The sequence below is a fragment of the Pyrgilauda ruficollis genome, unplaced genomic scaffold (genome assembly GCF_017590135.1).
Source record: "Pyrgilauda ruficollis isolate IOZ18807 unplaced genomic scaffold, ASM1759013v1 scaffold55, whole genome shotgun sequence".
Lineage (NCBI taxonomy): Eukaryota > Metazoa > Chordata > Aves > Passeriformes > Passeridae > Pyrgilauda > Pyrgilauda ruficollis.
Genome location: NW_024527155.1, coordinates 4,527,690 through 4,671,868, shown reverse-complemented (window position 1 = coordinate 4,671,868; position 144,179 = coordinate 4,527,690). Strand labels below are relative to the sequence as shown.

General features: G+C 41.7%; 1 protein-coding gene and 1 pseudogene across 1 annotated transcript; one reads left to right on the top strand and one right to left on the bottom strand.

The window, feature by feature from the left end:
* Window positions 1-40,717: 40,717 nt before the first annotated feature.
* On the bottom strand, window positions 40,718-41,490 carry LOC121360929 (annotated as a pseudogene).
* A 3,252-nt stretch (window positions 41,491-44,742) lies between these two features.
* On the top strand, window positions 44,743-123,052 carry PTPN5 (protein tyrosine phosphatase non-receptor type 5). The gene is made up of 14 exons (XM_041481079.1): window positions 44,743-44,865; window positions 66,938-67,048; window positions 88,461-88,627; window positions 89,495-89,614; window positions 91,426-91,509; window positions 95,142-95,380; window positions 97,964-98,153; window positions 100,984-101,068; window positions 103,388-103,467; window positions 103,958-104,095; window positions 107,628-107,738; window positions 115,503-115,663; window positions 118,327-118,440; window positions 122,142-123,052. Exons 2-14 carry the CDS (start codon window positions 66,949-66,951, stop codon window positions 122,233-122,235), a joined length of 1,683 nt encoding a protein of 560 aa, XP_041337013.1. The 5' UTR covers window positions 44,743-44,865; window positions 66,938-66,948; the 3' UTR covers window positions 122,236-123,052.
* The last annotated feature ends 21,127 nt before the right edge of the window (window positions 123,053-144,179 follow it).

The window sequence follows — 144,179 nt, the reverse complement described above, 5'->3', positions numbered from 1 at the left end:
TTACCCTGTCTGGTAATATTTGTCTTTCACTGAGACTGCCAATAGAATAGGGTTTAAAAAAGAAAAAAAAGTCAGAATGGCCATTTTTAACTGCATATCACTGCCAGCCTTGATGACAATAGTGTATTCTCATTAGTTATTCCCAGTTTCATTCAACAGCTCAATGTGCAGTGTCAGCCAGAAGAAGTACCCAATTGTTGAGCATCGTCAGGAAGGGAATTGAGAACAATGGAGAGAGGATGGTTTTGCCAATGTGTAAAACCCAGGAGCACCCACATCCTGACTGAGGCTTTTCACTGCTTTCAGCATTGCAAGAGGGACGGAATGGACTGAGGGAAGGTACCAAGAAGGACAGGTAAAGAAATGTGGGTGATGGTGCAGCTGTCTTATCAAGGGACCCTTAAAAAGCTGAGAGTTTTCAGTCAGGAGAGGAGAAAGCTTCCTGGAAATAAGATTAATGAAAAACTTGTTCACTAAATCAAATTTAACAGTCATAATAAAGTGCTTTTGTACATGGCAGGCAATGAGCTTGTGAAATATGTAGTCACAGCAGGTATTAAAGGCAAACAGTGTGAGCAGTTCCAAAACTTCATGGACACATTCATGGACAGTAAACAGGGAGAAGGCAGAGATGAGTCTGTAATGTTTGGATGCTGGGAATGGTCCTCAGAGAGAAGTCGGGTTTGTTTGCTCTTCCTGAACAGAATCTCCTAACACCACTGCAGGAGACAGGATATTGGGTTGGGTGGATTCATCACTGACTGGGCAAGTAGAGTATTCCTTGACTACTGTTCACAGCCAAAACGGTGCAAAGCATAAGGATATAGCATATAAAGAAACAAATATATTAGCATGTGGCCTGCTGCCTCAGTGAGACAGGTAATGTGTAACAGGCTATGTTACTATTGTCATTCACAAAGGAGGAAGGCTCTCTGCTGTGATATCAGACCAAGGTCTGAGATCTGCTCTGGCTTTGCTTTCCCTTGCAAGTCCTCAGATTCAGACATTATGGGACATCTGCGACCCACACAGAATTCCAAACTAACTTCTGTCCTGTCCATCACTGCTCAATGCCCTGGAGCTACAGTGCTCTTTCTGGCATTGCTCTGGTTCTTACTTACAGCACCTCAGACTTTCAAAGGGTCCTCCAGGCTTCCATGTACCATCAAACCCAGAAATGAGTCTTTTGGGAGCAACTCTCAAGCAGAATTACAAGTGTCTTTGACACTACAACAGGGGAATGCTACACTAACCTCAGCAGCAGTTTTGGTGAAAAAACAGTGAGTTGCCAAATGCCTCACCTGGTATCAATTTTTAAACTTCTTTTCTGCCTCTGTCAAGGTCAGGATTGAAGCACTCGAGACAGTATTTCATGTTCAGACTCAGATGGTCCTACCACCATACAGGAACGCTTCAAATGTTGGATGTGGCTCTAACCTGGTTTCTGCTGGTACAAGCCCTCCGCAGCCTGTAGCTGCAGGGGGTACTGGCTGGGGACTGCTGGGTAGTACTTTAACTCCTAAACAGTACCTTTTTATTTTTTCATTGCAAGAAATTAAAGGTGCATTGAGCTACTAGCAGAGACATCTTTGAGATGGAGGGTAAAACAGGATATTCAAAGAAAACCTGTCACTTCTTACAACGAGAGGTAAGTTAACCGGACTTCTGGTCAGTCCAGGTTTGGGGTGGTTTTATTTTGACTGGAGGGGAGAAGACATTTTTTGCTGTGGGGGCCAGCAAAGAGAAACTGATTTTTTTTTTCCTTACAAACTTCCAAAAGAACTTTAAAGTGCCATAGTGGAAAATGACTTTTTGGAAGTGGGCAATGCCTTCAATCTCTTAAGTTCACTCAGTGGGCAGCTTCCTTTGTGTGGGAAGGCAGGTGAGTGGGAGGATGTATCTCACATAGTAATTGAAGGGAAAATATGCATTAAAACCACACAGACTAGCACACTCCAAAGCATTGAGTCAGCTGCCCTGGCAGCCACGAGGGCCAGCCGTGTCCTGGGATGCCTCAGGCTCAGCATCAGCAGCCTGTCAGGGGAGGTGAGGTCAAGTGAGGTGATTGTCCTGCTCTGCACTGGTTTGGCCTCACCTCGAGTGCTGTGTGCAGATTTGGGTGCTACAGTATAAGATAGAGAGGTATTAGAAAGCATCTAAAGAAGGGCTATAAAGGTGGCAAAGGGCCTGGAGGTGAAGCTGTCTGAGGAGCAGCTGAGGTAATTTGGTCTGTTCAGCCTGGAGGAGACTGAGGGGAGACCTCATTGCAGTTACAACTTCCTCCTGAGGGGACGAGGAGGGGCAGACTGTGATCTCAGTGGTGACACTGACAGGACCCAAGGGAATGGCCTGAAGTTCAGTCAGGGTGGGTTTAGGTTGGATATCAGGAAAAGGTTCTTCACCCATAGGGTGGCTGGGCAAGGGAACAGGTTCCCCATGGAGGTGGTCACAGCAGCAAGCCTGACAGAGTTCGGACAATGCACATGGTGTGATTTTGGGAGTTCTGCTCAGCACCAGGAGCTGGATTTCTTGGGATCCATGCAGGTCCTTCCAACTCAGCAGATGCATGATTCTACAGCACTTGAGCTACTTCTAGCACAACAGAATCTTTTTGTAAGTGACTGGAATTCCAACAGACACCAGCCTTTTAAACAGGTCACCTTGTCATCTTCTACATGGGAATGAATAAATGGACTCTGTTCCACTAGGAAGGAAGTTGTGGTCCTATAGCCTGTCTCACCAATGCAAGGTCCCATGCAATCACTTGGTTTCAGCCAGGAGTAATGTCATGGGTTGCAAAGGGCTCTAGCACAATAAATACAATAAATAATTAGAGTTTCATTCAGATTTGCAGAACAAGCAAGAGGAAAACCCTGCTCAGTATAAGCAGTCCCTGCCATATTACCAAAGGCCATAGCCATAGCTCAGCAGCTCCACACAGGAGCTGGAGCTCTGAGGTAGCATGGAGAGCCAGGAAGCAGTGACTGGCAGGATTCTGGGAAATACCAAAAGCTGGCAGAAACATTTCCCCTTCTCCATCTGCCAGGGTTTTATTTTTTGTCCTTGTCTCCAAGCTCAAGAAAGAAAGGCATAAATTTTTCTCAGCATATAAAGTTCCAGCAGAATCACTTTCAATTACTATTTAAGTCCCATAAATGACACCATATAATCCAAATGAAATCACACCAGGCTAAACTTGGTGCTACAAAACATTACAACAGCTGAGTCTGCCTTGATAATGAGTGAAATCACCTGCCTTCTGGAAACCAGCAGGTGTGTGCACGACAGGCAACCTCTGACAAGGGCATTAGAAAAGGGAGTGGCTGGATTACATTATGTTGTCCAGAAACCCCATCTGCCATGATCTCCCACAACACACCCTGCCATCTTTAAGCACTGAAACTTTAAGAAACTTGTCAGAAAAACCATGGTTGTGACACCACTTGCAAAAATATCAGTGCTTAAACAGGACCAAGATTTCCACACCAGAGGATTGTCATTCCAGAGTCACAGATGACTGCTGAAATCTCAGTGTGACAGATATCCATTAAAGAAGGAAAAATTTAAAAGGTTAAAAATTAAATCTACTGAAATTCTGTGACAAAATGAGTCAGCCTCCTTTTCCCTTTCTTCTGACATTACAAATTGTGGTGGGAGGGTGGAGCACAGTTTGAATGCTGGGCATTTATATTGTTTTGCTTATTAGCAAAACCCTACCCCTTCTCCCCATAACATGGAGAAATGATGCAGAAATGCAGGTGTCTTCCAAATGTGATGCATGGCAACTATATCAGGAACTGGCTGCTTATGGACATCCTAGAAGAGCAATTAGCATCTTCAGGGCCATTTAACTTTAGATCCATTGCAGAGATTGCCCCTAAAAATACAGGCACATCATCTTGTGCTTGTTCAACAGATGGTACTGAAGCATGAACTCTTTTCATGGCAATGTACATTTGGCAATATCATAAAAGTGGGAGAAGCAGTTTTCTGAGCAATAAAACTACTGTCTGGAATGCAACTGACCTGTTTTACACATAACCAGTATTTTCAGCACAAATGCCTGTTTTAAGGTAAACAGCTCCTTTTTACAAAGGTATGCAAAAAATGACAGGAAACAAAGAGGCAAAAAGGAAGAGGTGAGACTGCATCCCTGAAGTGCTTGTATCCATCACTGTACATCTGAAAGATATCTTAAGGCTTCTCTTGGTGGATATCAGGTCCTATTTACTGTGCTCAAACCGCTGTAGTGGAATTGGGATGGTTTCAAGCAGCTTGGCAGCAACCTTTAGCTTAAACAGCAAGATGGCAAGAAGGTTAGGAAGATATTTTCCTGGGAAGAAAACAAAAGCTGACATCAAAAATTATCAGTTCACATCCTAGCTAGCATGGTTGAACTCCCTGGCTCTGAATTTGCATCCCTGCACTTGCAATTCTAATGCCTGGTGATGTGCTCTGATCTTTGTTGGTTTACTTGTCCTGTCTGACTGGAAACGGTGTTTTGGCAACAGCCTGCTATTTACTGTGGCACCACAGCCCTGAACATCCTTTGAGACATGCTGAGGCTTAGCTGGCCAAATTCTTGTGCTGGCCTTTCAACTCTCATTGAGAGCCAAGTGCCTAGCTTGATACATCCTTTTCAAAAGTCCCAGGTTCTGGGTTTTGGTAACATTTTTTAAAATAACTGTTTTTAAAACTAACTCCTTTCCATCTAGCACTTCAATCCAGTCAGTGTGGTATAGCCTTCTGATGCTACTGGGAAAAGCTTTTAAACAAATGTTCACTAAACTCTAGTAAGTGAAATAATGAACTACACATCAAATAATGAATTAAATAATTCCATTTCCCTGTGTTCTTCTTGCATAAGCATGATGCACTAGTGTTCTGCTTTTAGGATTATTAGTTTGTGTGTGCAATGCTTCCACCTGTCATTCCTCAGTGTAACAGGCTGTTCTGACCAGCACTTCTGCTCTCCAGGAAAACAAGAGTCCAAAGGGCAAGGAAGTCACATCCACAGCTAACAATCTCCAAGGAAGGTAAAGATCCTTTTAAAAACTGATGGATTAGATTCAATCTGCTTCAATGGGCACTCACCAGCAACAATCCAAATTAATTTTACAGCTGAGAGCTTAAAGGTTGGGTGAATAATCTGTCCTTTTAAAAGGGAAAATTCCTTTTTCTGAAAGATCCTGAACTTTCCAGAGTGCATCTCTACAGATGTTAAGCTGTTACAACAGCTTTAGAGGCTATGAAAACAAGGAATCATTTGTCACTTTCTATACTTTACTCATTGCTGCAGAGCAGAGTAACTCCAAGGCACACCTTGCAGAGGGGCAGTGGCTCCATGGACTATGTTCTGTGCCAGAGGTGATGTGGCTTTGCAATCTTTTAGTCCCCGTTGCTTGACTAAGGAGCTGTACCTGTCACCTCTGTTGCTATTTCAGAGATTAAGCACATAACTCCTTCCAGCTAAACACTCTATGTGGTTCTATAGCAGTACACTTGCTCAAATTAACTGTGTCACTGCAAAACTGCTCCTTTTTGGTAGGAAATAACAGTGGCCAAGGAGAATGGAAATAGGAGGAGAACAAGGTGGGGGGAAAACAGATATCAAGGGCATGGCAGAAAATTACTGCCTTATTTCTCTCTGGAACGCATACCTCAATGTGATACCAAAGCAAGGAAATAAAAATTTAAAGCAGTTGATCAGGAATAAAACAAACTGTCCAGAAAAGGAGGTCAAAAGCAAGGAAACATTGAAACTAGGGATTTTTCTTGTTGAAGGAGCATTGCTGCTACTGCACTAAGCAGAGGTAGGACTCAGTGTGTGGCAGTGAGCACTGCAGGAGAGGCCATAAGCACATTTCATGGCTTTTCTGTCAGACTGTGCTGTCATCTTTGACAGAGCAGACAGTGCTGAGGCTTTCTGCCAGGACTAAGCTCTTCACTCTCAGTTACTGGCTTCTTTGTGCTAATGCACTCTAAGAGTGACACTCAATGACAGATACAGGGAAAAAAATGATTGTCATGAGAATACTCACCAGGCCTGTCTACTACAGCGATGTGACCAGCCTCACCTGGCTCCCAGGCAGGTGGGTGTCTTGTAATTTCAAAGCACTGTGTCCTTCTGAATGATTTCTAATTCCTGTAGCTGAGGAAAGCAAGAGATAATGGAAGATGTGCTTATGCTTCTTAGTGGTTATCAGAGGGAATTATAATGGAGCATTTTCAAAATTAATTCATTTCCTATATGCAGCATAGTTAATTAATCTGGGGAATAAAACTGATTAAGTTTCTCTTCTAGAAAGCACATTTTTTCTTCACCACAACTTGGTCTTACTTTTACTATTAATATATGGTTTGGTGAGATAACTACAACCCAATTTAAATGATTTGTTGCAATATCAGTCTTACCTAGTTTATAAGCCAGTTCTGATTCTACAAGGGGTATGTATCTCCACGATGCAGCAAGTCTTTGTCTGAAGGTAGATGATTCAAAATTAAAGTTAAAACCATTAATATGTTGACCTGAGTAGCCAAGAGATCGTGATTATCAAAATTTTATTTGCTGTTCTCTGCTCAAGAGGTCCTCACGTTTTAACTTGACCTGGTCTAAAGATACAGAAAGATTAATCTTGTTTGTTGTCTGCATGCTCATTAGAGATTTTGATTTTCTGAACAAACCTTATAGATAAGAGAAATAATTTAGATTTTTCTTCAGAGGATTAAAGATTTGATGGAGTAACTCCTTCCCTTTCATGTATTAACTGACCTTTGAGATGTGTGTCACTGGAGCTTGGTACTGTATAAAAGCATGGGCTGAGGAAGAAGTTAAGACAGACATAGGCAAAAGAAAAACAACAGCTTTAGCAGAGAAACAGAAGATGTGAGGAATTTATTTAGCAGTCAGTGGTGATGCTATTCCTTTCTAGAGGGTTGCTGCCAAGAAGACTCCCTAATTTGCCTCACCCTGTTCCTCAGCCCTCCTTCCCTGGACACAGAAGTCTATCATCCATGTCCTGTTACTTCTATAATTCATTTATCCACAAATGTGGGCCATGTTCCCTCTTGGTATCCCACTAGCTGAGGCACTTGCCCTGGCCATGTGAGCTTTACTGCCTCACCTAGGCTGTGCCATAAGAAGCTGGAACACAGCTGTTAGCCAACAGATAATCTTGCTCTCAGGAGGTCCTGCCAGTCCCCTGCCCTCCCCAGACATCAGCAGGTAGCCACAATGCATTCTCTAAGAGACACCCATTGACTAGTAAAACTAGTGAAGAAGTAGCAGCAGCCAAAATGCAGTGCAAAGTCTGATCTTGCTGCCAGACACTATAAATAATCTCAATTTCTTTGATTTAATTTCACTTTGACTAGAGCAGCACCACCTTTAACAGTGTGACTGCCAGCTTCATGACAGTGGGTTTTTTTCTTTGCGGAAGCTCTTGCATTTGCGTCACAAGCGGGAAATACTACAAGCTTTTATTTTAAAAGAAATATGGTTGGATCCTGAATAATGATCCAAAAGCTTCCTAAAGGATCATAACCTAGAAGGTGGGAGGGGTGAGGCAAAAAACACATGATAAGTTCTTCTCATGATCTTTGAACACCTGGTAGAGCCAGAAGGAAAGTCTGGGGTTTGAGGAGCTTTTGACACTTTAGCGGTCGCAGGCTTTCACTCAGTCCTTTGTCATCTTTAACTTAGGTTGCAAATTGACATTCAAGATGCATGAGGTGAAGAAGGAGCACCTCAAATTCTTGAGTTCCTGCCACTGTTAAAGCTGTTCAGTGCCTGAAACATTGACCCTAAAAGCCTGGCCTGGCCAGACAGCACTGTTTGGACAAGGAAAGTCTACCCAGGTGCTTTTAATTACCAGGAAAACAGTTTTCCAGAAATAGCTTGCTGGCTGTTTGCCAGATCTATTTCTTCTGACAGGAAAAGCAAAATGTAAACATCCAGCACTTCATAACAGACCACAGAAACCCCTCTCCAACTGGAGCAGGGCTCTGGAAAGCCTGTGCTATCTTCTTGTCTCCTAACCCTGGGCTACCCCCTGACCAGAGTTATCCCACCACTCACCTTAGCAGCTTGCCATGGGGACATTGTGGGAGCGTCCTTACGCTGCAGGAAATGTTGCAGTGCTGAGGAATTCACTGGCTCTTGGTACAGAAATGCTGCATGGGAGAGCAGATTAAACAGGGACCTACTGCCACACAAATGCTTATATAGCCCTTGGGTACTGTGAAAAGAGACCAGTCCCACCCAGCTGCCTCTGAGTGGCAAAACTGTGCCCACCTGAAACTGATTGAGAAGGAGGGGTGCTCTCATTTAGTCCTGTCTTTGGCATTTATTTCTTTTTCAGACCTACTACTATGGCTGCTGTCAGCTTTTCCTGAACTTAGGAACTAATTTTTAGTTATGTGACACTGCCTACAGGTGATAGAGGTACAGCGGTACCTCATGGTATCTCATATGTTGCTATATCTCCAAAGGCAGCTCTTTAGGGAGTATTTCACTTTCCCTTTTCTTGAGCTGTGCCTGGAAATGTCTTATAGGAGGCAGACCCCTGAGAAAAGTGTCTCCTGATAACTCTAAACATATGGGGAGGCAACAAAGTGTATTTTCTGGGTTCTGTCACCTATGCACAATATTCTGGCAGGAAGAAGATGAGACAGAAAATGTTATCGTGAATAAATAGAGCTTCACTCTTTGCAGTAGCTGCCAGGCAGCTCATGGCTCCAATTCTCCCTTTGCATCCTTGTTCCCTGCCGGCACAGCATCTGTGCTGAGTCTTTCAGCATTGAAAGTTCCTTATTTCTGGAGCCTTTAGCCAAAATACATGACAGGAGATACATTCTTATTAGTGCTCTAGTTCCTAGTTTGGCAATTTTTGGAAGGCATCCAGAGGACATGTTAAAGGATGAGGAAATGCTGTGGTTGATTACTCAGATATTACTCTTAATTCCATTGATGCCTGGGATTATCAGGAGCAAAGTTTCTTTGCTGGTAAGTCCTACACAAATATGTAGGATAACATTTGCCATACAGAGGTGATGGATAGAAGAGACACTGATAAGGGAAGTTGTGTAGGGATGGCACAGCAAGTGATTAAGGAGCTTGCCCAAGGTTGTAGAAAGAGATCATGTGAGAGCCAGAAACTGAGATGATGTCTGATGAGTCATAAAACATGAGTTTACTCAGCTGAATTTTTTCCCATTGCATAAATACCAAGGAACTCTTCTGCGATATAACACACACACAAGCTCCTTAAATGCAACTGAATTCAGTAAACAGAGCATGGTTTCATGAGCTTAAAAAAAGGAAGACCTTCATCTTACAGAGGGTGAAAAATAAATTATTTCTTTTCAGAGAAGGCATTGGCTGGGCAGTGTCACTATTGTGTTTGGTTCCAACAGGGAGATGACTCAGTAGTGCTGACACTGATGCTGATGTTGGTCTCCCTTGCACATCTGACTTCCTTGCTTGGGGCAGTTTTGGCAAATGCACCCATCCTCCACAGGTCTCCAGCCCATTTAAAGTTTCCACAACCATTCCCATTCAACCATTCAAAGTCTCCAGAGCCACAATCAGGTCAGGAGGGAGCTGTGTGAAATCACTGCTGTCTGCAACATGTACAATGCCAGGGGAGGCTTCCAGCTCAATGGAGTCCTTGCAATTTACAGTAAAGAGAGGCTGGAGGAGAGTGTCAGGAGGGAATTGTGTTGCAGAGCACTGCAGATGGAATTGGGAATTTCTCCTCTGGAAACCAGTTGTGAAAAAAACAACAAAGAATCATCTTGCTTCCTCTTCACAAGAGGTCAGGCAAGGCAGAGACCTGGCGTCAGCCCCAGCCAGATGAAATTAGCAAGAATTAGCAAAAAATGCAGTGTCCATAAGTAACCTTGATAAAAGTTAAGACCCTTCTATGGCACCAAATAATGCAAAGGAGGGCTTCCCAAGAGGACTTTGGGAACATCAGCACTGTGCCATGGGCAAACAAACAGCTAATACAGTCACTAAAGAGATCTGATGCTTTCTGGGGAGGCTCTGGGAACTGAAGAGGTGGTGTGACACAGGGTGGTAAAGAATGAATCAAAGTTGGAGCAGAGGTTTCCAATGTGTAGGAAAAAAGCTCCAGCTGGCCAGAGTCTGACTGTTTGCCCTGTTAGCCTTTGATCTGGCAGAGTTCTCTCAGCTCCTGCTTTAACTTGCATCATTTAACCGATTTGTTGAAGACAATGTGGCTGCATCTGGACTTGAGTGTAACACACAAAAGAAATGCTCTACTGCACTGCTGTCTTGAAGTGCTTCCCAAAAACACAGGAATGAGCCTCTCTGGCATTGCCTACACTAGAGTTTTGCTCAAGTTTTCCACCAGTCCACATTAGCTGTCTGGAGAGGCAGCAACATTGTGGACTCATGAGCAAAGCAGAATTTGAATTTGCGTATTAAAAGTCTGAGTCCATGAGAAAAAGATTTTTAGAAGGCTTATGTATTAGGAGCTTAGCTAGCATTGCTTTGCCCATTCTAGAAAGAAAATCTGTACCTCAGAATCCACACTTAAGTTTCTAGAAAAGTAATTTGACTTTCAAAGTAGCATCTGTTCTCATCTCCAGTGGGACTTGCACATATCCAGGACTTATGAAAAAGCAATATATTCTTCTGCAGGAAGCCAAACCTAAACATTTATTAACATAGCTTTATGTTAACATAGCATCCACATTTGCAAGGTGTTGACCTTCCTTTAAAATATTATTTTGCTGACTGATTTTTCTCATTATCTAGAAGTTGTTCATGCAGTGCTGTTTAATAGGTTGGGTGTGAAAGAGGTCACACCCAAATTGTGAAATTGGGTGAACTCACACTCAGTAGGTTGAGTGTAAAAATGAAGACTATGTCAAAGCAAACCTCAAACAATGAAAATTATTGAAAATTTTGGTCTGTTTGGGTGGTTCCTGCAATTTGTCTTCTTGTAAAATGACTTCTTGCCTGAGGAAAAATTTAAATGCTCTTAGTTTTTGAATATTGTCCAATGAAAATTTCTGAAGGTTATTTTTTTCCATTTGAGAACAGAAACATGTCTGCTCCATGGTCCCCTGCCCACAGCTGTTAAAAGATATGTAAAAGCACAGAAAGGAGCCCAACCCAAAACAGTAGTTATTAAACTTCCCCCTTCCTCTTATTTTGCAATAACAGTTCAGGAACACGCACAGTTAACTTTTCATCATGAAAACTGTTCTCATCTAAATTGCTAATACACCCATAGAACTGATAAGCTAAGAATATTTCCTGATTTTTTATTATTTCCACTATTTATTTCCATGCCAAGCAGAAGCATGTTCTCTACCCACTTTGAAATTCATACTCAAAGATACATTACCTGTGGAAAGGCAGACTTTAGGAGGTTCTTTTTCTTCTCTATTTTTGTTCTATCTAATGCTTTTATAGAAAGATGTTCAAGAATCTGACCACTCAGAGTGCTCTGAAAGCACTTTTATTAGCAACAACCAGGACTTATAGGCCAAGGTAGTACATAAACAAGAAATTTCTTCTTTTAACATTAGGATCCCTGAACAAAGGGATCTATTGATCTTCTGAGCTATAATTCAGAGCACTCAGCTTTCTGTACATTGCCTACAAAAGCTGTTCTAACTTCCCAAGAGGAAAATTATGCCAGACTGACTTTATAAGGTACCCTAAAAATGGTTTGATCTCTTGTGAAAACTGGAAATTACATGGCTATTCTTATTACTCCTATAAATATTACTAATATTCCCTTTTGACAGGTTGCTAAGAAAATACTGTATAATGTTGCTCGGGTAGCTTTTACTGAAGCAGCATTCTGCAGGTTCTTACTACATCAGCACACTTTGGTAGTGGCAGGAAGAGGATTTTGAGCACAGACACCTACAGCACTTATCACAGGACCCCGAGAGGACCTCTGTGAGTGGGAGCTCTCTTTCTGCTCAACTCTGCTGCTCCTGAGTCTCAAGAGTCTTGCTGGTGCTGGCCTTGCTCGAGTGAACTGTCCCTCAGCTGACTCCCTACATTTGAGCACAAAGCCCCCCAGCCTTGCCATCCCAGGGACTGTGGTGTGCCACTTCAGGACTGTGTTACTCGGAGTTCACAAGTTGACTCGGAGGTCACAAGGTAGGACTGGCCACGCTGGGTCTCAACCAGGTGACAGCTCTGCTGCTGTGGCAGGTGCTGGTGTTCTGCAGGAAGTGAGGCTGAGAGATGACATCAGACCTCCTATTAGCCTGATATCCTCTAAATGACAATGGCCAGCAGCAGCACCCTTGGGAAGAAAAGGAAAAGAGAATAACACCATGCTAAAGATGTAGTAGTGCTTTCCCAGAGTCTTGCCAGCAGGTTTTCTGCAGCATCCAATCTGCATCTCAGGGTGTGAAAATAAAGGAGTTTGTAGTGCATCTACATGGTTAGACCCTGCCATTGACACTTTTCTGTGTGAAAGAACACAATTCAACAAGAAGCAAAATACAGATGTTTCTTTCTTCAAAAGTTAAATCAGACTTTTAAATACCAGAATCATTTGATGTAAGCCTAAGGAATTTTCAGAAAAGAAACTAAAGAGAAAAAAAAGGGAACTTACCACCCTGCCCTGATCTCATCTCACCCATTTGACTCTGTGGGCTGAATTGGTACCAATAATATGATAAACTGCAAACTGGGTGAGGTTATGCCAGTAGTACAGGCAGTCATTCTGTCTTAGCAAAACCATTTTCAGAGGAACAAGAGGAAGGACTAGGGAGACCTTTGTAAAGTGCACAGCTATATCAGTGCTTTTATGGCTTGGTTACTGGAAGCCCTACACATGTTTCAGTTGATAAGGCAATCACAAGGTTTTCATTCTCATCTGAATAAGAATATTTAATCTTTGCAGGATAAAGTCCCATGTGCTAAATTAAATTTCCTGCCAGCTCAGCAAACAGTTTTGCTACTTTGAACTGCATTGTGCATGATTTCCTTTCATCACAGGATGCATTCTGTCTTGAGCATCAATAGCCAAGAGGGAAAAGCCCAGTCTGCTCCAGCACAAGCATGAACATGCTGAGGTATTCAGAGCCACCATGCACCAGCAGGCAGCTGCGGTGGGATGCAGGTGACAAAGCAGAGGTACCTGTAATGGGGACGAGTCTGTCTGAATGAGTCACTGTAACTGTCCTTGAAGAAAAAAGGCTACTTGGTGGCCCAGTGCAGCCCATCTGATGGAAGTGCCTGGCTATCCTAAAAGGGCCTCTTTCTCTGCATTGCTTCTCAAGCATGTGTGGAAAATCAGCTGTGTAGACAGCCACAATTGCAGATCTCTGTGATCAGGAGGGAAGGATCTGACTTCCAGTTTCCCCCTAGTTCTAGCTAATAGAAGCCTTTGCCACAGTAGGTTTGGGGAGGCTTCTCTAGGTCCCCTTCTGCAGCTCAGTCATCTATGTTTCAAAATGCTTCATGCTTATAGGCTGAATTTGGCCATTTTATTCCAGAGTTACCTAAAGCAGAGAAAGCTTCTCTTCAATTCTTTCAATGGAAGAGAAGGAAGAGAGGGACAAACTAATGGCATTATTGCAAAAGCAGAGGTGGTTTTTTTACGTCAGGAACCCACAATAAATTTAAAACATTGCATCTTGGTAAAGTTCACCAAATGTCTGTGCTGATTTTGCGACAAAGTTTTATCTGGTTTAATTCTTTGTTAAACTTTCCTTATTCCCATTTTTACTACGTGAGAGTGGGTGACGCTCGTGATTACAAAGATTTTCAACAAAGAGAATGGATGCTACAGTACAAAGCAAAAGGGAGACTGGGGTCCCCCATTGTTAAGGAACAGAACATTAGTTGCCTTTTGGTTAACTCCATCCACAGTTCAGCCTCATCTCAGCTTGTCTTGCATAATTTGGAGTTCATAGCATTTTAGAGATTTGCTGACACATATTCAAAAGTACAGGGATTTTGGCTATTAAAATCAAACTCAAAAATACATATAAATGTTCTTTGACCAGTAAAATGTGACAGGAAGATGAGTTGGACCTACAGATCTCAGTTCCTCAGTATCTCAGACTCTAGTCTTACTTGACCTAAGGCTTCTTCTTCAGATATGTTCAGAGTAACTGAACATATCTGAAGAAGAAAAGCTTCATTTGCTGTAAGAAGGAATTAAATGTGTATAAACAGACATTAGGTTTTGGCAGACTATTCTCTTTCCTAATCCTCAGTATTTCCCCAATTACTATACAGCCCAATCATTCTACAGAAGTTGTTTTTATTAACACTATAAGAGGCCATCTGTCTGCAAATACCCAGTCAAATAATAGAAACCAACAGAAAAATAATCAAATTCAGCTACTGACAGATCGAAAAGATTTGTGCAGAATAAATATTTACTTTTTTAGGCACTTTAGTATCATTCTGGGTGTTTTCCAAGCATTTATCATTTCAGGGTGGCAGGGAACGGTAACAATTCTTTCTCCACCCACTTCAAGAATTTTTACTTTCAATCACCAAAGATGATGTAACATGAGGCCTTTCCAATCTGCATCATGTTATCACACCCCCAAAATAATAAGCATGCTGTGATAGTTACAAGATCATAGAAAAAGAACCCAGCATATTCTGAACCCCAAAATTTTGACTCTCTTAGAGGTGTCACATCCAAAAGATCAGAGCTGCTCTACAAAGCTATGGCTGCAAAAATGGGCAGGTCCTTTGAATGAGTCCCCTGAATCAATGCAGATGGATTTGGTTTAGCAATCAAAATTAAACTGCTTGGATTAATTGAACAGTTTCTATTGGGAACTCTCCCACCAGGCAGCTTTTTCCAACCACTCTGCCCCCAGCCTGCAGGGGGTTGTGACCCATAGGACACAAGTTGCTTTGTTTTCCACAAATGGCCAGCAGGTTATTCTATGCAGCATCCCCGTTCATCTTTCTCTTCCTCCTTGCTTTCAATGGAAATATTCAGTAGGACAAACAAGGTTGATTTAATACTGAAGATCATGAAGGAAACTTCTATGCAAATTAGGGTGTTTAAAAAAACCATAAATCAAAATAGTTTCTTCCCCCGTGTAACAAGACAGGACAAGAGGAAATAGCCTCAATTTTTTTTCCAGGGGAGATTTAGATTGGATATTAGGAAAAAATTTGTTCACCAAAAAGGTTATCAAGCAATGGGACAGGCTGCCCAGGAAAGTGGTTGAGTCACCACCCCTGAAAGTGTTCAAAAAAAGGTGTGGATGTGGCACCTGGGGACACGGTTTAGTGGTGAACCACAAATGAGTTAATGGTTGGGTTTATGATCTTAGAGGTCTTTTCCAACCGTGACAACCCTGGTATTGTGAAATTTCACTGACTTACCTCAGAGATGAATTTGCCTCAGTGGCCATAATGATTCTGACCTGTAATTGTGGGTTTTAAATAAAGTATCAAAATGTATCAAAAGCAGTTCCACGAAATGAAAGCCAATTAAATGCCATGATGAAAGATCTAAAGAGTTTTATGAAAATAGACTAAATTGCCTCTTGAATGATTATCTCTGCTTGCATACAGAGATGCTTTAAATAAAACTTGTCTCTCTTAGAAAACATTGCCTTCCAAATAAATTTCTGGTTGTTAAGAATATTAAATTTCTGGAGGCATATCTTTTCATAACTATCTTACACTGTAGAGTTACGATATACTGAGAACAATACCACAGTAACTAAAAAGGTACACATGTAGCAGGTTTGTGTAAAAAAATTACATAAATGTTTGCAATATGGTCTGAAGTACCATCATTACTGCTTAGGGAAAAAAAAACCTTTTCACCAGGGAAAACTACAGCTGCCAAAAATCGCCTATTATGTAATAGCTGGCAAAAAAAAAAGAAGAGTGAAAGAGGGAGAGGGAAAAAAAAAACTGCTCTGCATCTCCTCATGGTCCCTGGAGTATCTATCCAGACCAGATGTTGGGAGGGAAGGATGTGCTTGTGCTGCCTGCTGCACAGCAAACGACTATGCTTTTTGCAATAGGGTAAGTAGAGGGCTGTCAGAAATGCTGGGTACTCATTCTCATGGAAAGCAATGGGCAGGACAAACCTCCTCTTCTTAATTGTAGGTCCTACCTTCAGAGGACAAGGGGCCAGTTCCTGGCTGGGATGCCTGGTAAATTGACTCTTCTCTTTTTGTGCCTTGGCCACCTCTATGATGGCTTAAGCCAAATTGCAATTTTGCATTATTGGGAGTCATGTTAAAAATGGACTCATTAATTTTAAAATCACAACAGTCATGTCAATAGATATTAGTTATTATACATTGCTGCACAATTAAATAATTGTTATAAACTACATTTGTATTTGCTTTGCAGATTAAAAAAAACCACCAAAACAGTGCATTTGGAAAACAGCTCTCCAGTGACAAAAACTCCACTAATAAAACATATTCCACTTCCTGCTTAAGCTATACTGTTCTAAGGCACTTACCACCCACAGAGCTCAGAGAGGGACCAGCAATAAAAAATGCTCTTCAGCTGTTAAAGCCACACACCATTTTGCTGGGCCTGAGAAAAGGATGGACAAGTAGCAGGAGAGTTAATGTCAGGAAATAATAATAACACTAATACTTCACTAATTACTCTTTTCCTCCACACTTGATAGAAAGTGAGATTAGGACTGTAGCTAACCAAAAAATAAACCCCCAAAATTTATGTTAAGAATAAGAGGATACATCTGTTTCCTGCCTTAGCCAGATCTGCTCACCCCTGCCATCAGAATAGCTGCACCGAGACGCAAAGTTCCAAAGATTAAAGCTGAAGGCCACTATTTTTACTCAGAAGAGCTCCAGAATATGCGTAAGAGTAGTTTATTATGTCATCTCTGCCTGTGACAATGCAGAAGTGCTGCCAGATGGGGAAACTCGGAATTGTGAAAAGCTCATTTGAGTGAATGCAAGTAAGAGATTAAGGAAATATCTGTCCCAAAAGAGTTCTTTGCGCCATTTCTGGAAGTCAAAAAGATAAGCTTACCATGGATTTAAGCAAGCACAGCACTGACATTTGGCTTTAGCAGGACTTTTCCAGTTTGTCCAACATGTCTCAGCTCCTACAGTGGAAAGCCTTTTCAGTATTTTAGATCTGGAAAAGAGACGTTTTGAAAATGGACTCCTTCATTTAATTTTTCTTTTACATACTTCCAGTTTTGGCCTGTTGGCAAGATTTCTTAAAAGATGAAAATTGCTAGCAAAAACTATTGGAGTGGGAATACCTAGTCACACTGACAACTTATAACCATCTGTTACTGGTTACTCATGAGTGGTTGGAGTCCCCTTTGTGCTAAGCACTTCATGTATGCATAGCAAATGAGAAAGTGCCTGCCCCAAATAGCTCAGAACAGACAGAGCTAAGATTTGCCCAAGACTGCAAGATGTACATGGCAGAATTGGGAAATGAGCCCAGGTTCTCTCATCTCAAATCCAATTCCAATTCATCTTTCTAGCTGAAATGGATTGGAAACTGTCCTATGTCTGTAAGGAAAAAAAGTTCTGCACCACTGACAAATACACACAGGGTTTTGGTAGTCTGTGGCTAAACATGGGAGGATGTCTCGGTGCTGAAAAGGAAAAAGATAAATTATTGTTTAAGCTGAATAAAGATGGAGGCTACTGCCCATACTGTTCAGAGTGACAGCAGCAGAAATAATAACTTTGTTTCACACAGGCTTCTCTCCCTGTGAAGCCTCCTGTCCTAAAGGAAATAGCAGTGTGGGTTTTGTCATCCTTTTACTCCCTTCCCTACTATAAGTCCCATGACTTTCTGTCATTCTAGCAAATTTCTATCTTCAAAATGCCGGAACCGGGTTTCTACAAATCAGAAAAACCTTTTTAGTTGTCTTTGTGTTTTGGTGGGGTTTTTGTCCAATATCTAAGAATCTGATTGGGCAGAGATCTGAGTAAGGAGGAAGAATTCCTTGTGCAGAAAATATCCCTGCTCAAATAAACAGCCTGTTCCTGCTCCTCCTTGCCCAAAAGATCTGCTAATATCACAGCATCTTTGCTGTAGAAGATCTCCATAACACCTTGAACCATTGAAATACAGTGCCTGGTGTTACTGCACTCCTAACTCACACATTCCGTCAGATGGAACAAATCCCAGGATTCCTGGATTGCTGGTATATAACCCTCATCCCTGTCAGTGTTCAGGTGTTGGATGGAGCTCTGAGAAACCTGCTCTAGTGGGGGGTGTTCCTGCCTGTGGCAGGGGCATTGGAACAAGATGCTCTTGAAGGTCCCTTCCAACCCAAAGCATTCTATGCTTCCACTGGATGCTCAGAGGTTGGGAGGTGCAGGAGGTCCAGAGAAGCCTTGTGCAGGAATTGCACGTGCTGCTGCAGCAGTTCCCTCTGTTCTTTGCGGGAGGCAAACAGCAGGAGCTGTTGTGTGCCCGAGGAGACAGATCTGTGTTTGTCCTACTGACCTGCAACCAGGTCTGTTTCTCACAGCCCTTCTATACAGGAGCAGAGAAGGTCACAGCTACAAACTGCAGGCCAGGAGCTGCGGCAGTGACCATGCAGCTGCTCCATGCTGTATCTGCCTTAACGTTGTATTACCACCAATTCTGGAGCCCAGGCAGTCCTCACACAGAGCTCCTTTGCCCCAGCAAGGAATTCGTTTTTGGAATCAAAAGGCACCTGATTGTAATGTAAATGAAGAACCATGGAAGGTATTGCCTGGGTTTTTGACAGCATGATTCACAGTGGTTACTTTTGTCTTTTCAATGGAAGCGATGTAATTAGGAAAAGCACAGTCAGAACGAGTTGGCCTTGCAGGAGGAGACAGAACTACAGTGATGAAGCATGTAACAGAGCAGTGGAAAATCAGCCCTCCTCCACAGTTCATGCAGCACTCACAGTGCCAGCTTTGAACTGTTCTGCAGTGTATTTTGAATAACACGTTACATATACGCCTGGAATAAAACATAAGAACCCTAACACTACATTGATTGGATTTTGTAAGTGGTTAACTCATAAATCCTCTTAATGAAACAAATGCACCCAGGCTGAAGATTGAGGCTGGTTTTAGGATTTTTTTTTTTTTCTTTTTAAATCACTACTGCCAAATTTTAGCTGTAGGGGAGGGTGTTACATGTGCAGTTTCTAATGTTACTGCTCAGCCTGCAATGAGATTATGGTATTGTTAAAATGAAGGAATTCCTGTTCTGTGGTGTTGGTTTTGGCTGATCCTGTATTGTGAGTTAACTTTGTGTGATGTATTTTCTTTAGAACAAATTTCCTTCAATTCATCAGCAGAGGTTCAAGCTGCTCTAGTAAGAGCTTGTGACATTTTTTGGAAGTAGTTTTGAACTCACCAATGCAAAGTTAACAGATTGTTGAGAATACTCCCTTGGGAATGAAGTTTCTAATTTTTCTTTATCCTTTATCTTTTGTTTATACTCTTTCCCCTTTCAAGACCATATCTTTCCAGGCCAGAAAAACTGTTTTGTGGAGCTTTTGACACAATCCTAGAGAGCTGCAGAAGAACCCAGAGCAGAAAAGAGCATTGTAATTATCCAGTAGAATGGAGGCCTTGAGCAACAGAGATTCAAGAGCAAACCTTCAGTCTGTTCCTGGCTTTCTCTCAGACTCGTTGGATAATCATAGTCTGTTCATTAGAGTGGGGTACTTAGACCCAGCCATAAAGACAACCAACAAATTATCAGTGGGGCAATTGGTGCAGAACCAGCAGGTCACCTGGGGACCTCAACAAAACCAGGTTTGTGCTATGCTAGTGCATGTGCTATGGTATGTGCAATGCTTCACCAAGGGCAGAAGCAATGAACACACAGAGCAAAACTGGAATGAGCTCTTTGACAGAGTGTTCTGGATCATGACAAGAGCATGCCATTAAGTATTTAGTCAGGGGAAAGAGGTATGTGATTGTAGGTAACATAGCTAAGTCATCAGTCCTGGTAAATTACAGGTAAGCCAGTATGCTCAGCCAAGCAGTGGAGAAAGATGGATTAAAATAATATGGTGTCAATAAGAAAAAGAAGTGACAAATTCTTTTACTTTCAAGATAAAGACTGTTTGCTCTTTATTTTGCTTTGAAGATCTTTATATTTTACACAAATAGACCATTTTGAAAAATTCTAATTGGCTCACCTCATACAAATGCCTGTCCAAGTCTCTTCAAATCCTTTGAGAAACACAGAGAGGACTAGCAAAATTTAAAAAAAACAATGAAAACAGTCAATGAATGACCTAGTCATATAGTCCTGTTTAAACATACACTTTCCTTAACAAGTGCAGTAAACTGCAGCTTTGAATCAGATACGGAAAGAAATATCCCCCCTGAAAAGTAAGATTTTCCTCGGCCGTGAAAGCTGCTCTCTTTAATGTGGCAACAACAGGAATACAAGAGCTTCACATTCCCCTTTTATATGTTTAACCTTTGACAAAAAGGTTAAACACTTTCCTCACAACTGACTCACATCAGGAAACGCAAGAACTCCACTCTCCAGATGAAGCCTGGCTAGCTGAAAATGCAATGTCAGCATCCAAGTGCATTAAGACAAGGATTCCTTGTGCAGTTCCTAGTGCTGCTACAGGGGCAGGAAGTGGGTCAGCAAGAGGGTCTTTTACAGACAATAAGGAGATGAAATAGTGCCGGGAACAATAAGGAAGTTCAGGGTGGAGGGAGAGTTAGCTCCAATTACAAACATCTTGCTGAGATCTATTTTAAACACGTTGATGAATTAAAATCCCCCTAGCAACATAGCAGAAAAGTTTACAAAACATTAAATGGAATATCTAGGAAAACTTTCTGTGCTTTCCATTCTTTGTCTTACAGATATTTTAGGGCCAGATTCTCATCTGGTGTCAATATGCCTAATTCCCTTCATTTGGCTGATGAATGTAAGCTCAAGTTTGGCTGGATGTGTTGGTTTGTTCATTGGAAGACTGCTGGCAAAACTCCTGAACCACAGCAGCTCCAAAGTCAACCAATTCTGCAAGTACTTAATACATCAAAAATTCAGGGCCATTGATTCTTAGTGCCCTAACTGGCTAGAGATGTCCAAGAGAATACATATAGGCCCTCTCAGGTGGGACAGAGTTGCCTATGGAGCACTGAAGAATGAATGCTGGAGGAATTGCTGAAGTGCTGAGCAGGGATATCTCCCCAGGATAAAGCACAAATAAATGATCAGAGTCCAAGGGTGACTCCTCACCTTAATATTTGGAGGGGTCACCTACACAGGGAAGAGTGTACCTGCACACCCAGCACAGTGCACACCCAGGAGTGCAGTTCCTCTACATGGAGTATGCTGGGAATGGGAAGAGAAGAGAAATTGTTAGGAACATGGCAGTCAGCATTTGGAAGTAAGGTCTGCCTGCATCCATGGACAGACCATGGCTGATATGATAGCCAGGCAACAGAGGTTCTGGAACCTCTGGTCTTGGTAGGGGCAGATTGTGCTACTCCCCTTCCCCATACTCTGTGACAGAAAGAGGAATGGAAGATGTGAAGAACCAAACACTTTTCAGGAGCAGATCATCTCTGAGGTGACCCCTGAGCCTGCCATCTGCCCCAACTTAGTCTCTTTCCTCTAGCCCCCACTGCTCTGTTCGACCTTCTTCCTTCTGTATCTTGATTTGACCCATTCTTCCCTGGCAGAGAAACACCCACTAGAAAAAGTCCCAGCACTCCAGGACTTTTTGCTCTTCCAGGCTTCCTGGCTGCTACACCTTTCCCTGCTGCTCACAGCCAGCCCACCCCACTGCCCTGCTCACCCTTCTCATGACATCACATGGCCTCATGCAACAGCACCCAGGAGAATATTTCTCCTGCCTGAAGCCTGCATTTTAGGGTGGAAGGGTGAGCTGGCACCTCTACTTGGCCTAGGACACAAAAGCTCTTGCAAACCGCAGCACAATATAAGGAGCTTAGGAAATGGTCGTGGCCAAGTTCCCGGTTCCCTTCTGCACAGTGAGGCAATTGTGCAACTCTGTAGCTCGGCACAGCATGGGATGGTGTCCCAGTGCTGTCCAAAAGTACTCCCTCCAAGACAATGTGCAGAGAGGATGTGAGGAAGAGGCCATTCCAGGACTCACTTGACTCAGAAGGAGCAGAATTGCTTGTCACAGCAGCACAGACCCCTTCAGCCAAGTTGGTGTGGATGAAGGATTCACAGCATATTAATACACAAAAATGGAATCTTCTCCGGACTGAACCTACAAGGAGGTCACCCTAAACCATGAACTAAAATTATAGAATAAAATTTGACCTCTAGGTGTTGTCTGCCTGGTCCATCTCCTGCAGCTCTCATTATGTGTACAATATAGCAAAGGGTAAATCCTAGATCTGGAACCTTGTGAGACTCCCCACTTTAAGTGAAGCAGAAACTGGCTCTTGATAAGTGATTCAATGTCCCTTCAACTCCAAAGCCATAGAAATGAAAATGAACTCTTCTACATTTGAAGAGTATACCAAAAAAAAAAAAAAAAAGAGTAGTTTTCTTGGACACTGGGATGAAGAGAAGAAAAGGTGTTGCCAGAGCACTGACCTGCAGCATCCGTTGTATTGCATGGTGCTAACAGGGGACACAGCCACCACCTCAGTGTCCCCCAGGAGACACACCCTGCAGTAAACTACAGGGTTACACTGGCTTCACAAATGGCACTATGGTGGCAACCACCACATTCCAAAGTCACCACACACCTAGGCTCCAGCATTTTGGTATCAGCTGTGCCCACCCTGCCCACTTCACAAGAAGCGTTTTGAGCCAAATATTTTACACGGAGCCCACAGCATCTGCCACCGAAATTGTCATAGTAACGCTGCGTTTCCTGCAGACTGGTATACGATGCAGCAGGCACCAGGTGGCGATATCATTACAAGATTAGCTGCAACATTACAAAATCATGTTGTAGCGGAAGTGTTAAAATTGTTACCTAGACACTGTCATAGACCGATATTGATCCAAACCCGAAAATTTTATCACTCTCTAGCAACTGCCTGATTTGTCATGCACTGACTTTCTGATCCTCTGCAGCAGAGTAGGTTTGACCTTTAAAAGACCAAAAGGGAGCTCACGTTGTTGTGGGATAACTGACAGCTTTCAGCAGGAATTTCTGAGACAGACTCTGAGTGGGTTTGCTCGTGGTTTTGTGTGCACACGCACATGTGTGTTTCAAAGAGTCAGAATAACTCGTGCATGGGCAGAATGAACTCCTGCCCTGCTCGTGGAAATGGCAGGCACTGTGCACCACTGCACTTTGCAACAATTCCCCACTGTGGGAGAAAGGGGGGAAAAGGAGTGGGTAGAACAGTCATGTCAGGGCTGACTCAGTGAACAAATGCTCACTTAGTGGAACAAGCAGAAGAAAGTAATAAGACAGTAAGGAACTTTCCCAGCTTGCTGGCTGGAATAGCTGGCACCAAGCACTCAGACCTGCAGCACTGATGGGCTCTCAGGAGTCAGGATCGGGAGCAAACAGACCTCAAGCCTGTTTCTCCTCTCATCAGGAGTAGCAGATTAAAGTCAGCAGAGCTATTCTAACATACATTCCCATATCTGGGTGCCAGATGGGAAATAAGTAACACATTTTTAAGAGTGAGAGTGACTAACCATTGGAACAGACCAGCAGGGGAAGCAGCAAATTCTCAGCCCAAACTGGATTTCTGTTTCTAAGCCCAAAGTGGATGCCTGCTTTGTGCAGGCTATGTTTTAGGGAGACACACAAAGCTCATTGTGAGGACAGCAGTCTAAGGTCTGTGATTAGAGACATACTATTCAATCTGAATTGTATTCATCTGTAGCAGTCCAGAGTACATAGGAGGAGAACTGGGCCCTGCATTGTTTCCCAAGTGAGTGCATGGACCGAACTTCTGGTGTACTCATAATGCAGGATTCAAAATTCATTGTTTCATAACTCATCTACTGGTATAATCATATAATTTGATAGTCACATTAGTTCATCTAAACTGGTTATAACAGAAGTTAACTATTATCCTGTTTTTTGGAACGAGTACCTTTGTTCTGTGTTGTGATTTTGGATAATCAGGAGAAAGCTTAATTTACAGGCAAAATCAGCAACCCCAACTCTTCTGTTTTACTATTGCATTTCTGCTTAATCCTGCTTAAGACTCCAGGCAAATTTCAGGTGATGGACAAAAGTTGTTGACATAGAAATTGCCTCTCTCTGCAATAAAATACAATTTTGAAAGTTCAAAATATATAATAGCAATATCAAAGATCCATTTGATATTTGATATTTGAGCACATCAGCTCTTCCAGAAGGCAAAGCCTTTGAGGTAGTTAAAAACCATTTCATATCAAAAATACATATCATTCTCTCCAAACAACTAATACAGTTTTAAAATGTTTGTCTATGTGTCCTCACATGTATTTCCTTTTAATGAATTGTGGTACAAAAATATCCAACAAAGATGGGTCCATGCTTCTGTAATTGGCTGGAAAAACTGATTCAGGAAACTTCATCAGCTGAGTTTTGTAAAAAGTTCTGCTTTTGATAAATGAGCTAAATTGTGCCTACACTTTCATTTCCTTTTAGCAACAATGAACATGCCACCAGCCATAACATTTTGCACTGGTTCAATTAATCCTGACAGTCTGGTGCATGGAAGAGGTAAGATATAATATCTCTGAACTGTGACATTTTACTCTTGGTGTTTAATTATTATTCATTTAGTACTCATTGCAAGGCATCTCATCTTGATTAATGCAGTGGATATTCCTGTGGATTTCCCTTTTTTTCAATTAAAACTGCATTATAATTCACAACTGGCAAAACAAATTGAAATAATGCTTCCTTTTTCAACCACATAATCTATTCATTACAAAAGTATGTAACAGTCTTATTGTCTGCTCATTAGGAAGTTACATGAAAAGAATAAACCAGAATTCTGTTTCTTGAAATACACGAGATGAAAAGCTTATTTTCTTCTGTCATTTAAATATATAGACAGATGTGAATATTTGTGAATTTCCCATTCATACGTGCCCATCTCCATCTCCAGGCACCACTGCACATAGAAAAAGAAGTTCAGAAAGGAATGATCCAGAGCAGTCCCAAGACACCTTACTGAACTGCATGCAGGAGAACACAGCACTTTGTGTCTGTACATCCACAAGCTCCATTTCCTATCACCACGACATTCTGCCCCTCATATAAAACAACTGAAGCCTTTTGGGAGCTCAGCTGCCTTCCACCTTCAGGATGCAGCATAAAAGATAACTTCTTTGCTGCTCCCAGGCAGAGAAGCTCGAATCCCCAAAGCTCTGACTGCACTAGAGCAGGCCAAAATGTTTCTCTCTGCCCCCACAGGACCCAGCCTGTCAGTACTGATGTTCAGAAAAAGCTGACTCCTTCCAAAACCACAGCTCTGGGTCCCCAGTGCTTTTTCTTTTCAAATTTTGGGATCAGACAAAGATCCACAATCAATGTCATTCAGGGATTAAATCATGTGCCGTGGTCAATATGGTGAATGAGCCTAATTTTGGTCCCTATTTTACATCACGCTGCTGAAAGTGCACTCTTCTCTTCTCAGAATTTCTATTCCTGCCTGCACATTTGCAGTCTCTTGGGTCATTGCCCCTTTTCTTGAACACTGTTTTTTTCTGCTTCAAACAATAAACTAAACTAAGTACTTCCTCACAGTACTCTTCTAGTTTTACCATCTCCTTTCTTTCCATCGAACAGGATTTTAAAAGTTTGTTCCACACCCATTTTTGACACACTGTTTCACTGTACCAAAGTGAAAAGGTACATTTTCTGGGGTAGGCAGATACTCATTCTCTTCTCACTTATTGGTGTGCTTTGTAAAGCACAAAAAACAGACAGCTATTTCAGCAGAGCCCAGATTAAGCTGTGTTTTCCTGGAAAAATATATTACTAAGCAGTAACAAACACAGGTGCTTGGGTTTTGTTTTGGGTCAGGAGGTAGGAGATCTGAAATTAATTCAATCTCAGAGATTCAAATCCTGAATGAACATAAATAATATGAAAATCTACCACTTGGGAAATTATGGTATATGTTCATTTTTCAATGCCTCTCTTTTAGGAACAAATTCTACTTGCTATTAAACCAATGTAAATTCACAGCAATAGCACTGGTGGTGATTTTACACTGAAGTATAGCCTTGTATATCAAATTAGGGGATGCACCTCCATCCAAAGGTGAAAGGCATTGTATGAAAAATGCTGATTACTTATTAAAAGTGGAGCATTGCAAGATCACTACCAGCTGAGCTAATATGTATTTTAAAATTCTTGAGGATCACTTGCTAACAAAGCTTTTAAATATATTTTAAGGTACAAGTTTAAAAAGTGGAAATTCTGAAGAAAACGTGTTTTGGTTTTTAGTGTTTCTCCCCACTACCCAGAGAAATTTCTTCAAATTCCAAGAGAAGAGCATTGACTTGCTCTGCATCCCCCCTAGGTGCATGACTACGGGCTGCCAGCTGTGTATCTCTTGGACAAACCTCTAGCCCAAGGATCCCAGCAGCCAGACCCTACGGCCTCCTGCCATGACCTGCCCCTCTCCTAACCTCACTCTCTCGTCTCCATCCTGCCTCCTGGGCCTGACTTAAACTTCAAGCCAGGAAAATACCCCTCTCTGGGGCAGTCTTGAAAATAAATCTGGTGAGGGACTGGGTGAAGCCTGTGTCAGAACACTTGGCTGGGCCTGGTGAGTGTACACTTTTAGGGCGCAGTCTGTTTGGCCAAGGCTGGTCCCCAGGAGCCATGGGCAAGCTCTGGCCATGCTGGTAGAGCCCCTTGCAGATACCAGTCGTACCAGGACTAAAGGAGTTTCTCTGAAAGCATTGCTGCATTGGATGCCTGCCTCCCCACACCTCCAGCTAAGTACTGCACCACAAACCTGCCCTCAATCCATCTGCATCTTCCCTTGAATACAACGACAATCACTTACAGCTTTTCCCCACTGGTGTAGTAGAGATAAGCTGGGCTCAGAGCCCTAAGTAGAGTTTTGAGTACCAGAATCAATGGACCCTAGGAGCACCAAGCAAAGGTGTGTGTGGTGGGACAGTGGCACAGCTAATGCACAGCCACCCTCTCCAGTGCAGTGGCAGCCGCTCCACTTGGGACTCAAATCTGAAATCTCTGGGGTGCTGCTCTTTAACTAACAAATCAGTCTCTCATACAGATTGAGTTGTTATTTAAAAAGGTTACTTTATGCTCCAAAAATCTCATTTAAACAAACAAATTCTTCTCCTTGTTTGGTGTTCCCCTTCCACTTTGTCCTATCTTCATATCTTTGGCTCCTTATCTGAAATTGCACCTAAGTTATTCTCTGTGGGGATGTAAGGGGGTCTTTTTCCTTCTGTACTATATTTTTTCCTTTTTGGAACTGTCCTTGCCATTTTGTAGACAAGTTCCCAGCCCCAAAAGAACAGTGCATGACTGCTGTGGGTGTTATGTGAACAGAAATTACGTGGTTTGGATTTTTATGTGAGAATTCCAGAAAGAGGAAAAATGCTGCAAATAACCTTCATAAATCGTTTTAAACAAAGCTCAGGAAATTCCATCATTTAGCTCTCAATATCTAAAAAAGAAATTAGAAATTCACACTGTTGCAAGACTCCTGTTAAGTAAGTATGTTTGCTTAAGTTGTAATTGAAAAAGTATTGTGTTACTGTTTACATTTTCCATTTTGTATCTCCTGTCCAGGCACAACTCACTGCTGGCAGCTTTTAATTTGCACTCTGCAGTATTTCATCATCCAAAATCCAGTCCCTCTGGGGCTACAGAATAAATGGCTGGAGGGAGATAGGTACGAACCAAAACGTCTGGGGCAGGCTGGAGCGAAAAGCTGGTGACATCTATGGAGCTGTGGAGTTACTGCAGTTTCCTTTGCCCTCCCCTTTCCTCAGTCGTTCAGGATAGGAGACAGCCCTTTACTCAGCGTGGGATTCCACACTTAAAACATCAGTCTGCTTATCTGTTGTTCTCTACTGCCTCACACATTTATTTAAGTCGCTACAAAATCCTGCACAAGCAGATTACTGTTTTTTAAGGAATGCTCTTTACAGTTGGTCAGCCAGACAGCAAAGGACCTGGTTTGTTTAGTTCAAGTCAGTGATGAGTACTGGGTAAGGAGGAGATACATTCTCTACTGTAAAATACCAGTTTTAGTAACCAACTTTAAGGAAAGAAAATTAATTTTAGCAACCAGAGATGTAGTTTCAGGACAGCAGGAGATGTCTTGTTAGATCTACCTTGGACATCCAAAGACAGACTGAAATGAGATTTGAAAACAAAACCAACAACATTTAGAGCACAAGAGTAAGGTTTAGGCATTTCTGTCAATTTCCCTTACTGATCTGCCACTAGGCTCTATCCTAGAGGTAGGATAGTGGACGATCTGGTTTTGAGCTCTTTTGTGAGCATACGCAGCTATAAAATTTTCTCTTGTGTCATTGGTTTTATATGAGGAAAACAGTTGTCTACAGTCAAGACTTTTTACTTGCATTTCTCCCAAGTAAGTTTTATACTGTTCAATAAAAGCTCACCTTAGGGAGTCTTAATAAAAAGAGAAATTTTACTTATTTAGTGTGTAAAAGCAGAAACAGCATAACCCACATTAATTTCAAGGAATTAGAAATAATTTACCTACTTATTAGAAATAATTACCTACTTACACCTATTTTTACTTCTGTATTTCTTGTTAAGCTGCCCCAAGAGGGCTTGGGTTCCAATATATCTATTTAGTGAGAAATGGCCTCAGTCTGGATCTCATACAAGACAGAGAAAAAATATTATCATCCTTTCTTCTTACCAGAAGGAACTGAGGGACGTGGTAATTTGCTCATACACTCTAAAGGTCTGTGTCAGAGATGGAATTTTAATTTGGATCTCTTGAGTCTCTTGCAGTGTCATTTCTGGTGTCTCAGTGAAAACAGACTTGAATTTCTGTCACATTTCTGAAGGCAGAGGGCCTCTCAGAGGCTTCCTTCAGCTTCCATACATGACGGCAATGCCTCTGAGATTTGCTCTGAGTGACAGGAGACTCTTTCTTTCCCTGCTGGCAAGACAAGTGTGTTTGTTATTTTTTCAACCTTCATTTTGGAAGGTTACTTATTCAGGCTTAGAAGTTCACATGTGACTCTTCTGTGCCAGTACTCAAGAGTCATGGTCCCTGCTGCTGAATATTTGCACTGCTCTTTTGATCCACAGCTTTGAAGAGAGATCTATCAGAGAAGAGGGAGAACTGCCACAGCTGTCTCTTCTATAAGTATTTATTTATGCTTATAAAACCAGATGGGAAAGGTGCCCATCCTGTGCTCTAGGCACTCCTGATGATTATTTAAAAGCACAGTATAACAGAAAGACAAAACTGGTAGACCCACACAGTAGCAACCCTTGCTGAGAGCCTACATCAAAACCAAGACAGTAATATGAAAGAGAAAACATCCAGGCCTCTGTGTGAAAAAAATCCCCATGCATTAAGAAGCAGCCATGTTTCTAAACACCTAGAATTTTCCAACTCCTCCAATCACAAAAGATTGGGGAATTCTGCAAAAATATGTGGTGGAAGCACCCAGGTCAAGCAGTTTGACTATAACAAAGCAGGTCCCAAGAACATCCAGGTTTATCTATGCAAATTAAAAAAAAATAAACACTAACTTTTCTTGATGACTGAAGAGCTTCTCAAAATTTCTGACCTGGATGTAATTTGCTCATCAGTGGTCACACATATCGATAACTCCATACAAAAATCCCACCCTGGCTCTCTCTTGCTCATGCTCCTAAACATACCAGGGATAAAAAAGAGCAACTTCACAGTCTCTGCTCTGATCCAGTACAGCAGCATTCAAACACAGGAATCAACCATACACTTTAATGTCACTGGGGAAAACAACGACAACAACAAAAACAAATAATCAAACCAATAAAAAATATTGACAAATGCCTTTCCTCCCTCCCTCTCCTTCTGAGTCTTTTCTAATCATTCAGTGCCATTCACTGAAAGCTGTTTTCTCCCAGGAGGTGACAGCTGCCTTGAGAGAACATTCCTGAAGTACCCTAAGTGGCTTTCAGAGCCAGAGGTGACATTTAGATGCAGGCAGAACAAACCAGGAGGTTTAGAACATCCCACTGGAGGGGCAGTTGAGAGCTCAGAGTGCCTCAGGACACAGGATTACAGCCCACTTAGACAGGAGGTAGGAATTGAGAACCAATTTTTGAATATCCCAGTCAAATCCCAGCCATTCCTGCTGCAATTCTTTGCTTTCCTACAAAGAAGTTGAAGTGGCAGCCAAAAACTAACCTTGTATTACAAGAAAATATGTTTTTGGTTTTTTTTCAAAAATTATGTTCTTGTTCATATTTTCCTTAGATGTTTGTTTCCTAGAAGGTCCAGGCTAGTTTCTGTAGTTCTGGTATCTCTAAGCAAGCTTTTTGAAAAGTCTGTGCATTTGACATGTTAGAAAATATTTGGACAGCATGAAGGTTTACTGAATTTATTCTTATTAGACCTATTTAAACATCTCTAAACTGATGACCAAATGCCCCTTGGAATGGGGGCAGTTTGCTAAAGTCATTGATTTTGCTTTTGAAAGACATTTTCCAGATAAAAATATAATCTATCTTCAGTCATCATGAGCCACTTGGCCCATGAGAGAATCACAGGATTCTGAAATTCTGTGTTAACTACTTTTTTCCTCACAAGGCATCACCATTTCATCCCACCCAGGTTTCCAAACTCATATTAGCAGTGTGCTTGTATATCTTGCATTCTCCCATTTGTCCTGATGGATTTCTCCCTGAAACCATTGTCATGAATGTGGTAGATGAAGGGACTGCTTCAGTCTCCAGATGCCAAGAGCCCTGGCCTTTTCTCCTTCTCACCAATAAACTTCCTGTTTTTGAGCCTAGCTGGAATGGTTCTGAGCCACATCAATGCTAATTTGTCCCTGTGAACTTCAGTACCACTGCTTTGTGCTTTTTCAGTTCAATCCCAGCTGAATTCTCCTGCTAATTCTGAATGGGCACAAGGCAGGGCAACCAACAGTGTGCCCTGAGACTCACCTGGCCTTAGGCAATTTAGAGAGACCCAGTGAGTTGGCATCACTAATTACTCAGGTGACACAGAGACAAGTCAAAACCAGACTTTTTGACAGACACAAGTCAAAAGAGAGAAGTCAAGAGCAGAGACAAGTCAAAATGAATTCAAACAAAAAAATCAAAAGTTCAGGAAACATAATACAGCCAATTCACTTTAGGACTACAGAAATATCTGACGCCTCCAATTCCTAATCAGTACTTATGGTAACTTTTCAACCCACAGAAAGGAAAGCATATCAATATTACCATGTGTGTTGCATTAATTGATTTGTGGTGAAGAGGGAAAAACTTGGCCCAATTCCTGATAAACACAAATTTTCAAATATCAGATTTTCACATGGGACAAAATGTTTATATTTCTTTTCTTTAACTGCAGAGTGGGAAAGAATCCTAGGCATAAGTATATGAACCTCCAGATTACTCTGCTTTTCGATGGAGGGATGGAGGCACAAAGCGACTGAGCTCTGACTGATCCAAGGACACAAAAACTGAGTAAAGCACCCAAATTACTCTCAGGAGCCAGGAATTCTGACTCTTTGTCCACTGCTGCAATGACTAAATAATGATGCCAGCCATGATAAAACCATATAAGAGGAGAAGGTGGGCGTTAGAACACCAGCAATTAGCAACAGCTAGGCTAATCATATGTAGTCTGTGTAATCCAAACACTTAGAAAAATACTTTCTCCAACCCACAGAGGAAAATTGTATCACTCTATACTCCTACAGTGCATTGTACTTCATTTCTTGTTAAAACAGCATCAACAGTTTGTGTAACACTCTTTACTAACATATTCTTAAGTTGGAAATAGGAAGTGAGTAACAACACAAAGCAACAGCATCTCCTGCGTTGCTTTTGTGTGTGTTTGCAATATATTAGTGAGGTGTGTCACTGCTCTGAATCAACAGGAGAGACACCAGGACACTTCAGTCCTGGTAACATTAAATTGAAGCCAAAGGTCATCCTGTTGTTTCTCTCCTGCTCTCAGGGGCATTGCATCAATAAATATTGACAGGACTTCCACACTGAAAGAGTTAATGTCTACAGAATTGACATTTAAATAAGGGATTAAAATACTGTAAATTTAAGCAAAATTGATCTCAGATAGAATTGACTTTGGAATACAGGTCTGGTGATGCCTCAGTGCTGCTTTAGGCAAGCTCCCCACTATCACACTGCAATGGAAACTGGAAGGGATCTTTCAGGTGGCACTTTGGCAAATGAACAGGAACTTATTCTTAACTCTTTTGTTTCCTAATTGTTGAACTGTTCCAATGGCTATTTGCATTCAAACAGCTCTAGGCATTCAATGAAGAACACAGAAATAGAAAAATCAAGACTGAGGCCTTTTAAGACTTAGTCAATTCTGGACGTACATAGACATAACTTGCATCAGTTTCAAAAGGAATTGCCCTGGTTTATGCCATGGACAGGTGTGACCTTTGAGCATGTTTGTTTTGTATTCAAACTCAAATATATGCAGGTATGAGCTCAGAATAGCCCCTCTGAAGTTAGGTCTGGAGCAAGAGGTTAAGGAGGCAGTAAGGCAGCTTTGTCCACAGCCATACCATTTAAATAAATTACAAAAGATCAAAGTAAAGTGAGCTCTGAAGAATTCAAGAAAGAAACTTACGTACTTAATAGTTTTGACCTATTGTTTCAGTTTAGAAGGAATTTTGCTATTGCTTCAATTAATATTCTGATATATTATTTTGCTGATATGTTTGAAATCTTCAATGACACTAATACACAAAATAGTACTGCAGTCTCATCACACAGTGTCCCATCCTGACCCTCCATACCAGGAATGAGAGTGTGTCCTCAGGCTGTAAGTCCTTTTTCTACCCGCATATCCCATCCACTCCACTCTCAGTGAAGTCCCAGCTCCTGGGGCTCTCTCTGGTGAAGCCCAAGAGCCCAGTGATTCACAGTGATTCACTCTTGGCCATTTAACTAAGTCTTCATAGGAATCAGGTGGCACTACAGGAAAGTCAACCTACACCCCCAGAGACAGAGTCTGCAACTTGTCCCTTTGACAACTGCAGCCAGAGGGGGACTTTCAATCCTTACGAGGTACAGTGTTGCCATGAATCCCTCCCTTTTCTCCTATAGTTCCAAGACAACAGGTGTGTATTAACAAGCCAGGTAAAACCAAAACCATTCTCAACAGCCCACCTTCAATTAAGCAAGCTCCATTTCCCTGACAAAGCAGCACTTTGCAATAGTCAGTAATGACCAGGGCTCACTGTTCCAAGCTTTATTCTGGTGATGTTATTTTATATAGAAAATAGATGAAAAGATGAAATGTAACTCCCTCACTCCCTCCTCCGTGGGATGGGAGAGAGAATCAGAATGGTAAAAGTGGGAAAACGCATGGGTTGAGATAAAGACAGTTTTAGGTAAAGCAAAATGGATTCCCCCCTTCCCATGGGCAGGCAGGTGTTCAGCCATGCCCAGCACAGCCAGGCTCCATCACACGTAACTGTGACTGGAGAAGGCAAATGGCATCACTCCAAATGTCCCCCTTCCACCTTCTTGCCCAGCTTTGTAACTGAGCCTGAAGCCACATGGTGAGCAATGTCCCTCTGGGCAGCTGGGGTCAGCTGTCCTGACTGTGTCCCTCCCAGCTTCCTGTGCTCTCCCAGCCTTCCCTGTGATGGGGTTGAGAGGCAGAAAAGGCCTTGGCTCTCTGCAAGCCCTGCTCAGCAACAATGAAAACATCCTTCTATTACCAGCACTGTTTCCAGCACAAATCCGAAGTCCCACACCAATTACTGTGAAGAAAATTAACACTAGCTCAGCCAGAACCAGCACAACCAGTAATTCTCAGAGATTAGAGATTGGAGCAGGTGCACTTGCTTTCTTTAGTAATACTTCTTGCCTCCTCCTACTCAGGCCTGTGACAGTCTGCCCCTGCTTCATTTTAAGAAAATACAGCTACAGAGTATGGATAGAGATGCAGGGTAAGCATATAGATGTTATATCACTATCTGTAGTGATACAACAGTTGGCCACAGGTAAATAATTTCTTTTTTATCTTAAGATGAAGCTCTCTCTCCAGCTGAAGTTTGGATGACCTTTCAGTTTCTCTTGCTGAATTCCATGCTCAAGTGCCATATGGATCCCATGTCAGCTACTCCTACTGTGAGTGTCACAAGCACCAACTAGTGTGCTTTCCCAAGCACTGGATAATGAGAATGGCTTATTTCTTTCTCATGTGGTTAACACAAAAAGTTAAAAGTCTCATTTTTTTGCGGTATATAAACATTAATACTTGTCGCATGTTGCATGTAGAGAGGTAATAAATTGCATGGCAGACAGTGCCAATAGCAATAAGGCTCTCCTTACTCAGTTTTTTTTCATTGTCATTGTTCATTATTGATACTTTTCCAATTGGGAAAACCTGATTCATAAGCTCCCATATGTCACAGCTTGGACTAACTTCTCAGCAGTGCCTGGTGAACTGGCTTTGTCACAACAGGCAGGAAGAAAGGGCGATGCTGCTGGCAGTTCAGTAGAGCTAAGTGACAACAAGACTGGGAACAAATACCAACTAGAAGAATTCAAAGAAAAAGCTTGACAACAACTTCAGGTGCCAGACAAAGCAGTCTTGCAGACCATATGCCAACTGATGACTACATACAATATGTATAGGTCCTTGGTTTCTTAAACAAGTTATTTTCAGCAAAGGGATATAGATCTTGTCTTTATGTTACCTACCAGGATGTATATATAAATTAAAAATTTTAGCTGGTTATATGCCCTGAAACCTAATTAAACCACAGACAAATGTTGTCTTTTACCAATATACTAAAGGTATTTTTTGAGATATCAAGATACTATTAAAGCACAAAGAGTTATTTTCTATGGTGGTGATCTCATAGAAATACAATACTGAAATTATCTCTACTCAGGGTATTGATCATAAGGCCCTAATCAATTTGATTTCCCTGGTTCAGTATTTTAGCCTGCCATCCCTCATGGTCCCCATTATTCATACACATCCTTTACATCTCTGTGTACAACCATAATTGCTGCTACACACTGGCAATGAATGAACTTGAGTGGCAAAGGACATTTATCACAGACACATGAAAAACTTAGGAAGCATCCCAGAAATTATTGCTTCATAAACGAATTATCTGAATTCCCATATTTTTAAATATTTCTGACCTTGGTAGGACTATTTCAAGTCAGAAGATGCTTTCTATGGAACATTTTCTATGGCACTCTTGGACCAAATGTACTTGGTTATAGTTTTGGATGATTTTGGACATAAATTTTCTCGATTCTAGATCAAGAGGACTATTAAATCAGAGAGATAAACAGGTAAAAATCTTTAGCCATACCCAGCTATAGACACTCCAGCTATCTCAAGTGTCTGTCACTGCTGCTTAGCAGCAAGGCATGCTGTGAAAGGCTTGTTTACTAATATTTGCAAGACTACAACAGATGTACAAAATGAGCTAGGCTACAGTGAACATTAAGAAAGGGCAGCTGATTGTTTAATCTAGAGAGAGGGAATTTGCTAGAAACACCACTAGCTGTTTGCTGGCATGGAAATTTTTATAGTCAAGAGGAATATTCTCTATAGCATCACCCCTTCCTTTCAGATTTATGCTTCCCACCCGCCCCCCCACCCCCCCAAAATCGCTGAAGCTGGGACTACAGATTTTTGTGTATAGGAAGGTGTGGCTGTTGGTTTTACCAAAACTTTTGTGATTTGACTATTTGTATGTAAAATATGCAACAGCAAGAAGGAAAAATTTATGCAGAGACAATGTTTTGAATGCTAGATATGCACAGGAGGGATCCTGCAGAGAGATGAAATCAATCTAGGGATAAGTGGGGTACTTGAATGCTTCAGGAAGCTTGACGTATTAAAGGGAAACATTTTAGAACTGACTGTGTATATCTCATTGGTTTCTTCATGGTTAGGCTTACACAGCAGCCATTAGTTATTTTTCTTGTTGGCTAATACAACAAATTTTCATAGCTGTGAATACATACATATATAAGAATATGTATGTGAGATACTATACTTTTCAATTCAGATTGCATCTAAAATCCAGCTCCTGCAGTTTCACACTTCTACAAGAGCCTCACCTGCTTTGTTATGACCCTATTCAATTGGTATAGAAAACTACAAACCTGGCCTCAAAAATTTACTTTCCAGTTTAGAAAAAGATACTTTAACCAGTAATGACAAGTATCAGGGGAAAGAGGAAAAACAATACAGGTGATAAGAGCAGGCAATTACTAAGGTAATGAAATTATTTTGATTTTAGAATTTCCCCATCAAATCTTAATACCTAATATTTTATTAATATTTTTAATAACGATTTCAAAATCAGCCTTGCCCAAATGAGCAGTCCTGAACTCTCAAGAGTGCCAAAAAGTGATTTTGAAATTTTAAATGCACTGCATTTGTGGATTCTGTTTCAAACTACCTCCCAGGACCTGACACCAACAGTGCATAGAACACCCAGTGATTTCTGTAAACAGTCTTAAGTTGAGCAGCAACCTAATACCAAAGGTCCCACAAACACCAGCTACTTTTAGAAGTATGTGCATTGTCTATTTTAGTTCCTTTTTTTTAGATTCATACACACAATGATCTAAACTTCTTTCACTTCTCATTATCAGGCCATTTTCAAAATTGTACATTCTCAGAGTGTCAGAGCTCTTGCTCTCTCCTGCAGCAAAGGTTCCCTCATGCTGTAGCTATAGAGGTCTGCAGGCCTGATCCCCTGAAAACGTCCTGCCATCAGTATACTTTTTGTCCTCAAACAAGGAATAGCAAGCTGCCATTCTGATTTCCTCTGAGCCATATGCTTCAGCATCTTGAAAGCATCCAAGCCAAGACTTCTTTTGCTTAGCTTGAACATCTGAAATGAGATAGCCTCACAGTCCCAATCTTATCCTTCTGGATTTTTTTATTTCTGACTTTTGTACAAATTAAGGTTTATAACTCCAGCACAAATTATGCTCTCAAACTTTTGAATCTGATGTTGTTAACCTTCTGCAGTGTGCATTAATCAAAATAGCTGCTGGTGACAAAGCTGAGAGGGGAAACCCCAGGACATGCACCATATGGTGACAGGGACAACAACAGAGACAGTAAGAAATAGTAATTGCTAAATAAAACAATCCTTCACGGTTTCAAAACGGCTTTTCCAGGAAGTATTAATAACTCCTGGTTGATTCTTCCTTGTGACTACTTGGTTCTGAATAAACACATCTCTTTCTCAACTTTGGGAAAAGTTTTTTTTTCCTCCTTCTGCCTTTTTTAACATTTGAAATATAAGTAGTATTATAGTAACCATGGTATCCTGATGACATAATGGTTACCATGAGAACAAAGCTGAAATAGTGTCATCAGAGCCCCTTCTCTCTGCTGTGTGTTGAGTTTTATATTTAATAGAGATGGCCAAACTGCTGCCACCCAGCCTGGCCAATTCTTTCTGGCTTCATGGTTCCAAAGCTCATAAAAACAGAGCTGCCCTGTGCTTCTGCCTTGGTACAGTTAGTTTTGCTTCAGGGCATTTGTGCCATCAGCTTATAAGATAGGTCTGCATAACAGCAGGTAAGAGGATAACAGTTGTAACAGATTCCCTCAGGACAGTGGCATTTGTCATGTGCCTTGGGCATCCTCCAGTGCTCTTGGCCATGAGTAAAATGATGGTTCTTGGTCTCCACTTCCCAGACAAACCAGATTTTAAATATTTTTTACTTAACTGTGCTGGAAGATTTCTCTGCTAGCCTATGCAGGGTCTCTCAGTGCATGATTGCCTGTGGTCCAGTCCTGCAATTACCTCTGCCCAGAGAGTGCTCTGCACCCAGAAAGGAACCCACTGGCCGCTGCCAAAATGCTGTACCCAGAACGCAGCTACAGCTTCAGACAAACAAAAGTTATTCCCAGCTAGTTTCCTCAGAGAAGATCCTCTCTTTTACTGCAAGAACCGCTGGACATGACTCACTGCATATTGTTTGTTCATTTTGCTATATATATTTCCCAAGTGCTATTTTAAGTTGCATTTCTCCCTTATGCTCCTACCAAGTTTACTGCATGAAAACAACCCTCCAGTTTTAATTTCATATTTAACCAAAACAAATGTGGTGTGCCTCTGTTCCCTTCAGTAAAGCTATCTAGGTTTGTATTCTGCATACAGAGATAAGAAAGTTGGTCAGAGAGAAAACAAAGGGGCCAATGAAGCAGGCAGCATTTCATACAAAGCTCCCTGCATTCTGCCTGTGCTTCCACACCAACCCAGTTCTCTGCCTGCAGATGGTTCACGTGCATTTTCTTCCTCCTCTAACCAGAATCCACTGCACAGACTCCTGAAGATTCTGGCCATAATCTGTTCTGGTTGAACAGGCCCAGCTCCCTCATCCATTCCTCACAGCAGAGTTGCTCCCGACCCTTAACCATCTTTGCACTCTTCCACTGGACCCACTCCAGGAGCTCCATGTCTCTTGTGCTGGGGAGCCCAGAGCTCAGCACAGTATCCTAGGAGAGCCTTCACCAGGGCTGAGTAGAGGGACAAAATCACCTTCCTGACCTGCTGGCAATGGCTTTTCTAATGCCCCCCAGGATACCATTGGCCTTTTTGGACACAAGGACACACTGATGGCTCATGGACAGCTTGTTGACCAAGCAGGACTCCCAGGTACTCCTCCACAGAGCTGCTTCCCAGCTGATCAGCCAAGGTCAGATGAGTCTCATGTCCAGCAGGTCAAACAGGAAATACAACCCAAAGTCATTCAGATGGATTAGATTTTTCAATGACTTTCTTGACCATGAAATCAAATGAACATAGACTATTAATAAGGACATGAATGCAGGAATGCATCAACATCAAATGTTACAAATTCCCAGTTATTCCCACCTTAACCCTTACCAGGATCCTTAACAGTTGCCTCAGACACAGTATAGTGCAAACGCTTCACTCTAGGCAAGGTCAAACCCTTATACAAAATTCAGCAATAGCCTCTGTTCTACAGCTGTATCAGTGGGTGCTCCGAAAAGATTTACATCTTCTGAGCACTACCTCAAACCTGACTCAATATTTGTGCTTCACCCAAAGTTCAACCCTGACCCCAGCTGTAATCCTGAGTCAGCAACCTCTGCCTGCCCAGCAGGGAGCTGTTGCCAGAGTCAACGCTGGAGTCCCTGGCATGGCTGGCAATACACCCAGGTTGCTGGTCACTGAGTCTCCACTCTCTGCCCTGTGTTTGATGTTGGCCTCACCACAAACTCGCACTGAAACCCTTCCTAATTGTGTCAGGGTGACAAAGCACCAGAGCAAACCCAGGTTGCCACCAGCCTAACTAAAGTTTTTCCTGCCCTCATAGCTCATCCATGTACCCAATACCAAATTATGGCCCCTTCTTTTTCTGATACAATTTTAACAACAAGTAGGTGGTTGACTGATTCCACCATGTTCTCTGCAGAGTACAAGGTACCCAAATTTTGTTATTCAAAATCAGTTCAGGCAGATTTGGGATGTTTTACAGCAAAAAAAATTACAGAGAGCCACATGTGGTTTTAATGTCAGACCTCCTGCACTTTGGTACTCTCAAGAAGCAAAATGATTTCTCAGAATAAAGCAGAGAAACCCTGCTGCCTCTCAGCTCTATGCTGCTGCCAGCCTCAAAACCCTGTAAAGGTACTGCGCACGCCATGGTAGTGAGCTGGTATAGCAGCCTGGAGCATTTGGGAATAAGGAGAATGGATTCCATGGTCCACTGCAGTCTTTCTGAGCTCTCAGAGGAGGTCCCATCACAAGATGATTCCAGGTTTTCATAACACTGACTCTTGGAAGGGAAGAGGATACTGACCTAGTGCAGCTGTTTAGTTTTCCCTTACATCAAACTGACTCACCCTGCTCTGATACAGCTCACAATTTTCTCTTAATTGGGAAAATCACTAGGATAGTACTCACTGCCAGTATTCTGGGTCATAAAGTCATTCTCTGACTCAGAAGAAGGTTTACAACAGCTATGGCAGTGATATGCACTGCAGGTGAGTCATGTTGACCTGGCATAGACAGGTAGAAGAATTATAAAAGAAAGGCCTTATGAAATCAGGCCTCACTCTGCTAAAATTGCCAAAGCTGGCCTGTCATTTCTTCTAAGTGTAGCTAACAAGCAATTTGCAAGTTCCCATGTGAAGCTGTTTTGAGAAGTTTTTTTAACACAACAATCCATTCTGAGGGTGAAAAAGAAATGCAACTATGTAAACAATACTATTTGTCCCATGAGAACCCACAAAGGAAAAATGTAAATGTATCTAGAGAGAGAAAATTTGATAGGCATATACAATAGCCCTTACTGACCAATGAACTGAGTTTCACTGTATTGCCGACCAATTAGGTTTAACACAGTGAATTCTAATATTTCCTACAAATATGAGCTTTGTGAATAAAGAATTGGCTTTCTGCATGAAGAAAATGGATTCTCGGCTGATTTATTCCAACATGTGGTGGCCCCAAAGACACGATCGGTGTGAATTTAACACGAAGAAAAGAAACTATGGAAATACACTTTTACCATCTCACACAACTCCAGCTAGAGGTGTCTACAGATACAGCATCTCCAAAGTGTCTGGTTTGTAGTTTTTAACACATGCTGCACTAAGACAAGCCAGGATTAAGACAATGAAAATCTTGCTGGATATTCTCCTTGCTTTCTTCCCCATGCTTCCTCTTGATTTGTGAAATTTCATTTTCCAGCTGCACAATAGTTTGTTCAATCTCATAATTTTTATTGACAAGAGAGACCCACGCGGATTCCATCTCTCGCAGCTTAGCCCCAGCTGTGAGCTCATGTTCTTCCTCTCCCAGTTCAGGTCTTGAATGTTTTTCCACAATTTCTGCAGCTATTTCTGGGCTTGTTCTATCATATGAACCAGGTGCTCGTTGTACACCATCCAGGCGTTGCAGCCGTGCTGCAATATGAGCTCCAGGTTCTTGATGCACACGGCCTGGTGCTCCAGCTGTGCCATGGAATTGTTCACACACTCCTGCCACGCCGTGATGTTGTTCTTCTGCCCAGAGGACGGGGCAGGCAGCTCGTACCTCTTCATACTGAGTAGTTCCAGGGGCTGCTGGGCCACCAAGCGCTGGAACTCGTTCCACACGATCTCGGTCTCGAAGGCACCGTAGGCACCTGTGTGTGGGCAGGTAGCTGAGGTAGTTCTTGGTTGGCCGGTACCACCACATCCTCCACCAGCACTGCAGCTGCCTCCCGGTACCACCACGTCTTCTTCTCCACCACCATTGTGGCTGCCTCTCGGTACCACCACATCTTCTCCTCCACCAGCACCATGGCTGCCCGGCGCCTCGTATCCCTGGCCAAAGCAGGGCAGCGCATCCACCACCACATCCTGGCCACTAGCCCCGGGCATGACATCTTGGCCACGGCTGTGCGCACTCACGTCTCACCCAGCGGGACCACACACGGTTCCACTCCCCTGTGCGCCTGCAGCTCTCCTCTTCTCCCTGAATTATTTGCAGCAATTAATTTTAAGTACTTAACTAAGTCCTATAGCCTTGAATTTTATCTGCAGCAGTTCTTTAAAGTTTAGAAATATTTAGCTCACGAAAAAGGTTTTACTGCTGAAGCAGACAAAGTCAGAATACAGCCTGACACCCTGTGGGTCAGAGATTTGGTAGCAGTCTGAATAAATGGTGGCTGCAGTCTTCCTGGAGCGACAAATGTGGTTCTGTTGAAGCAGTGATCCTGCAGAAGGGCGTAGTTTTCCTCTGAAGGTCCAGTGGTGGTGGTGTAGAAGAGTCTGGTCTTCCTCTGGGAATCCAGCGAAAAAAAGCTCCCTGGCGTTCCAAATCTCAGCATCTATCCAGGTAGGAATGCTTGGCTCCTCCCCTGGGTGGAGTATCTCACAATGGGATGATGTAATTTTATCAATCATGCAGTGAGACTCAGCGGCCCATTTACAGCAGATATCTCCTGGAGGGAGGATGGGTTGTGGAGGAGATGTAGAACACTGCCCCACCTGGCTTTAGCAGATGGTGATAGAATATGTCCTTCTGGTTACATCTTGCATTGCAATCTAAGACAGTTAAATATTACGTTTCTACATTGTATGATATATAGTCATTTTCTTTTAAGAGATAAGATGACTTGGACTAAAACTGCTGTGATGAAACACTGATAAACACCTGCTTGTGGGTAAAGAGGATACAGTGTGTTCACCCTTGATTTTGTCAAAGATTTTATTGCTCCTTATAATCTCTGCTGTTTTATCTTCCATAGATAACACAGAAGAGTCAGTTATGATTCTACATTATGCCTGTTACTGATTGTAAGCTGTTTTAGTTTTCCTTTGTTTCATTTTGCTGTCATAGGTACATGGCTTTTTAGAGTGTGTCCTAAAGGTGTCCTAAAATGGTAACCACTGATATATTGATTACATGTTGTAAATTTACTGATTTTATAATAAGGCATTATTCATAAGATGTTATTACTGTATTTATAGCGGGCTTCTTATATGCTTTAACATCTCTGTGTAATTACCTAAAACATGTGTAATTTCAGGATCCTTCTTTTTTGTTCTCTAGCTGCTTATGCATCTCTTAGACAAAATATGTAAAGGATTGCACTGCCTTATCTTATAATGGTACATCTATTGTCCTATAACAAAAGATTTGACAATGCTTTATTGTCCACTCAGTTTTCAGGAACACAAAATTTAAAAAATGAAGTTCCTAAGACACTTCTCTCCACAGAAATCAAAAGCAGCTTTTTTTTTAAATTCAGAGGCTAAAGTTTTAGCTGATATAGATTTTCTGGCAGGCATTAAATTTGTGGAGGCATACTGGTTTAAAACAGCTCAGAATGTGATTCTAGATTAATGGGACAAAACCCCATGTTTATTGATTATGTAACTGCAAATGCAGATATGTCTCAAGTGCAGCATGCAATGTATGTACCAGCATATAACAAAATTTTCCATGCATATTCAGAAGTAGAAAATGTTCAATTTCAATTGTATGATATTTAAATAAATAAATACTTCGGTTGTTCAAATCAAGAATTCCAGTGAATAAAGTCAAGAAAATACATAAAATATTAGTTAAAGGAAGTACTGATTTTCAGTGAATGGATAGAGACAAAACCCCTTACTTTATAGGCCCCCCACTACCTGAACATTTAATTCTTTGTGCAGTAAGGCTACTAAAACTAACACCACAAACCAAACTTAACAATAGTCATGCCAAAGCACTGGGACAGCCTCTGGTCTCCAGCCAGAGATTGTGAAGTGTGTGCCTAACAAGTCACAAGCATTTTTGGGACAACTGATCTGACAGAAAAAAGTATTACAAGGCTATCCCACAGTACCAACTAATCACTGGGAACACCAAGTGGGTTTTAAATTGTTTCCTCCCTCCTATTACTTCTGGACAGTAGTCCTAGTTCAGGTATTAGGTGCTGACTTTTTATGAGTGCAAAATGAATTGCCTTTGGTGGATCGAAGTGGGTTTACAGATAAGGAACTAACCAGTTGCTGAGGCATCTCTAAGGCTACAGTCGTGTCTTCGGCTCGAGAAGGCATTAACCTTCCACCTTCTGCCCTGTGGGCAGAAACCCAGCAGAGGCGTCGCAGTGTCTTCAGGCGGCCTCTGAGCCCGCTCTGAGCAGAGATGCCGGGGGTGCCGCTGGCAGTCAGCGGCCGCCGGCTCCCCTCTCTCAGGCGCCCACAGCGGGGCCGGGGGGGGCTGCCCTCCCCGCGGGGCCCGGGGGGGGCTGCCCTCACCGCGGGGCCCGGGGGGGGCTGCCCTCACCGCGGGGCCCGGGGGGGGCTGCCCTCACCGCGGGGCCGACCTGCCGAGCCCGCCGCCCCCGGGCATCACTGCGGCAGCGGCCCCGGCGCTCCCGGGGGCCGGGCCGGCTGCTCCCGCTCGCTGCCTGACTGTTTCATTCATGCTTTCTCCTTCGCCATCTCCCTCTCCGACTGAAGGGAAACGGGAGCGCGCGTGGGCGGCCGCTGGAAGGCTCCCTGTCAGTCAAGCGGCCGAGCTGAAAAGAAGGCGAGCGAGGGAGAAGGAGGCAGAACAGCTTTCCCGGGGGAGGGGGCGGCTGTTGTCGGCTGCCAGCCTCGCAGCCCTTCCCGGGGGCATCTGCAGAGACGGGGTTGGGGGTAAGGCGGGAGCGGTGTTGCACCACAGACCATCCCGCTGGGGGGGAAGCGGCTGTTTCCTGCCGTTCGTCACCTGTCCGTCGTCCCCCCGCGCCCCCCCCTCCCCACACACGCATCCAGCGGCGACAGCGGCCGCCCTATCTGGGCCCAGGGTCCGTACCCCCGGCGCTGTGGGGGCTGCCCGTACGTGTCTGCCGGGGCAGCGGAGGGGGGCGAGCCCGGGGGGTGTCAGTGGTGGGGGGTACGTGAGGCAGCGTGTCCCCTCAGCTTTCCGCAGGACCGCGGAACTTCCTCAGGCTGAGGGGCGCTCCGTAGTGCCGGCACCAACCGCAGCGCCAGGAGGCTTTCCAGGGGAGGCTCGGGGCAAGTTGCACGCTTTCGGGCCGGGGGGCGGCCCCGTAGCGACTGAGGTGGGCTGGCGCTCGGTACCGGCAGGGGAGGGGAGCGCGCGGCTGCCGACGGCGGGAGCGGGGCTCGGCGGGGGAGAGCCCGCTGTCCCCAGCGTGCCGCAGCGCTGCCTTTGTGCTCCCTCCGCACCTGAGCGCCGGGCTGGGAGGGACGGCGCAGGTGGAGGCGGGCACGGCAGCAGCTGCGGCGCATCCCCGGAGCCGGGGCGGGGAGGTAAGGCGAGGCTGTGCCGTGCTGCGGCGGCGGCTCCCGGGGCTGCGGGGGGCGGCTGCACGCCGGGGGCTGAGCCTCCGGCCGGCGGCGGGGGCGGCGGGTAGAGCACGTCCTTTGCTTGGCTTTTCCTGCAGCCGGTTTCCCGTTTCGTCCTGCTGCACGCAGAGAGATGCAACAGCGGCAGCCCGGTCCCCTGGGGAAGGACGGGGCTTGGAGGTGGGCGAGTGGCATCAGCCCTGCCGGTGCGCGGTGGGGCTGCCGGGCGAGGGGCTGGGGCAGGGGGAGCAGCCGGCGGTGCCTTGCCGCTCCCGCGGTGTCCGGGCGGCCGCAGCCCGGTCCCTCCGGTGCCGCTCGCACCCCCGGGCCGTCCGCTCCGCTCCGCGCCCGCAGGGCTCGGCGGCGGCGCGCACAAGGCTGGGCTTTTCCCCCGCCACAGAACGCCGAGATTCGCGCGGAGCAGATGCCGGTGTATGCGCCTAGCGGATCTCGCTTGGGAAGGGCTGGGGGATTTGGGGGAGGCTGCTTCCGAACCGGCACAGCCGGGAGTTAACTACCGGCTGCAGTTAAAATTTTAGCAGCAGCAACAGCTTTGCGATGCTTTCCGGGAATGCTGCTGCCTGGGAGCTGATGTTCCAGGCGGCCCGCGGTACGGGCCATCTCTCTCCTAGATGGCAGTGCTGAGAGCAGGATAGCTGCCGGTGTAGGCAATAAAGTGCTGGGAACCTGGAGTCCTGTGCAGCTGGATTTTGGTAGAGTTATGCGTGGAACGGAACAGCATTCATTTGTGCCCTGTGAGCTAATTTGCAATTAAGACAATGTTTTCCTTCAAACTTTACATACGGCTATCTTGTTATGCAATTAGGTTTTGGTGAGACTGGGATTGTTGCGTTATGTGAGAAAGGAAAAACAGATTTAGTAGGTTTAGCCTTTTGTATTGCAGCGTTATTTACAAAGTTGTTGAGGTTCAGATACAGCTCCGCTGGCTGCCACCTGATTGGCAACGATTTACAGCTGATGGTCAGGTTCTGTGTTTGTGTTAGAGCAACAAATCACAGATTCAGAAGAAATGTGGCTGCATTACCCTCTTTATTTTATTTGAAAATGTTGCATATACTGAGGAAGCAATTTTTGTATTTGATCACAATGTTTTGTTAGTCAGTTTGAGATGGTAACTTCCTTGTTGTATAAATTGTGCACTTAATCGAGTTCAAATCTCCGACAGACCCAGAGCTCATGTTGATTTCAGCACAAGTTGTGTGGTGCATGACAAGGGTGCTGAATTTTACTGTGCAGGATAGCTGAAGCAAATTTTCTCACTGCTTGCTCTACTTCCAGTTTGTTCCTTTGGAGTAGCAGAATGTAGTGATTTTTGCCAACGTTCTCATTGATATATTTGAGTTAGTGTTGTACATTTGAAGCCAAGGATAGTTCAGGGGCTCAATATGTGCCCATTGAGAGAGAAAATTTAGCCAGTTGACTTGAATGTGGATGAAATGGACATGAGTACTCTTACTCTACATTTGCAAATAATGAGTCCAAACGTTCTCAGTAGGTATGTGCAGAAAGGTAAGCACATCACGTTTGGTTGTTTTATTCCTTTTGTTATAATTGAACAGGCATTATTCTGTAGGTGTATGACACAATCTCTGTAGGATTGTGTCATTGATTTGTTAGGTTTTTTACTTCTTATTTAGCAGTACTATGGTTTAAGGGCTTTAAAATGTTTGTCACTCCACTGCAGAAATAGTTGCCAACTGGATGTCATGCATGTAAAACTAGAACAAGAGCCTTTAAATAGCAAAACCATCAATTTGGTAACAATTTAGTGTGATAAATGGCAGAAAGCACAAAAAGAATGCAAATCTGAACAATTATAGCATGCATCTTTTGGTATTAATATTGATTAAGTACAAAGCACAAAAGGCAAATAAACACATATAGCTTTTAAGTGCCTAAACTGAAATGGAAGAGCTGTTTTCTGTTATGTGGGGTTTTTTTCTGCTACATGGTTTATGCTTTAAAAAAAATTGTGGGGTGGGGGAAAGATTAGAGAAGTTTTTACAAGCATTTCTTTTGTCTTCTGGATCTCAGAATTCCATTATGTAGCAGGATGCTTTCCAGTTTCTGCTTTCTCAGTATCTGGAAAGGCAGATGTTGCTGCAGCAGGAGCAATTATACTGATTTGCAGTTGAAAAAAAAAAATCAGATCTCTGTGTCTCTGTCTGAAAAGGTCAGCCATGGTTTGGGTTTGTCAACAGAAGAGATGACAGGGAAGTTAAGTTTGTTCAGCAAAGGGCGTGAAGTAATGTACAATTAGGGAACTTGTGTTTCAGGAATGAAATTACTAAATTTCCCTAACCAACTGCACAGAAGAATTTCACTTGCTTGGCTTTCCCTCCCAATTGCCCATAAGCCAACCCTTTCTGAAAGGCAGGGAGTTTGGTTGGGTTTGGCTGGTTGATCCCTCTCTCCTGTGGAATGTTGAGTCCAAAGGAAGAAGAGTCAGTGGAGACTAGAGGCGTGTAGGCTTTTGTAGAAGAGCCTTTCTGACTTGTAGCTTTTGAAAAGGTGCACGACAGAATCCCATAACTGAGACTTTTGCTCTCACAGTTAATTTTCAGTTTCCTGCTTACCCTGTGTAGGCCACAGGAGCGTGTGACTGATGTGACCCAAGATTCAACTTATGATAACACCAGCTTCTTCTTTTAAACTGATGCTTAGAGACTTTATCTTGAGATTTCAGAGATAATATGCTTCTACTTTAGAGAATATTTGGGACTTCCTTGCAAAGAGAACATGCAAATGAAATTTAAGAACTGGAGGACTGATTTGCACTAAAGCATCTTTAGTGGAATAAGGCCAGCAGAGATGCAGAGTATGTGTGTGCTGTATGTATCCATGCTGCCACAGAGAGAGCAAGCTATGATAGTCAAGAACAGCAAGGGTTTTGAACATCTCTGGAACATCACTGTGTTTTTTATTTCATGATGGAGCTCATGTTCTTTTCAGACTCCTCTCTTAATTCTACCCAGAATTAAGACTGTCTTGATTCTACCCAGAACCAGACTGTCCTGTGATTTTGAGCAACTTTAAAGAGCTCAGTTATTATGGTAATAATCCACATCTTAGGAATCAGATTCAAGCTCCTGTGTTATAAGAGTCCTGATCTGTGACCAGCTAGAATGCCAGTAGGTAATATATTATTGGTTTGTGTCTTTTTTACTTAGTCCTTCATTGTTTAGTGACCTGCTGCATGTAACCTGACTCCTAACCTCTTTGGGGCAGGAGCAGCCTTTCCTAACTTGTTTCAGTAGGGCTCAGATCCTTGCTTGCAGCTCTAGGAGATGGATGTAATAGAAAGTATCAGTCTGGTAGCCCTGGTTTAAGGTCATGAGTAGCTGCCAAAAATATTACGTATTTTTAGGAGTTGGATCTCTAGCATAAAATTTTTATTTCTTTCTTGTTCTGCAATTCAGTATCATATTTAGTTTCATTCTGTGTTTTACTTCTGTGTGGATGGGTATAACAGCAAGACAGTGCAACTTTCTGTATTTTTATAGCAATTCTGTCCTGTGGACACAACTGCATGTGTTGACAGTAGCTCATTTTTGACACAAACTCACCCTTCAGGTATAAGCAACTTGCTTAAGTTATGGAGAGATTGTGACCTCCTTTATCTGTAAATAAATATAGATAATGTATTATAAATAAATTGTGACCTCCCTTATAATAAATAACTTTTTTATTACAGTACATAATAAAGCCACTTAGACCATCTTCTAGAAAATAATGAAATATGAGAGGCCGGGCTCAAACAGCAGTGAATGCCAGTAAGAGTGAAAACTACATGTAATATGTTTTATGTCCATGCATTTGTTTAGGATGATGACTGTCTTTGCAATCTGGTGTGTGTAAACTTGTTACCTCCAGATGGGCTGGAGTTTCCGGCAGGTTTTGAAAGCTTCAATGAGAAATTACCAATCATTGCAGTGTGCAGAGCCTGCTCCTTGCTAGTTTTGCCCACTGCCACACCCACAGCTGATATGTCACCATCTAAACTGATGTCTGTGTGGATACACCACTTCATCAAACTGTATAAGCTATGACACAGCTAGTCTTGATTATGCTGCTTTTTAAAAATCATTCCAATGTTGTAGTCTGTGTACAGCTAGAATTGTTCTGCCTCTTGATTATGTACAGATCAGGTTTCATTAGAAGTGCTGATGAGCACCCAGGACTCTGAAGGCAGCAGTTTTGTGCAAGATAAGAATGTTCCTTCAAGAAGCTGATGGAGGATAGAGTTCCTAGCAGACGCTGACAGCATAAGATGTCATTGTAGTCTAGTCTGAAATTGTATGTCTGAAGGACAGTTGGATGTCCTTGGCTTTATAAGAAGTTTTTGTACTGAAGAAACTTAATAGTGGGTTAGAAACTGCTTTCAGGAGCTGTATAGATATGTTTGTTTCTGTTCAGTTCATTATTACATTATTACAACTGGGGAGCAATTAGGTGGTTTTTTTGTTGGTTTTTTTTTTTTTTTTCTACTAGTGGGTGTGAATTGAAGCACTCTACATTAGAGGATGACATTTAATTTATCCTGGTGAACCTGTGATCTGCACCTGTCTTTTCTGAATGACTGTTTCCAGAGCTGCTTGGAAATCAAGGAAATGGATAGTGTAAGCTATATAACATAACTGGTTCCAAAGGAGTCTCTGTTTGGAAGCTGTGTGTTCCAGTGCTGTTGGTTCACTTGCAGAAGGCTCTTTGAAACCTGCAGTTGACCAAGGTCACAAAGTCCTTGATGTAATTAAATATGCAAAATATCTCATATGAATCATTGCCATACCCTTACAGAACTTTTTGTTTAATCCCTGAGCCCTTTTGCAGCACAGGCTCCTGTCAATAGGGAATGGGTTGGAAGTTGGGAGACCAGGACACTAACACTGCATGTGATGCCCTGAAATATATTCTGCAGTTGTAACCACAATATTAAATATAAACCAAACACAATTCTTGGCAAATAAATGATTGATCACTGCTCTGGGGAAAAAACCCGCCATCACTAGATATTTTAATGGGCAAGTCCAGTGGACTTAGATTTTTCCATTTCAAAAAGTGGAAGAATTTTATCTCTGCCTAATATTTCCTTTCATCTTCATTATACAGTCCTTGTAAAAAAACAATAAATGCAAAATATGGTTCTATTTGTATTTGTAAGTAGGCAGTTATCAAATGCTGTCTCTCATTCTGTGTGACCCCGAGAGATGTGGAAGATGGGTTTATTTAATTGGGAAATTGAGGACTAATCTGCATACGGAAATCCACGGATATTAGCATACCAAGCTTATTTTCCACACACATGTGGCCCTTATGCAATCAGACTGTGAACTGGAAATGTACATGCCTGAATATTTGGAATGACTATTCTGGTGTGTAGCCCTGTGTAGCCAGACTATTAGATTTTAATTAGTATTGCAGCAGTTGGTAAAATCAAATCTAAACCTAAAGGAGGATAAAACAATGAAAGGAGCCCTTTAACAGTGCAAGTAGAGATGTAGCAAGAGCGCAAATATCTTTGAGGTACGTGTGCTTTGGCAAAGATATACATGTTCATCTGTCAACCCAATATGAGAAGTTAAGGTTAAAAGTCCTCTTAGATATCCACTCCTTTGTTTGTTCTGTATATATTGAGTGAACAGAATATTTTACATTTGGAGGAATACTTCTTATTTACAGGTGTAGTTGTTTCTTCAGGTGATGTTGTATCTTGTGTTACTGGTGCAGCAAAGTGACTCTGGTATTGGACTCAATCCTTGTGGATCCCTTCCTACTCAGAATGTTCTGTGATAAACATTTGTTACTTCTTGAAATGCATGTTTACTGAAACCACAATTATACCTAGAAATCCCCATGTCCCTAGTTCCTATGAATTCTGTGTGTCTGGAGATGTCTTTATTCAAGTGTGAGGGGTTCAGATAAAGATAACACATATTAAGTGTTATGAAGAATTAGATGTTGAGAATTGGCATATGAATAGCACTAGTCTGTAATATTAAGTCTGTTAAATATAAAACTGTTTTAAATGGCAAAGGAAGAGTAGACACCTGACAGTGGGGGCTATTGATGCAAAGGAACAAACAGGATGCTTGAAGGAAATTGATTTTTCAAAAAAAAAAAGTGAATTATTTGTTAAATATCAGTAAGTAGTTTAGATTTTCTTCATAGTGCACACGGCTTAAGTTATGTTTCTCATGTCACACGCTGAAGTAATTGACAGCAGAGTATTTGCACTGTGGGACCACATCAACCCATGAACTCATTGCAAAAGATAGTCAAAAGACATATTACAACAAATTAAGTCTGACTTGTGAGAAAATACGGTCTAAAATTGTGAATAATTTAACTTGAAAAACTTTTCCAAATGAGTGTTTTATTGAGGAAATACAATTTAGGATGCTTTAATTACCTTCAGTTATTTAATTTTTAATTTTTTAAACAACCTGCCTGTGTTGTTTCTGACTTTCTTACAAGCAGAGACTTGAAACTTTGACATTCTTAAAGACTGAACAGGACCATTTGTATTTACTAATATGAAGTTTGTGCACAACTCCCTTTATTAAAACTGTAACATATTACTTAGATTGCTGTTTCATAAATAGTTTAGTTCCCTTCTGATTTCCCCCTCTTAGCTTAATTCCCTTCTGATTTCACCTCCTAGTGAGGGTGGCTTAGATAAATTTAGGTGATGACTTCATTTGGACCAGCGTACATATCACTTTCTAGATGAGGTTGTATTTTTTCCCCCCTAGTTCCACACTCCAGAAAATAGCAATCCTTGTGGTTCCTATCCTGAGGATAGATAGTTGCTACTCCCCTTCACTGGGAAACCATATTCTGTTTGTAACACCAGTGATATAACCTCTAACGGTATCGTAGAGTGTGTTAGAAAATAAAAATGCTGGCATTTGGTAAAGAACTCTTCTGGATATTGTTGAATAACCAAAACCATTGAGGGAAAAAAGCTCAGAATTTTGCACAGTGAGGGTATTTGCTCTGAATTTTATTTCTCAGTTGCTATAAATAATAACCATTTTCATAATAGATGACTTGCAGTCTGTAAAAGCAGGTCATTCCAATTATTACCTTTTTTTTCTTCCTGTTTCAATGGTAGGAGATTTTTAGCAGCCAGTAGCATTGCAGGCATTTTTAGGTGGATGTGACCACTTCATGGATGCAAGACAAGGGGAAAGCTCCACTGGGGTATAGGAAGCTTTGTGTCCTTTGGCAAGGCAGGATTTAAAACGCCAAGCCAATGATTACCTTGGGTTTTGTAGCCCCATTCCTGCCTCCCACCAGCTTGCTTGGAGCACAGCTTTACTTCACTTGTGTGTAATGAGAGTTGTCAAGTGAACATTAAAGAGGTGGGCAGAAGAGCACTTGAGAAGTTTCTTCTTTGGTTGAGAGAAATCCAGGGGAGCAGAACCTATTGGACCTGCTCAGTGACCGCAGCTGGCCTCTGAAATCTGGGTTGTCACAAGCCGTCCGTGGGTTGTAGGTTGGCAGTTGTTATGGGCAGCTGTGGTGACAACACAAACTGCAGAAGCTTTCCCACACTCTGGAGACCTGTTCTTACAATTACCTGTTGATTAGCTACCTACCCAAAAGGCAGGCTGATGGCTCTCCCTGGATGTGTTCCATATTTTCCATTTTGCAGCTTATACTGGTGTCTTGGAATTGACCAAAATTTTGGAATAATTAAAATACAGGCATACACTCACATAAAATGAGAAGGAGAGCAGACCACTGCAGCCCTGCTAATGGTAGTGAGAATCCATATGGGCTTGAGGTTTCATTTTTCTCTATTCTTGCAAAATTTAGGTCATAATGTTTAGGTCAGGACACTTAGAAGCAAGCTAGGCATCTTGATTCAGCCTCCCTAAGAGAGTACTTGTTTTACCAGAGATGTTATTTGAAGCGTTCTTGGATATATGATACCACTTTTGAATTTACTGTCAGTTCACTGAATTACACTTGCCTGTTTAGGGTTTTTTGGGGTTTTTTTCATTGGTATTGTTGGGTTTTTGGATTTGTTTTGTTTTATTTTGTTTTTGGTTTGTGGGGTGGTTTTTTGTTGTTTGGTTTTGTGTTTTAATGCAGGTAAATAAATGTGCTTTTTCCTCATCCAGAGATTCTGGGGAAAGGAATTAATTCTATTCATCAGGCAATGCATTTTTTCCTGGTGTCTCTGCAGAGTCCTTTTTACTTTTAGGAACAGACACTTGCTGCTTCCTTCCAGTACCTTGACTGGCTGAGTATGGCTAGGTTTGTTTATTTTCTTTTGCAGAATGCTTTCCATTTGTACTCCAACAGCATCTGTTCCCTCATTTTCAGTATCAGTAACAGTGTACATTACCAGACTGGGGCTTGGCTGAAGCTGTCTCCTTCAGGAGCAGAGCCTCCCTTGCCAGTGGAGATCACTGCCACCATTCCATTACCCTGACTGAGTGCTCTGCTCCTTAAGTCTCAGAATAGCAAGCCAGAGAGGTGGAATAATTTAAGTAGTTGCCTTGTTTCATTCCTCTTCTAAACATGGAAATCAGAGCCTGCAAACATTCATATGATGAAATGTTGGCACAGACGTGGTAATTTCTGTGAAACTGCAGATGTGACTACTTTGTTATGAAACTGCTGGGAGCTTCAATAATTATTGTAACAAATCCTGTGACTAAAAAGCATGTAATGGCTATTTTATTGTGCTGATGATTGCTTTTGCACTTCAGAGCCTGTTTGAAATGGTCACGTAATTAAAATAGTTATTATTTTCTTTTAAATTAGAAGCGGACTTCTCTCGTACTTGCATGATGTATGTCTTGTACCAACAGAAACAAGAAGCTGAGTGCTCAATGTCTGTCTGTATTTCAGTCTCTTAGTTATTGCTTTAAACCCTGTTTTCAGATGGTGCTCTGTTCTTTGTGGTTAATTACTGCAAGCACATGTAATGTTCTCCATGCTATGTACATTTTCTAATATCCCAAATTTCTAAATTATGTATGTTGTCCCCAAAGCAGACACTGACAATTGCACTTTTATCCCTTTTTAACTTTTTTGCATTATGTGTCTGAATTTGTTAGGAAAAACCATCATCCCTTTGAATTTCCTGTGCACTCTCTAGCATTGTAACCCCTCAGACTCCTGATTGGAAACGCTGTAGATCTTGAACGTAGTTTTGGCCTTTGTCACAGGCCTGTTTGCTGCCAGTGGGCAGCAGATCAGAAATGGAGATTCAGTGCTCCAAAGTTATGTAGTGATGCTAAATAATGAACCAGCAATTAAGCAAGAATGTTTTATCTGCAGTGTAGTCTGTGCAACTCAGAACATCAATTTTCAGTCTGTTATCCATGAGTAGATTAGATTACATTATATTAGTTTAAATTGAGAACTGTTGCTTTGTGTTAGCCCTGGGCATGACTTTAATGTTAAAAACCACCTTTATTAAAGTTAGTAAGTTTAAACCCAAAAAAACTGTGCCAGACGTAAGATCCTCATGTAGGCATGATGCTGATTCCAGAGTTTAGACAAAAGAGCTTATTGTCTATGTATCCAGGATTTAGAAAAAGATTTTCTTCTGGTTGGCAAGCTTGCTTCAAAGTCCTGCTAATGCTAACTCTGGCTTCACTGTGTTCTATCACAGTCTAGTGGCCTGGGATTTGTAAAGCTGTGCCTATGAGATTGCTGATTACACTGGGAAGAGAAGGCAGTCCAAAGCTAGCTGGAATAGCGTCTGCTGTCATTTGGGAATTTGCTTTATTAAGGCATCCGGCTTACTCCCTTGGTTGTTGACGCTGAACAGAAATTGAGAATAGGTCTCTAAGCTAATTTATTGTCTGTCCTTGAAACCGGATGTTTATTCTGGTTTGGAATAGAGAGTTTCCTATCTGTGTCTACAAGTTTTTCTTCTTTTTTTCGCAGCTGATGCCAATCTCTGCTGCTCTGTGCAGGCTTCCACCCTGTCCGTCTGTGTCCTTCACCTCTCTGGCCCAAGTGTCAGCTCCTGTAGGTCTGTATTTCTCTTTCTCTCAGAAAGAGCTGAGTAACCTTCTTCCACAAAGGTGTCAGACCAGGGAAGGACAAACTGCTCTCTTTGTCCACCTCATCCTGCCAGAATAGCAGCTTCTGATTGATAGTGATATTGCCAAGTATGAAAGGAGCAGCTCTTCCACAGGAGCTGTGAAATCCCATGGCTGTAAGGGACTTCATAATGGACTGAAATGAGCTGATGGCCACCGCCACAGGATACATGACAGTAATTTGCTTCTAGTTTTTCCATTCCTCTTCTGCAACTAGTTGCTATGGACATCCTTCTGATTCTGAGAACACAGCAGGTATTTGGAAACATCATCCTGATGTCCTGGAAAATGCCTCATTAATCCAGCCAGCCATTTTTAGGCCTTTTCTTGCAATACTGAACTCAAGCATTGCACTTACCTGGTTGTAATTGCTAATTTTCTTTCTTGGTTGCTGCATGATTTTAGCAGCTGATGCTTCATAAATTACCAGAGGTAGGGATGAGCAGAAATCTGAGATCCTGGTAACATGTCAGGCTAGATGAAGCCTCGCTTGCTTGTCATAGTGATTCTCATGGTATTGGTCTTTAGCCCTAGAGAAGCATTTCTTTTCCTGTTGTTTGAGAACAGGTCTCAGACCTTAGAGCAGTGTAAATTTCAGAGCTCCTCTGCTGAGCTAATCCCTCATTGCATTGTTTTGGAGCTGTTAAATGATGATAATTCTGGATGCCTAATGCATTTTGTTTGAGGATTTCTAAACCTTTTCCTGGCAGACTCAGAGACACTGGTTGATGAGGGGAGTGGTTTTGGGGAAGCAAAGGGATTGGAAGGCAGAAGACGCTATTTCTCTTTTGTGTGCAGTGGTGCCATGAAAAGCAAGAGCTGGAAAGGGTGAGAGAGTGATTGTTCTTATCCCCCTCTGCACCTGCCAGGCTTTCACATTTGAAGAGTGTGATGCAGAAGCAGAGCTCCATCTGCTGATGTTCCCTTTCATGTGAGATAGCTCCCCAAAGAAGGGGGTCTCACATAAATGGCTTTGCTGACTTGTGTTTCTGCATATATGTGATATCATATCTGTGGAAATGTTGTTAACTATGGCACAGAAAAGAAAAAGTGAGAAATCTAATCAGTTCCAGGGCTGGAGAAAGTAAGCATCCCTTTTAGTTGTATGCAGGTCATGATTTCTAAGCAAGGTTTAGCATCTTCACAAAACTTGGACCAAGATCACTTCAGACATTACCCCAAAATGAAGCTTGGTTTTTCTTCATGTTGAGCTTGGATGGCAGAGGGAACAAGATCAGACTATGTGGTGTTGGCTGGTAAGAAGGGAAATTTCAAGGTCTGTCCACGCAGGCATAGGTATTTTTTTCTGTCTGAAAGACTTCTGATACTCAGCTGAGGGGAAAAAGTTGCTCTTCTGTTTTGGTTTGAAGTAGTATCTAGGGAAGAGGAAAGCAGTGCTGGCAGCAGCTTCATTTGCTTTGAGCATTATGCTTGTGTATTCCCTGGAGAGCTCATTAATTTTTAAGACTGTGGCAGCAATAGGCTAAATGGATACAGTAGTGATACCCTGATGGTTTGAGATGGTACATTCATCCTTTTGGGATAGGCAGTTCTGCTTCCTGCAGAGATTCTGTGGCACCCCAAGATCACTGGGTCAGTCTAACCTGAGAAGGCAGCTGTTTAGCAAATGGAAGATGCCATGTGGTATAGTAATGGAAACAAGAAAACTGTTCTTTTTAGAGCATTGTCTGCTCTCTGAATCCTCTTAAGATTCATTTACCCTGTTACTAAACTCCACCTGTTTGTAGAAAAGGGGTTTATGTAAGAAGGTCAGGCTCTAGCCTGATGGTTTATGCTAGGGATACAGTAGAGTGTGAAAGACAAGGTTCTGAGTTACATTGATTTCCCCTCAGTAATGGCTAGTCAGGATGAGTGTTGATTGTTGACTTACAGGGTCTTAATGTTGTAAATGGATAAGCTTTTCACACCTGGTTATGTTAAAGGTGGTCATGTTTCAGGTACATGTATGTACCTGTATGTACATGGCTCAACGTCCAATTACGTAACAAAATCAAGTAAAATTAATGGCCTACTGTGGGAAGTTGTATATTAGACAGAGTGGGAAGCTCCTGAGTCCTAACCTAGGAACTGAGTTGTTGCACCCAACTTCCTTTCTTAGAAAGACACAGCAGACTGCTGCTGCCTTCTGAGGCACAGCCGGGCTCTGGGAGAAACTTGTGGCTTTTTAAAATGTGTAGGTGCTTTAGAGGGGCAGTAATCAGTGCTGGGCTGCAATAAACAAGCAGGGGAGGTTGTGGCATGGCCCTGGAGCCTCAGTACCTGATTTTTGTCGCCTGTTACACAGCCACAGTGCACGGGGCAGGATAAAATGGGGAACCTTGTATGTCCCACTTTTGGGGCTGGAATTCACGAGTGGGACAGCTCTGCCTGCAGCCGAGGCCTGAGGCACTCTGCAGGCAGTTCTTGGGTACAGATGCACAGCTGTGAAGGTACCAGGAGTATTCAAGGATACAGGACATTTAGAGACCCTTAAGACAGTGAAGAATGGAGGCAGTCAACTGATGGACCTCCATTTGGTACTGAAAGCACTTAGTGGCTTTACTTTGAGTTTACCTTACTTTTAACCCTTTTTACTTGAGTTTATCCTTACTTTTAACCCTCCTGGCCTTACTTGAGTACTGAGATGATTTAATGCAGATTTGGATGGTGATGAAGTGCCTCTGTCTGCCCTGTCCATTCTCTTAATGATGTCTAATGCTGCTTCCTCTCTGCACTATTGCAATCCATTTCCAAGAACTGGAAGTCAGAAGCAGTCTGTTCCAGCTGATGGGGCTGGAAACTGTGGGGGCTCCAAATTAGATGCTATATAGCTTCTAGTTAAAAAAGCAATGCCAAGATACCGTGAAATACTCCTCACATAAACATCAAAGGGAGAGTAATACTCCATCTAATGCAAATTATATTCAGTGTGTAAAGCTCTTATATGTACTGTATATTTCATCATGTTTGCAAGTTTATAGTGCTTATCTTCTGGGCCCTGCACTGCAAACATCCTTGACCCTGTGATGGAAGAAAGATCAAGCTCTTTAATGCAAGAATAACAGAGGAATTATAGATGGACGGTGATCCAGACCACAGAAACAGCTTCATGCTTTGAGACTCATGCATGTAAATGTGTACTCAGACACTGGGGATCCCTCATTCTTTGGGGAGATGCTAGCAACTCATGTCCCACTGAGATTAGACCCAGGGGCACTTACTACCTGCAGGATTCAGCCTTAAATACCTGCCAAAATATTTTCTGCCTTTGGAACTTGTAATCAAAACCATTGACTTCTTTTTTTTTCTTTTTTTTTTTTTTTGTGGGGGGGGGGGAGGGGTGTTTAAATTTTAATTTGTGTTTTATTTTTAAAATTAAAAATGCTTTTTTTTTTTTCTTTTTTTTTTTTTTTGGGGGTGGGAGGGGTGTTTAAATTTAAATTTGTGTTTTATTTTTAAAATTAAATCACAAAATCTAATCCACTGTGACACTAACACTTCCCCCCACCTCTCTCCCAGAATCTCTCTTCCTGGACTGGAACCCTGTACATAATTTTTCAGTAAGTTTCAGGTTTGTTTTGCTAACATGTGAGGGATTTAAAACCTATATGCTGGCAAAACTTTAACTAGCCTATTGCAAATGTGTCACTATTCATTAAGGACTCTCTAGGGTGCAGTATGTTCCTTAGTGGATTGGCTTCCTGGAAATTTAATCGCAGTTTGTGAATTGGCATCCAATTTTGGTTTTAGTCTATCTCCTGCTACTATAGAAAGCAATTTTGATTCTGATAATTTGAGATATTCTGTTTTGCTTTGCTTTACTTTCATGTTGTACTTTAGGCAGGAGGATGAGTCAGCTGGTGCGATCTTTGAGAAATAGTACAAAGAAAGATTTCTTTGAGTCCACTTACTCTTCTAGAAATCAAGAAAGACATTTATGCCCAGCCATTGTAACCAGTTGTGTTGCTATCTTACCCGTTGGTGAAGCTCAGTTAAGTTAAGGAAAGGCACCTGAGACTTGTGTGTAATTCTAGCTTTATTTCTTGCCAATAATTTTATAGGAGTTGAGATAAGAACTACAGGGTGCTATGGGATTTACTTAGTACCTGGTACATCTGAAGGGAGATTATTTTGCTTCATCACATTAAAGTGTTGAATTGTTTTTATTGTGGAATGCTACAATATTCTGCAGTACTTACACAATGTCCATACAGCATGTTTGTGCAATAACTTTCTAAATAAGTTAATGTTATGTGTGGGCATAGTCATTCTGGAATAGTAGTTCTTTAAATACTCATCCTTTTATACTGTGGCATAACTTGTGGCTGTAGACAAAGTCATAAATGTTACATAGTTTTGAGGAGTTTTGGGGAGCTCCAGCTGTAAGACCCAAAGTAGCCTGTGTAGCAGAAATTATTTGGTGTTGAACTGCTTAGAGAAAATATCATCTTTTATAAGATCAACCCCCCCTTAAAAATTACCATTACCATTGTGTTTTTAGCTTGTTTCTTGTAGAATACTTTCCAGCCCCTCTGCTCTTTGTTACTTCTGTGACCTGTACTCTGGCTCACCAGGAAGCACACAGGCAGGCATACACCTCTGAATCAGCTAAGCATTTCATGACCAGGGCTGCACCACTCAGATTGAGATTCATGTGGGTGAGAAGTGGCATTATATCAGTGGCTAACTTATGGATACAGAAAGGGGAAAGTTCTGGCTGTGCAGAGAAGTGGATGCAGAACTGAGTAAAACTGGTAAAATGGTGACAGGCCATGCAGCTGGACAATATCTCCAGTTTTCATATCAAATTTCTCTGATGGAGCTGCAGTCTGCATCACAAGTGTCAGTGCTAATGGCCAGAACATGTTTGCTCTCTCTGTAGCCTCTTAGAAAGATGACCTTGAACGATTGTGTGGATTTTGCTGGGGTTGTAAGACTGGTCTCAAAACTAACTCTGTAGGTCTGGTATTCTTAATACTTTTAGGAGACCTAGGCAGAGGAATGTAGTAATTTCGATATATGCTGTTGAGCTTTGTGAAATGCAGTGTGGGAATTGTCCTTACTGCATGAAGACTCAGAACTAAGGAAGCTATTGTGACCACTTGTCGTGGCAGGCTCTGTAGCAGAGTTTTTGTTTGTTATGTGGGAGGCTTAGGTTTCATCAGTGGAGAATTTAATTTCCCCTTTTCACTGAGGTTGGGTTTTTACAGAACTGTAACTCTGTGTATCTTGCAGAATCTGCATGAGAGCAGAGCTGATTTGTGTTGAGACAGATCTCCCACACGGCTGTGAAAACAAGTGCACAAATTCAGAGTAGCTGGGTGTAAATCTGAAGTAACTGTCATGGAGATTGATGTTCTCTCTAGGAGTTAATCTAGATTTACATCAGGGAAACTGTGACCAGAATCTCCCAGGATTCATCTTCACTAGACTTTAGTAGCTCGCTAAATTAATTGCTAATTAACTTGAGATGGTTGATTATTGTGGATGCTTCCCACATATTTCTTCTTACTGTCATCAAATTTAAAGACAGAGCTCCACTAGATCAGACCAGATCTTACCTGTTCTGAACTCCTGCTTGTCAAAAGCTGTTCCCTTCAGTGAGATATGAATGCTGAGCAGACGTTACACCAAGGAAGTAGCTGCAGTACGCTGCAGTCCTGGGAATCTAAACTTGTGCACACCTGGGTGGAAACCAGTGGGGACATGGCAGCCCATATTACTGAAGGCAGTTAGAATAAGCAAAGGGTTTAGAGAGATCCTACAAGGTAGTCCCAGATTACCCTTAAGGCTGGCCTTGCCAGTTTCCACAGTGGAGTGGAACAGTGTGAGACTTGTCCTTGATGTAAGTGCAGTAGTCAGAGTGAAGTGGTTTCAGCACTGAGATATCCAAGCACTGGCATGAGCTACCTCCACTTGAAACACTTCTTCCCTTGCATGTCAGTTATCAGATGCTCTGGTGCTTTGTTAATGCTATACAAAGGAAGTTGTAACGTGAAGTATCTCATGGTAAAATACCAGTTTACAGTATTCAAGGACATTGAGAGGGAAATGGCCAGAGCTGTTCCTTCAAAGTCTGACAACATTGAGGCACCCTTACTCTTCAGATTTCACTATCAATATGACAGTAATAAAGCACACCTTTCTTCTATGTGTTTTGTTATGGCTCAAATGGAATTGGGATCCTAAAAGGATGGGATGTCTGATCCTGCTGTAGTCTGGGCAATGAAGTTTTAAGACAGCCTTACTCAAAAACTAAATTTGGGTTCTGTTCTAGGCCCTCCAGAACAGAGGCAGAGCAGGACAGTTAAAGCAAACCAGCTTGAGAACCTCTCATGCCCTAGCACATTGTGAAAAGATCTGTTCCAGGGCTGAAAGCAAAACTAAATTAGGCCTCTATTCAATAAAAAGTCCTTATTCTTAAATAAACATGTTGTTAGGTCCCAACAGGGAATGTGTCTAAACAGCATACATTTAAAAGTTGCCCTTTCCTTTACAAACATGCTTAAGAACCTCCCAGTCCTTGGGCTTCACTTTGAACTGGTTTGCCTCCCAGCAGCCTGCAGCTTGAGCTGGGAGGGCCTGGTCATGCTGCCTGATGAACCTGCAGTGAAGATGTAAGGATACAATACATGGGTGATCATCTTCCCTGCCTGCATGCCAAAGCGAAGGCACAGTGCCAAGCAGATCTGCGCATTAGATGACTAACAGCTCCCACACTGCCAGTGTAGGCAGGGAATATGCAATGCAGCCGCATATGTGTCTCAGAACCACACTGGGGGCTTTTTATTCTTAATGTTTGGTTTTGTTTTTAAATAGGAGTTCAGATCTTTGAGCAGGATGTTTATCTCTATGCACAGAAAACAATATTGGTCATAGCTTTTAATATATGATCAAGATTTTAGAACGACCAGCTGATATATCTGTTGTGAGTGACATCAGAATTTCAAGTAACTGCTATAAATGCTCTCTAGGATGGCTGTGCATATCATGTGTAATTTTCTGAGTTTACCTTTTAGTGGCTAGAAAATAGCTTTTTAAAGAAAGTGAGATTTTTTTTTTTCCCAGTGGGAATATTGTTTTAAAGTTTTGTATTTAATGTTTGGGTTCCTATTTAATTTTTTATTCATATTTTTGCCCTGATTGAATTTTGATCACTCTTTTTTGGGTAAAATTGGTGGGAGGTGTTCATAAAAATCATTATGCTGCAACAAAGGAGTTGAATTTCATTTGGTACTTGCTTAGGCTTAGTTTTACAATGTACATGTGGATGTACAATGAGCTGAACCTCCAGGGAAGTCCTGTAAATCCCTGCAAGCACAGTACAGTTCACCTTAATATTTAATCTAGCAGTGAGCTTCCTCTGAAGAGGATCCCCTTTTCTTTCCCCCAGTGATGGCTAATCCATGCCTCACCCAATTAATTCATTTTCTGTCCGTTCTGAAAGCTGAAGTAGCCTTGTTGCTGCATAGATAAAAAAGATAGGGGGATAGGATGCAGTAGAGGAAACTGAACAGGATGAAACAGCAGTGAAAGGTTAGGTCATGCTAAATGCAACACAAAGTGAACCTCAAGTGTTGATGGTTTGGATGGTGGACTCATACAAATTCCTCAGGAAATATTAAGGACCCTCTGAGCTAAGAGCTCTACAACCACAGAATGGTGGGCAGTTTCTTGAACTGAATCTGGAAAAAATGGAGAAGCAGGAAATCCAAGACAGACTCTCAAATCACTGAGATGCAGAGCTCTGGCCTCACAACCAGATGATCCAGTGTTCAGTGAACAAACCTCTCTCATTGCCAGAGTTAGGGCTTCTTCAAGTTTATCATGCTTTTTACTGACATCTCATAAGGATACAGTATTGTGGAAAGCAGACTTACAGAGTACAGGTAGAGAAGAGCTGAAGTCCTCAGATGTTTTCCATGACATGCTTTCATTGACAGTGACAGAATCTGTCACTATCTATTTAGCACTGAGTAACGATCTGATAAGAAACTAATTTTTGAGTTTAAGAAGGAACAAAGCCCTATTTCCCTTACAGAACTATTCAGTAGCCTGTGCAATGTGGATTGGTCTCTATTTACTCTATTTTAAATGCCTGCTTCTTCTTTCTTGATCTCTAAGTTGGCATCCTGATCCCTCATCCCTCTTATGTTGGTTTTCCCAGTAGAAATTGCTCTTATGTGGACTAGCAGTTAGAAGGGGTTGTGTAGAATGACTGGGATGGCAGTCCTCAGATAGTCTGCATTATATAAGCTGTGCTTTCCACCCAGGTGGTTAATTAAACTTGGTCTTCAGATCCCAAGACGGAAACCACTTATGTGCACACTTCATTTTAATAATGTTTTTCTGTTCCTCTGCCCCAAGAGTCTTAGCCCTATCTTCTGATTTGTCCATTCTCAAGAGAGAGAAAAGGGAATGTAAGGACAAAAGGAGAGTGTGTAGCTCTCTGTAGTCTCATTTTGGGCAAATAGTCTTGTCTGGGGGTTGTAGATTAAGAGAGGGAACATCTTACAACATCGCTACGGATTGTCTGAATGATGTGTCCTTTGAAATAGGTGCTATATCATTCCCAAAGAGGGAAAAAGTTAACAGTAGCAATAAACTATTTTATCATTCTGTGTTCCATCCTCTGCAATTGCATTACTGTTCTGTGATGATGGTCCTGCAATTTAACCTGCTTTATAACCCTGTCAGTGCCAGGATATGTATACAGATAATTGTGTGTACGATTTTTACTTACACCTTGGTAGACCATGTCATTGTTTTCAGCAAAAATTAACTTGGTATCTTAAAAACTTGGGATTTCCCTCAAACACAGCACAAGCTAAAGTCACTCTTGGTTCATGTAGTCTGAATGTGCTTCTGGGTATTTGCTACCAGGAGTTTTGGCAATTGCTTTTCAGTCCTCTGTGACACATCGTCTAGGGGTTTCCAGCTCAAAATCAGGTGCCGAAATCTTCTCTTAACTTGGAGCCTGATTTTGCTAGCACTTTTACACATGAGTGAGTGCTCCTGTGGCTGGTTGTAGCTGCTGGTGTCATAATAACAAAGGACACACCAGAGTTTCAAAAGGAAGGTCATGCAGTTGTATTGCTTTTATTGTTTAATGTGAGTTGCTTTCTGTGATACTACTTGGTCTTGAAGGTTTTCCTTGTAGTGAAGGGCAGATGGAATGATGTCTTCTACAACAGTGTATAGTAGGTGTAAAATGCTGCCAGATCTCAGCAGTGTTTTCACATCAGTTTTCCACTGATAATACCTGCAAGGTGTAAGTTAATTGGAAATAAGCCTTTATTCCTGCCTTGCTTTAGTGGTATTTTCCTTTGATCATTCACAAGCTGTTGGAGAGACAGAAATACAGAACATATTAGGCAATAGATAGGTATTTCTTTCACCAGTGTAAAACTACACCTGTTCTTAAATTAAATGATGGGGAAAGAGGAAGCAGAGGAGGAATGCTTGAGTTTGGAGGCATTATAAATTATTAATAATAATTTATAATATTAATAAGACTTAAGTGTGGAGTCTGGCAAGGCACCTGCACTGAATGCAGAACACAACAGCAGAATATAGTTAAGGAAGAGGCAACTCTCTCTTTATTGAAGAGTGTAGAGCTTCAACATTATTTTTTATTCATTTGGCCTCTCTGGAAATGTTGTGATACCAAGTTCTTTGTACACAGTGTGCAAAGAAAACAGTTTTATACCAGTATTTGAATATTGTAGTGAACTGCAGGCACTAAGGGAGGTCAAAGAAAGCATTTGGGGCTACTGTCATTGTAAACAGCCCTGTGCTAAAAACTAGGTGTGATCGGGTTACCTTGTGTCAGCTGAACCACGGTAACTAAATGCAAACATTCTTACTCCACTTTTTCAAAAGCACAAACCACTTCTGGTTTGAATTTTAGCTCTTGTCTTCTGCTTGCATTGGACTGAGGGCATGCAGAGTTAATTACGTTTCCACTTAGCAGAAGTAATAACCTTTGCTTGCTGGGGCAACCTGTTCTGGTACCAGAGCCCTTCGTGTCAAGACAAGAAGTGCTGTGTAGAAAGGTATAACATCCTTTATTAGATCACTAATAAGGGGCAGTTTAGGGATGTAATTTGGCCTTCAGTAGTGAGCCAAAAGACAGAAAGTCCCTTATGGACTCCAGTTACTCCTTGGTTCTGCACCTCATGGCAGTTCTGCTGGAGGGACATGAGTGTATTGCAAAGCCTTTCTCAGGAGTTGTGGCACACAACTGGCAATATGTCATTGATAAGTTTGAGGGGCAGAGAGGATGCTGATGGTGGACTCAGAACTGTCCACACCATCTTTTCTTGGGGCTTTTAAGTTGTTTTTAGTAACACCTGCTCTGTAAAAGAAGGTTGGCTTCCTTTGGGACTTGCCTGCAAGACATCTTTTCTGGTTTGAGCCTGGACAGAAGAAATCACATCAGAAAACTAATTGAACAAAAACTTCCAGCTGAAAGTAATCAGTTGTCATATTTCCCTGGGAAGGAAGGAAAGGTGTTTCTAAGTGGCCATAAAAGTATAAATACCATCTGTATGATGTCTTCTTATTTTTTTCTGGTTTTAGGAAGAACTTTTGGATTATGTTTAGAGACATACTGGGTACACAGACAGTTATTCTTATTATTGGACTTACATACTATGTTTGTATTACTACAAGTGAAAGACACAGCAAGTATCCAGGCCTTTACAGTCAGTTTCATCCCTTTACAATCCCTTGTCCTGGTGAGCAGAGGATAGCTTAGTCTATATTGAATCAGGTGATTTTTTGAGGAATGCCTCACACATTACTCTGCTGTTTTGCTTTTACCTAGATGCTGTTTTCATGTATGCTGCTGTCTTCTAAGGATGTGACTTAGTTTCAAATATGTCCTTCCTTAACATACAAATGTGCTGCTCTATATGCAGTGAGCACCTTGTGTCTCGTGTCAGAGATAAAGTCTGCATATCTAATAATACTGGATTTATTAGCCTGTTCAGAACCAGAAAGATAAATTTCTAGGCAAAGGATTTCAACACTACCTCTGTAGGAGAGGACACTTTCAGAATTTAGCCCTTTAAACTCATGCTCTTAGGAGACTTCTTGATTTGGTTTGTGAGGTACGTGTACTGGCATCATTATAAGGAGTTTTGTTTGTCTCTGTGGACTTTGGAAGAGTCTGAATGAAATTACCTGATGTTCACAGTGCAAGGTTCTTTAGAAGTAGTTGACAAATCACATAAGCTTCGAAGGCACAGCACCTTATAATCTGGACAAAAAAGGCATCTCTGGCCTCTCCTTTAGCTGAATGTGTGAAGGAGAAAAAAGTCCTTGCAGTTTGTTAGGGGTAAATTTCTTTTCACCTGCCTGCATGACCCTCTTTGCCCACGTTTTTGCCATGCTTTTAGTGGCATGTTGGGCACATGGTCTCTGAGGTTATGGACTGTTCCCAAATTATGTGTTCAGTTAGCCCCACTGTGTGATAGGTAGGACACATTCAACAGTCCTTCACAAATAAGAGTTTTTGTCTTGTATTCAGACCTTTAAGCCCTCTTGGAGATTTTAATGAAATGGGGAATTATGGTTTCAGCTGAAGGCTTTTTTTCATATGGTGCAGATAGCTCCTAAGGGAGCTTAGTTTATGGATTGCCTCCTTTTCCTTAAATATTAAAACATTTTATGGTGCATACCCTTTGGTTCTGGTAGATTGCAGTTCCTTTATGCAGGCAATAAGCAAAAGCATGTTCATCAATAATGATATGGCAATATACTTGATCTCCTTTCCATGTTTCACTTCACCCCACACATTAGTGGGTTGACTCTTTCTTTATGGATGAGCAGCTCGTCACGTCTTTTAGAATTTATTGTCAAGAAGAATTGTGTGTAAAAGCCCTAAATGGTTCTTAGACATCTGATAGTGTTAAAGCTTAGATTTTTCCTTTATTTTGCAGGACTCTAGTGCATGAAGGACGTAAATGATAATCCCAGAGGACCATCTGTCCTGGAGCAGGCATTGGAACCAAGTTACTATGTGACTGAAAGGACTGAGTGCAAGTCAGATGGTAAGTAAGACAAGGAAGATGAGAGTTATCATGCTGTCACTTCAGTACAGATAAAAAACACTGCCATACACTCTTTCAGAACTTATCCTAATTTTCAGGTTTTAAGTGTTTTGCAAAGCCCAGTTAGCATGGAAGGTAGTTTTTGCTAGATCTTTTCATGGTGGAGTATATATTTTAACCTAGCTGTGGTTCTTACATCATTCAGAGTCCATTTTACCTCCACTGCCTACTTGATGTCTATGCAATTCTTTCTAGCTTCTGTTTCTAAGGAAGCCTAAAGGATTGAGCCATTGTCTCTTAAAAGCTTCTTAGGAAGTCCTTTTAAAACCAGTCCATAGCTGTTTCAAGCATTTTTTCTTCTTTCTTTATAATTGAATCATGGTAAACTGTAAATAAATTAGTTTTGTTTAATCATCAAGGAAGTGGGTGTTCTCAAGCCATTCTGGACTTGTTTCTAAACATATTCTGTCTCTTACAGGAAAGTGTTTCCTGTCTGCATAGTGAGGGTTTTGAATCTGCATCCAGTGTAGATAAACCTTTTTTGGTTTTATTGGTTGGTTACTTGATTTATTTACTGGTTGTAGTTAGTGCTGCACTTGGACTGGCCTTTGGTACCTCCTTGCAGACTGATGCAGTTTCTGGTTGTTTTTATGCTGGAGGAACCAATGCATCTGGCATTGGTGGGCCCTTGGTATCAACTCCCCACTGCAAAGAAGACTCAGCTTGTGCAAAGAGGATGCTGAAAACCTGTATTAGGAGATGTTTGAAGGACAAAAGCATGTTCTCCATGCAAATAAGCTGTGAGGGAATGAGTTCTTTCTGTATAATTTACTGCTAAAAAACCCTTTTTGAACTGTAATCTTATTTATGTAAGAATCCTGAAAAACTTCAGATAACTTAGAGGTATTTTTCCTGGGCATTCCCATCTTCTTTACAAATTAGATATAAGGGGTCCGATTTGGAGAACTGAAAATCAATGCCTGCCACTCATTTGATGGCAGAAAGGAGGTGCTGTCTTTTCCGTAAGTTCAGAGAGTCATGTTAGTGTTACACATTTTGGTGCTTTTACAAAGTTGTCCAGATCATTTGAGGCCAGGGTTAAACGAAGGCCGTGAAACATCAGTGAGGTGGTGGGTTTTTTATTGAGATGATAAGTAATTGTGCAAAATAATTGCGAGTCTCATTATGTTAGGACGTGTACAAACATACAGTAAATGACACACATTTTGCCTCAAGCACTTATTCTTGATAGCATAAGTAAAAGCATGATAATTTGTTACATGACACTTACAGACTATATTAATTTCAAAGCAAGACATGAGCATCATTCTGCAGCTATACAAAATAGTGAATTCAGAAAACACTTCACTGTGCTTATCAAATTTATCCCCTTACTGAAATTTGTAGTAAAATGTAGTTAAAAGTATGGAGTTAAGATAAATTTGTTCCATCCACCAACACAGAAACCACACCCCCTCTGTTTTTAGCTGGATAGCTAAAAAAAAAAAAAATATGTGCTATAAATCCAGTATTATGATTCTTAGGGCTACTTAGTATGTTCAGAGCTCTTTCATCTTTCACTTTCTATTTCCCATCCACCAATATGACTGCTTTTAGGGAGAAATGTGTGACTAGTTTTGGTAGAATAACACTATTTATTTATTTTTTATTATTTTTTCCCCTAGTGGTTTATTAAGGGTCTTCACTTCCTCCCCTTGTGTCTTTGCTTAGGCTTTGACACTGCCCTTCTCTCATCTTGATGCCAAAATGCCCAGAGTTCATGAACCGATCCTGCAGGTTGTTCATAGAAAAGATCTTTAATCCAGCAGTGATTACTGGCTTACACTTTATATGTGGGCAATACAAAGGGAAGTTTTTCAAGCAGTTTTGTTTTTATTGCAGAATAAGGCGTGGGTAGTTCTGCCTTGCAGAAAAGCTTAGCCTGGAAAAACCTGGTGTGGGAGGGGAGAAAGAAAAGATTGACGATCATTTAACATGTGACATCAAAGTGGGATAGTTCCAGCAAAGAAACTGTGCTGAAACTTCCCAACTGAATGTGAGCTGAAGGTCATGCACTTCCTTTCATGTTAACTTGGTAGAGCCAGCATGGAAGCATTGCTAAAGTGCCATGGGAGGAATTCTGTATCTGGAGGCTACCCCAGGCAAGTGTTCTTGATGAAAAGTACCCTGGAAAGGCCTCAGTCTGAGGTGGCTGAGCAAGACTGCTTTTGGCACAAGAGGCAAAGGCACTTAGAAAGTATCAGTGATGCTAATTTCAGGAAAGGCTCAGGTGTATAAAATTCAAATCCATGTTTTTAATCTAATGGAAGATGCTCCAATGAATGTTTGAAGTAGAAATCATTCTCCAGGCATAGGACTGTAGACTGGCCCTTGTTTCAAATTTGGCAAAGAAAAGGGTATCATTCTGTTCAGCTGTCAGATACACAACAATAAACTTCAGTATTGCATAAAATACAATGCAGAATGTGGCCAAAGGTCTTCAATGTTGTAGTGCTTAAGTTGAGCAATCAATTACATTCATACAAAGAAAATGCTGTTTGCATTGCAGGGCGTAGGAGCTAATGAGAAACTTCTAAGGCATGGCTCTATTAGGGTAGGTTGGAGGGCAAATTAAAATTCTGAAAGATTCCTTTGGAAACTGTTAGAATACATTTATGCCAGCCAGTTAATACAGATGGTGAAACCATAAAATGATGGAGTAGATTGAAAAATGGTCATTTTAAGTAATCATAAGTCTACTTATTTCAGAATTGCTTAATGTTCACATGCTCACATCCAGCACAGTGCATGAAGCAAAAAACAGAGTAAGTGAAATGAAACTGGATGGTGTTTCTGGAGGCTTGAAAAGTTTTGCTGTAGCTGCACGACAGAGCCACGAGCTGCTCTTGTGCGGGTGGGAAACAGGATACTGATAAAAGAGGTCACATGAGTCTGTGGGGATGAGCAAAATTAACATGCTATTTCTGAAGGAGTGTGCACTTGGGTTGACAGTTTGAATTTGAAGCCTTTCAGTCAAATCTTTATTAAAGCAAGTTTATTCTGCAGTGTGTACACAAAACACTGTAGAAAATCAAACCAATAAATATCTTCATCTCTTAATGGCATTTCAGAATCAGATTATGAGGATGAGGCAGTTTGCAGTGCCAAGGTACACTACCTACAGGTCCGGGACCCTGATTTCAATAAAGAGTTAAATTAAAAATCAATCCATTCTTTTTGACAAGCATCTGTTTGGTAAATTATCATGTGCCAGTTTTTGTTCTATGGTCCTATTGATTTAGATAGTTCTATTGATTTAGAACAGTTTTGATACAGTTGCTTTCAGTATCATCATATCTTTATTAAGGTCTGGATAAGTTCTTAGGTTTTTGGGTTTTTTTTCTGTTAATCCTTCTAACACTTGATCCTTTCTCAAGCTAGACAGGTGGCAAGTTGACTTGATGTTCTTCATTCTCCTGTGTTCCACATAAAATTATCTTGCTTCACACTAAGTAAAGGTAATTGTTAAACTGGCATTTGCAATTTAAATTAAAGGCTTGACCCTTGATGGTGTCCCCTGATGTAGGCTTACTGCTCTGCCAGCTCCATTAGCCCAGCACAGCAGTCACAACATCAAGGATATCTTATTTTTGAATACCCAGGGTATTACTTTGTTATTCACACTGGGATTTCATACAGCATTTAAGGGAATTGATTATTTGCTTTCTGAAGATGTTCCAGTGAAAGCTGGAATTTTTTTATACCTTTCAGGCATACTGCATGAAAACACAACAGAATAATTTGCTGATATGTTCCTGGGTTTCAGTCTTCACATCTTAATACAAGAATACTTGAATTATGTACAGAGTGATGAGCATATACTGACAGAACATTAGGGCACACTTAATGTGGTAAGATCCAAGACCTCTAGCAGGCAGGCAGCTGTATTTCAAAGGTAGATCACAGAGTTTGGGGTTTTTAAAACAGTTTCTGTCCATCCCTATGGAGATTGGCATCCTAAATCCAAGGTGAAACTACATTCTACTGTGTCTCCACTGTTACACAGACAGCAAAATAGTATCTCTGGGCTGTCAATCCCCTCCTGGGATTATTCAAGGCTGTTCTGCCAATCCTCCTTTCATCATTGATATTAGGACAGTTCTCCCCTTGTTGCTCATGTCTCTGTGTGTAGGTCCTACCTTTTAAGCTTGTTCTTTGGCAATAGAGACTGTCACAGAATATACATTTGGCCATGTGTGCTTCGTTAGAGTGAGATCTGGGTGGCATCAACTTTTTGTTTTTGCTATCCTGTGTTCTGGTGAAGGAAATATGGGCATAGGGACCTGAGGAGAGCAACAGCAAACTCCAGTTACAGCCCTGCTCCAGATGGTCATGGGGCGAAGGACTGTGGTTGTAGTTTGTTCCTGCTGTGCAGTCAGATGTAGATGTGGCAGCCTGTGCATCATGACAGAAAAGAGGTGGGGCATGGGGGGATATTTCCTGAAGTTGCTTTGCTTGCCTTGGCATGTCTACCTGTAAAGCCATGTTCCACCCCTGTGAGAGCTGACAGAACTGAAGTTGTTAGTTGCTGGCCAGCACTGTAACTCTTCCCCATGTGGGACTTCCTCAGCTTTTGTGCAGGTGCAGATATCATAAACGTCACTTGCAGTGTAAGATTTGGAAGGCTGGGCTGTCCTCACACTGCCCAGTTTGTAGTATTTGATGTTCTCACAACTGTACCTGTATTTTCTTAATTGTGAGTGACAGCAGACACATTACTGTGCTGTATTCACAGACACAATTAAAAGAAAGCAAAAGCACATGGTAGGCAGCAATTTGAAAACCATGTCAGTCTCAATTTCAAAAACAACTGTAAGGTGTTCTCTCACTGTCAGTGTGAAGTGTAGTCCATATTTTTAAGCTGCTTTTGAAAATGAAACTTAGGCCTATCTTTTGAAGAACAATTATTGTTTCAGCAGAACTAGGGCTCTATCTAGGGGCATTGGAGCTTTTGAAAATTTTCCTAGACCTTTCAAAAATCTGGCCTCTTGATGCCCTAAGGCTCTTAGGCATGGGATACCCACTGTCATGTTTCCCACTAGAAAAATGAATCAAAATCAATGCCGGAGTTCTGCAGCTTTATGTCTGAAAATTTTCAGTAAGAGCTCACAGTTGTAATTTGGAAATGGCAATCACCAAAAAAGTTTAACCGTATTTTTTTTCTGTTTCAGAGTTTAGAGCAAGATATTTTAGAGGGGAGGGAGGGAAGACTCTCTGTCTTAATTTTGAGGTTATTTAATACCCAAGAGGAAGGAAGTTTTCAGTATGCTGTACTTCTTGCATATGCTACCTTGTTTGATTTGAGCTACTGCCAGATGCTGTTTTTAGTCTCTACTCAGTCCTTCTGTTCAGACTTTTCACACTCCTCCTCCTCCTGTGGGCTTCTGTTCTATGGCCTTGTATTTATCTTCTTTCCTCTCTTGTCAGATATTCTCTTTTCCATTATTCCCAAACATACACCTTCTTTTTACCATCTGTCTTTTATTTTCTCCTTTCTCTACTTGTTGTTGCAAGTCCCTTGTCTAGTGGTTTTTTAGGACCCAGTTTGATGCCACAGAACACGCATTTTTAAGTCAAAAATACTGAGGAGTATCCCTGCTTTAGGGATATGAGATCCAAAACAGTGCAGTATTTTGAATTGCACACATTGTTACATACTAAATTATATGCATGCCTCATGGGCAGTGGTTTGGTTTGGTGGACTAACAGATTAATTAATGGACAAACTAATATCATAGCTGAAATAAGCTGAAAATCAGCCTGGTAAAACAACTAGTCATTTTTGAGAGCAGAACTTTGCTGACGTGTCACATGGTCCATATGCAGCAGTTTTATAAACTTATTTTTTAAGCTTGTTCTTCAGCAACAGGGACTGTCACAGATCAGTTTGACACCCTTTGGAAATCTAATATTGTCACCATATCTCAAACCTCTACTGTTTCTCGAAATCATGGTTTCTTGACCTCTGCCTTACTAGTTTGTTGACTGAGGTTTCACGCTTCCTTTATGCCTGCTGGTGACATCACCACAGGGAAGTGCAAGAAGTTTCAACAAACAAAGTACTTCAGTAAGGATAGCATTAAGAGGTGAGCAGTTGTGGAGTGCCGACCTCAAGAATTAGGGGTTTTAATGGTGCAATGTTTTCTTCATTGTATCACTGTTCTGTCTTGGAAAAGAAATCCTGGGAACCTAAGACTTGCTTTGTTTTTGAAACTTAATCTCTTTCCACCTACATGTGGTCTCTGATCTTTAAGATCTGTGCCTTCTCTGCATCTTCACAAGGAAAACTGTAAAAGGAGAGAGGAGGGACTGCAAGGATTGACAAGTTAAAAACACTGATGGAGAGCAGGCCTTGGGTCGTGCTTGGCTGAAGCAGTCTCCCAACGCTGCTACCTGAGAAGAGTTGTCAAAGAAGAGGTGATCATGGTATGGTCTCACCCATTAGATTTGTTAGCTTTCCAACTGCAGTGTGTTGCACCAGGAGATTTGGTTGAATGCAATTAGGGAGTTCCCCGTGGTTCTTTCACCACAAAATGAACCTTCCAACTGAGATCTGGCTGTGTTGCTAAAAGGGAGTCATAGTCAAGCATGTTATTGAAAAATAGAACAGGAAAGGGAGTCTGCCTCTGTGAAGCTTCCTTTGGAGCATTTAGAGTGGAGCTGAGGAGCTTAAACTCTCAGTTTAAGTGGAGAAAGGAGAAATTCAGGCTCTCCATGAGAGGAACGTGGAGTTCTTCAACAGAAGAGTTGAGTAAATACTGACAGGTTTGACTCTTTTGCAGTACATTTTCACAACATCTGTCAAGCTTCCTTTAAAAATACTCAGCCAGCTCTGGCTTAACTGTGGATGTTTTTCACACTTCCCAGTGTATGGAATTGGCATTTTAATTTCACAAACAAATCTACCAGCTTATTAGATTCATCCACCTGCTCATGCAAATGTCAGTACACTAGGTTGAGTTTGTTCTCATGTGTTTTTCATTGCAGATTTTTGGTTGTCATTTAAGCTTTACAGAGTCTATTCTGCTCAGGTCCCCTGTTTTGCTGTATCCTATATAATTTCATCCTTGGGATTGCACCCACTGCTGCAGTATGTGGTAGCACTGGGTTGTTAGGCTGTTCTTCCCATGGGATGTGAATGCCTCTTCCCTGTAGGCTTGCTGTGTGCTGCACCCCATGCTGTGGCAGCAAGCTGCCTGGATATTACTATGTTGTGGTTCTTTGCACCTACCAAAGAGTTTAAAAGGTGTCCTTAATGACATGGATCTGCTATTGCTTTATTTTTAACTCAGCTGTTTAGCTCAAAGAATGTGTTATTTAAAAGAGCAATTTCACCTGAAAGTAAATGGCCAAATGAATTTTTTTTTTTTAGTCCCAACAATAGATGGCATTTGCTGTTGATGATTGCCATCATGGCACGCTTTAAGTGAGAACAAACATACTACCTCCCTCCAATACACACAAGGCTTTTTCCTAACAGATTTATTCATTAAGCATATGTTCAAAGACTACAGCTATTACGACTTTTAAATAGAACCATTTTTTCATTGCTTTTCATAGAAAAAATACTACAGTGTTGTGAAAAACCTGTTAATGTTCCAGATTCAATTAACTAATATATTCTATTCAAAGTCCTTTCTACTCAGGTTGTTTGACAATAGGAAAATAAATACTGTGTGTTGGAGACTGACCTTCAAATGACAGTCCAAAGCTGCTGCTTTGCCTGGTCTTTAGCAGTTTGAATGCCGTTACCTCCCCACTGGCAATGTCAAAAAGGTCTCTTACAGAAATTGAAGAGAACCTGGTTGGACCATAAGACTTGGTCCCAACGTCCTTGCACAGGCAACATTCCTGCTGAAACAGGTAAAAGTTTCATCTGATCAATTTTGCAGCTTTTTGATAAGAGGGATGGCACTCCTGAAAGACACTAAATGCCTTCCATTTTGTATGCCTTCTGTGGGAGACAAAGACAAATACAGACCTATTTTTCAGAATAGGTTATTTTTCTTTCTGTCAGGTTTGTGCAGGCGTTCTCAAAATGGCCCCTTTTAGCTTCCTGTGTGCTCACCAGTACTGATAGGTTCTGAATGTTCTTTGCCAGCACATTGAACACCCTGTGTTATTTTTCTGTACAGAAAAATGCTTTTGCAACAGCTCTAAGGTGAAGCTTCCTTTATTCTTGAGGTTTTTTTACATGCTACTAAAGTGCCACTCCTATTGGATGCACATATGGATTTAGGGATGCTATTGTCTGTTCAGCTGATAAGATCATTTCAAGATCTGTGGAGATGAAAGGATGAACTATGATGTTACAGTTATCCTTCAAAAATAGGATTTGATACTGCCCTGCTTACTCTTTTGTCTTCTGTGCCTCTGCTCAGCATATCTGAAATAGATCACAGGGCTTCTACCTGGGCCATGGATAAAAATGTTGCTGTTGCCCATTCTTTTTATGATCTTTCCAGCACAATTAATGCTATTGTGGTGATTTGACCTTTGCTGGAGGCCAGGCACCCACCAAAGGAACTCTGTTACCCCCCAACTCTGAAATGGATAAGGGAGAGAAAATATATCAAGTGGCTGATGAGTAAAAGGCTGGGGGAGATCGTTCCCCAGTTACTGTCATAGGCAAAACTCAGGGAAATTAGTTGAATTTATTGCCAATCAAAATCAGAGCAGGATAATGAGAAGTAAAACAACTCTTAAATAAAACACCTTCCTCCTACCCCTCCCTCCTTGGTCTTAACTTAATTCCTGATTCTCTATCTCCTCTCTTAGTGGTTCAGGGAGATGGAGAACGGGGATTATCATTCAGTTCATCACATGTTGTTTCTGCCTCTGCTTCCTCCTCAGGAAAAAGAGCTCTTCCCCTTCTCCAGCGTGTGGGCTCTCCCTCCCATGGAAGGTACTCCATTAACTTCTCTAGTGTGAGTCCTTCCCATGGGCTGCAGTCCTGCATGAACTGCTCCAGTGTGGGTTCCTGCTAGTGGCTGTGGTCCCTCAGGAACAGGCTGCTCCAGCATGGGCTCCTCTCTCCCTGGGTCTGCAGGTCCCCCTGCCAGGATCCTGCTCCAGCATGGGTTTACCATGGCATCACAACCTTCTCTTGGGCATCTACCTGCTCTGCCATGGGCTCCTCCAGAGGCTGCAGGTGGATCTCTGCTCCTCCATGGGCTGCAGGGGAATCCCAGCTCTGGCACCTCCTGCCCCTCCTGCACTGACCCGGCTGTCTGCAGGGCTATTCCTCTCACATAGTGTCACTCCGTTCTTCCATAGCCATTCCACATTTACTTCTGTGCCATAACTTTATTGTCCTTAAACACATTATCCCAGCAGCATTTCTACCATCTGATGTGCTTGGCCTTGGCCATCTGGCTGGCATTAGAACTGTCAGACATGGGGAAGCCTCTCAAAGAAGCCATCCTTGCAGCCCCCCCACACCCTGCTATCAAAACCTTCTACACAAACCCTTCAGGAAAGGACCAAACAGTTTTGTTGTATGTAATTGACATTGGGAGGTGAGAGGTGCAAACAAAAAAAAATTCTTTTAGTAGTATCTTGAAATAATGTGGAGGAAGGCAGAGGTGGGATGGTTTGGAAGTGCTGTACTGGTCTTTAGAAGCTAAGAATGAGATTTACAAGATTACTCAGTACTTTATTCTTCATATTGAAGTCAAGTGTGGGAGGAGACTTGGTATGAGGCGTTTGGCATCTGCTGTTAATGCAGATGAAGTGTTCTGGATAGCATAGCAGAAATACAGCTCTGTGGATGAAATCTTGCTTCTCATTGACACATACTGTCACCCACACTTAAGAAAGAGCATCCTAAGGGAAGCAATTGACTACTCAAATTCTGAAATATGTAATATACACAGCACGTTTCAACATGGAGACAAAACTGTGGGAAAACTAGGAGTCCGTAAGAATATGTTTGGTGCCTTTGTGGTGACCTGAATTATAAATGTTATGAAATCAGGAGCTTCTGAAAAAAAAGAAGTGTTCCAATCAAGACCTGACAAAACGATGGTTTTTAATAGTCCCTGTTTGTGTTGCATAGTTGAGGAGCTAAATTCCTATCTTTTCATCCTCAGGACACACTATGATGCCTTTTATACCTGAAGCATCAGGAGGTTTTAAGTGTGCTTCCTTGGCAGGTGTGCCTCCCACACATGCAGCATACCTGCCACCTGCTTCCATGCAACCTGAGATCATCATCATTTCTGCAGCATTTGCTGGAGTACTGAATGAAAATCCATAGGTTATCTGTGATCCCAGTCTGGAGGCAGAAGTAGAAATGCTCTACTTATGCATGACCCAAAATGGTGTTTGCTTGACAGCTTGGTGACCTGTTGATTAATGTCAGCTCTTGCTACAGTAACTCAGCATGAGGCTGTGTGATGTGAGGTGGAGTGGAGCCTGGGGATGCATGAGTCCATTGAGAGGTTTGTTTCTCTGGGATGTTTTGTAGAGTGACGCTCACGATTGCAGACAAGCGGCGCAAAATCCTCCCGGAAGAATTGCAAAGCTCATCACCAGCATGTGCTTTTTTCGTGTCACCTTCTCCAACAGAGAGCCGTAACAACTTGTGCATGTCTGCTTATCTATCTAGACAAAACATTGCTCAGTGCATGTTTCCTCCCTGGGAAGAGGATGAGAAGGCAAGCTGTTGCATCTTTTTAGTTTACTATTTAAGGCTGTGTATCCATGTTGATGAGCACAGTATAGGAGCCCAGATAGACTAGACCCAGGACTATTGCCACTTTCTACTTGCCTTGTTCACTTTTTGTGCTCCTACGTGGGTAGCTAGGGAGAAGGAGAGCTTGAAACTGTTACTCTTGTGACGTTTTTGCAATCTAAGCATGCCTGTAACATGAAGGGACTGCAGTTACAGAGGCAGCAGAGTACTGAACTGGAAACAATGATATTTAATTGTGCTGAGTTTCCATTAGGGCCCATAATGGTGTGGCCCTGAATGGAAATAGGGCTCTAATAGAGAGACACAATTGGTCCTGTCTGTGGATGTCCACACCCTTATCTCTACAAGTATTTTTCAAAGCTTAATTAGAGGGTCTGAGTGATATTGTTGCTTTCTGAGGCAGCCAAGCAGTGCTGCGAAAAAGCATAGCCTTTTTAAATGCATGGAAGAAAGCAAAATGCTTATACTTGGCATAATTCCCTTGGGGCATGTATCGGGTTTATGGCTGAAGATGATTGTTGAGACTGGTCTTGATATAATTTACTTTGCTCAGGAAAGAGAAGGTCTTTGAAATGAATGTGATAGTGGCTTTCCTAAAGGATTTTTTTGTGAAGGCTCCAGGGCATAAGGTTTGAGTCACTTAGTAAAGCAGGCTATCCCCAAATGAATGACATCAAAACACTCCCATTTGAACCTGGCAGGAAGCCAGCAAACCACCCCTGTGCTTCAAGGTGCAGACCTTCTCATTCACCAGAGCAGAAAGCAGATCTAATACCACAGAATACCAGGCCAGTCACTGCGGAGACATTAGAAACGCACAGTGGTATTAGCATAATGACTGTAGAAGTACTCTAGAATTTGTTAATTTAAGAAAAGAATTTTTTTTTTTTTTTTTTTTAACAATAGCAGTGTGGCAACACCAATTCAGATTATAGTGGTATAAATAGCAAATACTTTCAAAAGTGTGTGATACCAGAGTATGCTTGTTTCTTTTCACTGTCAGAGTCACTCTTTTATTGAAGAGGATGTTTGTCTGGTTCTTAAACTATTGCTATTCTTTGATTATGCATTCAGGCACACTTAAGTATATCCTGTAGTTAAAGTGTAAAGGCACAAAAATTATAATTAGGGTTTGAAAGGGGACAGTTGGTTGTCCTGTTTCAGAGACTTCAAGCCTGTACATTTCGCTCTGCATCGCTGCACCACTGACAGTTCTCCCTGCCTGTGCAAGGCTGATTCATGAGCAGTCTAAGCCTTTATCTCTTTAACTGTGGAATTACAGAGCTGCTTTGTGGGTTTCAATTTTCAGTGTTAAAGGGAGCTTGCAGCCTGGGATTAATTTGGGACAACCAACTCCACTGAAAGTCAACTTGTAGTCTGTTTACAAAAGCTCGAGGCAGCTCCAAAATTATCACCGGGTACTTGAAAATGTTCAGTGAAGAAAACAGTATAACAAAGAAATCTATTCTTTATTTTAGAAAAATGTAAATTGTATCCAATATTCAGTGCTAATCAGATGGACCTTCTGGAAGAGGGTTAAGAGGAAAGGAGAAAAGACAAAATCAAACAAAAGAAGCTTTGAATTGAGCCCTGATTGAAAGCTGGCGATTACTAATTATGTGTGGGTGAATTACATGTTAATATTCAGTGTCTCTGAGGGTCTGCATTCACTTAAGAGCTGTAATTTCACACCATATTTAATATTTTGTTTTGAAGCAAACACTACTCTAAGGGCCCTGTTGTCTTGAGAAATGGCATATCCTTTAACACAGGGCAAAAGGAAAAAGGACACTGCCTAACAACACATCTTGTGGTTAAGACCTGTGAGCATTAGGAGAGCCATTAAGAATAAACAACTTGCGTATTTGACTTAGTAGTTTGGGAGTATGATTTAGATGTGGACAAGGGTATAACTAGTCTTGTACTGGGAATTAAGGGCAACTTCCCCATTATTAGTAGACACATAGCAGTATGTAATGAGTGTAGGACCCTGGCAGTCAGACCCTACAGATGGTACAGTAGCTCCCATATACTTCCCATATGGTTGCTTTTTCTGACAGTCCCTTACTGCTTCTTGTGGCTCCTAGCAATTCGTCTTTGCTGTCTTTCCAGAACAGAGACCCCAAGGATTTTTTTTTTCCGTCCCCATCTGAATGAGGCTCACACCTAATTCAGAGTGGTGTCAGCTGAGGTATCCTGAGCTGCCTTTTCCTAGGAGCTGTGTTTCACATGAGCTGTTATGGACTAGAGGCTTGGTGAGAGGATCAGGTAAATTACCTTCTCTCTTAGTAGGTGGGTTAGGTATATTGTAAAGCAGTCAGTACCAGTGTGTAGGACCCCAGGTATGAGAGGAGTGCTGTCTGGAACATCTGGTTTCTTTCAGAAAGGAAGGTGATGTGGGGGGATAGAATATAAGAAAATAAAGATAGTGTAAAAAGTAATCTCACCCCTAAGGAGCTGCAGCTGGGCCAATTATCAAAGATTAGGAGCAGACCTGACTTTAACAGGCCACAGCTGTAACCAATAAGAAGAAGAGTGCTATAAAAGGGTTTGTTGGCTGGTAGAGAAGGAACTGGAGTCAGTTGGCTGCTTTGTGAGGAAGAATCAGTGCTCTGAGGAGCTGCCCATGAGAAAATACCAAGAAGGTATGAAACTTTTGTGATAAGGAGACAAGAGTATGGAACTTCTGCTATAACAGGTGGCAGATCAAATGAAGTCCCCCAGACCCACTCTTCATTAAAACAAAATCTCTGGTGTCAGGCTGCATCCTTGCCTCTGCAGGGATGGCTTCATAGGCCACCATCCTGTCTTTTAAAATTGTGTTTTGTAAATTGTTTTGATTATTTGGAACAAAAAAGACTGTATGGAAGCAGGGGACTTCGAGAAGATTGTGTGTTTTGCTTTTTTTATTTCCCATATTGTCCTCTGTAGTTATAATTATTTCATGGACTATTGAGTAACACTATTGAGCTACTCTGTGGGGTGGGCAGTGGAAGTTGATACACAACGGCATTTTAATGCTATGTCACTTCATACTCTGAGACTGGATTTTGTCTTTGCATTTCAGGTCTGTGGAGCACAAGCACATTTGCAGAGATTTGCACTAGAATCACTAAAAATAGGACTGAACATTAACTAAGAACAGATTCTTTCTCACAGGGAAAAACAGGCTTACTTACTTTACTCAGAATCATTAATTCTGTTTAATAAAACAAAGTCTTAATTTAGCTCCTAACAAGCCCTCAGTTTCTCTGCTAACAGTAACAGTGGCTTAAACATTAGTATGAAAATTAGTCACAGTTGTCCTTGTAGTCTGAAAGTTAGTTTCAGAAGTGTTTTTTTCAGAAATGGATTTAATAAATTAGGAAATTTCTGGGCATTTTCTTTTTTCATGACTTATAAAATGTACTGTCCAGAATTCTAATCACAAAAAAAACTATTACCTTGGTAATGTAATTAAATGTTTGTTTTCATGTGTACAGCCAACATCTGTAATAATGATAAATTTGTTTCCCACCATTGCTAGCAGAGGCCCTTTTCTGTACAAGAATTTAATAGGTAGTAGGAGATGTTGGCTCCTGTTACTCTTGAGTTTTATGGAAGCTGCAATAAAATGTCTAGGATTTTCTCTTCATCTTATTTTGTGATAAAAGTTTGAGCTGGTGGACATTTCCACTGCAGCAACTCAGCTGAAGATGCCCTTAGGAGCTGGAATCTATCCAGATGATATTTTTCACTCATCATTGTGGCACTTCCCTGTGGCATCCAGACAATTGTGACATAGTAGCTGTTGGACTGTTGAAAAAATCACAGCAACTTGAAAGCTTTTTTAAATCACAGCAAAGAGCCTTGTCCGTACCCTGAAATGCACAGAACATATCAGCAAGCACGTAACATGGGTGACTGATTGGGAATCAAATGAGGTTTGCAGCTTGTTTGATGGCCAGTCTCCTTTTGCTGGAGAAGAGGGGGAGGCAGTTTTTCTTGCATTCTGATATTTCTCTTCTCCATCCCTCTCTAGCAGCTTGCAGGCTTGCTTTTATATGTGACCCCGCAGTACCATAATAATGGTTCTGGGTGCACATGAACATTTTCTTTGCCTTCACCTCTCTTTCTCTCCTCCCACCCATCCCAGATGAAGTGGCAGGTGGACTGAGTGGGAGCAGTGTGAACTCGGCGCAGAGAAAATGTGTGACTCAGCAGTTCAGCAGGGAGCTGCTGAGCAGAAAGGCAGCTATTCTCCTTGCACGCTCTGGCATCAGGTTGCTGTTCCCTCAGGGATGAGGAAAAGGTCTTTATGGATGGAGATGTGAAGCTCCCCCCACCCCCTTCCAGGATGGCCAAGTGTCTGTGTATTCTTTTCAGCAGAACTTATTTCAAGTAGAGAGGAAAGTTTCTTCCTCAAGTTTGTTAGAAATGTTGCCAGTGAAAGGGGAGAAGCATCGGGCTGGAAGTACGTAGACCTCGGTTATCTGCCTGACTCGCTCTCAGATTTTCTGCACAGCTTTCCCTCTTCCTCTGTTTTGATGTGTCTTTCCCTTTTGGTAATTGGAGTTCGGCATAAAAGCAGCAGCCAGGCTCCACTAGCTGAGCTTGGAAAGTGCAACTGTACAGTACTTTTCCTGGCAAGTAGGTATCGCCCCTTTTCCTCTGCACTGTCAAAGAACTCCACAGAGAACACTTGCCTTCCTCAGGAGGCTTCTGGCTTTCCCCATGCTACCTGGGGAGGAGGTATTATAATGGAGGGGCCATTGCAGTGCCTATCTAAGCAGTTTGGTAATGATGAAGAAGTTGTGGTATTTTATTACCAATTCTATGTTTGTCTTTCAGAATGGAGGACTGAAGTAGATTTTTCTGTATAGATGAATCAACAACAGGTAGATATTTTATATCGGTGGTTGTTCTTACTAAAAGCTCAATTTTGAAGCTGTGGTTTGCATTGTTGTCACTGAATTTCTGCAAAACACATACACAAGAAAAGCAAGCTGTGGGGTAGTGTTTTCTTGAATCTTCAGAGAGCCTGAAACAGTGACAATGGAGAGCTGTTGAGCTGCTGAGTTCCCCTTGATGGGCATATCAACCCATGAATCAGTGAATGAAATACAAATATTTCCAGGGTGATCTTTTTAACAAAAAATACTCAGCTTTCCAAATCCTTGAATGTTAGAAATTTCAGCTGTTCCCCACACAGCTATGAATACCTGCAGCCTGGCTCAGCTTGTTCTTACAGTCCAGGGTAGATATACTTACTGCAAACTAAAAGCATTAGAAATTCTCAGATTAAGTAACACACCTGTGTTGCTGCTATGTAGGCTCAGTCTTGGTGAAGAGTCTTCCATTCCTCTGTAACATGTCAGAGAGGGTAGTTCCAGTTTCTTGGACCTCTTACTTAAATTGATGGTATGTCAGGCTTATTTCTTTGCGAGTTCTGTTACAGACAAGCCTGCAGTCCTACTAAGGACCACGGGATGGGTGCCTTGCATTATTTAGTGGTAAATCTAGTAGGATCCATGGGTCTGCCTGGCTTATTCGTTGTGTTTGAATTAAGCTGTCTTATACTTTCTGAAGTAGCTCTCAATGTGGTTTTGCATTACAAATGAAAGATCTACTAACCACAAGCTCTTGGCAGTTTGGACTTTATCCAGAATGGAATTGGAGGTACTGAGGAGATTGCATTGTAGTAAATCCCCTCTACCTCCAGTCAGTCAGTAGTAGGTAGCTGTGGGGTGTATCTGGGGAGGTTTGGGGGTTTTTTGCAGTTTTCAGTCTGGATACATTTGGGGCCTAGATGCTCTCCTCCTGAGCAGCATTTTACTCAGCCATTTGGAAAACATAAATGTGTTGAACTCTTGTAAACAGAGCAGGTCAGGAATCAAGCACAGTAGCAGTTGTCATAGTCAGAAAGGTTAAAAAAATGAATAATGGGAGAGGAAGCATCCCCAGTTTTCAACACAGATTATTATATTTTCAGTGTAAATTTTCAACATAACTTATCAGATCTGATGAGTCAGGAGTGCAGACAGAATCAAGAAGAAGCAGACTTTCTTTGGTGGTGAATTTTATCTGTCTGTAAACAGTAATGTTGTCATGTTTACTGCTTAATAAATTAGATTGCTGTTCATAAAGAAGTTCAGTGGAAGTTTCAGAGTTAAAAAATAGTGACCCACTGGTTGGTTTCCTGCAGAGTGAAAAATATAAGTACACAAGTTGTTTTTGCCATGCAAGTATGAGAGGTCCCCTTTCTCTTACCCACTTCTTCCCATACCACTGCAGTGCAAAAGGAAGCTTATTATTCAATTTCCATTTTTATTATGTTGCAGTGGCAACCAAAAAAGAGATTGTTTTCTTAGCCAATAACTATCTCCTAAAGCTCCGTTCTTTGGACAGACAGGTTTTTACCCTCCAGCACGAGCTGCCTCATGTTCATGTGCATGCTTGAGGTAGTTCATTCAGGTTTGATGTGTCTTTGTCTTTCCAGGGCTTGGACTTGTCTGCAATCAGGATGTCTTATGATGTGTGTATTTAATAAGGTCTTGATCAGATCTGTGAGCTACGATGCCAAGGGCTGTGTCCTGTGTGTGCAGTTGAGGTGCATGTTAAAACTCTTTTCAGCAGTGGACTGACTACTATCTCAATAGTGTACTTTCATCTGCTATTCTTTCATCAACAGCAGTTTTCCCTAGCAGTCAGATGGAAATTAGAGGCAGAGATTTCATTAGGCAGTTGCATTTGGACATCTGAAGATGCAGAAACCATGAACAGCCTTGTGACTCTGGTCTGAAATGCTGGTAATCCTGATGGGTGTGAGATATTGCTGGCATACCTCATACTTTGTTATGCTTCCACTCTGTGGTCCATTCCTACAAATTCTCACCACGTGTGGCTGTCATGAAGATGTAGACAAGTTCAGAGGGAAATGTACCTCAATACACCTAAAACAATTATGGCAATGCAGCCCAGCTGCTGTGGTGTGTTGGCTGCTGCAGCTTGAGACTTGGCAGAACAGGTGAGGTCTCTTTTGCTCTCCTGTCTTGTGTATCTTGGAAGGTAAAACCCACAATCCACCATTAACGAAATTTGTATTTTCCAGTGAAGAGGCAGTACTCTCCAATCCAGAAGCATCATTCCACAGAGACAGTGTGATGGATGTACATAAATATCTAATAACTGTATGAGTACTGTCTCTTCATTGCTGGGGTGCATTTCTTTTTGTTATAAAAACAGTTTTGCTGAGGAATAAGTCTTTCTTGCAAAAATACATTGTTAAATTAAGTCTGCCAATGGAGCAGTGCCAATTCCTTGAGCATTAGCACCCGTGTACAAGTTCCTTTTAAAATGTTAACTTCCTTAGGAAATACAGCCAGGATGTGAGGTTCTGAGGGGTTGTTTTTTGTTTTGTTTTTCTCTGAAGGCTTTAAGTATGATTCAGTCGAGTTACAGAGCTGCTAATGCTTCACCCACAGCAGGATTTGATGGGATCGTGGCATGTTTGTTACTGTAAGGCTTTGTTGACTTGCTTGTTATTGCTACAGTGCCTTTTAGTATTTCAGCTAAGACTAGTACTCTAAGTACTTGTTTTTCTGAGAGTTATATAGGTGTTTTTCATTCTTCTGCCTGTTATGAACCCACATATGAAGTCAGAAAAAAAAAGATACAGGGGGGTTAAAATGAGCATTGCCAGAGTTAGAGAAGCCAGCTTTAACCTCCTGAGTGAAGGAAGGGTGTTTCCCTATATAAATTATTCCATAATATGATAATATGTAGTGCTGTGCCTTGTATTTTTGGCAGCTTGTTTTGGTGGCACTGTTTAAAGAAAGAATGCAGGATGAATGGATCCCTGGCATGATCCAGAAAGTGCTTTTCCCTGAATGGCAAGGATGAGTTTAAGTTTATGGTGCTGTTTTGAAATTTCAGCTTGTTTTCACAAGCCATATGGCTGCTACAGATGTCAGAGACCTTTTAATTCTTCTGCCAAAGGCTTTTTTTTTTCCCCCTAGCAAGTGTAGTCTTATGCCAAAGCAGAAGTACTCATGGAACTTAAATCCCCCTCTCTGTGATGCAGGAAATGAGGAAGCTATCACATGGATCACGAGCAGGGGAGAGGCTCTGTTCGTTCCTGCAGGCAGTGATCCTTTGCCAGCTCTCTCAAGACCTTCACATCACCTTGACACAAGAAAGCTTCACTGGTGTTTCACTCATTATGTCATCTGCAACTGAAAGAATCCTGGGCCCATTAGGGCAAATAATACAGGAGTATAGGATTGCAAGATGATGTGTGAGTGCTAATTGAAGTATTGTTTAAAGCTGGCATGGTTAAATACATGCAGAACCTGAGGTGGGCATCATTATATTTGTTAGAATCTAATCTTTTGGGATTTGTAGAAGAAAATTTTTGAGTGGACTTAATACTAGATCTTCTCTTTGTATATTTAAGGCCTGTATATCTTTATTTATATGTATGGATTCAACCAGTTCTCCCTTATTTTAGTTCTTACACCTTTTGCCTTCTGTTGTGCTAGTGAAAATACCTCTTGATAAAAGTGTCAGTTCTGCAGAGCTGGAGTCCTGGGCAGCCAGGTCCACAAGCTAGGTCTCTCTCTACCTTATGCAGTGAAAATAATTGACAGTAAGAGTGGTCTATTGTCCTTCATATAGTGCAGTTGCAAGAAGGAGAATGTGACCCCCACAGTTGTACAGGTGTTACTAGACAACACTGGAATTCCAGGAGTTGGACTTGTAGGCTGTGGAGAGGCACAGATCCCCATGGTTACAGAGTGCCCTAACTTTGACATCTTTGTTCTAAAAGATGCAGTTAAGTGGCCTTCATGTCGTTGTATTATAGTCAGGGGTTTGTTTCCAACAAGAAATGGCCTTGTAAAATCTCAGGCTGTTACAAGCATGAAACAAAGAAATGCTGTTTACATGCTACATAAGGCAGCACCTTTAGTCAGTTTAAAAAAAAAAAAGTTCTGAAATATGAAATATTATGACTTATAAAAACCAGCTGAAAGCTGACATGAAATCTGCATTCCTTGGCTCCTTGCATTCCTTGGTCTGGTTGTCTTCCCAATGTTGTTTTAGTTTTGCACTGTGTATCTTTTATCTTGAGATTTGGGAAGGAGTGTGCAAGACAGGAAATCATCGGAACCTGAAAAACAGTAAATATATTCATTAATCATTCTTGGGGACAGACGTGCATTATTTAATGCAGATAAAGGAAAAGTAGAACTTAAACTATGTTTAGTGAAAATGGAAGGTTAGAGACTTGAGGAGCAAACAACAATAAACTATAAGAAAGTAGATATTTTTGAAACTTCAGATCTCAGCCACAGGTGCATGTTTCTCTGCAAAGGTAACAAAAATAGTTTCTGACACAAAGATTCTGTCCCTGCTAAATTTCAAATTCTGGTTCTAAAACACAGAACATAAACATCCCACAAAAATAGCAGGAAAAATTGGCAATCATTAACAAGTTTTTTCCTCTCAATTTTTGTTTGAATCTAGTAAGACATTAAGTCGTTTAGAAGCTTGAAACTTTTCAGCTTTAAGGACTGAGCGATAGACTTCCTGTGATGTCTAGGATAAAAAAAAAAAACCAAAAAAAAACCAGCATTAAAAGATTAATTCTTACTATGGACAGACCCTCAGCTGATACAAAGATATATTTCATTTTATGATTAGAGCTATGGCTAGTTACTGGGTGCTTATCTGACTTAGCGTTACAAGTGTGGGACATTTAGAGAAATGGTTGCTGAGAGGAAAGTTTTCTAGAAACCTGACCTCTACAAATCATGCAAGGGCCAGTGGTGAGGCCTTTGCCTGGGACACAGGAGGTTGGTTTAGGCTTAAGTCTACAGTGTTGTACACAGGCCAGCCTTGGGGCATTCCTCATGTCCAAAGACGTAAATCAGTAGTACTTACACCTAATGATTCTGATCTTTCACTCCTTACTTGTAAATGAATTTATATCTACACAGACGCTATTCAAAATACTGTTACTGAGGGAATAGCCACACCAGTGGTTATTTCCACTCAACAGAACAGCATTGCAACATTATTAAATAGCTCTTGAGTATGAATTCATCCAAGAAGTGGGTTATTGGAATAAAGTCTATTTTATTAGTGCCTTAGGACACTCAGCCAAAACCCAGAGTCCCTGAGCACTATTCAGACGCATAAGATGAAACGGTCTCTACTCAGAAATCTATAATCGGATTATACAAAGCAGACAAATAAAATAAATAGAGAAATTGATATATAGGAAGGGGCAAAATGGGTTCTCTGCCATCACATAGCTGGGAAGCGTGTAGCTAGGCAATAGCACAGGTAGCTTTTTTTTAAAAAGTAAAAATGAAAAAGTGCAGCAATGTAAATGAGAATTTGTTAACAACAAAGCCCAGAATCTGCACCTCCGGAAAGAAAGGGAAAATAATTTATCCACCCACACTCACTTTCTTCTGATGAAGGCAGGTGAATAAAGCTGCACTAATAGAGTGTGACGCTCACAATCCTGAGCTGCGCTTGCTGAGGCGGAACTGAAAGGTAACCATCATCTCCAGGAAAACAATAGCCCCGCAGCCCCCGCGGTGCCTGCAGGGTCACATCCCATTCATCCCCTGCGCATGTCGTTCTCACGTGAAGGTTGTTCCCGTCCAGCTGTTATGGAGTCAGTGGATGAAGCTGAAGGACGGCAAGGAGAGCTGAGCAGGAAGGAGCAGTCCCTGAAAGCCTCCCAGAAAACAGCAGTGCTCGGTTGGCCTCCCCCGTGGAATGGATTAATACCTGGACACAGCATGTATCTGTTTGTCCTCTCACAGATACTGGTAAGGCATGGTTTTGGAATGCTGGGACCCTTCTTTTAGGTTGGGAGGTTTCCTCACTCACTGTAGACATAGCAGTGGGAGTGGGTGTAGTCCTCATTTCTGCAACTATCTCTCACAGCTTTGCCTTGAGAGCAGCCCCTGCCTTTTCATGTCCCAGACTCCCATCCCATTTCCTGCCACCCTGCAAATGCCTCCTTTGCCAAATGACCAATATCCCACCAAATCCATTTTCCATAGTTGATATGTAGGGGGGTAAAGACCTATGTTGTTTACAAGTGGAGCAGGAGGTGTGCTCTTTCAAGCTGTGGTGTGGGTTGAGGTTATACCTCTCTGTGAGTGTGTTAACATAAACTACAAAAGCAATGACTTTATATTTAACTGTGGTCTGTGCAGCACCATTGAGTGGTTTAAATGAAAAGTTTCTATGTGTGTGTGTATTTATAGTGATACCTATGTGAAACATGGCTGTTTGTGAGAGGCCTTAAGAGCCTTTTAATAACATCCTAAATTCATGGAATTACTAGTTTTGATCTAAAAGTAGTAGTCCTGAAAGTTCAGAAGCCAGAGGAACCTGTTGCTCTTTCAGTGTTGCTCCACTTGCTGGGCAGCCGTTTTGCCAGTGAGGGTCGGAGGGAGCCTATGTAACTCAGTGATGCACATCTAGTGAATAGTGGCTCAGCTTGGAGCCTTCAGTCTTTTTATTCATGTTAAGCTGCAGCCTAGAAAATACCTGACTTCTTAAAGCAAAAGCGATAATCAACGTTAAATCAGTGCTAACTAAATTAGTTAATTATGCAGTCTTGAAATGAAAATGAATGTGTGCATAATGAGAGATGCTAATTACGTCTTTTCTGATTGATTGCACAGCTTCTCTGCATGATGCTGTGGTACAGCACTTACGGGACCATCCCAGCAGCTCAGAATGCCTTTGACCTGCTCTCTTACTTGCTTACCCCATTTAAACAGGTTTTTTCAGATCAAGGGGAGGTAAGTCCCTGTGCTCCTCTCTGGTTATATAGTTGATTTCCGTAGCCTTGGGTGGTGCTTCTAATATCTCTTCTGATAAGTATAATATGTGTGCATTTCATGTGTATATCCTGAAATGGTAGAAGAGTTTCCTGAAAGCAGATTAATATTTTATCTTTGGGCTGAACTTTTGACTATGACATTAGGTCAGCACAGCAGATTTTTCATTAAGTGCAAATTATTGCAAATGAAACAAAGCAATAAGAAGTCATCTCATTAAGGCTTAGCCCACAGTAAATGGAGAGCTAGAACTTTATTTCTTAGGATGAGTAGAAGCTTAAATTCTGGAAGAATGGATCAACCCATATAAAAGGTGCAAATCGCAACATAGTCTTAAAAATATTTTTATTGAGTGTTTAGAACATATCTGTGTATCTGTAATACATTCAGGAAATGTATTTCAAGTGTACTAAGTGCACAGATTCAGTTATATCTACAGAGCTACCCCAGTAAAATTGCTTAGCTTCTCACCATGACATGATGACATGTATACCAGAATGACTCATCTGATAAATTACTGGTAATTATACCCAGTGCAGATTTTTCTAGTGTGGACAGAACCTTAATTAAGTGGTGAACAGCTACTTTCAAAAATCTGATGAAATAGATTTGCTATCAGAATGCTTAGATCCATTGTACATAATCTTTGAGGCAGAGGCTTTGCAGTACTAATAGAAAATCTGATTCAGTGCCTTTTGTGATTGAAGTACAGAGGAGACTGTTTTCTGTTTCCTCAGTGTTTATGAGCTGCGTGTCACCTGCTCTTTTGGAGTTTTTTGAAAGAAGCACTTTTTCTTTTGCAGTTGGCTTTATTATGCACAGAGCTCTTCACAGACTGTTGCATGTCTTATTTGCAGGGCCTCAATCATTAACAAATTGTTGCTCCTTACAGAAAAACACTCATTTGTATAATTTTGACTTGCAATAATTGTCCCTCACAAAGGAAAGTGATTCCTAGAATGCACCACAAGAACACCCCAAGTATGACTCTGTACAGATGTTCATGCATATGTTTGAGGACTGTTTATTATAGCACTATTTATTGTGCAGATTTACACTTGAAAACAGTATAGGCAAAGAAATCTTCTGATGTTAAAATAAGCAAATGGAAGCTCTTAATTCAAAACTTCTCATTAGCTGCACTATTATGGGAAAAACAGTGGAATTCCTTGCTCACTAAAGTCCATTAGAACTGAATTTTGCACCTACTACAGAGAACAGGCTAAGCTATAGACTACTAGAAAACAGCTAAGACATCAGAATTAGTTCCACTGCCAGTGGTGTGAATTAACCTGATAGTGTTTCACTGAATGTGTAGAAAGCACAGAAAACTCCTCTGTGGCTGGATTCTATTTAAGGATCCCCAAATCCAGGAACAGTACTAAACTTTGTTTAAAGCCCTTTACCACAGTATAAAAATCACACTGACTGTAGCAATGAAGTGTTGGTCCAGTCTGCAAAACTAAATTGTGGATTCAGATCTCAACTTTGGCAAAGCATGAGGGTTGGAAGCAGAACTCCTGTTTGCCTTGACAGTGAAATCTGGGGTTTAGACCTTCTGAGATATGCTGGGGCTTAGAGATGGTTTCAGTTTCAATCTTCTCCAAAGCCTAGCTTTTTTGTTTTTTGGTGCTGATGGCAGCTTTTCCACAGGTGAGTATGATATCAGTATATCTTCAAGGGAAATAATACACACTTGGCCAAGAACATGCAGACACTGTACTGTGCCCCTAAATACTTCATGAATTATTGTCTATTCTGTTGTCCCACAGAGCCTGACTACAGTTGGGAGTGTTGTGGTTTCATACATCCTGCTGTCTTTGGCTTCTCTAGGACTGCTATTTGTAGGATCTCTGGTAAGTTACGATACAGCACAAACTGTATTCATGCCCTTTTTCTGAGTTTTTATAAGATGTCTTATTTAACAAACGTTGTTGGTGTTGTGCCCAAGTTGATTGTAAAGCATCATTTTTGGGGCTGTTTCTATATAATTATCTGCCTGCTTTATGTAGAGGAATTAGCCTTACTCAATTTCTTGATGAATTGGGGATTGCACTGGAGTAGAATGGTGTATAAAAATAGTTTTTCCACAGATGGGCAAACCATTTCTACTGAAGTAGAAGGGATGTGTCCATTAACAGGACCATCATCCATTGATTGCAATGGCAGAAGGAGCTGTTCCAGACTGCCACTGTTCTTCTGAAGTCCTGTTAGATGTAGACCAAGGCCCCAGCTGCAGAACAAGCTTAAGTGGCATGACTACAATTAGTCTAGTTAGCTGTCAGCTGTTGGGGAGCAGCAGTGTGTTGTGTTTCTCCATGGATTGTGTAACTGGCACGAAGTTTTGTGCTAGATGGGAGAGCTATGGAGAGCTCTGTCTTGTCAGGGAGCTCTAACTGAATGTGGCTTTTCAAACCCCTCTGTGCTGTTCTCTGAGAGTGGAAATGCAGCTACTGAACATGCAGGCAGAGCATCACCTCCTGTCCTTTCAGAGGTGCACTCCAGGTAGCTTAGGAAGTTGAAGCTGTGCTGTGTACATGCTGCTTGAGTGATGGACAACATAATGAAATACATCCCAGAATCATGGGACTGTAGGTGGGCAGAGATTGCTAGTCTAACATCCTGCTTGGAGCTGGGCTGTTGTCAACACTTGGTAAAGTCAGCCATGAAATTTTCCACTCAGCTGTTGAAAACCTTCAGGGAAGGAAGGTTTGTAATCTCTCTGTGTGTGCCTGTGCCACAGTCATGTAGCACTTTTGGGGAAGAGATGCTTCCTTGTATCTCATCTGAATTTCACAAAAATGTCTGGGCTGAATTTCTGCAGGCTTGTGGCCATTGTCCCTTGTGGTATCAGCTGATACTACCAAGAAATGTCTGGCTGCATCTCTGGAGCTGCCTTTCAAGTAGTTGCAGGCCACTGTTGGATCACCTCAGCCTCCTCTTTGCCAGGCTGAACAAGCCCAATTCCCTCCACCTTCTTCCTGCACCCTAGACCCTTGACCTCCTTTGAAACCCTCTACTGGGACCACTCCAGTTTGTCCATATTTGTCTTAAACTGGGGAAACTAAATTTTTAGACAGTATTCAAGGTGCAGTTCCATCACTGCCAAGGAGAAGGGAATGCTTCCTTTGATTTGCTGGCCACACTCCCTTCTAAGAAGTAATGTCATATTATATGCCATGGATAAGTTCACTCAGAGGCAGCACAGTGGCAAAATTTTCTGTTTAATGTGTCAGGAAAATAGACTTTCTAAAAATCATTCACAAGGCAAAGCAATTATAGTTAATGCCTCCATTATTGTGATCATTCATGTAGGCAAGGAGCTTAGTGAGGTTTATGCAATTTTCTGGGTTTTTGATGCTGCTGTACCTTATTCAGATTAATTTCGTCCTCAAAAATAAACTTTTGGTAATTCTGTTATTGCAAAATTAAAAAGAAAAAGACACCTAAGAATTCTCAAGAACTGTATGAGCTCCAGATAAATTACAAATTTGCAGCAGAACATTCTGGACTGAAAATCTGAATAGCAGGGATGTGATCTTAGCATATTCAGCTATTTCTCAGTGCACAAAAACATTTATTGCTGACCCATTCTTAGCACAGAAGATAAAGTTAAATGAAAGCTCTCCATGGCCAAAAATTCTGATCTCTCTTTGGACAGTTTTGCATGTGAACTCCTTTCAAGTGAACAGGAGCAAGTCTACCACTATAGATTAAAGTAGACTTGGCCCATTTTTGTGTTGGTTAAAATTTGTGTATAGAAAACATTTTCTAACAGTTTTCATGTTGGCAAGTTTGCACTGGTTTTTATTCCTGTGGGCTGTGCTAAGACTTTTTTAGCTAGAGTAGAGGCACAAATGTCACTCTGTGTCACCCTACTCTGTGGATAAATTGCTGGGCCACAGAGTATAAAAGTGTCCTGTGAGTTCTGATCCGCGGTCCATCTTGCCCAGTATGTTCTCTCTGACATGGACATTAGGAGCTAGAGACTGTTTAGAGAGAGCACATGAGCCTTGTCCCTTCCTACCTGTCACCTTCCTCTCAGATGTCTGAGGTCATGCTGCTTTGCAATTTGCAAATTTGAAAACATCTGCTTTTATCAGTATTTGCAGAGTAAGGTATAACATAGTCACTGGCAGAACATTGAAAATGGTGATTGGACCAGGCAGGGTTTCTAAAATCCTAGCCTGGTGGACAAGAGATTGTTGCATGAAAACAGTTTTCTTTATTTTCCCTTTTGTCTCAGCTGAGTTATCTCTCTCTCTCCCTCTCTCTACTTAAAATTGATTTTAAGCCATGTGCTGCCTAGAAGAGACCTTGAAAGATTATTCCTTTGAGAGTGCTTTTATGACCAAGCCCTTCTTTTCCAGTGTTGAAATTGGCACTGTCCTGCATGACATCCTTATGTGTTTTAGTAGCCTAGGAAGAGAAATCTGACCTTTTTTAGTGGCAATTTTTAAAATTCAACTGGTCATTTGAAAACCACATAAGAAGATGACAGAAGAGGCTTTTACTGTGGAAAATGTGTTCTTAGTCTCAAAAGGATGCGTGACAATTAAGTACAGTTTGTATGGCATTAGTATGAGTGATACTACTCCTAGTTCTATGCTAGATGGATGAAGTTGGCCTAAGGTTCCAGATCCTGGAATTCAGAGGTGGACTTGAATTTTTTACTAGAAGCTGTGTGGAGCGTTTGAAGTCTACTGATCTGATTTACAAATCATCTAGTCTGTCACAGCATCTGTGCAAACTGATATGGTTCTGAAATTGTTTAGTTTCATGCAATTTCAAACCAAATTTTGTTAATTTGTAATATAAACTTTCATATTGCAGTTGTGTCTTAAAACTTCACAGGATTCATTATTTAATGTTCATACCATATTCAAATCAGATAATTAGATTATAGCACAGTCTGTCCCCTGGCCAAAAACTGATACAGGCATTTTGAGCCCCAGGATCAGGTACATCATAATTGACGCCTATTCAAATAATGAGTTTATGCATAGATTTGGGGTACAGTGCCTGGTTATTAAAGATGTTCAGCTCAATTATATTAACTTAAGACAGCTATATGTAAATTTCAGATGGAAAGCCATTAAATCAGGAGAGGTATGATTTGTAGAATACTATAGTGGATTTTTGTTTTGTAAACAAGCCTGGGAAGGATAAGAAACTGAACAAAAGGACAGTGGTATCATGTTGGCGTGCATATGATGGTCACAAGCACATTCCACTTCCACTGTATCCCTGAGTTAAGCCTGGCTAGCTCTGTGGAAACCTCTGTGGCTGAAAGCAGGTTTGAATGGGTAGATGTGAATCCTTGCAACACACACCACAAAGCCGCTCCTGCATGGAACATTCCTGTTCTCTTCAGTACTCTCCAATTCTAATACAGATAGCTGGAATGCTGCCCTAAAGACCCTTGCCCTAGGCTATATGGAAGGGCTGGCTACAAGCAGCAACTTTTTAAAATGTTTCTTTCCTCCAGTTTTGGCACCTCCTCAGAGCCCCACCAGACCCCCCCTTTCCACTGCAAGAGGACAGACGGCAGTCTGTGAGCCGGCAGCCTTCCTTCACGTACTCAGAGTGGACAGAGGATAAAAATGAAGATGACTTTCTAGATCTGGATCCCGTACCAGAGACTCCAGTCTTTGACTGCGTCATGGACATTAAAGCGGAGACAGACCCAGCTACTCTGACGGTTAAATCCGTGGGCTTGCAAGAAAGGTAGGGTAGATGTGACTAATAGGGAAAAGTCTGCTCACAGATTTTGTAGGTTTAGGAGTTCTGTGCCTGGTAGGAAGCTTTATTGCCTTTGTGAATGTCACTTTCAAATGTGGTTGTGAAGTCAAGCACCTGCTTTATTTCCTGTCCTGTTTTCAGTCCAGTCATAAATACAAGCATGTTACTTAAACAGCACACAGTTTCTGGACATCTGTCAACAAGTGCTGTTCTAAAGCATCATTTCTTTCCATTGAATACATCTATTTGTGTTTGATCACTCTCTCACCATTCTTCAAGACAGCACCTGCATTGCATGAAATCCCCTATAGAGCAGTAAAAGCTTTTACCTCTGAAAGTGGTGGGTCTTGTTGAATTTTTTTTCCCCCAGTCACTTGTACTGGAGAACTAGTCTTTTCTCCAAAAGCACACCATAGAAAAAGTGACAGTCTTCAATATTCTTCATATAAATGAGTTAATCCAGAAGTAAATGAATTATTCAAATGAACCCAGTACTGAAACTTTGGGGTGAGCTGGTGTTCACCACTTGAACCATAAGGGCATCTTGAAAAGAGGAGTTTCTCTGGCAAGTTAGGAGCTTCTCAAAGAGGTTCACAGCTAGGAAAGGGCAGTTTCAAGACTAAAGGAAAATCTTTTTGTTTTGTGTCCTTTCAGTTGTCTTAGTGAAACAGAACAAAGGTCTTGATGATAGAATTCCTGTGAAGAAATTCTGCAAAAGTGACAATGTTATGAATAAGAATGAAGTTATTGAGGGGCCCAGCATAGCAAAGTATCACCTTTCTTTTTTTCTCGTTTTTCAAGCTTAATTGGAGTGCTAACTATAGTTAATTCTCATCTCTAAAGCTTAAAACAAAGGACAAAACATAGATTTTAAGAATACAACAGCTGATTTTCTGAAGCTCCTCAGGATGCAGTAAAAGGGAGTGTTACAGAAGAGGCTTTCAATTTGCACTCCTGTGGGTTTAGAATGGTTTTTATTGCTTTATGGTTTGTTATAACATTGTCCTAAAATTTTATACCTTTTATTGTTTTAGTCTCCCTTTATATGAGATCACAGTAACTTCTGGGGCTTGTCCCTGAAGCTGCTGCTTTGTTGGTTTTTCATTGTAGGCAAGATTGGGCTTGAAATATGTGAGTTTTTGTGTTCTTCACTATCCCTGATTTCATTCCATTTCTGTCACTTTAAAGATGTGACATTTCTCCTCAGGTGACTGCTATCCTACGTGAAAGACACTGTATCAAGAGAATTGGGGAGTATTGCTTGGAGAATAATCAATTGGTTAAAGTAATGAATTACAATGAAAAACCTGTCAAATAACTAGAAGTGGGACAGTGAAAGCCATTTCTTGAAGTTCTCAAACTAGGTACAATGTGAACACTTAAGATATAAACTTGTTTTCAACATACACATGTCCTTGAGAAGGCAGACATCATTTCAGGTTTGAGCTGTGCCCTGACAAATTCACTTACATTACACATCGGTCACTTCTCCTTTGTTTGCTGTTGTGTTACCTACCTGTGCCTCGTTGGCATCCGTTCTGCTTTTCTCTTACTTCCCTCTCATTCTTTAACCACCTCTGCAATTAAAAGGGTGGTCAGCAGCTAAATTCAAGCACCACTGAATGTTGCTGAAAAAGAAATAATCTCATTTCCTCATGCTGAAGAACTACAAATGCATCTTTTCTGGGGGAGAAATGTGGTAGCTGTTTAATAGCACACAGGATGGTGAAGTGAAATCCTTTGAAAGGTGTCACTAAAGATTCTGTGTCTGCCACTGGTGGCATTTCCCCGTGGCTGTGAATTATAGCAGGAGGCTGGCTGCAAATTCTTTTGGACCAAATCCTGAGTCCAGGAAAGGGCTGTGATCCAAGTGATGACTTCTGTCCTCTCTGTGAGTTGGTCGTGCCTGCGTGCCTACATGGTTTTTAATAGCTCCTGCACACACCCTCTAACTAAATTTTTTGAGTCAAGTTTCATCAAAAATAGGTTTACTGTGCAAATGTATAGAACCTTTACCTAGTAATCATGATATTGTGTGGCTTTATTATTATGTTAAAGATATTTAAATATAGATTCACTGACAGCTTTTGAATCTTACTTTTGTCTAACAGAAGCTCAGAAGTGTTTTAAAACTTTATTCATATTAGGCATTTTGACTGCTTTGGTTTGTTGTGTGGCTAACTAACACAAAAAATTCTACACTTAAGAGTATATGTTTATAATGTGACTGTTAAAGTATTGGGACCTTCATTTTACCCTTCTTATGATGTACAGTTGTGGAAAGAACATTTTTCAGATAGAAAAATTATTCACTGCAGTGGGTTGGCTTTTTGTATCTCTATTAAAGTTGAACTGGTAGTTTATCCCACAATCTTACCCCAGTGATGTTTCAGTCTACAAAATCGTCCTCTGGTCTTGTCCACACAAGAAGCATCACCCATTTTCTTACAGGTAGTGACCAAAATGTCCCCATCTGAACCAGCTGGATGATTTCATGAAGCTGTTCATCTGTCATTGCTGGCAGCGTTGAGTCTGTTGCAAGCAAACTTTGACTGCTCTGTTTTGCAGGAGAGGTTCAAATGTTTCACTCACACTGGATATGTGCACACCAGGCTGCTCTGAGCAAGGCTTTGGCTATGTCATGTCTCCACGGGAACAGTCAGCCCGGGAATACCTCCAAACGGCCTCGAACATCCTGACTGAAGAGGAGCTGCACAAGAAAGCACTGGATCCTTTCATACTCCAGGCAGAGTTCTTTGTGAGTGTCTAGCCTCTGTCTTCTAGGAGCATCAATAAAAATGGGGTGTTGTCTCTCCATAGAAGACCTTGGTATTATTTTCTGCCAGTCTAAAAGTAGTACACGCAAACTCCACTTTTGTCAGTGAAGCATTTAATGCAATTCCCAAATTTATCATTCCTTTAAATTACAATGTCTGAAAGCTTTCAGTAGTATTGTCACTTAAAAACTATAGAATTGGTTCTAGCAAAACCAACAACAACAAGTCTTTGTTTCACAAGATTTAGGTTGGTTTTTTTTTCTGATGTATATTGCCTTTTTAACAACAGCAACAAAACAATCACTGGAGTTCAGAAGGAAAGCGTCATTTGCTATAAGCATAACTTGTTGAAATGTGTCTGGAGTTGCCCTAAAGATGAAATTAGTCCTAATCCACCCTCTTTGCTGTTGAATGCTTAATGTGTAGCTATTTTCCAAATCTAAATGTTCCCTGGTTACCTAAAACACAGTGTGGCTCTGTCATTCAGCAGGAACTTCAGAGTGTATTACTGGGGTTTTTTTCTGCACAAAAATAATTCACTAGTTGTAAACTTCTGAAGTTAAGACTGCCATGTCAAATATTCTCTTAAACTGAAATCTCAGCAGAGCAGAGGAAGATTGTTTTGCAACATTACAGCCCTTTCAGCCTGTCCTCTTTGTGACCTCCAAGTGTCTGAAAAGGAAAGACCACTCTGATTATCATTTGCTGTCCTCCCTCCTTGCACAGTTTCAGGGGGTTTTTTGCATTTATGAGAACAGAGGGATACTCTGGGATTCTGGTTTAAAGTAGAATACAAGGTATCTGTGGTCCTTAATTCCTTTAGTACTGTACAAGTTGAAGGAAAGCAGCTTTTGTGTAGGCAAAACCCTGTTCCTTTTAAAGTAAAGTATCTATTGTTCTTTTAGGGAAGGAATGTCCGCTTGGTGTCTGGACTGCTGGACTAGTCCACATACAATTTCACCAATCTTTCAGCTACTCTGTAGCTTTCAAGCAAAGAAAATAATGTTAGATGTAGGAAAAAATACACTTCATTTGTCTGAGAGATTTTGAATTAGGCTTCCTGATGTTCATGGAATCATCCAGCAGCCGAGCCATCCCAAACTATTTTCATTCTCTAATGAAAACTGAAAGAGCACAAAATGCTGTGCAATCAATGTCATATCTGTAATTAAAAATTGTAAACTAGGTCTTTTTTTATGAAACAGTTATCACCAGCTAGCTCTTCATCATGTGTTTTCACTCTGTCTAACCTACTTGGTTTTCAAAGTCCAAAGCCCAGATGAAGCAAGAAGTTGTTTCATTTTGCAAGAAAAGCCAGGGAGCACATTAACAGGGCTAAGTCTTGAAATTCGTACAAGATTTAGAGTTTTTACTCATACAGCAGTCCTGTTGATTTCACCAAGAATTGGCTTGTGTGGTGAATGACTTAAGACCCCAAAACAGCCCATGGAGCTTGGCTCAGGAAGAGTTTAATTTGGGTTGACTAAATACCAAGGAACAATTGAGAAAAATATGAAGATTTTGTTCCTATGCAGTTCTCAAAATTGGTAGGAAATTACTTCAACAAAACATTTTTGTCCTTATTTGCCTCTGGTTAAAGCCAACAGTGTGCTAAGTGCTTTGTAAGTGGTGGATTGTAGATAGTCTTTTCTAAGGTTCCAGAACTGACCTCAAGTTGCTCCAGGGCAGGTTTAGATTGGATATTAGGAAAAAATTATTCACTGAAAGGATGAAGCACTGGAACAGGCTGCCTGAGGAAGTGGTAGAATCACCATCCATGAAAGTGTTTGTAAACATGTGTATGTGGCACTAAGGGACATGGCTTAGCAGTCAACATGGAGGTGCTAGGTGAAAGGTTTGACTCAATGATCTTAGAGGTCATTTTCAGCCTTAATAAGTCTCTGATTCTGTAGTCCATAGCTCTGCTCATCTTAAATTTTTCCCTTACTTGCCTTACTCAACCCTGATTCCTGTTTCCAGTCTGTCCTGTAGTGGTCTCTCAAATCCAGCTGCAGCTGGGATGACCAGCTCTGCCTCCTGGTTCCTGTGAGCCATATCTCTGCTAAGCCTGGTTAGCATATCCCTTCTCTTTGTCTGGCTTCCTACTCCAGCTGCTGGAAGGTTTCTGTTTGTTCCCACCTGGCATTAGCCCCTTATTGCACGGGATGGGCAGTGGGGAATAGGAAGTCCCTCCGTCTTTGTGTGTTCTTTGCATCAGGGATAGAGAGTGCAGGCAATCCCCAAATACCCCTTTGCTGCCCTTTTCCATGGAGCTTGGCAGCACGATGAGCAAAGCAGTGACGCTCCCGCAGCCCCATGGAGTCAGGGCAGCACAACAGCCTGTCATCATGTGTGTCATACTTTGTTGCTGGTGCAAGTCCCCAGCAAATTATTAACTTCCACCCTCAGAGAGGAAGCGATGTGAGTCAGAAAGGATGGTCCATCTTCTTGGAGCAGTGACTTGCGTTCCACCTCTTGCATTGCTCAGTGCCTACACTTGCAATTCAGTTCTAATAATATTAGGAGTGAATATGTCATGCATGTTACTCAATGAATTAGTCACTAGGAGCATTTTCACATGAAGGATTTCAGAAAAGAAAGCCAGTGGCAGAAAAAGGAAATGTCAATCATACTTTGGTGATAAGTTGCTGGAGGTACTGTACAGTATGTCCCAGCTGACTTCATCACTTTGCCTCCCTCACAAGGAGGACATAATCGGCTTGGGGTTTTTATACCTCCTGTGAATCTAATAATACTACTGACTGTCTCTTATGTTTTCATGGGTTTCTTGTTTTTCTTTTTTTTTAACAGGAAATTCCAATGAACTTTGTTGATCCAAAGGAATATGATATTCCAGGCCTAGTGCGTAAGAATCGCTACAAAACAATTCTCCCAAGTAAGTTTCTGCTTTTTAAGTCATTGAGGCAGTGTGGTTTATTCCACTGGCTGGAGGGCTTTGCATTTTCCTTCCCAGAGTGCATGAAGTGTACCATCACCACAATGTATTGTCCAAAAGCCATGTTTATGGAGCAGCAGCATGGCCTCAAAGCATAAATCAGATTTCCAAAGAGGTACAGAGCATGAAGAAAATGCTGCTGATCCTCAGGGAAACGTAGGTTTTTTAGTTATTAGAATTTCATCATTTGGTGCTGCTTAAAAGTTATACCCAAGAACTTGGTCTATTAAGATATTACTTAGTGATTTACTAGATTAAATTTCTTTCGAAAGACCAAAATCTAGCAGCATTATTTTCCTGACTGACGTTTTTTCAAATGCAGACTGAGAATATTGGGAACTGGCCTGATAGCATTAAGATGACACAGAAAAGTATTTTTCTTTTCCATTACACAGTTTTATTTGTAGGCAGAGGTAGGAGTTTTGAGAAACAATTTGGTACAAATTTTTACAAGCGTCATCATTTTTCTCTCTCTCATACTTTAAGATATTTTGAAAAGTGATGCAATTGGATGTCATGCCTTTTTTTTTCCCCTTCTAAGCTGTTGTTGGAAGATGGTATCACCACTACAGTAGTCTTTTGCAAAATGTCAAATGTCAGGTTAGCAAATATAAGTGCAGTGAAGTCAAAAATGTCCTCAGCTATACCTAACAGTCAATGAATCCAGATGGAAAAATGGTTTTAAAAAAGATTCTTTTAATGTCTTCAAACTCCAGCAACTGCAGCCTGATGAAAAGTGTGAAACTCTTTTAATGGCTTTGTACTCTACCTCAGACCAGAAGTGTAAAAGCATTTAACAGCTTTTCACTATTGCTGTGCTAATGGTTGAGGTGATTCATTCAAGTATTAATTTGCTGGTTTTGCTGCAACGGGAAGATTGCAAAAGTGAATATTGATTTCAGATGCCCAAGGTGCCAGATCTCCAAGTGTATATTCTGAATTTGGTATTTCTTCATCTGAGCCATATGGGTATCTGCCAGCAGCCACTGTTGTTACTTTGACCTCTTCATCTCAGATAATTCTTTCACCCAACCATCTCTCTAATGTTATTAACTTTATTCTGGCCTTGTTATGATCTGAGCTTTTTTTTCTGAATGAACTTTTAACAACTTTGTCCCTGACTGTGGCCACATGATGGCTTGGTATTCCTGAGGAAAGGTAAGGGCTGAGTGCTCACTCTTGTCCCACTGCCTCCATTTCACAAGGCTTGGTGCTGGCAGTGAAGAGGGGTAGAAAGGAGACCTACCTTCTTTTTACACTTCAAAGCCAAAGATCCCAGGAAACATGAATCTGGTCTGTTGGAGGACAGCATTTCATGCTGACTCTGTGTTTGTAGTACTGTGAAAATCACTGTGTACTTTATCCTTAATATGATACTGGATAAAGCACAATTTTTGCGTAAATTTTATTTTGTTCTTCTTTCTAAGCCTACTGAACTTTTTTTATGAAAAAGGCACCTGTGGTTTGTTTTTTATATTATCTTGGTCATATACACTGTTGCTGTTTGCTGAGGCCTCTGTCGGGAGGATGTTTCTTGTCAGTGGTAAAGAACTGGGTAGCACTGGTCAAAGTGGATGAATGTGGGCCCATTAAAATCAGTGAAGCAGCCATTGACTTCTGTAGGAATTGGACTGAACTTCTTAAGTGGAATAATGTTTTCTTTTGTCATCTTATTAGAACAAGAATAATGCTTCATAAACAGCCTCAATGAAGGAGACTCAAGTACTGAAGAGACTTAAAATGCAAGAGACTGTTAATGTTCTTTAATTTCTCTATAGCCATTATATTTGTTAATAGAACATCTTGGAGTGTGGTTCATTGCAAGATGAAACTGGGGAGGAGTTGTTGTCATCTGGCTTGCCTGGGTGCAAGAAATGCATGTTTATGTTTTGGTAGAAAAGCTCTTTGCTATCATTTCACAAACAATATTCTAATGTCTTTGAAGCCAGAATGAGTCTGTTGACCTAACAGATTGAGAAATAATTTCCTGTAGCAGAAAACTGCTTTTCCAGAGTCATGCTGAGGCACTGACTCAGGACCAATTAAGGCAGGATTCAGAAAGTGGATGGAACTGTCAGAAGGCTGCAAATTACCCCAACCATCTTTTCCCTTTTTTAATGGTCTTAACATGGGGGTTTTCTAAGGCCACTCACATCTGCTATGATGGCCATGAATGCATGTCAATGTCTTGCTCTACTAAATAATCTTGTGTGTCTCCTTCCTCTGATAAACTATTCCTTATCTCCTTACACCTTTCAGATCCTCACAGCAGAGTGTGCCTTACCTCAGCTGATCAGGACGACCCCCTCAGCTCTTACATCAATGCTAACTACATCAGGGTAAGAGCTCCATAGCCCAGTGTGTCTGCTCAGCCTCTGTTAATGTAAACAGAACTGCAACACACACTGGCTTTTAAATTCAGCCTTCTAGCTGATCTGATTGCTCTTCTCTCCTGCTTACATTAGCTGAAATGCAAATCTCAAAGTGCACCTGTACAGATTCAGACTAGAAAGAAACATACTTCTGCAGTTCTTGATGCAAAATTCCTTGTCAGCTAGCCTAACCAAGGCACTGGATAATCAGCCTGAATAAGGCTCATGACCTAGTCAGAGTCACCTCAAGTCTGTAGGGCACTCTTTGCTGGAATTACGTGAGTCTGTACTGTGCCTTTACTCCATGTGCACATGTGCAGGAGAGAGATGGAGAAGAGAGCTGGTACCATGGAGTCAGCATTTCATCCAGGATAGCTCTCTGGTTTTTTGAGAGCAAACCTTCAAGGTTATGGTGGACACCCCTGTTAAAGCTGATCTCTTGTTCTTTTGTTGGCAGGGCTATGGAGGAGAGGAAAAGGTATACATTGCTACTCAGGGACCGATAGTAAATACTGTCACTGACTTCTGGAGAATGGTGTGGCAGGAGCGTTCTCCCATCATTGTCATGATTACCAATATAGAAGAGATGAATGAGGTAATGCTGTTACATCCAGTCTATATTTTTATCTCTACTCCAACAGTTATTTTCAGCATAGACACTAAGCCAGCAAACAGAAGTTAGTTCAGTGGCCTGTGCAGTCAGAGCCAGCATTAAATTCTTCAGGCTCAGAGAAGATGTGGGCTTCTCCTTCGCTTCAGTTTACTGTGAGTCCTGTTTTGCTGTCTGACTTCTCCTGCTGTTGGTTTTGCCATTTTCCTCTCCCAGCTGACCTGAAACCCCTCCTTACCCAGCTCTATCTGCAGGCAGCCTATGAAGTTCTTTCTGAAGGAATCAAAAGCAATAGTACCCCATAACTGCTAAGGCTGAATATCTTGAATCAGTAGAGTTGCTGCTGCTTTATCTTGCATTTATTACAGTTTGATATTTACATGCACATTTCATTGAGGAAGTACCTGATTTCTGTATGATAATCAACAACTAGAACTGACTTGGGTATTGTGGACCTTCCCCTGAATGTGTCTAGGGAATGCTTATGAAATACTGAAATTAAGATGCTGAAATTTTCTATTTGCCACCATTTTTTAGTTCCATAAATTACTTCCATAAATTAAACTGTAGTGATGTTTGTGCTAATCCACATAAAGTGAATTCTTCTTTTTTTTGCAGTTTGTAATACTGCAGCACTCCAGCTATTCATTACTTACCTGCTGAAATCTTTCCCCCGTAGCAGCGTTGCAAGAACTTTGTGCCTGGGCTTCAGCTCACAGCCAGGTAGCTGAGCTCACATCTGCCTTTACTGGCAGTGTAAGATGTGAGAAAGTGGTGTGGGCATGTGTTGGACTCTGCATCCTCCTCCGCCATTAAGCAGCAAGGCTGGGTGGAGATATCCAAATGTTGTTTCTGAAGCTGCAGAACCATTGCGTGTCAGACTTTTCCTTGAGAACAGATTAGTAATTTAGGTTAGAGATTTTTGTTTGGAGAAGAAGCTTTAGATGCTTAGAAGCCAAAGAATACAGGCATACATCCAGCATACAGACAGAGTTGTAATGGCTTATCTGCTAGCTGGAAGCTTAGTGCCCTCAATCATGCACGTGCACAAACCTTTAGCTTTTCATAGATATAAAGTAAATATGTTCATGTCGTTTTTTCAACTTCATTGAAAAAAGACATGAACAAGACTGACACAGAATTATGATGCTTTGCAAGTTAAAAATGGTCAGTTATTACAGCTGGCTCATTGGAAACATCCTGTCAAGGGTTGCTGATGCAAAACAACAAATTATGTTGCTGATCTGAATGCTTTAACTCAGGTTTTAAATTTGCACCTGCTTGTATCTGAGCAGCAGCACTGAAGCAATAACTTGCTCATTAATCAAAGTTGCCATTTTCTGGCACATTAAAATGTTGTGACATAGTCAGCACACCAGAATCTTTTGCAGACTTTGAGGTTTAAAGAAGATACAGAAGAAATGCTGGTCCTGAATGACATGTCTGAAATGTTCTTCTACTATAGTTTTCATTACAAGATTGTATAACAGGAAGGCAAAATAACCTTCATGTCTGGATTGCCTCCTACCTGTACTGACCAAGTGTTTCAGCCCTCTTACCAGTCTTGGGAAGCAGTTCACTGCAGTGCTGATGCACTATAGAACTGGAGCTTGCTACAGCCTCTATATCATAACAGAGCTGCTGAGTCTTTCCTGATACATTTTGTGTCAAAAATGTATCAATGACAGCAATCTTAGCCAAAAATACAAGACCATTTCATGTAAACGTCTTCTATAGTCCCTCCATTTATCTGCAACACTTCTATTAATAGATAAATAACAGGACTCAAAGTACATAATTTCAAACCCAGAAGTTTTGTTCAGCAATGATGCTAGTAAGAGAGACTTTGTATTCTTCCTCAGTGCAATGGCTTCACTAATGTGAGTATTAAAAGCTCTGCACCTCAGCCCTCTGTCACTTCTAATCTGAACTGATAGACAGCCCCAGAAATGAGTGGGCAATCTTACTCCACTCCTTTAAGCAGAGCAGTGTCTGTGCTATTGATAGCTGGTAGTGCTCTTGACAATTTTTGCAGTGGATTCTGCAGTTTATGAGTAAAGGAAGAAAAACACAATCTGCATAAATAACTTTACAGAGACACAGTGGGCCACGCTCCCAGTGGGTTATTAACTGATGTACTCTGCAGATGGAACAACACAGATTCTCCCACACAAAAATTTTGACTCAGTAACTTTGCAAGGTACTTTTCTGTTGTTAGTCTTCCATCACAAGTGGAATTACGTTCGGTGGGGGAGACAAAAATTATTCAACTTGTTTCCTCCAAGATTGTGTACAGCTGTGTAAAAGCAGAATCTTACAAGCATCATCTTTACTGAGGTTTGTTGAATAGCAGATACCTGCTCCCCTGTGATAATAACAGGAAACGCAGCCTAGGACTGGGAGTGGCTCCAGGGAAAAAGCTGTGAAGGAAGGCATGTTGTGGCAGTTTTGTGTTCCCCTTGGGATGCCCTTTGCAGCTGCAGTGTGCCTGGAGCCCTGGGCTTTGTGGTTTTCAAAACCCTCACCCTAGGCTTAACCCTAACCCTAGCCCTAGGCAGGAAACCCAGCTTCTTGCATTATCACAAGGCAGCCTTTTTCTCTGACTCTGCCTGATTCATGTCATTCCTTGTCCATGAACTAATTTGTGTACCATATTGAAATGCCTGTCTCTGCCTTTGTATATTGATTAATTTAGAGAAACTGAATACAAAACCACTGTCTTTTTTAGCTCTTCTTCCAGGATTAGAGGGACCTACAAATTTGCACTGGCTCCTCTGTAGTGTTTCAGTACCACAGAGTAGATCTCCAAATGGACTACAGTTTCTGTGTTTCCAAGTGTTAGGTTGTCTTGGCTGTATCTCTTACTGGTTTTTGGCAAAATCAAATGTAGTAGTCCAATCCCTCTCACAGCTACTGCTGCCTTTTAGTTCCCTATCTTTGAAAGATTCTCACTGACATTCTTAAGTGGATTTTGGTACATAATCTATTTTCCCAATCATCCCCAGTCATGTTATTTTGTGCAAAAACATATGCAAATGATCATTTTATATTCAGAGAGCATTGAGCCATTATAAAAAATAGAGAATCTGTATTTTGTGTTTCTACATCAGTATATATGCAGCACAGATATATTGGTAACTAGTGTATATTATACTAATCATTATTATCTCAAGAAAAAGATGAATTTAAAAACACAAGCACATTGCCACCGGTCTCTCTAATGAACCTTCAAAATGCACATCAGTTGCATAAAGATAAATAAGGATGTGTGTATTTAAAAGCATTGGTTAGTAATTACTTGATTTGTGCATTTTTAATCAAGCAATCAGGCTATTATGGATGCAGCAAAAATCAGCTGAAATGTGGTCCCTGTTTAGTAAGTGAAAGCTTGTACTTATTATAGAAATGAAATTTATTCCTATTCATCTATGCATGTGCTGTATTCAATTTCAGAGGAGAAAAAAGCCGAGCCTCCCTTGATACCTGCTTAACTGGATTTGTTTTATATTGCACACAGAAATGCACAGAATATTGGCCTGAGGAACAGGTCACCTATGAAGGAATAGAAATCACAGTTAACAGAGTCATACAAGCAGACGATTACCGTTTAAGGCTCATCACCCTAAAGGTAAATCATTCCAATGTACTTACAGTAGCTTAGCTGTCTAAACCTATAAATGCAGATGTTCAGGGGGAGTTGTGTAGAAAGCTTCTGCACAGTGTAGTGCTGGAAAAAAACACCACTTTTCATTACTGAAGTAATCATAGCTTTGCCCTGTTCACCAGAATGAAAGTTACAGGAAAGTAAGCAGTCAGAGGTTTAGGCTGCATGTGTACAGTCTGAAAGCCACCAGGCCAGTTGCAGTAGTATGGGGTTCAATGGGTAAGAAACCAGTGACTCATTCTGTGCTTTCGTCCTCCGGGTTCATTGATCAGTGAAAATGAAGTGTCAACTCACAGAGAGCTTCTTACTTTGTAAGGGTAGTTCTATATACCAGTAACCATTCTCTCATCTTGTGGATAGAAAGTTTTAGCACTGGTTTAATTTTTTAAGCACTTAGATACTACTTAAAGTACCAGAGTCCTATTTTACAACTCTTTTCATTGCTAGGTTCTAGAATATCAGGCTACATGTTTTAGTAACAGTCTGTTTACATAAACTTCATACGTCTTTCATCTGCCAGATCTACCCCGGCCTCAGTATAACATGACAAGTTCTTCTCAAGCTGGAAAAACTCCACTTTTATCCAACCAGTTTCAAGTCTCTTCAGCCATATGCTAATGGGCAAAAAGCCAGCATATGACATCCCATGTCTGGATTCAGAGTGTAGAAAGTCTGTCACTCATGCTTTTGGCAAAGGCAGCAAGGAGAAAATCACACTCCCTGACAAGTGGGAAGTGAAGAATATCTGTGTGTTGCAGACTTGCAGCTCATCTGGTTTTGCTTTTCAGTTAGACAGTGGTTTTTGTTTTCAGTACTAGTGGGTCAATATCTCTTCCCTTCACCCCCGAAATGTCAGGATGTGAACTGCTGAGTTCTAGAGCTGAAATAAAGATTCCATTTAAGTTACCTTTCCCTAGAGCTGTACATTTGCCATTTAATGGCAGTAGTGGAGCAGCAGCTCTGAGCCATGCATACATTAAGTGACTTGGTAGTGAAAACTGGAAAAGCCATGAATTGACTTCAGTTTGCCCTTAAACAGGAGTGTTCAGAAACGTGTTATTACTACATGCTTTATAGAGTCGACTGTCATTTTTCTCTCCATATAGGGGATAAGATTTGTCAGGTTTTGGGAATTTAGAAAAATGTCAAGCTAGAAGCAAGGCTTGTTTTCCGTTCTCAGAGAAAGTTGCCAGTATCTAGCCACTGAGTCATGATTTCAGCTACAGAATACGTGTTGGTAGACTTCAAACTGTCTGTTAAATCCTGCTTCCTCTGAGCTGTTCCCAAGTCTTCTCACTCTCAAGGAACCATCAGTAGAGAATATTTTGTTCAAGTCAAAGCAGAAGTGTACAGAACCACAAGTCAGGATGCTCCAGGCAGAAGCATAAAACTTTTAACACAGTAGACTAAAATAAAGGCATCCAGAGTTCATCACTAGAACTTTGTCTGTTTTCTGTTGCTGTCAACTAAATGATTTATGTAGTGATTCATGTTTTTCTTCAGATGACTTTTACTTTTCTCTCAGTGTTATTGACAACATTTTTATTATAATTTTTCACAACTGATTTAAGAATTGGGTGTTCATAACTTCTGTGACTCACACACAGTCACACATTCAAAAGCAACTGTGTTTCAGAGCAGTGTTGATCAGATTTACTGTAGTGAGCTTGAGTGTTATTCATGATAACTAGTTATGCTCTCTTAAAGTATTTTTTCCCTAGGATAAATAACCTAAGGCCAGACTTTGTGCTGTGATAGTAAGACTCTGTTCCTGAAGTGAGCTAGACACAGCCTTAAGGATCCTGTGGCTATGCTTCAGTGAGCACTTTAAACCCAGTGTAAGATGGAACAACATCTTAATGAAGCCAAGCCTCCCTTTGTCCAGCTCTCTTGTTCTGACCTTTGTTCCATCTCCCATGTGCCCTCACAAGTGTTTGTGACTGTGTGCCAAGCCAAAGGGAGAAACTAATCCATCTGAAAATTAATCCATCTCAAGAAAGGAAAAAGATTTAACGTGATTGCTTTCACAATCTAGCTCACTGTGAAGCTGTGCAAAAGCTCTGTCATCCAAAGAGAAGGATGGAAAATGCTCAACCACAGAATACTCTTAGCATCCCGTGACTGACAAGCATAAGGAGGGGCTTAGGAGTATACACGACAGAAACTATTTTCAGATTTTTGTGCCTTGTTCTTCAGAAAAAGTTATATTTGTCTTTTTCTCTCTTCAACTCAGCCAGCCATGATTTGAAGGGAGGGTTGTGGAAGCTAACACTTCTGTTCTTGGACCTTTTGCAAACATTTGCTTTGCCCTGTGCCAGCTGGCTTGTGCAATGGCTGCAAGGGTAAGGCCAGTTCCCTGGGCACCATGTTACTATTCTGCACCTTTAGAAATCAGACAGAAGGATATCACTCTGAACACACAAAATCAGAAGCTCACAGTGCTACTTGGCACTCCAAAAAGGAAACAGCACATTTGCTATATTCATAACCATGCTGAGACAGAGAATCAGAATTTGTGTCTCTCAAAAAGACCTGGACTGCAGCTAGATACAATTCCCACCTTCCATACTGCCTCTGAATTTCTCACCATGTCCAAGAGAAGAGTAGAATTGACAGGAGACCGATATAAGTTGGTCTGTCAGAAGAGATAGAAAATAAGCTCCCATCTCTCTCCCTCATCTATTTATCTAGCTATCAGAGACAGAGATATGGCTCCTGGCTCTCTGTCTGTCAAATACATTATGAAAGCAATTATGTCACAAGCACAGCTCTGGCTTTGCTGAATGAATCTGTCAAGAGGGAACAGACCGCCTGGAGTGTTTTGCACACAGCTCTTGGCACTAAAAGAGCAGAATACTTTGTGGGGGGTGGAATTTTTGGGGTTTTTTCTTGTAAGGCAGTTTACTGAAGTGCAGTCATGATATTTGAAGTCCAGATTTTTGTGTTATGTGGCTTCCCATTTGGATTTCTGTTCGATTTAGCATTCACATAATGGCTGGGGTTGGAAGGGACCACTGGAAATCAGCTGGTCCAACCTGCCCGCTACAGCAAGTTCCCTTAAAGCAAGTTGCATGTGCTTGTGTCCAGGTGAGTCTTGAATATTCCAGAGAAAAAGACTCCACAAACTCTCTGGACAGCCTGTTTCAATGCTCTGTCACCCTCAAAAAATTTTTCTTTGTATTCAGATGGAACTGAATATGTTCATTTTCTGTGTTTCAGTTTGCGCCCCTTGCCCTTGTCCTGTAGCCAAGCACTACAGAAAAGTGCCTTGACCCATCCTATTGACACCCTCCCTTCAGACACTTACAGAATTGGATAAGGTGCCCTTTCAGTTTTGTCTCCTCCAAGCTAAACAGGCCCAGCTCCCTCTAAGTGAAGTGCTCCAGTGTCCTAATCATCTTCATGGCCCTCCACTGGACCCTCTCCAGTAGTGCCTTGTCTCTCTTGAGGTGGGGAGTCCTGAACTGGACACAGCACTCCAGGTGAGTCGAGTGCCCCCTCTCTAGGGCTGAGTAGAGAGGCAGGATCACCACTCACAACCTGACAGCACTGCTTTTCTTTATGCACCCCAGAATACCTTTGGCCTCCTTGGCTACAAGGGCACTGCTGGCTTGTGGGCAGCTCGTTGTCCACCAGATCCTTCTCCACAAGGCTGCTTTCCAGCTGGTCAGACCCCACACTGTACTGGTGCTTGGGGTTATTCTTCTCCACGTGCAGGACCCTGCACTTGCCCGTGTTGAACTTCATCAGTTCCTCTCTGTCCAACTCTCCAGCCTGCCTAGGTCTCATGGAACAGCAGCACAGCTTTCTGGTGTGTCAGCCACTCCTCCTAGTTTTGTATCATCATCAAGAAAAGTGCTGAGGGTACGCTCTGCCCCTTCATCCAGGTCATTGATGAGTAAACTGAACAGTGCTGAACCCAGTACTGATCTCAGGGGAAGGCCACAGGCTATGGGCCTTCAGCTGGGCTCTTTGCTGCAGATCACAGCCCTCTGAACCCATTCAGCCAGTTCTCAATACACCTCACTGTCCTCTCGTCTAACCTATGCTTCTTGAGCTTGCCTCATGAGGAGGTTACAGGAGACAGGGTCAAAAGCCCTGCTGAAGTCAAGATGGACAATATTCCTGCTCTCCCATCATCCACCCAGCCAGTCATCCTGTCACAGGAACCTTTCAGATTGGTCAAGCTTGATGCCCTCTGGAAAATCCATGCTGAATACTCCCAATAACCTTTTCCTCTACATGTTTAGAGGTGATATGCAGGGTGAACTATTCAATTGCCATTTTAGGGATGGAACTGATGCTGACTGGTGTGTAGCCCCCTGGGTCCTCCCTCTTGCCATCTTTTTCAAGACTGGAGGGGCACTGGCTTTCTTTCAGTCTTCAGGCACCTCCCCTTTTCTCCATGATCTTTCCAAGATGATGGAGAGTGACTTAGCAGTAATATCTGCCCGCTCCCTCAGCACTCATGGATAGATCCCATTGGGGCCCATGGATTTGTGGGTTTCAGGTTTACCTAAATGCTTTCTAACCAAGTGCTTATCAACCAAAGGAAAGTTGTCTTTTTCTCCAGAATTTCTTGCCCTCAGGGTCTGGGATTCCTGAGGGCCAGCATTGGCAATGAAGACTGAAACAAAGAAGGCGTTCAGTAACTCTGCCTTCTCTGTATCCTCCACCACCAGGGCTCCCACCTCATTCAGCAGTGGGGCTACATTTTCCCTGCTCTTCCTTTTGTGACTGATGACTGGTGCAACTGAAGAAACTCTTCTTGTTGTCCTTGACATCCCTTGCCAGATTTAATTCCAAATGGGCTTTTAACCTTTCTTGTCACATCTCTGCATACTTTGACAACATTCCTATATTCCTCCCAAGTGCCATGTCCCTTTTTCCATATTCCATAAATTTCGAGCTCCCTCTAAGTGAAGTGCTCCAGTGTCCTAATCATCTTCATGGCCCTCCACTGGACCCTCTCCAGTAGTGCCTTGTCTCTCTTGAGGTGGGGAGTCCTGAACTGGACACAGCACTCCAGGTGAGTCGAGTGCCCCCTCTCTAGGGCTGAGTAGAGAGGCAGGATCACCACTCACAACCTGACAGCACTGCTTTTCTTTATGCACCCCAGAATACCTTTGGCCTCCTTGGCCACAAGGGCACTGCTGGCTTGTGGGCAGCTCGTTGTCCACCAGATCCTTCTCCACAAGGCTGCTTTCCAGCTGGTCAGACCCCACACTGTACTGGTGCTTGGGGTTATTCTTCTCCACGTGCAGGACCCTGCACTTGCCCGTGTTGAACTTCATCAGTTCCTCTCTGTCCAACTCTCCAGCCTGCCTAGGTCTCATGGAACAGCAGCACAGCTTTCTGGTGTGTCAGCCACTCCTCCTAGTTTTGTATCATCATCAAGAAAAGTGCTGAGGGTACGCTCTGCCCCTTCATCCAGGTCATTGATGAGTAAACTGAACAGTGCTGAACCCAGTACTGATCTCAGGGGAAGGCCACAGGCTATGGGCCTTCAGCTGGGCTCTTTGCTGCAGATCACAGCCCTCTGAACCCATTCAGCCAGTTCTCAATACACCTCACTGTCCTCTCGTCTAACCTATGCTTCTTGAGCTTGCCTCATGAGGAGGTTACAGGAGACAGGGTCAAAAGCCCTGCTGAAGTCAAGATGGACAATATTCCTGCTCTCCCATCATCCACCCAGCCAGTCATCCTGTCACAGGAACCTTTCAGATTGGTCAAGCTTGATGCCCTCTGGAAAATCCATGCTGAATACTCCCAATAACCTTTTCCTCTACATGTTTAGAGGTGATATGCAGGGTGAACTATTCAATTGCCATTTTAGGGATGGAACTGATGCTGACTGGTGTGTAGCCCCCTGGGTCCTCCCTCTTGCCATCTTTTTCAAGACTGGAGGGGCACTGGCTTTCTTTCAGTCTTCAGGCACCTCCCCTTTTCTCCATGATCTTTCCAAGATGATGGAGAGTGACTTAGCAGTAATATCTGCCCGCTCCCTCAGCACTCATGGATAGATCCCATTGGGGCCCATGGATTTGTGGGTTTCAGGTTTACCTAAATGCTTTCTAACCAAGTGCTTATCAACCAAAGGAAAGTTGTCTTTTTCTCCAGAATTTCTTGCCTTCAGGGTCTGGGATTCCTGAGGGCCAGCATTGGCAATGAAGACTGAAACAAAGAAGGCGTTCAGTAACTCTGCCTTCTCTGTATCCTCCACCACCAGGGCTCCCACCTCATTCAGCAGTGGGGCTACATTTTCCCTGCTCTTCCTTTTGTGACTGATGACTGGTGCAACTGAAGAAACTCTTCTTGTTGTCCTTGACATCCCTTGCCAGATTTAATTCCAAATGGGCTTTTAACCTTTCTTGTCACATCTCTGCATACTTTGACAACATTCCTATATTCCTCCCAAGTGCCATGTCCCTTTTTCCATATTCCATAAATTTCGTTCTTGTAGATTTTTGGGTTTTGGTGGATTTTTTTTTTTTTTGTTTTTTGGGTTTATTTTTGTTTTTTGTTTGTTTTGTTTTGTTTTTTGCCAGAAGCTTATTGTCATCCATGCATGGCTCCTACCCTCTTTGCATGATTTCTTACCCAGAGGGATGCACCAAAACTGAGCTTGGAGGAAGTGATGCTTGAATATTAACAAGCTGTTTTAGATTCACTGTCTTCCAGGGCCTTAACTCAAGGGATTCCTGCAATTAAGTCCTTGAAAGAATCAAAGTTATGTCTTCCAAAGTTCAGGCTTGTAATCCTACTTACTGCCCTTGCTCCTTCCATGTAGGATCCTCCACCATCTCTTGGTCACTGCAGCCAAGGCTGCCCACAACCTTCATGTGCCCACTCATGTACTTAACACAAGGTCACCTCTCCTCCTCATTCAGCAGTGGGGCTACATTTTCCCTGCTCTTCCTTTTGTGACTGATGACTGGTGCAACTGAAGAAACTCTTCTTGTTGTCCTTGACATCCCTTGCCAGATTTAATTCCAAATGGGCTTTTAACCTTTCTTGTCACATCTCTGCATACTTTGACAACATTCCTATATTCCTCCCAAGTGCCATGTCCCTTTTTCCATATTCCATAAATTTCCTTCTTGTAGATTTTTGGGTTTTGCTGGATTTTTTTTTTTGTTTTTTGGGTTTATTTTTGTTTTTGTTTGTTTTGTTTTGTTTTGTTTTTTGCCAGTGGCTTATTGTCATCCATGCATGGCTCCTACCCTCTTTGCATGATTTCTTACCCAGAGGGATGCACCAAAACTGAGCTTGGAGGAAGTGATGCTTGAATATTAACAAGCTGTTTTAGATTCACTGTCTTCCAGGGCCTTAACTCAAGGGATTCCTGCAATTAAGTCCTTGAAAGAATCAAAGTTATGTCTTCCAAAGTTCAGGCTTGTAATCCTACTTACTGCCCTTGCTCCTTCCATGTAGGATCCTCCACCATCTCTTGGTCACTGCAGCCAAGGCTGCCCACAACCTTCATGTGCCCACTCATGTACTTAACACAAGGTCACCTCTCCTTGTTGGTTCCTCCACCACCTCTGTCAAAAAGATCTCATCAGTGTTCTGCAGCAATCTCTGGACTGTGTGTGCCCAGCCATCTTGTGTTTCCAGCAGATTGATTTAATCTTCTCAGTTTTAAAGGGAAGGCCATGTTTCAGCATCAATTTTACAATGAGAAGTTCTTGTAAAATTGTTGTGATGTTTGTCTTAACTGGATTGCAGAAAGGAGAAGAAGTCAGAAACCTGAAACATTACTGGTACACGTCTTGGCCAGACCAGAAGACACCAGACCAGGCCCCTCCTCTGCTACAGCTAGTACTGGAAGTGGAAGAGGCCATGCAGAGCGCAGAGGAGAAGAATGCCCCAGTGATTGTTCACTGCAGGTAAATAAATATTGTGTCTGAATTCCAAGGGCTTCTTCGCATACAGTGACACAGTGCAGAGACTACCACACTGGCCATCAGTCACACGTGTGAAATCTTGCCCAATTGCTTCTGAAATGTGCTTGGAACTCCAAAGCTTTAATGACAATGATTTTCTATTACCAAGTGTTGCATTCAGATACAGGCTGAGTTGAACATAGAAGCTGGCAGTGGCTCAGTTACTTGTAAGAATAATTTCATTTCATTTGCCTTACCAGTAATATATGCCTTTAATTGTCTTTGAAGGGCCAAGCAAAGATTAACGTACATTAAGTGAAATTGAGTAGGAAAACACATGCAAGCAGACATATAATAGTATTAAATTTTAAGCACCAAACTCCCTGTTTTGTAGATTCCTTCTTTGTTGTTGTTTTTTTTTTTCCAAATAAATCATTATTAGGCCAAAGACAGTAATTTAAATATAACACATAAATGAAAGAGTGACAAAGCTGGTTACAGCAAGTACTAATTAATAGTCAGGAAATGTATGCAGTTGATAGTGAAACTGAAGTATCAGTAAGAATCCCTGGCAAAGATGAAAGCTTCTTATATGGAAGGAGCACAATCTTTACAGCGGTTTGATGCCTGATGAAAAAATTGTAATTATCAATCAGAGCAGAATAAAAATAGATGAGGATAGATACTTCTCCTCTCCGTCCTCAGAAAGAAGTGGGATGATGTACTTATCATTTATAGACGTGATGAACTATGTTCTTTTGCACTGCTATCTAGGGAGCGTGTTAAGCATCAGCAACCACTATTAAATCAGATATGCTTGTTGATTTTCACCCAAGAGTGGTTTAAAAAAGTTGGTTCACACACTCTAAACCATTAAAGTTTAGTATAGATGAATTACAGTTCTTGGAAAATTGGAGAAGTTCCAGAGGTCTAAAAGGAAGCCCTGTTTTGCCAGTGTTTAGGAAGGTTAAATGTGATTATTTGAAAACTACAGTCTGTTCTCAAAACAGTTGTTCCAGGTAAATAGCAGAAAGCCTGATAAGAAATGCAGTTTATCTTGCCAGGGTAATCTTCTATCATTTCAATAACATACATTTTGCCAAATTTATTTTTGTATGTAATATTGCTTAATTTTGCATAATGTTTTCTAGGAAACAGCAGATGGTTGCTCTCCAAAAGCCATAGTAAATGGGTATTATACAATGAGAATGTATCTTGGCAGAAATGGTTGGTAGCCTGGTGTCATCACAGATCTGACTGTAAGCTAATATGGAGTAATCACTATTAAAATGCTCATGTGATACCACATGTCTGGTTTTTCTGCCTGTGTTTTAAAACAGATGTGGAAAAATTTAGGCGAGTTCAGATGAAAATAAGAAATGGTTTGTAAGGAGGTCCTCTTTGTCTATGGAAATGTATGTGACTCTCTAGGAGCTCCTTGAAGAACTGTGGTATCTGCTGCTGGTTACTATGCCACTCCTGCTTCTCATGTTTGTTCTGTCCTCTTGTATGGTGTCATCCCCATGACACTGTAACAATCTGGGGATAAATGGAGCATTTTTATTTGAAAAAAAAATACTAAGACACAAGGAGATAGGATTATGATGTGTTCTATATGGATAATGTGCCACCCAGTGCTGTCTCAGCCACTGAGAGACCTGCAGCTTGTCCTGGGACAAGTGCTGTTTCCTTTATCTAAAAATGGGTGTTTTTCCCTGCCTTTGTAAAACACTGAGGTGACAGAACAGTAAACAGTATCAGGAGCTGTGTGCTGTGGTCTGTTTGGTTATGGTCAAGTGGAAGATGAAGGATTTGTGGGCAGCTGTGAACCGTGAACACCAATGTTGCTTGAATGTTTCTTGCCGGTGGTTTTGCATTACGATTTTCTCACAACGTAAATGAAAGCAGGATTTCCTGTAGTTGTGTCAAGTAATTATTCCTGAGTATGTTCACTTAATTATTTCACGCATAAGAAGGGCTTCCAGCATTTGCTGGTAGTTTGTTAGGTGATGAGAAGAATTCACAGCTTCTATAGCACTGTGCCTTTGAAAATAAATTCAGTTCTGGTTAGATACAAAAGAGTTCAGGAAAATTGTAAGAAATTTTTTTGATGGTGAATTTGTTGTATTTTGCTCTAATTCAAATTACTAGATTTCAGGCCTGATCAGAAAATGGCATCACACTTACTATTCCCCTGTTAGCTCTAATTATTTAAGCAAGAGTTGGAGTTTTTTTTACTCTGCCTGTGAATGAAAATAGCTTCAAAGAAGCTGTTAAAATTGAGAATTTCAAAGCAAAGTTTGCCTTCAAAGCAAGGCTTGCTGTCCAACCAAATCTTACTAAGAAATGCAGAAGCTTTTTTTCAATGGCTCAGTGAGAGGTTCAACAACATATTGGTTCAATGAGTCTCCAGTAGTCCATTTTTAGCATTGTATCTGCAACGTTCACCCTTCTGCTGTGAGTGGCTCACACTTAATCATGTCATCCAGCAAAGTTGGTATCTTTTCCTAGTTATGGCTTTCTGTCTGGAAGCACCCAGCTGGCAAAGGTCAGAGGGACAAAAGGGATGATGTGGTCTGTGCTGCTTTAGTGGCAGTCATTTGACCGGAAAGTTCCAAAATCCTTCTGACATCTCCACTGCCTCTCTCTGCTCTTCCCTTCCTTAGTGCAGGCATCGGGAGGACTGGCTGCTTTATTGCCACAAGTGTCTGCTGTAAACAGCTGAAGAACGAAGGCATAGTTGACATTTTGCGAACAGCCTGCCAGTTACGGTTAGACAGGTAAGAAAGCCTGCTTCCTTTCCAGAAAAATAAAAAGCAAAAATAGTAATAGTTCCTCTTATTTAAGGAGAAGAATGTAAGAGGGGAAGAACAAACCTAAGTGGAGGACAGGAGAGAACATTCCTCTGACTTGTAGTCTTTGCCTGAGCAGTAAACCTTGCTGAACAGCCCTAGAGCTGATTTAGGTTCACAGCTGGCAATCAAAGTCTGCACAGCTGTCCATCTCCATGAAGCAAGGGATGACCTTTTACCAGCTGAGGAGTTGGCCCCATGTGTTCACACAGAAGCAAAGGCTCAAAGATCTGCTGTACTTCAGTTCAGAGCCATAGATCATAATTTTTCTCCCAGAAGGAGTAATGAAAATTTATCTCATATACTGGAGCTGTGAGCCATGGTGGGAGAGACATTGCCTGGGGAAGGAGAGTGCACAACCTGGAGTGTTTGCAGACGTATGAAAAGAGCTGTGAAAATCTCCACAAATTCAATGGTTTCCAGTTAAGCATTTCTTAACACACCACCTTGAGTTTGATTATTAAGTAAACAGACTTGAATTTTGTAGCAGAGATGTTATTTTTCCTCTCCCACTGGTTTCAAGTGCCATCAAAACATGTCTCAGTGCTCTCTCTAATGATCATGATAAATGTAGTCGGGGGAAGAGATGTCACGAAAAACATACCAAAGATTTTTCTGAGGGAAAAAAAAGAACCTCAACCCCACGCTGAACTTTATTTCAGAGAAGAAATTATGCTCAGTGGGAGGCAAAAAATGAAATGCTTGCTGCCCTGCTGAGGCTCTGATAGACAGGGACCTGCAGGGGCTTAGAGATTTGGCTGTTTCAGTGGAATCTAGCCAGACAAGGGAAGGCTTCTTGAGAAAAAGAAAACCAGATTATGAATAGTGAGTGCTGATTATCCATGGTCCAGTTAAATATCTGTCTGGACATGAAATGTCTTGTCTCTGTGACTAATGTTACACAGGAAAAATGCCACACAAATGAAGACTGAGGGCGCCTGCTTACAAATGTGTGTGATACAGCAGGCCAGGTGCAAATACTAGCTTTGAAGGGAGAGGGGAACTGGCAGTCACTCCAAGACTCTGAAGAAGGAAAATCGTACTTAAAGGACACCATAGGGAGAAGGAAGACTGCAGGAACCTCTGTAGATGCCATGTAGCTCTCAGGAGTGGGATGGAGTAGATAAAAGCTATTTAAATGTCATGGGGTAAAATACTCAAGATGGAAAGCAGATCACCATCCTTCCTACAGAGAAGCATGATTTCTTTCAAGGACTGAAAAATAGGGCTTGTAGTCTCTTGGAAGTCATGCTGCCACCCACTCTCATTTTCACTAACTCCCCCCAAAATCTCCAGGAGACTTCAAAACAGCATGAGAGGTTGAGACAGTGTCCGAGCAGCTATAAGAGGGAAGACTGTGTCTCCTCCTCTTGCCTGATGATTACTGTCTAGGATGGTAAGGAGTCACCAGGGACTTAGGGAAAGAAAGCTGAATTCAGACCAGAGTAGATGTCTGAAGGAATGCACCTCCCTGCTTTACACAGAAACAGAAAGGTTGGCATTAGCCCTGAGAACCGCCTTTGAGGTTGCCATGCACCCATGAGAGAGAACAAAGGGGTTTTCCCTTCATTCCTTCATGAATCCCTTGGAAAAGTTCTGTGCACTGGGCTTTGCATTAGTGGCCAACAGATGGTTCTAAAATAACCTAGTATGACTAAGGGGAGGAAGTAATCATTCCTGCATCCTTCCCACAGTGCTGAGAGACATTTGCTGTCATTGCCCACAATGCAACTCAGATTTCAAAGGTTTCTGTTGCAAATAGGGGTGAAAACATAATTCTGTGCCAAAGCCTGGACAGCAAGCACGTCATGGTGTGCATATGTGTGGCAAGGGAGGAAGCCACCACATAGCAGGAAGCTGGATAAAAAGGACAATAACTTCCTGTGGTCTGAATCTCAGGAGACACCCTGGTGCTTCTGCTGCTACAACTTCAGGGTGCAACCCCACTGTTTATGGAACTTCTTGGGGAGAAATTGTCAGATACGACTAATGCTCCTTGTGTGTTACAGTCTGACAGAGATATATTTCAGTGCTGTGTGGAGCACAGAGGGACTCAGAAACAAATCAACTGTGAGCTTGTATTAAGGGGAGCAGATGGGGAGGAGATGCTCAGCTAGGAAATTTATTTTTTTTTTTTAGCAACATAGTGTTTGTTTCTCACCTTTGATAGATGATGAGAGGTTAGAGAATAGGTCCCTGCCCTTCCCTGCTCATTGTTAAGTGTTATTTCAAGCAGCTGCTTAACAAAATAAATGCAAGGGGCTGAAGGACAAGGTTGTCTTTCCTGCTTATCTCTCCTTTACTGGTATGGCTGCTGTGTGACCCAAATGGTTAAAGCTGGACCCCATATAAAAGGGCTGTCCCCAAGGAGAGTGCTAGCAGCCTGCTACCCATTTGGCTTAGAGGAAGCAACTTTTCATTCATGTTCTCTGGTGAGGTTTCTAAGGGAATGCACCACATATGCTCTTCTCAGACTTGACACAATCTGGTTGGCTCCAGTCACCTGTGGGTTCCCATCTTCCTCCGCTCCCCTTGTCATTTCAGCCTCCTTTTGGCACGGTGCTGCCAGCATCCATGCACCAGCACCAGTGCTGGCATAATTCTGTGTACACTTTCTGTGAGCTTCAGATATAAGTTTCAATTGTCTTCATAATGGATTGTCAAGAGATCATATCACTTTTGATGGTACTCTTAGCAAAATTTCAAATGTTAGTAGAATCTGCTTAAAATTAACAACTTCATCCTAATTGGTTTTGTTCATTTCTGTCTCTCTCTGTAGTGCTTATATGTTGGTTAATGTGCTACTTGCAGAAATACACAGGCTAATGACACATGGAAAATAAAGTACTTCACTCCTGCTTGCATTTCCTTTCAGGCTTTCAGTTTTAAAGAGAACATTAAAAGCTGAAAAATAAGCTGAACCAAAACAGGTTACTGTGTTGAGGGATATTTTGCTGTCAGGGTGTGCATAGCAGTAAACTCAGTTACAAATCTGGGTTGTCCTTTCTAAAGTAACATTGTGTGCTCCAAAATCCTGATGGCCATCCCTAGTTCTGTGGCTAACTTGCCAAAAGCTTGATGTGGGGTGGCACAGAGGAAAGAATCCTCATTGCAGAATGGGAAAATTGCATCAGTTGTCTGGGCTGGCGTGGCTTGACCTGGCCTGGCGCTTGTTGGTCCCATTTTCGGTCAGTAGTGCAGCTGTGCAGTCTTGGATAAGCTGCTTCCCCTCTTTATTCCCCTGCTCCCATCTATCTCTGTAGGGCTTTGGGGTGGGAATTACTTTTCACAGAAGGGTTCTTGGAATACAGGTGCTCAGGTAAGATAAGAGTAAATGATGATGGTGATGCTTTCCTGGAGGGGAGCCTCTGCCAAGGAAAATAAATGAAGGTAAAGCCCATTCCTGTTCTCACTACCTTCTGTTCCTTGCTCAGCAGACACTTTCAAAATGGAAGTCGAGGTCAGACTTGAAGCTGGTTGCAATCAAAGGGCACCTCTCACTCATTTCAGAAAACTTTGGAATGGATCTTTGGTGTGAAGCAAAAGCTTCATGTTAGCTGTGCTATTTCCTCACATGTTTGCAAGTAATAAGACTGCTGTTTCCCTCCCCTTTTCTTCTTGCCTTTCAGGGGAGGAATGATCCAGACTTGTGAACAGTATCAATTTGTGCATCATGTCATGAGCTTGTACGGAAAGCAGCTTTCTAGAGCAGCAGAAGAATAAGTGTTCATGATATTCCTAAAGGCTAAAGCCAGGAGAACTTTTGACTGCGCTCAGATATATTTCAGATCTGATAAGAGACACATGGTAACCTGGCTGTCTTAGCTGGAAAGATATTATTTTACTTTGTATTGCTTTTATGCTCTTCTTTGCATTGACATTAAAGAGCTGAGGTACGCCTTGTCTTAAACATATGTGACAGGACGTAATCTTCACCAAAAAAAGGCTTATTTATACTGTAAATAATTATAGTAGCTTCATTTGTTACAAAAGCAAGAAAAAACAAAAACAAAAAAAGATCCACTGTCTTCAATTTGTTCTTTTTTAAAAGTTCATTGCTAATATATCCAAATACAGTGTGAAACTTCTTGAATTGTCATGCTGAAATGTGCCGTATGTTGACTAAGCTTGAAAGTAAATTTTTGCCTCTTTCTGATTGTTTTTACATATAAAATTACCGAATACTGTGTGTATCGTAAACCTTCTGAGCCTCTGCATTGAAAGACTCAAGTAGATTTGCATTGAAATGATGTTTCACACATCATGTTTGCTTGTTTATTTTTTCTAAAGCAGTCCACTACCAGTATTATCAGAACTAAGGGGGAAACAAGATTTCAATGACGTGAGTCAAATTGTTCCCTCAAATTCTTACCAGCAGTGTACCCCAGTGTCATCACAGTGGGGTCAATCTGAGTAGACATTAATCTGAACATAAATTCTTTGTGCTTTACCTTTTCTTTGTCAATATTTGGGCATCTTAGTCATCTGGCAAGCAGATTGTATTTCTGCAAATAGTTTCTATTTTTATGTAGAATAGAATTTCTCCTGAAATCTGAGATTTAAAATCAGGTGAGGAATTTTTTTAGTTCATCTTTATTAAAAATCTAATAATAAAATCACTTTTATTCTATGAATTTATACTTGTTTCAAAGTTTTGAGGGTAACCATGTGTCCAGTGCCTATTAAAATTAATGCAAATCCTAAAGGCAGCTTAAAAAAAAAAAAATCAGTGTGAACTTGTTGGCTGCTTCGTGAGAAATTTGCCCTCAAACCAAATTTAGACAATAATTAGCCCATTCTAACCACTGGTCCTGGCAACAGTGTTTCCTTTCCAATAATACAGACTGCTGCCTGTGCTTTTTGGTTTAGACTTCAATCAGGCTGGGAAGATTGTAGTTTGTGTTTAATACTTAGAGGTGAGCACACATTTCAGTGCTTTGCTGAGCAGAGAGAAATGGAGGTACGCAGGATCCTTAATATGAAAGATAAGTGTTTTGTGAATAGAAGCTCTGATGACCTACTAAAAATATATTTGCTTCTCTTTATTTGTAACAATAACCAAAACCCACTGTTTCTATTAGTGCAGAAGATTCTGAGAATTTACTGCACTTCCTAATCAGGAGAAGGTAAAGCAGCTCTCAGAACAATAAGGGCTGATCCTGCTCCCACTGATGTTTTGCCATTGATGTCAGCAGGTGCAGGGTAAGGCCTGAAATGTTATGCCTACAACTTCATCACTGTGGGGAAAAAGTTTCCCAATATTTCAGTACGCATCTTTGTGTTTATTCTGTATCCATGAACCTGTAAAAATCCTGTCTGCAGGGTTTGCATGAATGTGTGGCAAAATGTGTTATCTTTAAACCACTTAATTTTATTGCTGTATTTAAAATATTTCCTTCAGTGAGAAGCTAGCAGAAAGAACTGGCGTTCTTTTTTAAAATACTGGTGATAGTCTTTAAAGAGAGCAATAAACTTAAGCTTTTGAGCATAACATGACTTATTTTTATGTAAATCTTGATAGCTATGTTCTCTGTGCTACCGACTTCTTCGAAGGGGTAACACTATTCCATCTAAGCACTCCTTAAAAATAACAAAATAACCACTGATATTCTGGTTAATACTGAAAGTGGAACTCCCTATAAATATTTTTCAGCTTTTCAGTGCCCTTCCATGTCAAAACTGACTCAGTGAATAAAACTACTTGCTCTGTCATCAGCTTCCCATGCATCTGCCAAAGAGTGCTTGTTGGTTGGAGGGCAGTGTGCATCTAGGAGGTAAGTTCAACACATAAATTGCCTCCTGCACAAGGAGATTTTCTAGAGAATAACTTTATGGCAAGCAAGGTAAAAAGGGCTCTAAGATACTGACCTTGAGGTCCTTGCACAGATCCTCAGCAGGTGTTAGTTGGCAGTGCTTCACTGACTTGAGTAGAAGTGAATGATTTACGACAATGAAGGAAATCTGGCCTGCTGTCCACTCCCATTCTACACATGTGGAATGTCCTGAGAGTGTGGTTGTTGATAAAATCAGGTTGTTTGGCATCAATTCAGTGCTACAAAGCACATATCAGCCTCGTTGCATGCTCTGGTGATGAGGGCTGCACTGCTGCCACCTCATACCAGGCAAGAGCAATACCACTTGGTCAGGATCAAAATATTCAAATGCCTCTTAAAGTGTTATTTTGTCTAACAGATGTGGAGCTAATCCTCCTATTTACTCTCTGGCCTTATCATAATTAACATATTTCTGTCTCTTTTTTTCTTTACTTTTTTAAAAATAGAATTTGAGATCTGAAGGACCTTTTATCAGCTGTTCTGATCTCTTCTGGCAGCAGAGGTAGTCTTAAGTGCTTAAGATTAGCAGAAAGGAGCTCTGGCTGTGTGCAAGCACTTGAGATGAGTGGGGCTGCTGCTTCTGTAATCAGTGTGTTTGAAACTGAGCTGACAATAGGAGCTAAGCTATGTCTCTGGCTAATCTTTTTACTCCTTCTCTATTAAATGAAAATTCCAAGCATACTTCATCCACTCTCTCCTGCCCAGTGCCCAGGACTCTGTACTAGAGACCACAGCATTAGTACCTACAACACAGTTGTTTCCCAGAGGACTGAATTCCTCCCTCCAGGTGGGTAAAAATATAACAAACATGAGATGATTTTATTTAGAACCAACTGTGATGTCTTCTGTTTGGTAAGCTTTTTCACACTTTGAACAGGCCAGAGCCTAGCTCAGTGCCTTGGTTGTTTGCTGGTCATTGGGTCTATTTGGTCACCACACTTAAGCAGTTTTATCTGCTTCTCTTTCTGTCGTGGTAACAGACTAATGGCACATTCTGTCCTCGTGCAGGTAGTCTGAGATCAGCAGATGCCAAAGTTATGTGAAAACAAAAACTAAGATTGCACTTGAGTGTAAGGGCTGTCCCCAGATAAAGCACGACTCACTCTATGAAGGATCAAGATAAAGATGACTTAATCAAATTATTCTTAAATGTCAACTATCTAGTAGTCATTTAGGGAAGAGAACTACATTTCTTCCAAGACTTTCAAAAGTATCTATTTATTCTGGACTTTTCTTCTGTAATTAGTCTAAAGTGGAAAAATCTTAACATGTGAATTTGCAGTTGCAAAATGAACTTGCGAATGAAGACAGGCAAACCTCTCTTCAGTGGTTCCTGTCATTTCTCTGCTGTCTCCTAAGAAGTGGAATTGTGCAGCTTGCACATAGATGGTCAGGCCTTATAGATTTGCTATGGAGGAAAAACAAAACACGTTTCCTGAAGTCCCTGGAGAAAACCTTTTTTCTTCTGCTGAGTCTGTAGATGAGTATTTCCTGGTGTCTGGAAGAGTGACTGTCACCTTAGGATAAAGTAAAGCAGCCAAAGGAAGCTTTTTTCCCTGCAAGTTAAAAAAATTCTCCATTCAAAAGCACAGAAGAAATAGTTGAATGAAAGCAGCATTTGCAGCTTTGTGCATAAGGTACAGGCAGTCAAAGATCTGCATGCTCTAGACAACACAAGCATTGATTTCTAGTGCCTCAATGTGAATTCCACATATTCACAAAGAAGTTAATTTCTTCAATTACATGCAAGGAAGGAGAAGAATCCACTCTCATTTGAGCACTGATAGAGGTCAGGCTCCAGCACCTGAACACAACAGATGCTGCATTCTTGTGACATGGTATGAAAGTCACAGATATTGGCACCAGAGCTGGCAATATGGCTCTGAACATGTGAGAACATAAAGCTTAAACAGTCTGGCAAAGGACTTGGGTATTGCAATTCCTGGCCCTTTCTCTCTGCTGGACCATGCTACTCAACTTGTGTTCCCTCTTGGTTCTTTATCTCTTATCTGCCTGTTGCTGTTGTGTTAAATAGAATTAAATAAGTCAACTTTCTTGCACTACTGTTAACCCAATATGTTGATAGCCAGTGTTTTCCAGAAATCATCTCTTTCCTTGGACAGAGCCTGTCTTATTAGACACCCTTCAGAGGGCTCAACCTCTTGTACATAGATCTTCATCTCAGAATTTTGGGTGTATAAATCTGCAGTTATGTGCATCTTACTAATGGCATTTCTCCATTGAGAAAAAGTTGTGTTTGCCTGAGTTAAAGCTTTTTATTAGTCTGACCTTCACTCCCCTATTTCCAGTACCAGGTGCAACTTTCCTCTGAAAAGCCAAAGGCAATATTTCCATGGATCATAGGGGGAAAATCCTGCATAGATCTCCTCATAGATCTCCTTTGCATGTTTAGCTTGTTTGCCTCTGAAATGGACACAAGGAAATATGTCAAGAATTAAGTCAAAACTGGTAATGCACAATGGAAACCTTCTTTTGTAAATTAGCTTTGGCTCCTTCTATCTCAAAAGAAGGAAAACCATGTGTGATTGATTTTACCACATCCACTGTTGTCTTCTTGGTATTTAGGATGTTGTGAAGAGTACAGAAAGCAAACACTCAGCACAAAGATCAGGGTGTCAGTTTGGATCGGTGGGAGGAATTGGATTGCATTGGCAATATTTTGGTTTTTGTTGGGGAAAAGACAGCTTTCAGTCTAGAAAGCAGGTTTCTCTGTAGCTAAGTTGGGCTCTTGTTCCTGAAGTAGAATACTGAAGACATAAGTGAAGGTTGGTTTCTTCATGCATTTATTAAACAAGCAATAGATAACACCTTATCTACTTCACATCGTGACCAGTCCCATTTCCACACACTTCTGATTTGATCTGTGTTAATAGAACACGAGCTTCCAGACAAGCTGGAAGAGCACAGAGTGTCTGCCTTGCTGGATTCCTTCTTTAGCCTGTGAAACAGCATGTGTTTGTTTTGGCTGTCTGAATGTGGTATTTTTTGCTCACTGGAAAGGCTGACAATGTTTCAGCCTCTGCACTGTTTTTTCTTGTTTTTTGTTAAACTTTTCACCTTCTTCTTTCTGTCCTAGAGACTAGCAGAGATCACCTAAAAATCATCAGGAAAAGGTGGTATATTCTTGGAGGGGAATGGGAGGCTAGAGTTCCAGAGTTTAGCCATAAATTTATTCTCATCAACCTGTGGAAGTTGGCTAGATTTTCTGTTCTTTGGTTTACTCAGTTCCTGTGTTTTGCAGAGCATAACCCAGGTGCCTCCTGCACTAGACTCCCTTTTACACTGAATTTAACATAAATATGGAGTAGAAAACAACATTCTGTTCCAAACAGAAATCAAGTGAGGTCAGTTAAGCAGTTTATTGCCACTATACCTTGTTAAGCCTTTGTTGCAAGCAAGGTAGGTAGTTTGTGTCCTGCAGAATGGATTGGTCTTATCTACCTAAAACAATGCACTATGTCAGCAATGCTGTGGTTAACACAAGTGAAATTAAAAAAAAACCTAAATACACTGAGCTGTGTAAATAAAGTACCCTTCCCGTGGGAATTAAGACTTAATGGGAATTAAGTCCTCCATATGAAGAAGTGGAGCAGAATCTTAGACTTATTAAGGAATAGAAGAAAGCTGATTAAAGAATGGTCTCCAATGCTGATTTTCTAAAGCACGGAGTCCCAGCTTGAGTAACTGAATGAACTGGCTGGACTTGGAAATGAGAGAAAGTGTTGCATATATAATTTTAAAATAAACAAAGCTAAAGCCTAGATGTGTGGAAGCAGCACTGGGGAATGACTTTAACATCAAAGCAGGATTTTTTGAATGTTTAACTGTTTGAAACCTGGACCCAAGTATTTTGGTTTTCTCATGAAGAAAAAAACACCAACCTGTTAAATTATTTCATGGACTGCCTTTGATCAAAATTTTGAAATGGTGTCAAAATCAATCATAAGAAAACCTGGGATTGGAAAGGTAATGTTTATTTTTAAATAAAAAGGTATATTTTTGACCTACAGAAGGTTTATTCCTTTTAGCGTCATGCTTGAAGTTTTATCACCCTGTTATTCCAAGAATGAGAAAGTGCTGAAGCCAGTGTAAAGGATGTAACAACACAGCCCACAAGAGGCCAGTATGGATTTAAATTTTGAACTAATTTTAAAGCTGTATTCAAAGCAGTGTGAAAGGACCCAGTCATCTTCCTAGGTATGCAACAAGCTACACAACTTCATGTGAGCTGAGGGGTGCAGAAAGGTCAATAATGGTTGTGAAAGCTCCTGTGGTAGGAATAACCAGGACCTTATCAGATGGGATAAAAAGGTAACTTTTACCTAAACATATTCTCAAGAATGTCATAATACTTTGTGTTCTGTGGCTGTGGTCAGGCAGGGTGGAAATTGGCTGTGTGAGTCCAGTACCTTTAGACTCATATCTGCTTTGCTTTTCCTTTCCTTCCCTTACAAAGAAAGCAACTTTGTGAAGTATCACTCCAAAGTGTAATTTTCACCTTCAAAAAACTCAATGGCCTGGGATGAAAATTTTGATCAGACAATAAAAATCTAAGTAAAGGGAATTGCATTTTTGAGGTGAAAGGAGGAACTGTAAAGGTGATTGGATGACTTTTAAGCCATGTCACTGTAGATTTTGTAGTATTTGAAAATCCAAATCTGAAGGCAGAGCAGTGGAACAGTGAGCCAAGCAGCATCCTGCATCCCTTCTCATTTTAGCACTGGGTGCTGCTGCTGTGAATTTGCCTCACAATGGCTGAGGGGAAAATCCACAGCACTTTTTTCAAGTGCCTCTGGGTGTAGGGTAATATCTCTTCTCTTCCTAACCAGCCCAAATCAGTGCTGTCACCAACACCCATGACTATTGGTACATACACGGGAGTGAAGGAGTGAGAACAGGACAGTGAGAGAAGGTGGCAGAGGGGATGGGAACACCTTTGGGGAGACCAGGCATAAGGAGACACAGTATTTGTGTATCATGCAGGCAGCCTGGAGGCAAAAGCCAGCTCAGCATGGAGATCAGGGTATATATATCCTGTTAAGGAAAAGGATCCCTTTGGGGGGGATGTCCGAAACAGAGCACTTTTGGCATATCTGTAATTCCTGCTGGCAACAAAGCAAACTCTCAAGGTCATATGGTCTTAACATTGTCTTTCCTGTGGGCTGTATCTTCTAGGTTGCCATGCACAATCCTAATTTTATCATTTGTGCCCCCAAATCTTGAGAAGGCTTTTGAGTTGATTTTCTTCTGCCCCAAGATCTTTCAGCAGCATAAACAACTGTGTCAGAGGTTACAATCCCTTACTGCATGTCTTGTCACAGAACAATTTTTAAAACCAGAGAGCTGCAGTTTGCAGATGACTAATACTCATCCCTCAGGGACAACAATCAAATAGCCCAGTTTCCCCAAACTGCCCTTCACACATGGACCAATCTTGGATTATCTTAGCTTAAAGCAGCCTTCTTACTGTCTTGTCACTACAGTGAGGACAATGACACAGTTCCCAGCCACATCCACTGGGAGCAGGTAGTGCACATGCTCTTGTGGAATTCACAAAGCCCTCTGTATGTGATACACTTAGGAGAGGTGGGGAGGTCCTTGGTTAGAAAGAAGTGCAGTGAAATAGTCTAAATGAATAAGATGGAATAACTCAGGCTGGTAGTCAAGTCTCTCTCAATATTCCTGGTGTAAAATGGAGACATTTTGCTATTAACCACAGAAGAATAATTCTGCTTCAGAGTGGTGTTCTCATGGAGCTCTAGAAATTGGTATTCAGGGACAGCGCCTTACTGGTCAGTTTTTGGGGAAAAATCCAAACAAGTTTTACTTGAGCTTAACAACTAGTTAATACTAAAATAAACTCAATGGCTTCATTCTGATAGGAAAATGTAGCTCTTTGAAGCTTTCTGCAATTAAGCAGTTTAAAGCAGAAGGATTTGTCCTAAATTATGTACATTTACCTAGACATAGGTCATGAGCAGCACTGAAGTGTTTCATGCAGCTTGTGCTGAACAGAGTCAGTTCTAATGGGTTTTTCAATACATCCAGCTGTGAAGCCTTCTTGAATGACATCTGACATCTAACACCTTAGAGCACTCCTGCACAGCAAGGCAGCCCCATTTTCTCATTGTCTAGGTGACAAGATATATACAGAGAGAGCAAATTACTTGCCCAGAATCCTGCAGGAAATCAGGAAAGAAGCGAGGAGATGATCAGCAGCCTCCTACAGACAACTAAAATTCTTCCTGCTGCACAAACCTTTTTCTCTCAGGAGTTTTAGGTGATGAGCAGTTCTCTGTGTAGCGTTATGTTTTGGGGCTTCTTGTTGTCTCCACTCTTTTCTATTCCTGGTAAATAAATCTTGCATACAGTACCTTGCTGTTCACTTCATTAACATACTTTTTCTCCAACGAAAGAAGTGTTTTCCAGGAAGTCTTCTGCCTTGTTGGAACACTGTAGCATGCTGATGTGCTCCTTTAGATCCTTGCTGGAGAAAGCAAGGATCTTCCTGAATTTGTGGGAAAACCTTGTCCACTGAAAAAACCTGAGGGTGAGTAAAAAACATTTTTTCTGGAAGACCTTTAGCTAACACATGCCAATAACTGCCTGTATTTCCAGGTGCTCTCAGGTATATTCACTCACCCCTTGCAAGGCAATACAATCTGTCATCTTCCATAACCAGAAGAGGGGTAAACAAAAAGAGGTGCAAACTGCAGTTACCTATATCTGTGCTCACTGTTTTTAGACATTTTCATGGATCAGTCAGATCAGTGGGAAAACTGCTGTTCATTTAAGCTGCTGGAAACTTGTCCTTATTGATTTAAATGCAGCAGTTCTTGTTATGCAGAACTCATGATGGAGTGATTTGGCTAGGGCTGGAAGAATGTGACCTTTAATGCATAAGTAAATAAGTCTTTCCATCATGTATAATCTCTCCCATGTGACAGATCTTTGACTGTCTAAAGTGACAGAAAGATTGTATGAATCTTTATTTTTTGAGATATATTATCACAAAAAGTCACAAATCATTCCTGTCAGTGTGCAGAGAGCTGCTAATGAAAGAATTTCATTCCAGAGTGGTATCTGTGATGGATGTAGTTGTAAGGAGTACAGTAAGTAAAATAAAGCAAGGTTAATTTAATCTCTTCCATAAAGCAGACAGAAAAAAAAAAAACCTGTGATTTAAAATAAACCCAAACAGAGAAAGTAAGTAATAGGCTACTGTTCCATTTCACTCATTCATTCATTAATTCCAATGTTTCTTCTTGAAGTTTAGGAGACAAAGCAATTTTCTAGGCTAAATTTAAAAGCAAACCAAGCCCTAATGAAGCATGGGAAAGAGAGAGTGGGTTATTTTTCTTACTTACTTTTGTGTTTAGAATAGTGAATCCCTAATGCTTCTTGTGTGTCATAGAATCACAGAATGGCCTGGGTTGGAGGGACATTAAAAATCATCCAGTTCCAACCCCATGCCATGTGCAGGGACACCTTACACTAGACCAGGCTGCTCAGAGCTATCCAACCTGGCCTTGAGCACTGCTAGAAATGGGGCATGCACAGCTTCTCTGGGCAACCTGCGCCAGTGCCTCACCAACCTTACAATAAAGATTTTTTTCCCTTATACCTGATCTAAACCTACTCTCTTTCAGTGTGAAGCCAATCCCCCTTGTCCTGTCACTACATTGCTGCCCTTGTAAATAGTCTTGTCTCATCTTTCTTGTAGGCTTCTTTCAGGTGCTGGAAGGCCACAATTAGATCACTCCAAAGCCTTCTCCAGGCTGAACAATCCCAGTTCTCTCAGCTTTTCCTCACAGGAGAGGTGCTCCATCACTCTAACTTGGTGGCCTTCTCTGAACTTGATTCAACAGGTCAATGTCCTTCCTTCAAGTGTCATTCAGGCAAAACCAATGTTAAATCTTAGTAATTCAGAGTATTATTCAGGACACATATCCCAGTTCATTCCTGTTTAATTTGTGATATCCCATGGTTGCAGAAGTACTGCCCTTCCTGTTCTTTTCCTTACCTTGCTCTGTCCCTCTCTCTCCTCTTACCTTAATTTTTAGTTCACCCTAATTTACCTCTTCTCTCAGGCAGTCCTTTGTTTGCAAATCTGCCAGTCAGGCCAAGTCAAACTCTTCCTACAGTACTTCAGAGTCTTAAGTCCAACAGTTTCCATTCCCCCTTCTCTGGTCTCTGTATTCCTCATGCAGTACAGGGGGAATACTCATTGCCAGTGCAGAGCATCAGAATAAAAGGATGTCTCTGAGAAGAAAGGTGGCTTCATTTTTTCTGCCTTAGGCCAAGAATGCACCTGATCCAAAATACATCACTAGCAGTGGAAAGACTTCTGTCTGTTTCTGGGATTTTACAAAGGCTGTGAGGAACCTTTAGGTTGAGAGAGAATTGGATTTGGCCTCAAAATTTCCACCCCCAGAGATTCTGGATTTTCAACAGGTCTCTTTCTTTAGTGATTAAAAAGCTACTGATGTAAACAAAAACAAAAAGAGGAGTTCACTAATACTAATGTCATATCCCCAGCCTACTGGAAGGTTCTGCTTACTGTTTCTCTATGTTTTTTTTCTCTTTCCAATCTGAATGCTGCTCCTGAGATGACACAGATATCTACAAGTCTCCAGTGTTCTGTACCTACACTGATGCCATCTGCACAATGTCCTTAATCATGACTAAAGAAGAGCTCTAGAGGTCTGGCTTCACTATTGCTAGGCCAGTTACTAACAGCCAAGCTTGTAAGAGTTTTGAAGTTAGGGAAAGGGCAGGTTTGCTGCAAAATCTGAGGGAGGTGAAGCAGGATGGAAGAATCTACCCCCTGCTGGCTTTGAGCTCTACGGTTCTTGCCCTCTGAGCCCACTGCACAAAAAGAAGGATGTGTTTTCACAAGTGCAAGCATTGTGCTTGTTATGGAGGAAAGCCTTTGTGTTCCCTGTGTTCCCTGAAAAAAAAAAAATGACACAAAGCATATGGGTTTGAAATACACGCCGTGCATCTCCAGTGGCAATGGGGCAGACCTAGGCACCTGCAGTCTTCTGTGGCTGACAGGAAAATCTGTCGTGCAGAGAGTGATAGGTAACGTTTAGTCTCAGACCCATGAGGTTCTTTGTACAATGTCAACATCAACTGCAGGCAAACATTTGAGGGCCAAAATTGGTGGACCAAACTGTAACTATTTTTTCTTACGTGTCTCTACAACATTCATGATTCACTACGCTTTTTAGGCTCCAACAGAAATCTAACTTGTACGAGTCATAAACCAACCTGCAATTACAACAGCACCCCTATGAAAACACCTTTCAAGAGAGAGCAGATTTCAGTTTGAAGCCTGCTTATTACACATAATAAGCCAAATTCTTCACTGACGTCAGTGTGGAAGGTGTGTGAGTCACCACTGAATTTGGACCAGTTTTAGTCGAGAAGATGGGAATGATAAAATGCACCTTGGCACTGTCCTTTTAGTGCAAATGAAATTTGCCCAAACACTGTTGCACTCACTGGGGTGAGTGGAGGGGCCTGGGCATAATAAGAATGCTCTTTTTTTCATCTGCATGTGCTTCCTATGACCAAACAATGTGTACCTTCTTTTTGAAAGGAAACCCAACTACATTTTATGCAGCAAACTAGCTTTTAATCAGTGCTGAGTAACCGTGATGCTCCCTGCCTGCCTTACCTTTTATTGCAGCAGGACCATCTCTTCAAGATGGGCTTTGCCATTAGCATCATCTTTTAAGTATAATACTTATATTTTTGATTAAGTCTTAGGCAGGGTTTGGTCACAGGATGTTTGGTAGTGTGGTAGATTACCTTATTTAAACAAATAGTGATCCTGTGCCAGGCACTGCAGAATTCTTGGCAGGCAAAGCAGTAATATGGCAATCATCCTTCAACTTGTCACATGGTTCCAGGTATGCTTGCAGATGTCATCTGCAATTGCCTGAAGCCATTTACTTTACAATGACAAGGAGAGAAAAAAGAGCAGAGCTGAGACAGAAGAACTGAAAAGATAGGATTATGTGCAACTTTTAGTGAGCATTATGAGCTGTAGTTAGCTTAATTTCTACTGAAGTTGAAGGAGTGAATTTATCTTTCTGCTAGCAATCGAGAAATCAAAAGTATTTCACTGACATTTTGCGGTTTAGTGTAAGAATTTGAATATCAAGAATGAAAAATAACAGACTGTTTGTCTTTTGTCATTTTTGAATGTTTGTCTTTTTGGTATTTTAGCAGGTGTGCTCCCTAACTCCTGACAGAACTGGGACCATTAAAAGTGAACAACAGACAGCAGTGCTTGGAATCTCCCTGGTAAAGAAAGTGCAAAGCTTCACTTAGAAGTTCAATGCGAAAGAGTCAAAGTGGGATGATAAGTATGAATGATGATTCAACCGATGATGGATTGGCCCACACTGTGAAAATAAAGCGTGTTCAGCCCAGTTACTTAAAAGGCTTGGATGTTAAGACTGGAGGTCTCGTACAGAACAGTCTGGTCTTCATTGATCATAAGTGATGGAAAGTAAACATCTTTGCACAGTGGGTGGATCACATGTGAGACAGCAAGGTTTGAGCTGCTAAATTCATAAAGCAAAACCACAAAACCCCAGAGATTGGGCTGACAAAATTGGAATCCACAGTCTTGTAAAGCTAGTGTGACAGGCAAGCAGAGAAGCATCAAGACATCTTTTTCATACTGGAAGTAAACTCCCAAGCCTCCCATCTCTCTTGCACAGGAGCCCATGTTATATCCTGCAAGGACAAACACACCTGTTTTGATATCTAATGTATTTGCTGGTATTTTTCTTGCCCATCCCTTCCCATTTGCCAGGGATTCCAGTTCAGTTTGTCAGCAATCTCAAGAACACCCAAGTGAAGAGGGTGCCTTCCCTCTTCACTCCAGGCAGGGAAAAGCCTGCCTGGAGTGTGTGCTAACTCCTGAAGGTGTCACCCTGAAGGGGATTAAAAATGGATGAGTGATAGAGAGGTCTCCTGAGTACACCAGGAGGCAAGAAGGGAAGAGAGCAGAACTCACCATTCAATGCAGCTGAGCTGAGTGACTGGGGAGGTTGCACAGTGATCACAGGGCACACGAGACAGTGACCCTAATGAGCAGTACAGCAGTGCCAGTGCAGCTGTGGGAGGTAAGTGGGGATGACTCAAGAGAGGAAGAGGAGGAGAAATATTTAGTCTTTACACTGTTTTTCAGTGTGAAACTCTCCAATATAGCAGTGCTGCTTTGCTGGAACACCTAGAAAACTTGTAAAATAACACTAATATGTCGTCTTTTTATTGTTTAACGTGGAATAAGCTGTTTGTCTGTACCTTCTATTCATAGTATGAAGGTAACAGTGAAGGAGTTTTTGCTGTATGATGTGGTAAAAGCATAAACCAATAAATCTTTCATTTAAGTCCTTACACCTGTCAGCTAAACCAGACTAGTAAAATGTATTGCATGTTTTATTTTAGTCAGAATTGCCCTAATGAATTCTTATCCTGGTTCTTTAAAGTGACCCATGGGACTTGGACTTGACTGCAGTCTGCTGAAGACCAGCAACACAACAGGATGCTGGTAAATGTTTAATATCACATTTGTTTTGTGAATTAATTTTGCAGTAGCATTACTGATGCTGTAAACTTTAGTCTGTGATCTCTACAGAAATACACACAGCTGTTAAGAAAACCAGGAAGAAAAGTTGGGAAGTTTAGCTTCATGCTCTCAGCATAGGCTGGAGGAGAATTTCAAAGTTAGGCTGTGAATTTTATTGGCTGTTAGTCTTTGTGATGACTTCTGCTAGATGTGGACCAGTTTTGAAATATGCCCAGGTGCTTTCTATTAAAAGCATTTTAAGACCATTTTGAAATGACCTACATAGGGGAGGATAAAATGATAGCAGTGCATCCTTCACAAGTTCAGTAGCTGCTTAACATTCTCTTGGTGGTACGGTAGGAAGGAACCTTCAGGGGCCAAGAGAAGCTCAGCTGTGAGGGCAGGCAGATTTTCTCATGGAGGATGGGTCTGCCCTAGTGCCCACCCCTGGCATGTCTCTGTGAGGCTGGTTCTGCATTTTCTGTGTCAGGCTCCTGCAGGATGGGTACCAGGCCTGGTGTCTGAGTGCCGTCTGTGGACCATGGCTAGGGTGGTCTGAAGGGACAGTGCAGGCAGGGGCTATCCCTGGTCATTCCTGTGTGACAGTAACCACTTCTGTGGCACAGCTGACCTGGAAGCTGTGTCTGAGCTGCCTCTGACTCCTGTGCACGCTGGAACTGTAGTCTGGTGTCTTAGTTACTGATTCATCTTTGCCCAGCAGAGTTTAGATACAAATATTGTGTAGGCAGTAGAGAGAGTGTTTGGCTGGTGTGTCAGCTCCTCTGTACCAGCTGTGAGAACTGGTACAGAGCACTGCCAAGGGACACTCTTCTGCTTTTGGATTCCTAAAGCTGCATTCCCTTCAGTGAACACAAAAAAAGGAGAGGAAAAACTACTTAGGAGCAACCTTTTTCCATCCCCCTTTCTTCACAGGATTTCTTCCTATTTACTGAACCACTTTCATCCTGTGATCTGCCCATTTTGTTAGGAGATCTCCCTGCTGTTCAACACCTTCTTGGTGTTTGAAGTGCTCAGCTGACAATTCTGAACATTTTTTTGTTCATATGCTTCCACTGTGATTTTTTCCATAGATACAGTACCAAACCTGTCAGAGTTTAAGGAGTGTCTGGTTGATGTTTAGTCATATGGTTTAGTTTTGGGCAGTCCTGCAAGGAGCAGATAACTGAAATTGATGATCCTTATAGATCCCTTTTGACTTGAGATATTGTATGATTCTATGACATTTGCAGCCATAAAGAGTGTGACGTTCATGCTTTTAACTGGGGATCCTGACAAGCTGTGCTGTCCTGAATGATGCAAAGGTGGGAGGAATATGGCTCAAGAAGTCAAATAGGTAAAATGCCCATGGGATGATCAGTAAAATGAAAGGCTGAAAAACCCCAGTGGGACTTAGAATGGTGTTGATAAAGGGCTTCTAACTAAGGACAAGCAGATGGACGGATCAGACGAGAACAGATCGTATCCTTCCCACACTACTACTGTCTCAGTCTTAGTAAGTTTTGGCTTTGGATCTCGGCTTTGTCAAAATTTTCCTTTGCAGTCTCCTGTGAAGATGATTTCACATTTGCTAACCCATTTTCTCAGCCTGCAGGCTCACACTCTTTCCCACAAGGTTGGCTTCTCACCACCCACCTTTCTCCCTCTCCTGGTTTCTGATTTTCGGAGTAATCAGTAAATGCATCCTCTGCATGCAAATGCACACCCTTCAGCACATACCACGTGGCTCATCTAGGCAGATGCACAGATCCACATAATACTGAACTCATTTTGTCCATGGATCACTTTACCTGAGTAGGAGCCAGAAATCCTGACAGCTTAGACATCTTAGGGCAGGAAACTCTGATCATAGGATTCAGGGACATGGCTGGAAATTCTGTTTGTTGCAGTCTGTGTTGTTTCCTGCCTCAGTCCTTTTGTCGGGTGATGGGTTTGGAAAGGATTTGGGTAGTGAAGCAGGGAACAACCCACAAACTCCTCACTGACCACCTGGGAGAGGAGCAAGGGGGCAGACTTGCCAGTGGACGTAGCCACCCTGTGTGCTTCCTGTTCTTTACCAGGTGTACCCCAATGCCTGCAGAATCAGTCCTTCACCAGGACTCCTCACCTGGGCCAGTAGCATTTTACAGGCTTATCTGTTTGCACAAGCAAAACCTCTTCCTGCTGCTTCTTTGTTCCCCGAGGGGAGAAAATGGAACAGTCGTTCTGGCTGCTTTTAAGTCGCTAAGTCAAGAATTTCGGCCCGAGCCTTTGCTTCAAACGTTGATGTGATGAGCAACAAGCCCAGCACCTTTTCTGGAACGATGACTAGAAGGAAGCTGTGTGTATCGCTCGGCCCTTGGCAGGCAGATGGCGCCAGATGGGCGCTCGGCGTGCCAAAAAGCCTCTTCTGCCGGCGGGATCAGGGCAGCCGGGTAAGCCACTGGCGGGACAAACAGGAGTGCGGCTGCTGTGTCTGCCGCACTGCATGGTTATCAGACTGTGCTGCAGTGAAAATACATCCACGGCAAAGCTTTGGTATGCGGAGAGTTGGTTTTCCTGGGTATCACAGAGAATTGTGGTTTCTAAAACTACACCTTGTGTGACAAAAAGAAAGAAAGAAGAAACAACAAATATGTTTAGAATGATAGAATGGCTCAGGTTGGAAGGGACCTTAAAAATCATCTAGTTCCAATCTTTCACTAGACCAGGTTGCTCAGAGCCCACATCCTTCCTGTGACCTTGAACACTGTCAAGGGTGGGACATCCACAGTTTCTCTGGGCAACCTGTTCCAGTGCCTCAGCACCCTCACAGTAAAGAATTTCTCCGTAATACCTAATCTAAACCTACTCCCTTTCAGTTTTGAAGCCTTTATTCCTTGTCCTGACACTTCACGCCCTAGTAAATAATTCCTCCCATCTCTCTTGTAGGCTCCCTTCAGATACTGAGAACCTGTTAGTTTTGTTTTGGGTTTTATTATCGTGTGCAAGGCATCCTAATTGTGCCCCCATGTTATTCTGCTACAAATAAGGGGGCATTTTCTTACTAACTTTGGTTCTATTATCTTTACCATGATCTTAGGTATATATCCCTGTGGGACTTCAGGGAAGAACATTAGAAGGATGAACTGAGAAACTGCCTGGAATCAAATCTCCAGGTCCTGGGGAAGTGAGGGACTTTGGGATTTGCTACTTCCCAGAGCTCCCTCTTTTTGTGCTGAGGTGAACAACTAAAGGAGGGTGGGTGATTCACTGGATAAGAAACAGAACTAAATCAGCTGAATCAAAACAGGATCAATCAAAGCATAAGAGAAAATTTTGAGTGTCCCTGAAGACTTGCACAAAAGACAAAATTCTGACTGCAAAAACATGAAGGAGTGTATGAGGGCCCCAGTTTTGGATGACTTTTTCTGGGAACTCACAGATACAGGATAGGTGTCAAGTTATATTTGCAGCTGCAGCCTTCAAATGTCTTCTGTTCTTTCCAGATTCTCCTATTATTGACGAATTTGTCCTTGAGCTTTTTGCTACACACAGTGTCACTGTGAAGAACCAAGCGCACTGCAAGCATCGAGGTCCCTTCCAAGGCAAAGCCAAGGCCCAAAGTCACATCAGGGACAGCCTGGAGGAGACGGAGGAAGAAAACTTGGTATTGGAGAAAACCAGTGATTGCATTACAACCAAAACCGTGGTGAGAAAAGACAGTGGAGCCTTTGTGCTGAACCTGAAAACTCACTGTGTCTGCAGAGGAATGAGTGATAGGAAAAGGGGCAGTGGCTTCAAGGGTACATTTGGATTAACATTAGCAAGAAATTCCATACTGTGAGGGTGGTGAGGCACTGGAACAGGTTGTCCAGAGAAGCTGTGGTTGCTCCATCCCTGGAAGTGTTCCAGAAAATGTTGGATGTGGCTCTGAACAACCTGGTCTAGTGAAAGATGTCCCTGCTCATGGCAGAGGATTGGAAGGAGATGATCTTTAAGGTTTCTTCCAACCAAAACCATTCTGTGAAAAACTAATTCAGTTAGAAAACACTGCTGAACTATCTTCTGGGAGTTACAGTTGAGGTACCTGATTTAGTTGAAACTCTCCCTGCTTATTGCAGGAGGATTGGACTAGATGGCTTTAGAAGCCCCAGCTCAAACTGTCCTGTGAGACCTGTTGTTCCTATATTTGATCCCCAATGACAGCAATTTTCTAGTCCCTATTCCCAAGGCCAGATTGCATCACAGGATATACAAGGCAAACAGCAAGTCTGGGCTATTGAAACATTTAAGAAAGAAAATCACCAACTTCAAGCAGTATATGTGATTTGTACCTAAAACTTCGCCTTTTTTGTCCAAACTTCCTATGGATTAGGGAAGATGTTTCTGAGCTACTCTTGTAATGAACAGCAGAAAGAGCTCATTTTCAGAGTAAGTGCAATAATTGAAATGTTTAAACATTTAAAATTACCAAGAGAAGTAGGTGAAGAAATAGTCTTTAGAAAAGTGTTGTGATCATGAGTAAATCTAAACAGACAAATTACCCCTCCTTGACTTCCTGCTACACATACATATATTTCTTTATACACACAAATGTAACACATGCACACAATTTGGAGTCAATAAATTGTTCTGTGCTAGTTTGATTTTCCTCTGTGTAGAGACTCTGAGAGAAGTGTCTCACAAAGGTTGCTTGAGTGGCTTGTTACCCACAAGCAACAATGAGAGGCCAGAATATTCAGCACTTGTGAAGGGTTGGGTGTCTAATTTTGACTGCTTTTTCCTGAATTAGACCAGAACTGACTTGAACAAGTGGCTGATTTTGTTGTATCCATCAGATAGCAACCGTATGATCCATGCTTAACACAGCTTGTGCAACACATGGGAGTGTTCCTATCAGCAGCAGCATCTGACTAACGAGACTGTTGCTCTTCTTTTTCTGTTAATATTTTGGTTCTTTCTTGGATTCTTTCCTCTGTCTCATTCAAAATGTTGGGATTTCACATTAATTAAATTGCAATCACTCGTGGTATTGTCCTGGTTTCTGCTGAGATAAAGTTAATTTTATGCTTAGTAGCTAGTACAACACTGTTTTGGATTTTGTAGCTAAATAGTGTTTTCTCATTTTAAAGGACTACTCAGTTTCCCATGCTCTGCCAGGGAGCAGGTGCACAACAAGCTGGGAGGGAGCATGGCCAGGACAGCTGACCCAACCTGGCCATGGGGATATTCTTATATCATAGACTATCATGCTCAGTATATAAACTGGGAAGAATTGGCTGGGGGCTGCCAGTCACTGCTCAGGGACAGGCTGGGCCTCAGTCAGAGGATGATAAGCAACTGTAGCCATCTCTTGGGTTATATTTCTCTCTCTGTCTCTTTCTCCTTTTCATCTTCTTGGTTTATCTCAGTCCAAAAGCAATAAAAAATTAAATTAGTGATCCCTATGTAACTATTAAAACAAGGACACAGAAATTCCCAGCTGGGGGGAATTAAGTATCTGCAAACAGCAGAGATCAACGTGATGAAGGTGTTCTGAGGTGTAGGTAGCTTATTTTAGGTTCACATTGAGGTTGCCAAAGGCCCTAATGTATGAGAAAGAATATAATTTGCCATACATGTTACTGTGCTCATCAACCCTTTTAAAAGAAAACTCCCATGAGATTCATGAAAGTTGCTTACATTTTTAATTTACATTTTACATTTACTACAGTATTTTTAGAATCTGTGCCTAGTTCTGAACTGATCAATATCACAAACTCCAAAGGATTGCAGTAGCCTCAGAAATGCTCAAATGGGCAGATTTTATTTTGTGCCAGTTACAGAGACTTTTCTCTATATAAATAAAGCATTTTACAAACAAAAGATTGTCAGATGCCATCAATAAATATCCTAAACTATTGATGGAATCCTGTAATAGATACTGAAGTGGGCCTTAGTAGCTGCACATAATTCAGAAAAAAAATGGCCAAGTGTGGAAGCCAGCATAACTAAAAAACCAGAGAATTCTATGTAGCAGATGAAAGCCTTGAGGTTAAATAGTTACTCAGATGGGAAAGCATTCAGGGTCCCTCACATCAGAAGACAACACAAAACCAATTTAAAGCCTGGAGCTATGATTCTTTTCCTATTTGAAGCCTTGCATTATCTCACATTAGGCTTAGGAGAGGAGAATACTCTCTGTCCATATGCACTGTATTCCTTATGACCCCTGTGCTCAAGTGAGAGCCTTGTATAAAAGCCATTAGCATCAAGTTTGTTATGGCATGCTGCACTGGGTGACTTTTTTGGTGCCAGAGGGAAGGTTGTTGCATTTTAGCTGAGAATTTCAGAGCAGGACTTGTATTTGGTGCATTGGATATACAACTCCTTATTATTTTGATTGAAAACATACAGATTTTTTTAACAGTCCTTCTCATATATTATGGAGGCTGCTGCAAAGTGAGCTAAAGAGCAAAAAAGAAAATCTGTATTTTTTTAAATGGCTAATAATCAGGGGTACTGCAATCTTTGGCAAATGAAATTGAATAACATTAATGGGATCTTGCAAGTCAGTAAGCACATTCCCTAATCCCAGTCCACACACTACTTCCCACAGGACTGAAGGAGGGATTTATTAAACAAGAAGAGACACAAGGGACTCGGAGTCATAGAAAACAGGTTGTAGGAAATGTACTGCAGAGCTCACCAGCCAGCTAGGAAGAGACAGAAGCAAGCCTTTAATGCTAAACACCTCTTCTAAGCACGTGGAAAATGAGTAGTGGGCAGTGCTCACAGCAGATTCCAGATGATTCTGTGCCAGAATGCTTGAGGTTTTTTCTTAAATGGCCAGCCTTTAAACAGTGTCTCCATTATGTGTCATGTTAGGAACCACTTTGCTTTGCTGGACAGAATTTGCTCTGTGTTTCTTAAGGCTCTTTTTATACTCCAAAAGCCTGCAGGTTCAGCATCCTGAAATGAGACCAGCTCTTTATTCACATCTGCAAGCTGTGGACTCTCCTGCTGTCGCAGAGCCTTCAGAACTGCTGAAGGTGGTGGATTTTTCAACCCCAGCCTTGGCTTAGCCTGGCAGGGAACCAGGCCATGGAGATGCTCTGTCAGGATACACATTAGAGACATGAGTTGAAGACGCCAAAAAGCAGAAAAAATGCACCAGGATCCCTATCTCTAGTATCACTTACAGATAAATACTGCTTTTGAACTCAAGCCATGAGTGAAGCTGGTATGGGAGAAGCAGCATTGTTAGAGGAAGGAATTCTAGCAATGTCACCTTCAGGTAAGATCTGCAGTATCCATCTAGCTGGAACTCCTATCTGGAAGCTGTTACTTTCTTTTGTTTTTAACATATACCACATTTTGTAAAGCTTTATCAGATTCATCTTTCACTGTAAAAAAGCATTTATCATCACAGCTTGGCTGGGTATCGTTCAGTTTTCAGAGGTTCTGAGAGGAGATGGAGATCAGCACAAAGTTGTGCAATCCTTAAGCCAAACTTAAATAATTCTGCCGTCCTCCTTGCTAAGCTGTCCCCTGAATGACTGTGTCAGTATAATGGTGTAATAGGTGGTTTTTTCCACCACGTGACTTCTCACAACACACCTCACATGTGGTTACAGAGGTCACTGTTGGAAGATTCTCTGATTCCTGACATGGATTCAGTATTCTGAGTATGGGTTAGGACAGTTGATGCTACAGTAAACAAACCATCATGTTTGAAACAGCCATTTGCTGTAAATATGTGGTGTTACTGAGATAGGATTATAATCCTTTCAGACCCTCAGTGAGCACTCAGCATTCTGGCACCAAAAGCTGAAGTAATATTAGCAGAGGTCATGCTTCAAGTACACTAATTATGTCTTGAGAATGAAGATATGAAAGAGAATGACCTGCCATGAAATCCCTAGCTACCATACTAATTGAGGTAGCAAAGCATTTGTCTTTATTGTTTAGAACTTGTTTGCTTAATTATTAATTAGAAAATTCAGGCGTTTTTTTCTAAGATACTCCCAGGTGACAAAGCATGGTGCTGGCTGTCCTCAGCAGCAGTAAGGCCAGCAGAAATAGGTGATTCATGAATAGAGCAGAAGGACTTCCAGGTTTCACTGAGGAAGTCTCAGAAGGCAACATCCAGGTGACCAATATGAGAAATGGTCATTTCTCCTCTCAGTCTCCACTTTTTGGAATTGCACAACACATCCATGGGGCATGGCTTTGTTACTGTATCATCAAATAAACACAAAAAA

Excerpts from the sequence above, each read along its gene's own strand:
- PTPN5 (XM_041481079.1), top strand. The coding sequence starts at position 66,949 with ATGAAGGACGTAAATGATAATCCCAGAGGACCATCTGTCCTGGAGCAG. Across the intron at positions 98,154-100,983 it reads TACTCCAGGCAGAGTTCTTT|GAAATTCCAATGAACTTTGT; the intron begins GTGAGTGTCTAG and ends TTTTTTTAACAG. Across the intron at positions 104,096-107,627 it reads ATATAGAAGAGATGAATGAG|AAATGCACAGAATATTGGCC; the intron begins GTAATGCTGTTA and ends TATTGCACACAG.